Genomic DNA, 119,051 nt, shown 5'->3' on the forward strand with positions numbered 1-119,051 from the left:
TATAAAATTAGATGAATCTATACTATTAATTGGGGAGTACACTTAAAGATTTAAAAAAAAAACGAAACATGTCATATATCCATGTTGCCAAACAGATCCAATTGCTTACATCATTTTAAAAAGAAAAATTTTAAAACCTCTTTATACTATCTAAACGGTATCATAATTAGAGTTAAAAAAAAATCAGTCTTAAATGTAATCGAATTTTTAGGAAACTTATACCAAATAAATACAAAATTGTGAAATTAAATTTAAATGAAATTATTTTAATTCAAAAATAGATTCAAATAATTTTAATAATTTAATAATACATTGTTTATGTTGTAATCCCGAATCTTGCTGGATATTAACTAATATAGACCTAATAAAGAAATCATAATATCATGCTATTATTTGAATCTATTTTTTGACGGGGGTATACTTAGGGATAAAAAAAACAGATATACCATATAATGCCCCCATACAAAAAAAACTTTGAAGAACAAACAAAAACCAGCGATAGGGCAAATTAGTAATTTTAGATGGGCTAGATGTGCAGATCCTGGGCAACCCGGTATAGTCATGTCCGGATCCTGGTTAATATAGTGTATTTCGCCAATCATATATTCCTGTTGCCAAAAAAAAAAATATTAAACAACATATAGTAAATCAAATATAGGACCTAATTATTTGCACTTAAATTTCATGTTCTTATTTTCTCTCTAATTATTTGCATTTATAAATTAAGTAAATAACATGTGCCTATTTTCTCTCTAATTATTTGCACTTAAATAATTAGGTCCTATATTTTATAAATGTTATTTACTTAATTTATCTCAGTTTTCTTTTCTAATACATTGTAATCTGATTTATTTCTTCTATTTCCATATATTATAGTTCAGATTGTGAACAATTGGCCAAAGGAGGAGATTTTATCTTTAAGGATGTCAAAACATCAAACTCCATTCTAACTCCAAATGCAGTGTATGTTTATCACGTATGGTGTTATAAATATTTTTTTTATTCATTTATGTTTATCATGTATTGGAATTTTTTAAATTCATTTATGCCTACGGAACTGTCTTCTAATTACATGTTAATACACCTTTAAAGAATACAATAGATGCTAATTTCCAGTGGAAATTTTAATGGTGGTCAAATATTCTAAGGACAAGTTACAAGTGTAAACGTTTTTTAGATATATATTCTTATCAAATATTTCAGATATATATTATCTTATATATATAGTACTAAAATCTTATAATATATAGTATTAAAATCTTATAATAATTTGTAATAGACATGAATAGACCAAATGCATATATTTAATTTTTGGGTTTTGAGAGACAGGTTTTTACAGATAAATAAATATTATACCTCTTAGGGGGTATAGCTATCGGGACTTATTTGACCCGCTTAACAATTTAGGTAATTTGGTTCCTGAAGTTTTAATTATTTTTGACAGTTTTTATCCGTTTCATAATTCACGAGTTTAATACAACTCTGATCAATCACTAATCCAATTCACGTTCGATTTGGGTATGTCGTTTGGTGAATCCTAATTTTATGCTGAAATCTTTATTATATATTTCAAACATCACAAACTGAATGAAACCAAACTAATATAAGTTTGAACTATAAATGTTGTAACAAATAAATATATCTATGTACATAACTCCATACATATATAAGATATTACATAATTTATAGTAAACTTAGTTTTTGAAATCAATTTCGCACGTATGTGCGGGTCCATACCTAGTGTATCATTGAATGTAAAACATTACAAATTAGTTGAATAATTAAAGTATTAAACACTAAAAAATCAGTTTTATAAAATTGCAAAAATTCTCATTTCGAATGCGAAACACATACTATTTTTTTAATTCTTGTTATGAAGTACTAGGACTCAGACTCCCTGCGATGTCGCGGGGGAAGTATTTTAGAAAAAAGTAAATAAAATTTAAAAGTTAAAATTATATATTATGAAATCATTTGAATATAATAAAATAGTTTGAATACATAAACTGTTACTAAAAACACAACCATCAAAATGAAAACTTATAACAAAAAATATTATGTAGAATAGACGCAATTTTGCAAAAAAAAAATATTGTTTAAAGTATTATAAATATAAGGATTTTTTATGAAGAATTATAGTAAAGCTACAATTAAAAAAATCATTATGACAAAGTGATTCTAACTGAAAATATTGAACTAATGGTTGTAATGAGTAAATATAATTTTCTATTAAATAATTATTACTAAAAACAAAATAATATAAATTTTGAATATTAAATTTGTTTTTAACGAAAAGTTACGATAAATAGACGCAACGCAAAAATTCTATATTCAGTTTTATTACATTTCTATATTGCTATAATTATTTCTAAAATTTTAGTTAGATTATAGAATAACGTTGAATATTAGATATTAATATCCAAATTATTTAGATATAACATAAAACGGAAAATTTTGTTTCAACGAACAATGATTTGTTAGTTATTGATGAAAAGACAAATATATAGAAAGTTCAAAACACATGACTATTTAAATAGATACACCTATTAGAACGAAAAGTTGTGATGATAAAATATGAATAAAATATAGTGAAAAGACATAACTTTAAAATGAAAACATAAAACTGTTTGAGTTAAAAAAAAAGGAATAAAAACAATTTTCTTACAAAAAAATACTAAGCAAAGTCGCAACTGTTGTTCGTATTTATTCAGATTGTTATTCTTATTTTTGAATATTAAACTATTTTTTTAACAAAAACTTACGATAAAAATAGACGCAACTGTAAATTCTATATTAAGTTGTATTAAATTTCTCTATCGCTATAATCATTTCTAAAATTTTAGTTAGATTATAGAATCACGTTGAATATTAGATATTAATATCTAATTATTTAGATTCAACATAAAATAAAAAATTTGTTTCAACGAACCTGTTAGTTATTGATGAAGAGACAAATATAAAGAGACTTCAAAAGACATGATTATTTAAATAGACACACCTATTAGACCGAAAAGTTATGATGAAAATATATAAATAAAATATAGTGAAAAGACACAACTTTACAATGAATAGATACAACCGTTTGAATTTAAAAAAAAAAGTTATGAAAAGGTGCTACGAAAAATCGCAAATATTGTGTGTGCACTTTATTTCACCTAATAACTCATATAAACTGCTTTTAAATAAAATACATCTTTCTTATCATATTGAGAAGTCAAATTCAAAATCTCATTATATAATTCATCTAACTCTTGAAAAAAAAAACTCTAGACATTTTCATGAAATTTTTATATTTAAAATTAACTAAAAGTTGTAAATTAGATCCGTCATTCCAAAAATCTTTTGTTAAATCAAGAATTGGAGGAATATTTTTACTTTTAAAAGAATGAATGCCAGAGAATAATTTAGAAAGCTGTAAAAACTGTTGATATTGAAATTTTATATTATTTTGTGTCATGACAAAAAAATGAAAACATTTCAAAAAGACAAATATATCTAGATTTCAAAAGATATGAATATTCGAATAAACACAACTTTATAGTGAACAGTTGCAAATTTACAAAAAAAACCGTTACAATGAACAATCACAGCGTTTTGTAAAACACACAATTTAATTTTTCTACAGATTTTTTAAAAAAATATCCAAAAGGTACGGTTGAAAAAACACAAATTTTGGTGGCATTTATTCGGATTGCTATTATATATAGACATTAAATTTTATATTTAAAATTAACTAAAAGTTGTAAATTAGATTCATCATTCCAAAAAAATTTTGTTAAATCAAGAATTGGAAGAGTTTTTTTACTTTTAAAAGAATGAATGCTAGAGAATAATTTAGAAAGCTGTAAACACTTTTGATAGTAAAATTTTATATTATTTTGTGTCATGGCAAAAAAATTGAAATCAGTTCAAACAAATAAATTTCAAAAGATACAAATATTCGAATAAACACAACTCTACAATGAACAGTTACAACTTTACAAAAAAACTGTTACAATGAACAATCACAACTCTTTGTAAAAGTTACAATTTATTTTTTTTTTACATATTTTTTTGAAAAAATTATCTAAAAGGTACGATTGAAAAAACACAACTTTTGGTGACATTTATTTGGATTGGAATTAAATATATTGAAAAGTAAAATCCAAAAACTCACTATGTAATCTATCTTAATCTTGGAAAAACACTCTATGTATTTTCATAAAACTTTTATATTTAAAATTAACTAAAAGATGTAAATTAGATTCATCATTCCAAAAATCTTTTGTTAAATCAAGAATTAGAAGAATTTCTTGACTTTAAAAGAATGAATGCTATAAAATAATTTAGAAAAATGTATAAACTGTTGAGATTGAAATTTTAGTTGATTTTGTGTTATGGCAAAAAAATGAAAACAGTTCAAACAAACAAATATATATAGATTTCAAAAGATACGGATGTTCCAATCAACACAACTTTACAGTGAACAGTTGTAACTTTTCATAAATAACCGTTTTAATAATCCATCACGACTTTTCAGAAAATATCCAAAAGGTACAATTGAATAAACACAACTGTTGGTCGCATTTATTCGGATTGTTATTATTATATAGATTACCGACTTTTTTTATACTACTCTAGTAATAAGGAAACATTTATGAACCATTATAGTAACTCTCCCTAATATATATAAAATGAATTTTAGTTTATTTTATTTGATTAACTTTAGGTTAAATATTAATTCCAAATTTTAAAACAATATCCCAAACTAATCAATTTAGAAATAAGTATGGTTTAGTAATTATGTTTAAAATCATATAATTTGTTTTGATTTGTTTTTGTTTGGTTTGGGTTATGGTTTTGTTGCTAACCCTTAACGCTCACTTGTTAAATTCTAGAAAATTAAAGAAGTAAAAAAAACCTATATGATAACTGATAAGTTCATAACATAAACATAGATTAGATGAACACTTGCTTCAATCTACAAAGTAAGCATTCTTTTTTTATATATATACAAAAATATTATAATATTCTTTACAGTATAATTAAATATATAAACACTACAATGCTTTTCAATCTCATTGTATGTTTGCTTCATTTACAAGCTATATATAAAGGTCAGTTGCTAAAGATGAATTACAACTACATATAACGTATACGTGTTCATCCCTCACTATCAACGACCGTCAAAATATGCCATCATCAACCACCCTTAAAGCTCGTCGTGAGCATTTTGATCAGTTTCTTCTCCGACCACAACAGCTTCTGCCACATACTGACGAGTTTGGTCTAGGCCTTTGTCGTCGTGAGAATACAAACAGTCCGCAGAAGGATGAACCATGCCATAACCAAACCCTTCAGCAGAATTACAATATGCTTCTACTTTTCCATCATTGCCTTCCAAATTGACGTTGTTGAGAACAATGTGATTACAAGGGACTGCGTCACTGCATGCGAATTTGATGGCTTTCGAGCTTTTTGTGGTTCCGGTTATGTTCCTGTACATTATCTCGCTTATGTGAACCGCCGATGTCTACAAAGAAATATGAATCAACAGATTAAGTTCTTTCTTGAGGTTTCTTGATGTAGTCAATGGTTAAGTGGAAGAAACCTGGTTTTGACAAGTTGATGGCGAATCGCAGTAGAATTGATCTATTATAATCGGATTTGCAACGTCCTGCATTTTTACGTTCTCGAAACGTACACCCTTCACGTAACCATTACCTCCCTGTTTTTTAAAGATTTCATCTTTCAATCAATCGCGAAACTCTTTGGAAGGAAAAGTATGAAAAATAGGATCAAGAAGAATTGAGATTTTTACCTGCCAAGTCTTGATTCTTAGACCATTAGTAGTGTTCTTTAGATAAGCAGTGTCCAACACAACTGCAGAGACGGTTCCTGTCGAGTGTCCTTGTCCAAGGCTTCCAATGCTGCAGAGCAAGAAGTTGCAAGAATTTAGTAAGTGTTTTTTTTTCTTTGACAAGGTTAGAGATGGTTTTACCTGATACCATGTCCTGGTCCACAATAGAGTCTCTTCATCTTTATCTTCGAGCTTCCATTCACAATCGAGACGCAATCATCTCCTGTTATCAAGTTTTAAGTGTCAGAGCTATAACATTTTGAGTTTAATAATATAGTACCAGAATAATGTTTTTGGTGAAGAACCTGTGCTGATTTTACTGTCTTGGACTACAACATCAGTAGATGCTGTTATATGAATTCCATCGGTGTTGGGACTGTCTCCAGGAGATGTGACCATAACTCTAGAGATTCGAACTGTGTTTGATCGAGCTATGATCAAATGCATTTGTTGGCTGTTCCGGATTGTTATGCCTCTCACATACACATTTGAACTTGAATATATAGTTAGCGCCTGTATTATAAATTTAAGACTTTGTTATAAGCAAAACCAAACATAAAATTGATAAGTCTACTGGTTGATGAACAACAAAACAGAGAGCTTTCAGACCGTTGGTGCGCCTACGCAAGGCTACAAGAGACAAAAAGAAGAAAGATTTGTGTCAGATTTGTACTTCAGAATTAGAAGAGAAAGTTCAATTTACGTTAAAGAAAATATATCTTACGTTAGACTTGTTCTTTTTGCAAGAAGCAGCCCACCATTTGGTACCAGAACCATCTATAACTCCATTCCCTTGGAATACAGTTCCTTGGAGTTTGGAAAATTGGAGCCAAACCCTTTGGAATTTAGGGTCCCATTCGCTAGGCTCATCTGGTGCCACAATTGTTCCATCAATCTATAAAAAATCAGATTTCATAAAAATGCATAAGACCATATGGTAACACATGTATGATCTTTGTTGTATTAATATTATTATATATAAGAATCAAACCAAAACGGAACTAAGAAGTTAAAAGATGACCTGAATGATCAATTTTTCTTGACATGGACCATCAAATTTCGTAGCATTTACTAAATAGCGACGTCCTTGTGGAACCAATAACACAGAGTTTGTTGCAGAGCAGGCCATGGTCCAAGCGCCTATAAATGCCTGGCTTATAAGAAAACATCGCATCAGCTAATAATAAAATCTTGAAATGGAGGTTTTGTCAGCATTATCATCCAATTGTTAAACCTATTCGAATATACGCACGCACCTGAGTATCATCAGCAACTCCGTCTCCAGCAGCACCAAAGCTATCCACATTCACCAGATTCTTACCAGAATATTGGCTCGTAAACGACGAGAAATCAAAGAAGGTCACATCATCGTCAATCTCATCCTCAGGGACATCGAGGTTCTCAAGCTTTCCAAGAATGTCAAGTTCCCTGTACATTGTGCTTCCTGGAGCTCCATAAGAAGCTACCATTAACAGAGCAAACAGGGAAACAACGAAGGGCTTATTCATTTAAGGCTTATAGGAAAAAAAATCCAACAAAATATTTTTATAATTGTATATGGTTTTAAGATATGAGATTCTATGCATAGAAAGGTTTCTTTGTGTAATGAGATGATACATAGTTTGAATATATATATAAGTAGAGTAATTAAGGGGGTTTTATTGGCTTGGCTTAAAAGTAGATAAAGAGAAGCCCTTATTTTTCAAACACATCTAAACTTAAAGCACAAGGCTTATCTTTTCTCACTTCTTTGCTTTACTCCAAAACCTCTACACATATTTTTTCCTGGTCAACATGTTTGTCCCCATTGAAATCTGGAAGATGAAATGAGAGATTCTGTGCTTGATACGTCAAAATGTTATTTTCTAGCATGCCATAGTTTGGGAAAACAAAACACAAACAGTTAGTAGTTGTTTCATGTAATGTTATTATATATAGCAAAAAGTTATAGAGTACTATAGGTCAACGATCATGAAAAGGCTATTTTTACAAAGCTTGAAACAGAGAAAAAAGGGTAAGAGCAAACTGAAAACTGCAATGGTTCTTTCAGGCATTTCTTCAAATCCAACTCTGAGAACATCAAAAAGCCGCAAACAAAGTATAGACGAAAAAAAAAAGCACAGATCCTTTTTTTTATGACGCTTTGCATTTGCTTAATGTATGATTAATCAGTTAGTGAAATTTGATTTATGTTCTTAACGTTCATAGGATATACAAATACAATATATTGTATCTCTAACCGTCTAACGAAAGGAAGAGCTAAAAGAGGATCATTGTTCAAAATTAGACATATCCATGTTTTGTAGAGATAAGAGTCCATCGGTGGAGTGACATATCTGGTAGTCTCCAGACCCTATATCGTAGTTCAGGAGGATGTTTGTCTTGGCGTCAAAGTAAAGTAGACACAAACGCAACGGTGATAAACGCAACGGTATAACATGAACTCTACCATCGATATTGTTTGGATAGACTCCCCCGAGGTCGATCTTATGTAACTTGTCCCAGCGACCGCCTTCACTTTCTTCCATCTTCCAAATCTCCATGAAATCAAATTGGACACTGTAATATAGAATCCATAAGTTTCCGCGGCTTCAAGATAAAGTGAAAAATGAGATTCTTTGGATCCTTCAAGGCAGAAGCACGGGGGTTTAGGGCTTAGGGAGAAAGTCTCGTCTTGTAGAGAGAAACAGACAATCTTAAAATCACTTGTGGCCCAGTAGATGATACCATTGACGTGAACATGAGAAGAGAGTTGTAGAAGATAGGGACATGGTCTTTGCAGCCTTCTCCAGGGTGATAGTTTAAGACGGCCATCTTCCACGATATCGATATTTAAGACCTCAAACAGTAAAACATGAGGCCACTTGACAACTTTGTACTGCATCGTGGCCTCAACAAAGCCAAAGGAGATGCACTCCTGAAATCCGTTGAAATTAACACCGTGGAAACCAAGGAGGGTCAGGTAAATTCTTCAACTCCTTGTTCACGGGGTTGTAAAGAGAGATCCCAGATTGACTAACAAAGCATAAGAGCTGGTGATGAGAGCTTAACATTCTGATTCCCATTAAGTCACACAAGAGTTCCGTAAACTGGTGGACGAGTAAATTTGCCTTGTAGCTTACAAAGATCTCGTTTAATTAACCACTCTTTTATAAACGATATATAATTTTGTTTAATTGTAAAATCTAAACTCTAACCATTCTTTTGTAAACTCAAACTGACATATAATTTTGTTTAATTGTAAAATCTAAATCCTAATCACTCTTTTGTAAACCTAAACCGACATATAATTTCGTTTAATTGTAAAATCTAAACCCTTACCACTCTTTTGTGAACCCTAACCGATACATAATTTTGTTTAATTATAAAATTTAAATCTTAACCATTCTTTTATAAACCCAAATAAACATATAATTTTAAAAATTATAAATTTAAATCTAATCCTCTTTTATAAACTCAAACCGACATAATTTCCTTAATAAAATATCTACATCATTTGTTTTATCCTTTTATTTTAATTTTGATTTATTTTTTAAATATGATATGACATGACATATTATTGCATTTTGATCGATTTGTTAAAAGGAGGTGAATGAGAGTTGTGTGAACTCAAGAATTTTTCTTATCAAATACCCGTTTCTTGTACCACAAACCACAAAGTTCTCCACCCACCCGAAACACTAGCAACACACCAGACAGTCAGACGCCAAATTCTCAAAAACATATCATACTTTTCCAAATTTTCTTCCCGGACTCGATAAATCCACTTCTTCTAAAACCTTAAAATAGTTTGAAGCACGTATAAAAACCTAAATGATTGGGGTGTGCGGGGGCTTCAAGTTAGGGTTTCAGATCACACAGCACGCTTATGAGGCTTATACTATTGTAAAAACAAACTGGGCCTTAAGCCCATTAAACAGTAACAAAAAGCCTGCATCAGGTAACTTCTACCTCTGTCTTGATTGATTCTTTAAACAAATGGCTCTAATGTAATAATGCAAGTTTATGACGAAATAAAATACATAAACGTGTGGAGAGTAAAACAAGAACACAAATCTAAAATCTCCTACAAAAAACTTCTACAACTAAAAGAAAGATATTGAAAAAAAACATCAGATTCTACCTTTTCCAACATAAAATATATACAGATGAGAGAGATCTCTCTCATCGTTCTCACTCACAGAATCTGATACTGAATTCAAGCAAAGCATTACTACAGGTATCTTTTGTCTTGTCTAATCTTTTTTTTTCTTTTCTTACTTTGTCTGTCTTTGGTTAAGTAAAGAATCTGTCTCTTGCTTTGAATGCTATATCTTTCTTTCATTGTCTATTGTTAATGCTAACCAAAAAAACGAAATCAAGATCCGTGATGTTTCATCATGACTCATGAGTTTCTCGCCTCTCTGCTTTTTTTTTTTTTTGCTTTTCTTGACATGAATTTATTAGACTCTTGTTTAAAATTCAAGAATCAACTTGGCTTAGAAGTTCAGAGAAGTTGATAATGGTGAAGAATGTGTTTAGCCGAATTGATTTGTCGAGTTTCATTACAGGCTCAACTGAACATACTTGGCAACCAACAATGTCTTCAGAGACGAACATTCCAAGTTACTGGCTTAACTGGAGATTCTTTGTGTGTGCTATCTTTGTCTTGACGTCTCTGTTTCTGTCTTCGTTTCTGATTTGGAGATACGAAGGACCAAGAAAACGCAAGAAACACGGTGATGATAATGATGATGATGATGATCAAAGCTTGGAACTCGAGCAACTCACTGGAGTTGTATATGATGATGAAACTTGGAACACTTGTGTTAAAGACATGCATCCGAATTGGTTGTTAGGTTTTCGTGTTTTTGGTTTTATTGTTCTTCTTGGACTTATCTCTGGTAATGCTATTGCTGATGGAACCGGCATTTTCATCTTCTACACACAGTGAGTTTTTCATAGAGACTTCTTTGATTTACATAAAAGATTTTGACAATCTCACTTGTTCTGATGAGTTTTGTTTGGTTCCTTTATCAGATGGACTTTCACATTGGTTACAGTTTACTTTGGGGTATGGCTTTTCTTCTTCACCTTATCATCATGGTACTTAACATGCTTTATCCAAATCTTTGTCTCTAGATCCTCACATCTTCCTCAGATTAGTAGTTCTTACATGTGTTTCTATGTGTAATCTTTAAGGGTCTGATGAGCAATCTTTCCTGTGAAACCTTTATAAGTGGACTTTGATGTGATGCAGCTTGCAGCATTGGTGTCTATATACAGATTTAAGTATGCTGATAATGGTGAAACCGGAGTCAGTATGGTAGATGAAGAAGAGCAAGGGTCGTATAGACCTCCCCTGAATATGTTTAAATCTTCAAACGGACATGATAGAGACAACAGAACAACACGTCAGATTGCAACTACATTGGGTTACATTCATCAGATTCTTTTCCAAGTAAGTCTTTCTGGTTTAAGTGTCAAACATGTTTAACTTCTATGCATAAGTTTCTCTGTGTCTGAACAAGTTTTTGTTTGGATTGCAGACTTGTGCAGGAGCTGTATTGCTTACAGATGGTGTGTTTTGGTTCATTATCTACCCTTTCCTCACAGCCAAAGATTTCAGTCTCGACTTTGTAAGTTTTAACTTGGAAATTGTCACATTTTGTAAGTCTTTGATTGTCTCTGAGGCTAAATTGTAACCAAACAATGATACTGCAGTTCATTGTGATTATGCACTCGGTCAATGCTATTTTCCTCCTCGGTGAAACTTTCCTAAATTCTCTGGTTAGTTGTTATGTTATGCTTAGCTCAACCTAATAGTAACCTTTGATGATAATGATGATAACAGCGATGATGACCTTTGATGATGAGTTGATTTCCATGTATCCAGCGATTCCCATTGTTCAGAATTGCATACTTTGTGGTATGGACCAGTATATTTGTGCTATTCCAGTGGATTGTTCATGCTTGTGTCTCCTTCTGGTAACAGTCATGTTTCTATCTTTCCTTACATTATATATGCTATGAACATATTAGTTTTACTTGCTTAGGCGCTATTGAGGTATGTGTATATAAACAATGTGCATAATCTCTGTTTGTGCAGGTGGCCTTACCCTTTCTTGGATTTGTCATCACCCTATGCCCCTTTATGGTAACTTTACACAAAGATCATCTCCTAGTTCCTTATCCGGTTATTCTGGTTCTGGAGATGTAGACAATGAAAATAATTGTTGATCTTGAATGGGTTTAAAGACTACAAAGTAAATGTTAAATTTAAATGATGTTTGCAGGTACGCGGCTGTTGGGGTTATGCACATACCATGCTTTGGAATCTTTGCTTTGATCGTGAAGTTGAAGTACATATGGCTCTCAAGATAATTCTCAGAACTCAGAAGGACCATAATAACCAAATATCATTCATATATACTTAGAATCTTTAAAAGAGTCTCTCATGAGCCTTGAGTAGAGAGTTTAAAGAAGAAGTTACAGACTCTCATAGTCTCATGTGGTATAGCCGTATAGGTTCTGTCCTGTCTCTGTATAATTTTTTTCTTTTCTTTTCTGTAAATTACATTCAAAATTCCTTTTGAAGGAACATATAATCACTTAGCTAAGCTAATCACCAATTTTTTTTAAGAACATTTATTTCTCTAATCTAATACACCTCCCAGCTAACCTATGGTGTATACACAATTGGATATCATAATGTTCAACTGTGTCTACACCATAGCTTATCTGGGAGGTGTATTAGATTAGAAAGAAGAAAAAAATGTCCTGTGTTTATTGTTAGACATAAAGGCTGGACCGGATTTTTAGTGGGAGTGGAGAGTATAAGTTTCACAAATCCAAATTTTTATTCGATGAATAATATTTATCCTGATAAACTAATTAATCATATCTTCCGGAATTTTTAATTCGAAAGTTTAAAAGAAGCATCATGTCCATGAGAATAATTTTAATTCTAAACTAATTGTTTCAATGTAAGAAGAACAAAAGCTTGTTTGACAAAAATAGAAAGGAACAAAAGCTTTATAGTTTTATCCAAAAATGGCGAAAAATAGTATTTTCTCAGGTTTAACCAGAAAACAATACATTATATAATAACAGTGAGTTTGTGGGCCGCGAAGAGCCCATTATAACATTATTACTTTCGGCGTTGAACCGTGTCTTCTTCATGTGCACATCTAAAAAGTTATCTTCTATCTAATGTAATCAATGATTGTGCCAAAAGTACATAGATTAATAGTATAATATGGCTATTACATTAATAGTATAACTACATTGAAATTTATTTTATTTATATTGTATTTTGTATATAAAATATAATTTATGTAACTGTTATTAAAAAAAAATTTGGATAAAATATTATGCAATAAAATGATATGCTAAATATGATGATTTGAAAAAGACATTTAAGTTTTATATTGTTAATGATTCTAGATAAGTACTCGTACTATAACACTGGTTAAATTTTATTTTATACAAAATTTTGTATATTTTGTATTTTAAAATAAAATTTTAATATGTTGTATTAGTTTATGTACGTGAAGTTATTTCAACAATGTATATTCTACCTCATGATTTGAATGTCATTATAAGACATAATTTTGTGAATTTATTATATTATGAGTAATTTAATATATTGTTATACTTTTTTTTAATATACTTGGTTTTTTTGAATTTTTTCATATTATAGTGACATATTATTGACATTGCTATAACAAACCAATTTAGAGTGTTTATAGTTTCTAACTTTAATATGAAGTTTTAAATATTTTAAAAATATTTCAAAATAAATTATTTAAAATTTATTATCTTATATAAAATTATAAAATTCAACAAAAAAAGTATGAAATTGAATTTAAATATTCAAATTTGACTCGTTACTTTTACTCGATAGATTTTATTTTTAAAGAATAATATTAATAAAACTTGGATATTTTATAGATTGAATCATTTATATTTGTTTTTAAAAATTCAACTTATGGTATATCCGGAAATAAAACTATTTTTTGATTATAATAAATAATATGATAATTTATTTGTTTCACAAAATAGACTCATATATAAAAATGAGAGGTGAAGTATAATGATAATTAACAAATTAATATGTTAATTTAGATATCAAAAGATTTTATTTGATGAATAATTTAATAAAAGAAATTAATATGTTAAGTTAGATGATATCAAATGATTCTTTAGAATATTCTCTTTAAGATTTTTGAAAACAATAAATCCAGACTATACAAATAATATAAAACTTAATCTATAACATATTTGTAACTAGCTTATTAAAATTATATAGTTTACAAAACAATATTGTATACTTCCGTTTTATTATATAGGGGATATAAACTAGTACTCCTTCTGTCTCTAAAAGATTGATGTTTAGAATCTTTTCAATATTTAAAAAAACAATAATTACGAGTTTAAATATATTTTTTTCTTTGACTAAAGAGATATAACTTAATTTTAAACCAATAATAATTCAAAATTTTAAATATTTTTAATGATTACTTGTTGACGTTTATAAAATATCAAACTCTGTGCGATAAAAAAAATATCCCAAAACATCAATCTCCATACCACTAGTCTAGATTTATAGATACGTGTAATCATTCTAATTCTTTTCTACTACAGTTTATTCATTGACTAAAATAAGATTTTTAGCTTTTTAGCTCTTTATTATACCACACTTCAGACGGTGGCGCAAGAGCCATTATCATGGTCGCATTTGAAAGTGGTTCAGGTTTATCTAGTGTCTCACACTCTCGCTAACCGGGTTATGAATGTCTTTAATTCTTGGTTTGGAAAGGTCGGCTCTTATCTTGATAGTAAAAAATGGTTGTTATCTTTGGTTTGCCAAAAGCATTATTAATAAATCTGATTCTTAAGATTTTTAGAAAAAGAAGTTGATTTGTTGTTTTTGAGCTAGTGTTTCTCTCAATATTAAAGTCTTGTTGCTATTATTCTTAGACTTTGATTGCAATTTCTTTTGTTTTGAGGTTTATAATTTCTGTTTTATACGTATTGTTAATGTTTCTCGCTTTCAATTTAGTCTTCGGGACTTTACTTCGTCCATCGGTTTAGTTTCTCTTGAGCTTTAGACTGAAAATATATTTGTTTCCGTTGCAGTTTGTATTTCATGTATCTTTCAATTTTATTATCAATATTATCAGATGAAGGAAAAAAAAAAGCTCTTTAATATAAACGTGGTGGTTGTGATTGGTGAGCTCTCCAATGGAAAATTAAAAGTCAGCTAGCTAGTAATTGCACTTTTTGAATAATAGTTAGGTTTCCATCGTCAAATGCGCCATACGCATAACCAAAAAGGTTAAGCACTTAGGCTTGTGATTATAGAAATAATTGTTGTAGGTGTATAAAATGAAGTCAAACTCGAAGATAAACAAAATGGTGCCACGTTAATGACGAATGATTATTTTTTCTGATCTTTAACATGAGCTAATATTATAAATTAACTCTCCATATATAAATTTATCTTTCGAGTTTTGATCTCACCTGTACAGTTGGAGCCCAATTACCTTCCACTAATCGTCAATCCTCACCGGGATAAACAGACTAGAATATTAAGATTCTTACGAGGATAAACAAACTAGAATCGTAACAAAACATCTACCAAAGGTATATAACCTAGAAATTATTAAACGAGACAACTTAATTTGATAGATTTCCCCAATGTCACTATTATGTGGTTATAATAGAAAGATATAGTAGAACACTTTCTGTTCGAAGCGAACTTCGAGATTTTTTAAGATAAACGAAATAAAGACAAAATATACATTTGATGGAGTCATGGACCACAGACAAAACGCAAAAGGACCACTTCACAAGAAACATTTGAAGATGGAGAATATAAGAAACATAAACACTTTTGCATCAGGATGCTTGATATTGTTTTTGTTTTAATGCATGTCTACGACGTCCCAAGTTCATGGGAATAACATCAATATTCTAAACAGTAAATGTATAACAATAAGTTTTGTTTTTTTCTGGTTCAACAGCAATTTTTTCTTACGTAAAATAACAGATTATGGTCTTAAACACAAAATATATATGTATATTTAATAGATGCTCATATTTGTTGTCCCAGTAAAGCAATAATAAACTATTCTTCTCCACTGTTTCAAGCTGTATTTTAAAAGATTTATTCCTTAAGATAAAAGTTAAAAATAACCCATAAATTACTTTTTTGGTCCATAAAAGCTTTCATTGATATATATAATAACGCCTTGGCGCAACGACGACTGCCGAAGAAACAAAGGATCAAATTGGTTCGGTTTCGGTGATCAGTTATTTTCCTAACATAGAAGTCTATATGGTGGCTATTTGTCCACTTTTTCTTACAGATATGTACATTTTGATCTTTATATATTTTAGTTACTTACTTAAAAAAACGAGTACCCCATTATTTTAGCTATGTCAAATGTGTTGAATAGTTAAATATTTTTGCATAGATTATAAATAAAACATAAAGCCAAGGCAAAAAAATAGATACATAACAAGTAATAACATATGAATATTAAGACTAGGAGTTTCCAAAAACAAATCATAACAAGTAAATAAGATAGCAGACAGAATTTGTTAACAAAATAGTAGTACTAGCATCACTAATTATTAGTCTTATAAGATGTTTTGGTCAACAAAATAATGTTATGAATCAAAACCTAACAACCTTAGACAGATCACGGGAAAAATTCCATAAGAAACACACTTGAGTGGACGTACAGTACTAGACTACTAGCATCACTAATTATGCAAACATGATCCAATAATTTAGTCATTGTTTTTGTCATTATCATTTTTTCTGCAAGACATGGACTCATAATGGGAGATTCAGACCAAAAACTTTCTTAATTAAATCCGGAACGTTTTGGTGCTATTATTTCTTGACTATAATGTCATAATGATCATCTAGAAAGTTGACGATAATTTATAGATGTCGCGAAGGCCAACGGTGAGGATTTAATCCAATACAATCCAACGAAGTGAAATGCGAGAAGCAAAGCTCTGTCCTTTTGATAAGTGGTAATAATACAAAACTGAAAGCTTTATGTCAGTTAAAATTCACAGTTTCACACCAAAGTAGTCCGACGGATAGATATGTCAATCAAGCTGTCCATCAACATAAAGACCTTTATGACATTTTTAATATTCTTTTTTTTTTGGGAAAAATATATACGGATCACTGGATCGGGTTTTGGAGTATATCCATGCAAAAATATCGGTTTTCTTGGAATAAGGTTAAAGAATGATTTTCTTATTAAAAATAAACTGCAGGGTCTATATTACCATATAAGGTAATGATATATTTTCATTTTTCAGTTGATACTTGATAACTATAAGCTAACGCTACATAAGATTCTTGTGAACAAAAAAAAGTGGGATTAGTCGAGTGGCCACTAAAAAACTTAAATCCAAAAGGAATTTTAATTAGCACATTACTGAAAACAATTAAACAAAATTTATTATTGCTCACTAAGGGCAAATTTAGTGGGAATTGCTCAACCAATTTCTAATAAATAAAAAATGAAATATATTAAAACAGGAGAGATAATGTAGAAGCGTTTTGAAAATCCTTCATTGAAAAACGATTCCTACATTATCTGTACAGGTATCCGTTTATTAGTGGTTTAATTTTAATTAAAAAAAATTATTGTATAATTAAAATATTTTTTTATTATTTTTTTTGAGAAATCATTTCCGTTTCCACCGTTGGATAAGGCCTAAAGCTCTTATTCGTAACTATTAGAAAAAAAAAATATAAAACGGGATAAACAATTTATTTTTAGTGAAACGGAATAAACAGTTTTTAAAAAATGAAAAAAAATTTGCAGAAAAAAAACAAAATAATAAATAATAAATGGTAACCAAACAATAAAGATATCTATTAAAATATATTTGATATTAAATAAATCAAATTTGAATGATAATATTAATACTATTTTAATGTATATATAATAAATTTTACATTTGTTTTTAATGTATATATAATGTAGACGTGTATACAGCGAAACAAATCTCGGAGAAGTTGAATGAACCGATCCGACTCTGGTCCTCTGGACAACTACAATTGTGAGTGTCGGCCACCGTAACTATAAACAGAAAAGCGTATTAATTAGTCATTTACGGACGTGCAAACTCTTCCCTTGGAACTGTTTCACGATTCAAATTACTATTTTTGAAACTGATTTTTGTTTATATGATTATGCGTCTATTTATTTGGTCTTTCAGGGTGTGAGCAATAAAAGTAGTGGTCACTAATTGTATGTACATTTAAATGTCATGACAAAAAACTACTATTGAAAATACAAAGAAAAAGACAAGTAAGGTGAACTTTTTATCCGAATCGTATTCCTTAACATATACGGCAAACCTTGATATTCTTTCTTTCCTTTTTTCACTCTGTGACGTCCTCGATGTAAATAAAATAGATGTAACAGAACTGCATGAACTCAGTTAATATAATGTTATCTTAAATATACTTATAGTTTTGTCGAAGAATAATGCAAATTCCTATAGGACCTTTACGCCCAGTTTCGTAATTTCCTAATTCTTTTCCTAACAAAATTAGCGTTTTTGGTTTTTGGCTGAAATATTTACGATCCTTGTCCTCTCAAGCAACACTCTCAACTTGGCCAAGTCTATTTTCATTGTCTTTCTTCCACTCTTGGAAAAAGTTTGCTGAACCAAGCCATCTTTTCTTTTAACTTTCTTATAATTCCGTTCTTGTTCAGTAGTAACCAAGCCAAGGGGGCTGGTGGGGGATCGCAGAGACGTACGAGCACTGATCGTATCATACTTATGGATAGAATGTGTGGTTTCCGTTCGACGGTAGACTATTCGGAGAAACCTGCGGTGATGATGATGCCGTCAGATTACCAGTCTTTGCTCTGTTCATCCGCCGGAGACAGTCGCGTGTTTGGATCCGACGAACTCGCTACCGTTTTGTCGTCCGAGACACCTTGGATCGCTCCTCCGCGTATACGAAAAGCTGATGATAGTTTCTCGCTTGGCCTGATCAAATCGAAGATTGCTTGTCATCCTTTGTATCCTCGCTTGCTCCAAACCTACATCGATTGCCAGAAGGTGATCTCATGACCATTAAACATACAAGATCAGTGTTTAGGGTTTAGCCTCAGTGATTTTACATGTTCTTAAGCATATATGCACATGGCCTACTACTCCGTGCTTGCCTCGTCTTCCCTAATTTTGGTTACAATTTCGTTTCTCTTACTTTGTTTTTTTCTTGTGCTAAAACCACTTTTACCCTAAGATACGATGGAGAATTAAATTTTGATGCGTGTGAATCGTGATGGTTTCTTTTGGTTATTGATTCATAGGTGGGAGCGCCTAAGGAGATAGGGTGTATATTGGAAGAGATTCAGAGAGAGAACGATGCGTACAAGAAGCGAGATGTTACTCTGATGTCTTGCTTTGGAGATGATCCTGAGCTTGACGAATTCATGGTTTCTTTCTCACTAATAGTCCTTTTTGTCTCATCTTTGATCTTTTTTTTTTCTGAAGAAACATTTTTTTTTGTGTGTGGTGCGATTCAAGGAAACCTACTGTGATATATTGGCTAAATACAAATCTGATCTCGCGAGGCCGTTTGATGAGGCTACGACTTTTCTGAACAAGATCGAAACGCAGCTCCAGAACCTGTGCAGTGGTCCCGCGTCAGTTACAGGTCAGCACTAGATGATCCCTCTCTATTTCTAGGTTTAATGTACTCTTGATTTCTTGTTTGCTGTTTTCTGTTCACTCTCGTTAGTGTTTTCATTGATCTTTGTGCACTATTCTCGATCTGTGTTCTTGCGTTAATTAATTTTCACCTTACAAATCGAGCGGATTTGAGAATCTCTCCCCATTACTTTCCCTTTAGGTTCTAGGAATTGATGTACATCTTCTGAGTTCAGACAGATTTTTTTTTCTTTTCTTTTCTATTTTCCCTTTTTTAAAAATAAACAATAAACGAGAAGATAAGTTGTAGCTGATATATAGAAAGAGCTTAGTAGATCCGGTTAGACAACCCAAGGTATAAAAAAGTTAGAAAGAGCAAAAGAAAACACTAAAACCCTAGTTTTGGAGGAAACCATGATTGCTTCAGTACATCTTTACATAGTTGGTAAAATCTTTGAAAATAGAAAACACATGCTTTAGATGGGTGCATGACTTTGGCACAGCTTTGTGCCATATAATTTCTTTCATGAATTATATGTTTGAGCAGTGTGGGATTAGTAGTGCTAGGGGTAAGGAGTAGGTAGGATTTTCACTGGTAGTGATATTTATTTTTCTAGTGATCTTTTGGTGTGGTATACTTTTCTTTTGTTTATTTATAATAATATACTTGTAAGTTGTATTATTATCTTCTCCTCTGTCAAAGAAAAATGGGTCTGTGAAAGCAAAAACTTTTGCGCTAGAGATTCTGATTTTGACAATTCAGTGTCGTACTGACACTTACTGTATTTAATTTACTTCTTTCCAGTGAAAATCCAATGATAGAGAAAAAACCTAGTCATAAGTTCCACTTATTTTCTTCAGCTTGTTGCTTTGGTTCATGTTTAGATCATATGAGTAGCTATTGCTTATGTTGTTTGCATCTTCATTAATATCCGGTGGGTAAAACAAATGTTAGTTCTTGATTGCTCCAACTTCTCTTGGTGAATGAACCAAAGTTTATGCTACTTTTTCATAGTAAGTGTCAGACTTAAGTTTTATCCCGATCACTTTAGTTTATACTATTGGAGAGAGAAAAAATATTATTGTGTCTAACGAGTACACAAGCCTGAATAGTTTTCGTAATATTCATGAAAATTATTAGCTATATTTGAAACGGAGGGACTTGTTGGCAATCAACTAGACATTAGCCCCCTTTTTTTTTATGACATTAGCCCTTCTTATTGGATACATTGTACCTAAATAGTCTTACATTTTAATGCAATTTCGTTCTTTGTATATCCCATGTACAAATCACTAGTGTGCTTATTTTCACGGAGCCATCTGACTTAGTAAACCAAAGAAGTGGCTTGATCAGGTAAAATAGTGGATTTTGTGTTTCTTTAGCCCGGAAAGAAAACTTAAACAAATCTTCTGCATGTCGTGGACCTCGTGGTTATTATCTAGCTTCGGGTGTACTTTATTAGTAAGAGTTGTTACTTGTTACTACATATCAGCGTATACAATTAATCGGAGTTTGCATAGGGAATCATGGCCAAAAGGTTTTAAAACAGATCACTTCAGCTTTAATTTTCTATTAGTGGACTAATGTTTGTATATAATCTTATCTTTAATGGTTGGAAGTACAACTTGCCTTTTTTGGGTAATCTCGTGTATATTCTTTTTGATTGGGATATATATTAGTACTGTATTACCTTCTGAACACCTTCCCCTCAACCAATATCTTTATCTTTTTTTAACTCTCCAGAAATTAGTTCATCTTAAACTAATAAAAGAAATCCTAATATGTATTCGTTTCGTTCACCTGTAGTTTTCAGAGGCACGTGGTTTTGGCTTCTTTTCGTGCTAATATGCTTTAGGGATAAACCTAATGCTCTTGTCAACTGATATAATGTATTTACTGTACTTCTTTTTTTTGTTCTTGCTATTGTGATTAACACTTTTCGCAATTAGCTCATTTACCGTATGCTGTTTATCACACCTGATGAGTTGGTATAAGCTTATGTTTGTGGGCATGGTCAATCTTGGTCCAATCACAACTCTCTCCTTTAAGCTTTTGTGTCACATGGACTCCCGTGGATTCCGCTGGTGGATCCCTCTGTGACCCAATCACAACTCTCTCCTTTAAGCTTTTGTGTCTTCATTTCATTTTGATTATAAAGGAAAAGTTCGAAAAGAAAATAGGGGAGAGACATGGAGTTTCACTTCTGTACAACGCAATCATCTATGTAATGCTTCTCCACTCTCTTCCTATCTTTTTCAACTGTTGCTTAGTGGTTGTCATTACCTCTGTTCGTTTGTTCCCCTGCTGAGTCATGCAATTTCCACGTGTCTACCGTTTTTTGGGAAGTGTATAAGTCTATCTAGTTTTTTTTTTATCAATGCGTGTTCTCTCTCTTTTGCATTGCATTGATAAAAACTAACCAAATTCGGCTAATAGGTAAAAGATCAAACTTAGTTATTGTTGCACATGCCTTCTTTAACTAGCAAAGGTTACTGGATGATAGGTGTGAACTATCTTTGTCTGATTTGCCTAGGGATCAGCCCCATGTGTTCTATGTATTTAAGATGTTCTTTATATATTTTCCCTCGTGTTTTGCATATTTATTTCCTGACAAGTCCAAACTCATTGCTTCTTTAATTTTGCCTTAGTAATTGTCGGTATATTAGTGTCTTTCTCTAATCACTACTAGGAGATCACTGGTTGGAAAATTATAGTGCTAATAATTTGGCTATTAATCATATGTTAAATTCAAACTTGAATCTCCTTGTATTAAGGCTAGCATTTTGGTAGGATTAGGAACAAACAACATAGAGGTCACTGGTCAGTATGGTGAGTGGACATAAATAAAATGGGCCATTACAAAAAAAATCATACATGTTGGGGAAGCGTTATTTCCGGGGGTCAGTTAAAAGTCTCACAAAGGTGACATGTGTCGTGGCTCAGGTGGGCAGTGGTAAGCCCCAGAGAGCAGGTCGTTCCCTGACAAGTGTGGTCAATGCTAAACTATTCAGTCACTGCGAAAGTGTTGTTCTCTAGCTATCTTTATTTTTTCCCTTTTACCCCTAGACCTTTGGGTCTCTCTTCTTTATGCTTTTTGGCTCTTTTTTCTTGTTTTAGCCACTTACGCATTTAGCTGAGCCTACAAGTATTTAGTGTTAGTTATGTTTAACAGTATTTACTCCCATATATTCTCCTAGTACGTACATTTTTATTGATATTACACGTATTTGGCTCAAACATGCATGGGATATATGCATTATTGAGAATCTTTAGCATGACATGATTCTCATGTATGAACAGATGAAGGAGCGGTTTCATCTGACGAGGAACTGAGAGAAGCTGATGATGACGTAGCAGCACATGAGAGCCAACAAAGAAATAATGACCGGGATCTCAAGGACCTGCTGCTCCGTAAATTCGGTAGCCATATCAGTTCATTGAAACTCGAGTTCTCTAAGAAGAAGAAGAAAGGAAAGCTACCAAGAGAAGCTAGACAAGCGTTGCTCGATTGGTGGAATGTTCATTATAGATGGCCTTACCCCACTGTAAGTCCCTTTTCTGAATTCACCGTAACTTAGTAGCATACACTTATGGAGACAGGATATTCATTTGTTCCGACATATTAATCCTAGGCGAACTAGGGGTGTGTTAATATAATGTTTCGCATCACAAAATGTGTGTAGGAAGGTGACAAAATAGCCCTGGCTGAAGAAACGGGTTTGGATCAAAAACAAATCAACAATTGGTTTATAAACCAAAGGAAACGTCATTGGAAGCCTTCGGAGAACATGCCGTTCGCAATGATGGACGATTCTAGTGACACATTCTTTACTGAAGAATGAAAAGAAAGAAAAGATATGAGATTTTGTGTATTCACACAATGCGCTGTAATATTAATTGCTTCCCCAAGAAAAAGAAAAAAAAGGAGTAAAAAGCTTTGGTACATGGGACGTCATCGCCTCATCGGGAATGAATGTACTAGAACTATGTCAAATATATATATCCTCCAGTAGTCAAGTGAAAGAACACCAAAACGAGCCGTTTTTGTGGGATCAAATGATATTATCATTTTATCTTCTTTCACCATTTCCTTGGAAGCAAATTCTAGTATTTGCTTTATATTCTTCCAACGAAAGTATTTAAGAGTTTACAACCAGCAGTAGACGCGCCTCGGTTAGAACCTCATAAGCTGCGTGACTGCGTCATTGCCCCAAGCACAAAGATTATAAGAGAAAAAAAAAGTATTTAAGAGGCAAAAATTTCTTATGTAACCATTAAGTTGATCGGTATCATACCTTTGGCTTGATGTGCATATATAGGAAGATCCATGAAAGTTGCATTAGTCTCGGTAATAGCAAAAACATGCATCATGATAGGCGCTGATATAGTATATTGTGACTGGATTATGCATAATGCCATCTTTCGTGATCACTTTGTATGTGAGATAAGGTGGCGGTATACGAATAGCCGAATGTAAACATTTCACCTAAAGAGGGAGTCCGTGGCGACGGGTCATCATGCCAACAGAAATTGTAATAACGTGAAGACCTACCCGTAACCGGATCAACTTTTGGGTGAACACTGAAGGAGTGGGTTAATCTCTAGTCATAATCTATCAACTCACGATCGCCCCAAATTTAAGAGTATTCGTAAAAGTTCTTTCAATTCGAAATAAACCAAAAGTCAAAATCAACCCTTAAATAAATCCAAACCGAACCGAAATAGTAATAAAACCCGAACTTATATGTATTCTTAACTCTCCTAGCCTAGAGTTAGGGTTAGTTTTTCCCGGCGGCACTTGCCTCCACCTTTCGCCGGCGCCGGTTGTAAAGGTTTTAAAAAAAACAAGTTTGTTTCCTTTTTATTTTTCTTCTTATCGGTGGCGGCTAGAGGTAGGGTTAGTTCTTTTTCTTCACAACTCCCCCTAGTTTTCTTTGCGTAGAGACACAGACATGGCGGAGATGGAGAACATGGTGATGTGTCAGTTAATGGATCCTGAAGGAGTTCCTTTAGGTGACCCTATGTATATCCCTCGCCAAGCAGGGCCTTTGCAGCTTACCCATCTAACCAATACATTTCTCAACAATGTAAGATTTTCTCTGCCTTGGGTTTTAAGGATGATAAAAGGAGTGATTATTTCTGTTCTTTACTTTTTTTTTTGCCCTTTTCTTTACATTTTGAATTATTGAATTTTATTATGCCTGCTCTAAGTGTGCTATAAGCTGCCAAGTTTTGAGTTGCTTCGGTTTATGGTTACATGGACTATTCAGGAGGAGAGGTTGCCCTACGCTTTCTATGTATCAGGCGTGGAACTTGTTGTGCCCCTCGGAACTTAATTGCAGAGAGAACAAGGTTTTTTTATTTTGGTATATGTGTTGATTGTTTCTTTTTCGGCACGCTATGATATAGTACGTAGTATAATAATATATCAATCATCTTACTGATGATGCTCTGGAAAAATTTTGTGTGTGCATTCAGTGTCCGTGGAGAATATTTTGACGGTAGTGTATCGACAACAAGCTGCTTTCCGAACTCGCCCTGTTAACCGTGTTTCTGCTACCATTGCTGGTAATATCAAATGTTCCTTCCTTCTTCTTTCAGCTTTTTCTCTGCCGCCGTTTCAGAGTCCTTATGCTGACTGGTTTGTCTTGATAGGTCACACGGGCAATGTTCTGTGTGTTTCATTTAGTCCGGACGGTAAGCAGTTAGCAAGTGGATCAGGTGATACCACTGTCCGGCTGTGGGATCTCAACACTCAAACTCCAATGTTTACATGCAGAGGTACTAATCTCTTTTTGTTCTCTAGTTTTTGTCTCTCTCCTCTAATAATCCTCATCTTGTTTTCTGATATGCGTTTATTAATTTTCAGGGCACACGAAATGGGTTCTGGCCGTCGCATGGTCTCCAGATGGTAAGCACCTTGTTAGTGGTGCTTTAGCTGGTGAAGTCTGTTGTTGGATACCTGAAACCGGACAGCTAAATGGCAGCCCCCTTACAGTAACTTTCTTTTTGATTTTTCTTTTTTTGGTTATGTTGTGAAATATCCTTGTTAGTGATGATACTGATCGATAAAAACATTACACTTCTCCCAGGGCCACAAGAAATGGATCACTAGTATCTCGTGGGAACCAGTACACCTTAACTACCCATGCCGTCGGTTTGTAACTTCTAGCAAAGATGGGGATGCAAGGATATGGGACATTACACTAAAGAGATCTCTAACTTGTCTCAGTGGACATTCACGTGGCGTGACTTGTGTCAAATGGGGAGGAGAGGGAATTATATATACAGGGTTTGTTTCTATTCCTAATGCTTTGATGATCCTCTTATGTTGTAAATTATGTCACTACTACTTGTATCAATGTCAACTATTTCTCTCGATCACTTGTTGCTTGCTATTCAAAATATATGTCATGTGTTTGGCAGTTCTCAAGATTGTACAATAAAGATGTGGCAAGTTACTCCGGATGGGGATCTATGTTTGACGGCAAAATTGGAGGTAAAAGCTCATCTTTGGACCCTGTTTCCTCATGACCTCATGTTCTGCATAGGGGTCTATAAATACTCTGCATATTCTGTTGTTACTTTAGGGGCATGGACATTGGGTGAACTCTCTTTCATTAAGCACAGACTATGTTCTCCGGACAGGAGCTTTTGACCACACCGGAAAACAATGTTCTTCACCTGGAGAAGTTAGAAAGGTGAGATCCCTCCTCTTATTCCTCCACTTCTTGTCCATTCACCCAGTTTCTGATCGTGTTATTGCTTAGGCTGCACTCAAAAGGTACAACCAAGCAAAAGGAAAGTACGGGGAAAGACTAGTCTCAGGTTCTGATGACATGAAAATGATTCTTTGGGGACAATCTGTTAGCGACCAACCTAAAGAACTTTTGGACGGTGATGAGAAGGATGTAAACCTGCACGGTCATCAGCAGGTTGTAAACCATGTGTGTTTCTCACCTAATGGCCAGTGGATTGCAAGTGCGTCTTTTGATAGATCTGTCAAGATATGGGATGGTATCACGGGGGAGTTTATTACAACTATGCATGGACATGCTAGTGGTGTTTATCAGATCAGGTTGGGTAGATTTCTTGAGAGCATTGGTTCCCCTTTTCCATGTTTCCACTTGTAGTGGCTAAATATTAATTAGCTTTTGCCAATGCAGTTGGTCCCCGGACAGTAGGATGCTTTTAAGTGGTAGCCGTGACTCTACACTTAAGGTAATTAATCTTGTTTGTCCTAAATCTTATACACAAATATGGAGGTACTCAGATTCTAAACCTCTCACTTGTACAGGTATGGGATATTGGACAGAGAAGGTTAAAGAAAGATCTTCCTGGTCATGAGAATGAGGTATTAACACTTTGAAAAGCTTAATGTTTCCGGCCTGCTTGGAAATATTACTCGCTTAAATGTTTGTTTATCGTGTGTGGATAGGTTTATGCAGTGGACTGGAGTCCAGATGGTGAGAGAGTAGTCTCCGGTGGTAAAGATACAGTTTTGAAGCTATGGGTGGGTTGAAGAGATAGTACCTATAGAGCTTGATTAATTAATCGATGAAGCGTTAGCTCTTGTATTCTATGTTAGCTCTATCTAGTATTAGTCAAGTTATTTTTCTAAGCCTTATACTTTTACAAATTCTATGTCTGTCTTTGAACAAGTGGTGGTGAGTGACAACGAGATTAGTTGGAATTGAACAAATGCTTCACTATTGAGTATAATGATCTGCAGATGTCGTTGAGTACATCTTTTTCTTGTCATTTGTACTAATACATAAGATGACTTACCATATCACCATTGCAAATACTCTATTTCACATCTATATATTCTGTACTATATATAAACTTTCTCTCACAGATTTATACACAAAATTTTAGTTTCTGCTCAACGATTTTGTATTCTGTTCTTCTTATACACTTCTTCAAGGCTCATCTACCATAAAAGGAACTTTGTGAGACAGTGGCAAGAGATGCACAACCAGCTGAGTCTCCATCAGAACCATCTCGAAGTTCCATTACTCTTTCATCCATAAACGGAGGATTACTAGGCAACGGCAGGATCTCCTCTTTGTTCTTTAGCATATGCAACAACTTTGACATTGATGGTCTTAGTGACGGGATCTCTTGAGTGCACAAGAGCCCTATTTGAATAACCCTTGCTATGTCCTTTATGATGATGTGACTGTCAATCTGATTCTTCCAATTCAGGTTTGGATCATATATCTCCTCCAACTCTCCTGACTGAAAATGCTTCCATGCCTTATTTTTAGCCAAAAGAAAACATAACAACACAATTAGTATGAGAATGACTATTTCAAGTCCCATAAGACAAAAATCTGTCTAACTTACTTCTGTAATCAAACTGTCTGAGTAATCTGACATTTTGCTTTTGGTGTTCTGCTTTCCAGTGGCAATCTCTAGTACAAGAACTCCAAAGCTGTACACATCTACCATCTCTGTTAGCTGACCATGTGCCAAGTACTCCGGAGCCATATAACCTCTGCAGATTCACAAGTATTGGATTAGTTCAAACATTTATGTTTCTGAAGTTACACATTTTTTTCTAAATATACTTACAATGTCCCTGCAATGGCGGTGCTGATATGACTCTTATCGTCCTGGAACGATCTGGCCAGTCCAAAGTCAGCGATTTTAGCTTGAAGCTTTGAATCTAGCAGAATATTACTTGCTTTTATATCTCTGTGAATAATCTTCACACTTGACTGCTCATGCAGATACACCAATCCCTCAGCTGTTCCAACAATAATGGCATATCTTTTCTGCCAGTCTAACGTTTTACCTCTGTTCACGTCTGTAAAAGTAATAATAAAGTGTGATTTTGCATTCAGGATAAGACAAATGAAACTCATCAGATAGTTTTATAAGTAGTTACCGAAGATGAACCGATCAAGGCTCTTGTTCTGAAGGTATTCATAGACAAGGAGACTCTCTGGTCCTGAACAGCTGCAACCAAGCAGCCTGACAAGGTTCTTGTGTTCCACAGTGCTGATCATGTTGACTTCATTGTAGAAATCAGCTGCTCTATGTCTGTTGTTGAAGAATAACCGTTTCACAGCGATATCTCTTCCGTCTGGAAGAACCCCCTAAACCCCAGAGAGATGCCACTAGAGATCACTAATTTGCTTTTACAAGAAGATAGATAGTTCCACAGAGATAAAAAGAGAAAGCCATGATCTATTCATCATACCTTATAGACAGTTCCAAATCCGCCTTGTCCAAGCTTGTTTGCCTCGTCAAATGAACCTGTGGCCTTCTCTAATGTTGAGTATTTGAAGTTCAAGTTACTGTCTTTTAGAGTTTTCGCCATTTTTTCAACATCATTTGATCCTGATAAGCACCAAAAAAAACTTGGTTCAAACACTCAATCCTTCCTAAAACCAATTCAATACACAAATAAGAAACTAAGCTAACCTCTTCTCTTCTTCTGTATGGTCCGAAGTTTGCAGATATAAACACCTATTGCTATTCCAATCATGAAGACAACCACAGAGCTAAGCACTGAGACCACAATCACTACTACAGAGCCTGCAAAACTCAATCAATCGGCAAAAAATGGTTAGCTATGAACAAGCGATTCTATAGAATAACATACATCTTTATTGTGTTACCTCGTGATCTTCCGTTTCTTGGTATCTTGTTCAAGAAATCTTGATCAGAGTACCTAAGGAAACATCCAGTGTGAAGCGCACGTCCCTCTGACCATGGCAAACAACCTTTAACCACAGACACAGACGCATTCTCCAAACACTTTTTACAAGAACCAGGACTCAAAGTTCTCCAGCAATTCGCCAACACAAACGCGGACTCAGATTCAGATTCACCGGCCTTCGCAGAGGCACGAGCGTACCCTCCAGTTCCAGAAGCCTCAGCAACCGCATTACTCAACCCTTGTCTCACCGCATCACCGAAAGTTTCACTCTTTCTCGTCTTGTTTCCACACACAACGGTATCTTCAGGTCCTCTGTATTCATTATAGAAACTATAGTTCTCAGCTCTCATGAAACATCCGTCAAGAAAGATTCTACCACCGTTCTGAGGATAACACTGCGGAAGCATCGTACGTGCTTCCGCGTAACAGAGGACACAGTCGTTTAAAGGAAGATCTCCGTAGCACTGAGCGAGACCGTAGTTAGCATCAGGTCCCGTACCGGTAAGGGCAACTCCGAAACCAGCGGTTTGCACTTGTGTGCTGATTTTTTCCATGGTGGTTACGAAATTGGGGACGTAAGCGGTTTCGTTGTGCTCGAGCTGAGGTGAGCAAGTGACTTTAACGGCTCGTGCCCTTGCGTCTCCGGTAATTGGACGGAGTAATGAAAGAAGAAAGATAAAGAGACATTGAAGGTACAGAGGATGATGATGAGTTTGTTCTTTCTTCATCTTCTTTTTTGTTTTTTGATTGAAAGAGATCAAAAGGGCTTGGCTTTATGTTCTGTTTCAGGGTATGGAGTTGAGAAAGAAGAAGCAGAGAGATTTGAGAATTGGAAATGATGAAACTGAAGAATTGTTAAGAAAGAGAGGAAATTTCAAAAGCTTGACTTTGATGATGAACTTGGTTTTGGTTTGTTATACAGTAGTCAACGCAATTTGCTGTATCTATCTAGCTCTCTGTGTAGTTGTACTTATTAGTCAAAAAAGTAAAAATTTAATATGATATTTTGGGTTTTATTTTCTTCTTCTAGAGCGAGTGGAAGAACATAAATGAGGGAGTTTAAGTCTTGCATTCACACTTGGACAACCGAACCAGCTCGATCTTGTTGAGGTCGTTGTCTTCATTCAAATATTTGTCGGCTTTTATAAACCTAAAAACCGGTGGACCGATAAATTATTGAGCTTATTCATCTGGAGTGGAGCCGGTTCGGTTTACTTGGATAATCCATTTAACCAAAAATATTCTGAATATTTCAAGAAAAGGAAACGTCACATGCCCGTAGTGTTACGTTACGACTAACGACTTACGACTTACGACTTACGACTTACGACGCCTTACGACGACATAACTGATAACACATTCAACAAAATAAGATTAAGATATGGCAAATGGATAAACTAAAGTTGGACTACTTTAAATTTTAAATATAGGTGGTTGGTTGACGTCAAAAAGAAAAAGAAAACAAAATAGGCCTGGACCTGGTACCATTTACATGGTGGCATGGTCAAAGTTTTTCAAGATATTTACAAAGAAGTAGTTGAACATGCAATTCTGAAAATGTTAAATCTAGTTGGCTAGTAAGCCTATAGTATATGTATTTCTCCATGACCTGAAATTTTTTTTTTAACTTAGAAAAGTTGAAAACGTAGAAAAGTTGTTGATTTGTTTTAACATATATATAAAAAAAACTATCATAAACTCAAGAAACAAACGCATAACCGTGTATCATAAACAAAGCTACTGGAACCGTAAACCAAATCACTACAATCAAAACCGAGACTAAACTCTAACACCTAGCTTCTATAACATTGTCGTGGCACATACGTAACACCTAGTTAGTTGCACACGATTTAATTGGCATCTCACTCTTTTGTACATATACACAAGACGATTCAGAACCCACACTAAAAGATTCTGATATATGTTATAACGATCTAAAAAACCTCATCTAGGTTCGAAGAAACTCGAACTCTCGGTTATGTAGTCACTCCTCGATCCTGAAGAATTAGACTGATTTGTCGTGGGAGTCATCATAAACTTTCTCATCTCTACTACATTCCCTGGATTCAGAAACGGCGGTTGCGTCGGCGTATGAATCTCCAAACTCCCTTTCATCATTTTCACAACGGCAGACATCGCTGGACGCTGATCAAACGCTGCTTGAACGCAGAGAAGCCCGATTTGAAGTAGACGTGATGCTTCTATCTTGTTGAAGTTATCCCCCAAGACTGGATCCACTGCCTCTTCCAGGTTCCTTGTTCTGTACAGACTCCATACCTAAAGAGTATATTTTCAAGATTCAAGAAAAGGGTTTTAAGTTAAAAATCAATCGATCAAGAAAATGTTAATTAATTACTATTAGAGAGTCATCTACCGTTTGTAGGATCGAACCAGCTTCTTGTACGAAGGCATTGTTACGTTTTCCGGTTATAACTTCAATCATAAGAACTCCGAAACTGTAAACGTCTGCTTTCTCAGTTAGTTTTCCTCTTACCACATATTCTGGCGCCATGTAGCCTCTGTTTCCACAAGTGTAAAACTTCAGAAACACACAAAAAAAAAGTTGGTAGAAATGTAAAGTTAACAAAAATCAGGTTTGCGACTTTACAGTGTCCCCGCGATGGCAGTGCTAATATGAGTCTTGTCCTCTGGGAACAATCTAGCCAATCCAAAATCGGCAATTCTTGGAGTAAAATCATCTTCCAAGAGGATATTGCTCAGCTTGATATCTCTATGTATGATTCTTAGATTCGACTCTTCGTGAAGATACGCCATTCCTTCAGCTGTGCCAAGTAAAATCTTGAATCTCTTCCCCCAACTCAACGGTTGAACATCCTTTCTTACTAAACCATAATATCAGTAAAGACCAGTCAATAAAGATCCGTGAAGACATAGTGACCATAAAAAGGTTTAGGATGACAAAAACAAACCAAAGAGATAATCGTGGAGGCTTTGATTTGCAATGTATTCATAGACTAGAAGGCTTTCAGGTCCAGTTATGCTGCATCCCAAGAGCTTAACAAGGTTCTTGTGATCAACTTGGCTTATTAGATTAACTTCATTAAAGAAATGATCAACCCATTGCTTTGTGTTGAAGAACAGTCTCTTTACTGCAACAGTCTTACCATTAGTAAGAACACCCTATTCCACAAAAAAAAGGGTAAAGACTTAACCAACCGAAGTGTAGGAACATCCAAAGAAGAAACTCTAGAAAATGGATGATAAGAACACAACTTACCTTATAGACAGAGCCAGATCCTCCTTGTCCTAGCTTATTTTTGTCACTAAAATAATCTGTGGCCTTCTCGAGATTCTCATAAGAGAAACAGAGATTAGATTTGTTCGCAAGCATGAATAGTGACCCTAGTTGCTTCTTCTCTACATTATATTACACAAAACAAAACAACATCTTTGTTAAGATCAAGACTTTAAAACTTAACTATTATAACCACTCAAACTTAAATGACTAATCTTGAAAAGCTTTTGTAAGTAACAAACCTCTTTGCTTCTTGGCGTGTCTCTTTCTAAACAAGAAACCAACTGCAGAGACCAAAAGAACAAAAGCTACCACTGAAGATGTCACCGCCAAAATCACACCTAAACGGTTATGACCTGATCAATCAATTAGTAAATCAATGCCACAATTTTGTTACAACAACATATACTAAAGTTATGATCACATTTCACAGGGTCATTGTACTTACCACCACCATTACCATCTGATGTAGAATTCCCAGAATTGTTATAAAACTTCTGAGTAGAAAACCTCATATAACAACCAACGCTAAGAAATCGACCTTCTTCATTAACCAAACAAGAACCAATCCCTACTGAAGCTTTACTCAAACACTGAGCACAACCACTACGATTAACAGTCTCCCAACACTGAGCAAGACCATGAACCGTCACGTTATGTCTATCCACAAAACCAGCATAGAATCCACCGTTTCTCACCGCCTCCACTCTCATGTTCCTCACCAGCTCCGCAGCGTTATCCCGAAACCCCGTCCGGTTTACTCCGGTTATCTCCTTTGGAGCACATTTTGACTCGTCTCGCAAGCTTACCGTCTCGTTAAAGAAATTGTAATCATCATACCTAAAACAAGGATAACCAAATAACACCAGAATCAATCAAACACAAAAATAAAAGTTTAGATTTTTATGCGATACATACGAGTATGAGAGAGAATCAAACCTGATGTAGCAACCATCTGAGAAGACTTGACCACCACGAGTACCTTTTTGGAAAGGTAAGCAACGAGGGACCTTAGCTTTGATCTGAGCGAAACACAAGTCACAGTCTTTCTTACTAAGATCCTTCATACACTCTCCGTAAGCGTAGACGGTTTGGTTCGCGGTGACGTTCCTGTTAACCACTTGGCCGTAACCTTTAGCTTCAACAAGTGGAGAGACGGAGTCCATGGCGGCGAGGAAAGTGCTGACGAAGAGACTCCTCTGTTGCGGCGGCGATGTTCTGTTGCTGCATATCTGAGACACTGTTTCTCCTCTTGAGTCTGACACAGAAGGGTTTGTAAACAAACCCACAAGGAGAAGAAGAAGAAGAAGAGGAAGACGAAGAGTGTGAATTGACATCCTGGGTTTTAGTGTTTTGAAATTGAACAAGATAGCATTTGTGTAAGGTTTTTTGTGGATCTTTTGCTCTGTTTTTTTTTTCTTTTCTTTTCTCTTTGAATAGATTTCTTGGTGATAGAGAAAGAAGGCACGATCAAGAGAAGTTGAAATTGAAAAATCTTCGATTTCAGTTGTTGGTGGGTCAAAAGAAAAGAAGAAAGCTCACATCTTTTTTCCAATTGTAGGAGAAGTCAAAGTGAGACTTTTGTCTCTTTATGATTTCAACGCCCGAAAGATGATGATCGTATTTGCGGGCAGTGAAAAGCGAAAACGACGCCGTGTGTGAGTTATGTTATTTTTTAATGCATGGGGAGTGACGTCATCGCTTGTGTCACTTTTTGTCGTGTGTGTTGCTATTTTCTGTTTTGTCACCAAAAAAAAAAAAAAAGTCTGTTAAAAAAGTTAGAACTTGTAAGTGCTGGTTGAAGTAGGCTCCTTTACCATCTTTAAAAACAGGGGGAAGAAGAAATTAGGAGAATCTATAAGGTTATGTGATTAGTTCGATAGGATCAAAACTTACGGTTGTGTGGTTTGTAAACATTTGGGGTAGTCTCCAATTAGTTCCGACTCTAATTTCAGTTCTTTGGATTAGTTTTTATTAGATGATTCATAAGATGCTTGAGATAGTGTATAAAGAGAAATCCATTAGCCATGTTGGCCGATTCGAACCCGTATTCCAAATAGTCAGTGCAATGTAGTGGATGCATTGTAACCATTTTGCCATTTTAAGTATTATGGTTAATACTACAACCTCAAATATTTATATATTACTAGATGTAACTGCCTCCACAATCTAATATGGATTTGCCCCTGTTGTTGATATCAGTTCTATTTTTTTTTTTTTAGAATTTTAGATATGAGAGATTTTACTTATTTTGTAGAGACTTAATTGCATTTTTTATTATTTCACACTTATGAACTCTAGATACTAAAATATAGTTCTACATATTAAAAAATACAAAATAAGAAAAAACATTTTCACCAAAAAACGTGTTTGTCATATCTTTTCTTCACCTTTAATATCAAAGTCGAAGAGATTTGAATTCAGATTTGTTTGGAATTCGATTTGAATTCGAGTATTTTGTCAAGCTTAAGATGTAAATAACAAAATCAAACCTAAATCTGAAGTATATTTCGGATATGGGATAAAACCTGAATCCGAACCGAATCTGATGGATGTTTATCCGAAATCCGATCTAAATACTAGAAATATCTGAGTGAATCTAGAACTTTTTGACCAAAATACCTGACTTGAACCCGAACTTGTATATAAACGCCGAGGTCTAAGCCCATGTAAATAGAGATTTTAGCAAATAAAAATTCATATAAATTTAAGGCTCCTCTTTCCTTTTTTTATGAAATCAATTTATAGTTATTGTATTTTTGGTGACAATCTATAAATTAAGCTTTTTTCTTTCTTTACTTTTTACTTGCAAAATAAAGTTCTAATGTTTCATTTCATGTCTTATTTTGCTATTTTAATGAGCTTTTTAAGTGCATAAATCGTCTTGCTTTGGATTTTTCACAGCTCTTTCGATACGTTTTTGGTAGTTATTGGAGGAGTAAACAAAAGCAACGTAAGGGATAATGGGCGTAAAACTCTTGTCTGCCGTATTGTGAAGGTCGTCTCTAAATCAAAGCAACTTCAATATATCATTCTCTTCTTTTTATTCTTTCTCCACCACTTTCCAACGACGTCCATCTTCATCACCCCTTGATTCAACTAAATTTGCCGCACATTCTGAATTTGTTATATTTTCTGATAATGACATCTTCATGTCTATCAAACCACAATCATCGCTTTTTGAAAATTGCGTTTTTTGTTTTAATTCTTCTTTAGTAATATACATTCAGTTATTAAGAAACACGGAGTATAGATTGTGCATGCATATAAATTGTTTATATGTTCGTTTAATTTCTAAAAGAGCTTTGAAAATAATAGTTTATAATATTGTTTTTTTATTTTTATCTGATATTTTGTGTATACATGTGGCTCTGTAAAAAAAAAAGTACGTATATAAGTCTAAACGTCGTTGGATTTATATTTTCATACAACATTGGTTAAATCTATCAAATTACGAAACCTAATCCCAAGTCTGTGACTAATAATTCAACGCAAGATATCGATTTGTCTGACGGCTCTTAAATCTTAATATTATAAATAAATAAAAAAGCAAGTACACACGATTTGTGAAATTATTGGTAGCAGGATAATTGAGAGAAATTTGTCGGCGAATTTTTATAATAGAATTAGAAACTGGTGGGTTCCGTTCCGTAATGGTCGACGTCTAGAAGCAAAGCGACCAGCTCGTGACTATCAAAGTCAGCGTCAACTCCAAATATTCAAGCAATGCTTATCGCATTAATGTATCATTGCATCCTTGTCTTATTGCAAAAGAACATAATCTTATCTATGTCAAAGTCATGTCATTCTTGGAAAATTATACTCTTAACCTTTTGAATACAAGCTAAACTATGTATTGAAATGACAGTGATATTGCCTTGTATTGATGAAATGATGCATTCCGCTCGAGACTCGAGTCTACGTTTGAGCGACTTTCTAAGATATTTCCTTCGGCTAAACGAAAACGAATAATCACGAGCTTGTTCTACACGTCTGTCTTAAGTGTCAAAATATCGGAATTTGTTGGCAACTATAAAAATATCTAGCTTTGACTTTATGTTTAGGTGTGTGAACACTGGCCACTACTGGCGCCGCCGTCGCCATATCCATAACTACGGCAATAACTTTTTGACATAAATTTATACAACTGTGATGAAACAATAATTAATCCTTTTTTCGTCATGAGAGTAATTTGTCAAATTACAACAATAAATAATAATGCTAGCATCAATTACCCTACACTTGTTAAGATTTTTCAAAACGAGACTCAGTTTCATAGTCATAAGATATAAGTATATAACTAAAACTAAGTAACGAATTAAGATTACTTAACCTTACTTTTACTTTTTGTTTAAGGGACAAATAGAACAAAACATCATTTGTCCACCCCACAAAACATCATCAGTCTGCAATAGATTTCTTAAATGGCCCTTAATTAGCAAAAAAAGGCCCATATCAGTATGAATTGGGAATCAAACACAAGGCCATTTTGTAAGTTGATTCATCGGCCATGGCAGGGCCATTTCGAAGCATAGTCAGAAGACAAAAAAATATAAATAGAAAACAATCCATTATTGGAAGTTCAGAACTAATTAACCAAGGAACTAAATTTGATCTGTCTCTCTAATTCACCGGTGACAAAATATTTCAACTCTTTCCCTCACAAATACTTACTAAAATTACCCATTTTCTTTTTCTTTTAGCATATTGCATTTATATATAAATAACCAACCCCCTCTCTTCGTTCAAATAATCAACAATCGGTGTTCAAACACCACTAAAAATATATATAAATGACTAAATATCTCCACCTTGCGACCGCGGTGGTCCTCCTCCTCCTGACCGCGAGCCAAAGCGGCGTAGCAATGGCTCGGCGGGTTAGACGAGGCGGGGGCGATCCATGCTCCGGGTAATAATCACGCCGCTATGTGAAACACCTTGTTCACAACATGATGAGTAATCATAGTCTAATGCCGAATCGTAGTAGTATATACTATATAGTATATAAATGTTCCATATCTCATACTCATAGAGTCTAATGTCGAATCGTACAGTATAAAATAGAAATATTCGACTATATAATGAGATCTTAGCTAACTGAGAAAAGAAAAAGGAAGGAAATGTAACCTCGTGGAAGAGAAAAGCTGAGCATGGGACGGCTTTAGACAGCATCATTGCTCGTACATCAAATTGTTGTATCCTACTTTTGCTTCAATATTCCTCTTTTTCATCACTTTTTTCACATTCTCTCCCTGTCTTCTTTTGGTTAAAAAGAAAGTAGGCTATTATAGAACAGATTAAATGACATATACATTTTTTTTCATTATTTGTATTCCTTCACACAGAAATAGAAATGTAAATGTTGTAGTGGAATTTATGATGAGGAAATTGGCCTTATTGAATTATGCCTAGTTTTCTGGAGTATGAGAACGACAATATCATGTTATAAAACACTTTATTTTGATCAGGGAATTTTTGAATATGCATTGGTTATTGGAATTAGAATATCCACAGTTAATTATTACTCCTTTTGTTCCTAATTAATCTAAGTTTGAGTTTCAAAATATCAAATATGTATGATAAGTTAGTAACTCTTTTTTTTTTTTTGTGTGATAAGTTAGTAACTCAATTTGATTCGGTTAAGAATCTGAATTCTTCCACGTTTTAGCACACATGACTGATCTTTACAGTAAATGGAATTTCTAAACAGTTTGTTTCTCTCTAACCTTCTTGTCATAGCTTAAACCTTACCTACGTATTCATTTACATAGGTTGTGCCAAACATTACGTCAAAAACTGGTAAGCATAAAAGCTAATGTGAACAGATAATTTTGTAGTCTCGGATTATTATTAGTGGTCTACTAATGCAAATATGTAGTGATTCATTTTTTTCAATTAGTGGTCGCAATAATTTTCTTCCTCATGAGTCATGATTCAGAGATTCACATATAATATAAAATACTGCTCCTATGAGCCACCGAAGCTAATGCCCTCTTGATGCCATTCTTTTCGTTTACAAGAATCAAATTCTCCCACTTTATAGAAGACCTTTACTTATACATTCCCTTCAATATTTGACTTAACTTCTTTACTTTTTAATATTGACTTACCATTTCTCAGTTCGACCGATCATGCCGTGTGTGCATGCATTCATGTATAACCAAGATAGAATCGTTCTAGGCCACATGATCTGGTATATATGGATCAGATTCTTCATACTTTCTATGCTGCAAGTACGTCTGTATGCGTCTTTACATACGTATTCATGTATACATGCACGCATGCGTATGGCCCCAACCATTAAACCCTTTGGGATCCATATATATATACATGTAATTTCCATCTGCCAAAAAGCATGTTGTTTGATCAGGGTTATAGTAGGATAAATATGCGGAAAACTTTATATCCTTTACTTCTTTGGGTTAAAAATTTTATGCAAGTTGGAATTAACCGCATCATCCAAAATAGGATGAGTTTAGAGCCATAGGATTTTTTTATTTTTAAAAGATGTGAAAAACTTTATATACTTTACTACTTTTGGTTAAAAACTTTAAGCGAGTTGGTCCTAACCACATCTGCCAAAATAAATGAGGTTAATTAGTTGTATTGTTAAGATCATGCTGTGCCAAAGTACTCAAGTCATAATTTTTTTTGCCACTCAATCATAAGTTTCTATCTGGTCAACTCTGCTACTGTATTGTGTATAATTAATCAAAATCCAAAACAGTATGGTGTAAGACTAAAAATCTCACAAGAGACAAAAATTTCTATAGTGCCATAGTGATTTTTGAAAGAAATGAAAAAAAAATGGAAGGGGAAAAGCTAGAGGAATGCGATAACTCGTTAAGAAGAAATAGACTAACAAACGATCATCAATGTGTATGTGTCCCTACGAGGACCGCACCCACTTAATTCCGCAACTTCAATACCTATTGACCCTCTTTTCTTATAAATGACCCACTTATAATTATTAGTATCTTATATGGTTCGTATATTGTAGTTGCAAGGTTGTGAAAATGTTGTTATAGTATACTTATTATATACGAAGAAACAAATAATGTCACTGAAATCATAATGCATGCTTGGTTAAATCACTCCTCCGTTTTGAGAGACAATATGATTATACTTCAAAAAAGATTGACACTCTCGAGCCTCGACAATTATATTTCACAACTCGTACTATGCTATTGTAATAATGTTTTTTTTTTCCCTCAAATAAACCTGCTTTGATTTCCGCAAATTCATATATATCACCGGCTGCTCTTCAACCTAACAACAATAATATACATTATATACTACTACTAGTTTGCTAAATATTCTTTTTCCAGCTGGGTGATTATATATAGGGAGAAAAACGTGCCCATTCATGCAGAGGATCTATATTGACCTAAATTAACAGGTTAATTACTAAATTAATTCATAAAATACGAGGGTCAGAGTTATTTTTTGCCTAAAATACTCTTTTTTGCTTTGTTAGAAAAAAAAATAAAGTCAAATTTACTCTCCCAAAATTTTTTTAAGAAAATCAAAATATTTTCAAAAGTCAAGTTAATTAATAAAGTAACTCATAAAATATGAGGCTTAGATGAGTTATTTTTTGCCTAAAATACTCTTTTTTGGTTTGTTAGAAAAAAAAATAAAGTCAAATTTACTCTCCCAAATTTTTTTTAAGAAAATCAAAATATTTTCAAAAGTCTATTGGACTAGTTGTGACAGATTTATTTGTGTATGACATATTTATTTTTGCACAACCGATTTACTTTTGTATGACAGATTTTTTAATTATAGTTATGACAGATTTATAATTGATGACAGATTTATTTTTTACGACAGACTTATTTATAAAGACACCACAGACTTTCACAATATATGACATATTTGATATAATATCTGGCAGATTTATTTTTCACAGTTACTTCAAATTTATTTTATTGATTAAAAATCTGTCGTAACATGACATATTTTTTTACAGAGAAATAATTACTAAGTTGACCTCTAGTGATAACAAATTTTTTTAAAGTTACAACAAATTTTTTAATTTAACCAAAAATATGTCGTTTGATAACAAATTCATATTGTTTTTAAAAAAAATTGCTAAAATGACCTATGTGAACACCATATGTTATGGCAGATTTGTTTACGTTATGACAATATTTTTGTTTGCTTCCAGAAATCTGGTGTTTAATAACAGATTTATTAAATGTAAAATGTAAATATAGTAACAACAGATTTGTTTTAAGTTATATTTTTTTTCAGTCATATTGTTATTAATTATATTTTTTATAAATCATATTATGAATCATATTTTTAAACTCATATATTTAAAGCATATTTTATACATTTAATTTTCCTAAATCATATTAAAAAGTTTAGCATCATATTTTAAAATCATATTTTTATATATTATATTATTTTTTCATAAATCTTTTTTAATATTTTTTATATACATTATTTTTTAGTTATAATTTCATATATTATATTTTTTATAAAACTTTTATAAACTATATAATCATAAACCTCATATTTTTAAATCATATATTTTTAATAATGATATTTTAATACATTATATTTTAAATTATATTTTATTTTTGAAATTATATTAAAAATAAACATCATATTTTTTAATTATTTTATATTTTTCACTAATCTTATTTTTAAATCAAAATGTTAAATACTAGTATAATTTTTTATTTTTCGTTTTTCACAAAAAAAAAGATTAAAAAAAAGTTTCTAGGTTTTTTGTCTTTTTACGTAAAAATTGTGTCATTCTAGTTATTGAATAAAATGAAATGTTGATATTGCAATTAATTGCTAAATTTGTGTCAAACTGGTATATTTTCACTTATATATAAGCATATTTTGGATCTCTAATTAAAGAGATTGCGTACCGTAAACTCAAGACTTACATAATTAAAAGAAAACTCACCATATTTGTTTGTTAGAAATTGCAAGAGATTCCATATTAAAACATTTCACTGTTCTACAAGCAACATTGTGTAATACATAAATATTATTAGCTAGTAATTTCTTGGATGTAACATGGAACATAAATTTAACTTGTACAGTACTCTACATTAACTGTGAAAGAACAAAAAAAAAAGGGCTTGGAAAGAGAGAGTTAGCTGTAGCACCAGAAAGCAAAGAGCTTTGAAGAAACTCAAATTCAAAGGTACTCAATTTCATCTGACTAGCTCTGACCCCCTTTGTTTAAACCAAAGAATGATCACCACCAAATCCAAATCTCCCGATAAATTACCCTTCTCTTATGTTCCTCTCTCTCTCTCTCTCTTCTTCTATCATTTACTACTTCTTAAACTTTTCTAGAAATCTGCAAAACCCTTAATTTGAATTCATCATCACTTAACCCTGTATTTATATCACCCACATGCCCAAAACTTTCGTAACACACAACCCTAATAAATTTTTGATGGGTTGATTCATTCTTTATTGTTTTTCTTGATCTTCTGAGTTTTCCTTAGAGAAAGTGATTATGATTTTAATGTGTTTGTTGGGAGATGTGTCAGTAACATCAAGAAGACGAACAACAATTCAAAACCGTATTAAATGTTGTCTTTTTGATCACTCAAGAAGAAAACAACAAGACAGCAGATGTTTCCATCATTCTTCTTCACACCAAGCTTCGTTCAAGTCTGATACGATGTTCTTCTCCTCTAACGTTCTCAGATTGATTCTTTTACTCTGTCTCGTCTCTTCTTCTTTCTACTTATCCACCGCTTCTTCCTCCAATTCCACTGCCGCCGAACAAACTCTCCGGCCTCAAGAAGAGCTTCAGAAGCTGAAATTGATTAGAGAAGAGCTCCAAAAGATCAATAAGCCCGCCGTTAAAACCATTCAGGCAATTTCTCTTAGTCTGTTTTTTGCTCTGTTTTTACTCTGTTTTTGTTGAAAAACCGACATGCAAGTTTTGTTACTCTTTTCTTAACTCTATTTCTTCTCTCTATGTCTTATGTTTGCAGAGCTCAGATGGTGATACAATTGATTGTGTTTCGACTCATCAGCAACCAGCTTTTGATCATCCTCTCTTACAAGGACAGAAACCAATGGTAAATTTTACTTTCCATCTTCCTTCTCCATTTTCTTTTCTTCTTCCGCAAGTTTTCTTATCACAGACTTCAAAATTTCCTTTTTTGTGTTAGGATCCGCCTGAGATCCCAAAAGGGTATAGCAAAGAAGATGAATCGTATGAAGATTCATCACAGCTGTGGAGTTTAACCGGGGAGTCTTGTCCGGAAGGTACGATTCCGATAAGAAGAACAACGGAACAAGACATGTTAAGAGCAAGTTCTGTTCGGAGATTCGGTCGGAAAATTAGGCGTGTGAGGAGAGATTCCACTAGCAACGGACACGAAGTAAGTACACCATTTTAATACTAATTAATCCCAAAAAAAAGTCAAGAGGTTTCTTACTTTTTTGTAAAGAAAAAGATTTAGAATGATACCAAAAATCAGCTTTTTCGTAATTCTCTGCAAGACCATAACCAAGATAACACTTACTAGTTGTATGCAAAGAAGTGAAGCGTGACATATCAAAGATTATTCTCTGTTCACAACTTCACATCGTGAAAAAAAAAAGATTATTCTCTGTTACTTTTCTCTTTTTCTGTGTTGATACTCCAAATTTAACGTTTGAGAATTTATTTGATTGATAAAAAAAATGAAATATTTTTGTAGCATGCGGTGGGATATGTATCCGGGAGACAATACTACGGAGCAAAAGCGAGTATAAACGTGTGGTCACCACGTGTGACAAGCCAATACGAATTTAGTCTTTCTCAGATTTGGGTTATTGCTGGTTCGTTCACACACGATCTTAATACCATTGAAGCCGGTTGGCAAATTAGCCCGGAGTTGTACGGCGACACTTACCCAAGATTCTTCACTTATTGGACGGTAAATGTTTCCTCCAACTTTGATATACCCTTACTTACTTTATATTTGTAGGCAAAAGTAATTAATTTTTATTGAATTAACATTCTGTTAACAATGGCATTACTGATAGTGATTTTCAGTCCGATGCATACCGAACAACGGGTTGCTACAATTTGTTGTGTTCCGGTTTTGTTCAAACCAACCGCCGAATCGCGATTGGAGCTGCCATTTCTCCTAGATCTTCGTATAGAGGCAGACAATTCGATATAAGCTTATTAATTTGGAAGGTAATTTTTCTTCATCTCTACATATACACATTTATGCATTTTATCAGTTAGAAATATACTAACAATATTTATTGCATACTTAATTATTAAGTATTTCTAGTATATTGTTCTTCGATCTTTCATTCATCCACACTTCTATACCATGTTACCAGTATTAATTAACAGTTAGAAGAGTTCCACATGGTTCACATCAATGTTATGTTGGGTCAACTCAGCTCTTACTTTAGAAGATGTGTCTCCACAATGTCTTGAATAATTTGAATATGTATTTTGAGTCATAGTAATAAAAGCAATAATAATGTATGCTTGTATAATCTTACGTATAGGATCCCAAGCACGGTCACTGGTGGCTACAGTTCGGGTCGGGTGCGTTAGTCGGATATTGGCCAGCGTTTCTATTCACGCATCTACAGCAACATGGGAGCATGGTCCAATTCGGTGGCGAGATTGTGAACAACCGACCCGGTGGTTCACACACTTCAACACAAATGGGCAGTGGCCATTTCGCCGGTGAAGGTTTTGGTAAAGCATCTTATTTCCGGAATCTCCAAATCGTTGACTGGGACAATACTCTTATCCCCGCTTCGAATCTAAAGATGCTCGCAGATCATCCCAATTGTTATGATATTAGAGGTGGGACGAATCGTGTGTGGGGTAACTATTTTTATTATGGAGGTCCAGGTAAAAACCCTAGATGTCCATGAAGAATCAAGAAAAAAAATAGGTTTATTGATTATTATTCTTACATGTAGTGTGCAAATGAATTTTGGGGCTTGAGGGAGATTAGGAATTTTTACATTGCCGCTAGGTGTTTTGCAAATATCATGTAGATGAGTTTTTTTTTACCATAACAATATCACCACCACGAGCTAGCGAACAAATTCTTGTTTGTTTTTTTTTGGTTTGTTAAAAATGATAAGTATAAAATTTGGTAGTGTTATACTTTTCTTTATTGTTGTTTGAAATGTGTGATTTTGGAATTACCGATTTTGTAATGTTTAAATTGATTGATTAGTGTTACCAAATACCAATGTCAGTGTGACTACATTGAGACTCAAGTGTTGATATGTTATATACTTATATGTCGTGTGTATATATATATATATATATATATATATATATATATATATGGTTATGAAGTTTCACTTTCAATATAGAGTTTAAATGCAGAATTAAAACTGTCAGATTTCGTCATTCGTGGACCAAAATATATAGTTCTATACTTCTATGGAAAATATCATAATTGGTTGTAGCAGAGACCTCATAATCAATTGGGGATGGCTGTAAATTTCTGACGATTAGATTTGAACATTCATCACAACTGTCCATTTATTGAATTAATGTGTGAAGATGAATTAAGCAAAAAACAAAATTTAGAGGTGGTGATGTATTTACATGATGGGACCATAAAATTAAAATGCCGATTTAATGGTCTTCATTAATCGCCCCACGTGCTTTCTTTTATTACAACATATTTCACAAAATAACATTTAGTTCTAAAACATTTTTCTATTCCTTCCAAATGTGTTTCTTAATTTTTAATTTTCTTATACTACTACTTTGATTGTAACAGACTAACCAGTTGGTGCAATTCTCAGTTCCAGTTGTTTTAACCACTTTCGTAAGGCAACATCTTTTTCTTTAATTTGTATATATAAAGTAGTATTTGCACTCAGATGCTATTTAAAGCAATCTCATGTATATATAAATTTATGGTTTGGATTATATATTATAAATTAAATTTAAATATTAACTTGAAAATAGTATGAATAAGCAGTAGTAACAAAACTAACTGAAACCCAAAACTAAGTGTTAATCACAGATAAACTACCCAACATAGTATAATTTATAATCAAGAACATGGGCCTAGGCCCAATAATTGTAGGAGAAAACACGAGAGACTAGTCAAATATACGGCCCTGGCCCTTTTTTGGGAGAAACACTGATTTTATGCAAGTGGTAAATTAGTTTAACGTAAATCCCATATTTTTACAAAATGCACACAGAGTGTAAACTAAACCAATGGTGGAAACAGCTCTTACTTAAAACATATGATAGTCCGCGCAGATAAAGTTTTTAATTAGGTTTAGTTTTCCTTGTTACGCCTGTCTTGTTCATCTTTGATAATGACATATAGGTGGTTGTTTAAGGCACGAACTAACATAGACTGTAAAAACATTTAATCGATGGGTCGGAAGAACCAATCCGAATGAAATAGAGTGCGAATACATATGATTTGGGTTTCTTTTGTTAATTAATATTGATAAAACAAAACGACGACAAGCAACAAGAACAACGGCGAGCGAAGTGGGAGCGTGAAGCATGCAAACCGACTCATCATGTTCTTTGTCCTTTTACTCTGACCGTTTCAACTACGTAGGCTCGCCATTTGGCAAACACTCTCGATTAATATATTTATGACAAAATTAGAATATTTTTTAAGAAATGATTAAAGGATGACTTGATTAGAAGAAAGACGAAACTGCGAAATTATCATAGAATCGACAATTTTAAAGTCAACCTAATTAAATACCACTAGTAGCCAACTTTTTTCCCCTTCCTTCAATTATAGGTAAGACAAAATTATCGTATCGAACCTTTCCACGTGATATCACGACCCTTCGAAAAACATACCTTAAACAGTTAAACTCGCAAGACTTTTAAAAAAAAGACGAAATTTTAGTGTAATATGCACACTTTTTAAATATGTTTAATTCGTGTAATAATGGTGTTATCATTAAGATAGTAATCTCGTCAATAAAGCATGGACAAAGTCTTATGCAATTCATAAAACGTTTCATCATGACTATGTATCAACAGTTAATTCCCATAATGAAATGAAGTTTAGAAAAAAAAAAAAAATTGATATAACCTCTCTTTTTTGTCAACCATTGATTGACAAAAGCCTTTTAGATAGTTTTTTTTCTATAGAGTAATAAAGATATAGGGCGCATCACTTTTAGACGCAATTTCTACAAATGTATTAGCTAGAATATAGTTTCTTATAAGATGATCAAAAGTATTAAATTCTATATTGTGTACGTACATTACTTTAGTTTAGTAGTAACTTTTCAATATTTTCTTGCTATTGGTGGTTAAGTTTTATATATATATATATCAAGACATTGTGTTGTTTTTATAGATACGCATTGTTTTATGAAAATCAAAACTCAACCACGACAATTCTGATTTGTTTGAGGAGATTTAAAATTAAAGTGGGATATATAAAAATTATCATTGGATGCATAGTCATCATCATTGTGCGGGACTCTTTGTGCATAATATATCTATACTTGGTCCCATGTACTAGAATGAATATTGATCATGTATCAAATCACTTGAATCGTCGTTTACCCAAAAGAAAATTTGACCTAGAAGATTTGATTTAGTTTGTCATTCGGGAAGTCGATATATCACGTCCACCTGCTTTTGTTTCTTGGAAACTAAAGATTCTGATGATATTTACTATCTTTCAAAATATCTAATGTCGACGGATGATAATTATTTGAGGGTGTGAATCACTATGAATGAATGAGATAGTGATCAAAATAGGTCCATATAAGGATATGTGATGATGAAGTCCTATGGGAAATGGAGAATTAAATATTTAAATTTGAATGGCTTGTGACTTCATCATTACCCTCAGTCTCTCCCTACGTACGCTTTCCAACTTGGTGGTCTCAATACCATTTCTATTAAAATTAAAAGAAAAATCCACTACGTTGTTAATTGGTAAATGGTAGTGTGTTACTGTTTTTGATGACTGATGATCTGACGAAATTGTAAAAAGTTCATTATGCTTTGAGAGGACTGCATCAAACTCAAAGTTGGTTTGCAAGAAGCCAAAACAATGTAAAATGTGGTTTGAACTCTGAAGGCATTAACTACTCTCGGATTTTTCTTCATTGATGTTTTCATTCAATGCATAGGAAAGAATAAGCCAACGAATCCAAAGAAAGAATCCTACAAGATTTACTCTCGCCCACTCACGCAATTAATGAAGCTGATTTTGAAAATGAAATTTCGGGGGAAAGTAACAATATTGGAAAATAATAATAATCATTTTTTTCACAACTGCAAAAAAGATATAGACTAAAATGAGTTAGATTTGTTAATTGTATAATTCTATGATGTGTATGGAGTATGTTTTAGTTTTTTCAAATAAAAGGACATCAACACCTTTCGAAAACTAGTATATGATTAAGATATGTCTGATTGGAATATTATAAGTTTTAGATTTTAAAAGCCATAAACTAGACCAAAACTACTTTCATTCAAGACCACAATATGATTAGCAAATACTATAAGCATTTTTATACGCTAAGGATGTTTTCTTTTATTTTTAGTTAGAAAAATACAAAAATTTGAAAATGTATTTTTTAATTTGTTTTTACTAATATCCATCAAAATAGATTAAATAAATCAATAAAAAGAAATATTCCAAAGAATAAGTATTTTTATTCTTTAAATATATTCGGGTACAAAAATTTATCTATGAAAAATAGCATTTGGGCAAAACTGTTAGTCAAACCATTTTAACAATGTAGTAAATAAAATGTGTATGTATAGTCATTTAGAGATTTAAAACATGTATTAGTAGTCATTTAGAGATTTACGAAGACGACAAACGAAAGATTTTTGTTTTTCGATAGTTAGGAATAGGTTACAGACATCTCAAATAGAATCTAGAATGTCAAATATCTAGAATTTCGGCGGACATCATCTAATTAGTTACAGATAAAAGATCAAAATGAAGTACACATAATTAATATGGCGGTGTAAAATTAACTCTCATATAGTTTGAAAATTTATTAAAACATGTATTTTAAGTCATTTAGGGATTTATGAAGACGGCAAAGGCAAGATCTATTTGGCAGATAGAAATGAATAGAATCTCAAATATCGATAATGTCAGCAGATATCATCTTAATTAGATACAAATAAAAAAACAAATTAAAGTTACATAATTAATATCTGAAGAGATACTAAAAGAATTTCTCATACCAAAAACAATATCTAAAAAATTTGTGCATTGAAGAAAAAGACATCTTATAATAAAAAGGATAGTATATGTTTAAGTCATGGTAATTATGTTAATTATGTGGTAATTCCTTACCCTTTTGTTATTCTTTGTTAGATTTGTTTACATTTTGAAATATTGTATGTCACTTATAGCTATCTAGGGGATGTTATCGGATTTTAATTTATAAAGAATTTTGAAGACTTCAACAAAATCATCAAAGTTGAATAAGTGAAAGATTTTTAATGATTGCTAGAGAATATTTTATAGTTTTGTTGATTAGTTTTCTAAAATCTTGTCAAGTAATCCAAACAGTCTCTGTATTTTTGTGATATTTTCCATGACTTTATTTGGTAAAAAAAGTGTGTACAATCATGAACAAAATGACATAATAATTGAATTCATTAACAATCCTAGATTTTTTGTTTTAATTGAATAATACAAAGCTTTTATTGACTTTACAAAAGTCTGAATCCAATAACCCAAGTTTGTTAAAATTTTAAATGAATTTTTACAAATCATTAACTAATAACACTAAACTTTAACATAGTTTAATAAAATCTTGATCTAATAACAACAGATTCTACATTACAATTAAAGTTTTTAAAATTCTATTAAAATTTCAAACCAATAACCTCCACTTATATTTTGTTTATTGTGGAGTAATTCTTTTCGGAAAAGTTTTACACTATTTCTTTTTTGTTGTTGCCAAAATAGCTAATACTATTATTGCCCTTTATAAGTAAAGATTTTATAAGTGTATTTTCTTGGCCAAAGATATAATTTTTTTTGCATTACCACTCTTGCCTTTTTTTTTTTTTTTTTTTTTTTTAATTATAATGGGGGAAAAGATATATAGTATTTTATTGATAAAAGAAGATTGTAAATATCGCTTTCCTTCTATAATACACTCAGACCTATACACTATTCTCTAATCATTAAAGACTGTTACAAACGAAGAAAAGAAAAAAGACCAACCAAACCAAGAAAGAAGAAGAAGAAGAAGAAGAAGAAGAAGATGGTGAAATTGGAGAACCCGAAGAAACCCGAAAACGTTTCGAATAAGAACATCCCTTTGTCCGATTTTGTCGTCAATTTGGATCAGTACGTTTTTTTTTCCTTCACAAAAAAAACCCCTTAACGACATTGCAAGATCATAGGCTCAAAACAAATCGAAATCTCCGAGTTTCACTCTTTTTATATATATATATTTTTTTTGTTTTCCTTTTTAGTGGTGATCCAACGGCTTACGAAGAATACTGGAGGAAGATGGGTGACAGGTGTACGGTGACGATACGTGGTTGTGATCTTATGAGTTACTTCAGCGATATGACCAACTTGTGTTGGTTCCTTGAACCAGAGCTTGAGGATGCGATCAAGAACTTGCACGGTGCTGTCGGTAACGCTGCGACTGAGGATAGGTACATCGTGGTCGGGACCGGTTCGACACAGCTTTGTCAAGCGGCTATCCACGCACTGTCTTCACTCGCTGGGACCAATCCTGTCAGCGTCGTCGCCGCCGCTCCTTTTTACTCCGTAAGTCCCCACCACTAAAAACTAAACTCATCCTCGTATCTTTTTCCTATTTTGTTTTAATTAATAATTAATCTCCGTTGACAATATAAATTAACTTTTTAAACACCTTTGGACGGTTTTTTTTTATGCAACTAACAAAACAAATATCAAGTGAATCTTGTTTTATAATATACAATACATATAGTGATTGATCTTGACTAGCTAATGAACCGTTTTTTTAGTTAGACAAACGAGAACTCTGATTAATTAATTTAATTTGAGTAGAATTTTGGATCAAGTCCAGATCTATATTATCCTTGCTCTCTTTTTTTGTTCTTAAATTAAATTTTCAAGTTTTCTTTCATTTTAAAAAAATATTTTCTTGGTGTTGCTTTTGATTCATCTTCTAAAACTGCCTAACTAAATGTAAACCCGACATAGAAGCAATTGATGTATTTCTCACTTATATGGGATGTCATACGTTACTTAAATGAAATACCCATTAAAAAAATGCTAAAGAAGAATCTTCCTCTTTGGTCTTACATGAATCTTTGAAAGAAGCTTCATTAGGTCTTTTTGTATGGTTAATATTATAGTTTGATCTAAAATCGTAAGTCTCTTTAAAAAAAATAAAGTGTAAAGATTTAGTGGGCGTCGTCTGTAAAAAGCAAGATTGGAGATCTAAAAGACACGGTGACAGACATGTTTCTCGAACACAACACAACACATCCACCAATTTTTTTTCTTTTTCTTTTTGGTTTAACGTTTTTTTTTACAAAAACCCTTTCTCTTCTTAGTTCTTACATATACACTCATACATGTGTTGTAGATTCATGTGCAAAGACATCAGTAACATGCTAATGTCCCCACTATTAATATTTTTTTCTTTTACCAAAAACCATTCTTCTCTTTTTTTAATAATTCATTCTTGAGAATGTAAAATCTTTTTATATTTTTGCACATAGACGTATGTGGAGGAGACGACATATGTTCGTTCCGGTATGTACAATTGGGAAGGAGACGCATGGAGTTTCGACAAAAAAGGTCCGTACATCGAGCTAGTAACGTCACCCAATAACCCTGACGGAACCATTAGAGAGACTGTGGTGAACCGTCCAGACGACGACGAAGCCAAGGTGATCCATGACTTTGCCTATTACTGGCCCCACTACACTCCCATCACTCGCCGTCAAGACCATGACATCATGCTCTTCACTTTCTCCAAGATCACAGGCCACGCGGGGTCCCGCATCGGGTTAGATATTTATTCAAAACTTGCTTACAAAACTATATATAAAAAAGCAATTTATTTACTTTTGTTGGATGATATAATGAAGGTGGGCATTGGTGAAAGACAAGGAGGTGGCTAAGAAGATGGTTGAGTATATAATAGTGAACTCGATTGGTGTGTCTAAGGAGTCACAGGTTCGAACGGCTAAGATCCTCAATGTTCTAAAGGAGACTTGTAAGAGTGAGTCGGAGTCTGACAATTTCTTCAAGTATGGTCGTGAGATGATGAAGGATCGGTGGGAGAAGCTACGTGAAGTGGTGAAAGAGAGCGATGCTTTCACTCTTCCCAAGTACCCTGAAGCATTTTGCAACTACTTTGGAAAATCACTCGAATCTTACCCTGGTAAATTACTACTACTACTACTATTTATTTCACTAAAAGACAAAATGTTTTGTAACGGTTGGATATAAATGAATACGACGTAACGGTCGATGTGTTTTTAAATATGTGTTACAGCGTTTGCGTGGTTGGGGACAAAGGAAGAGACGGATCTGGCAAGTGAATTGAGGAGACACAAGGTATTATGCAGAGCAGGAGAACGTTGTGGATCTGACAAGAAGCATGTCCGTGTCAGCATGCTTAGTCGTGAAGATGATTTTAACGCCTTTCTCGAGAGACTTGCCAACATGAAAGCTCATTAAAAGCATTGACCTCTAGATCATCACAAGCGCTTATAACGCCTTACAATAATTAAGATGACTTTTCTAGTTTTTAGCTTTTACCCTAATGTTTATCTATAAATAAATATGTAGAACCAAAGAGGTAGAACTCTGAACTCCTCTCTCTATCTTTATGGCCTTTTAGTTTCTTTCTATATGTATGTGAAATATCAAGGTGAAACTGTTCTAGTTCTTAGACTTAACACGACCTGTTCCACGTACGAGAGAAGTTTTTTCTTTTTGGATAAATCTTGGATTTGTTTATAGACCCCTACTACTTATCTTAAAGCATTCATGGCTTGATGTCCAAATTAATATGGATATAATTCGTAACTAGTCCCCGTAGTAGGATCCATCACGCAGAGATTAAACATTGTCTAACTTCTATTTTGATAAATCAACTCATACATTTGTATGGCTTACATCGAAAGCATCAAGCATGACTAGTCCAAATACACTGGTGTGGTCCAAACTGAACTTAAAAGATTGTTTTCTTGCTGTTATTATATATTTCTTTTTAAAAAAATCAAAATTTGATGATATTATTATTAGTTCTATAAAATCAATAGAACTATACCAAGTTGTTTCTAATATCAAATATTATTGAAATATCTTTATAATTATCAAATAAGTTACAAAATCTATCAAATAAGTTATAATTATTGAAGCATATAAACTAATCAACAACAGAACTAAATAAACAGGTAAAAAAAAAAAAGCAAAACAGAAAACGTTAGTATAAAAGATTGACAAAACTAGAGATTATAAATTCAAATCAGATACATTATAGGCAACTCGGCAACTCCAATAGACCATGTGAGCATTAGTAGTTGACAATTCATTTTCTATATATAATTTTTGTTCCTTACCTTAATTCATTTATGGTTTAAACACTTGCACATAAAAATATCACAAACCAAAAAATGTGGCTCGTTTAATTTTTTTTGTAATCCTTGTACAAGTTTGATGTCGTAATTTCTTTTATATTTACTATCAGATTTAGAAGATTTTGAGTCAATGTAAAACTTTACAAGACCTAGGGAAAAAAGAAGAAAAAAAGGTATTTAGAAATACCTCAAATGTGGAGAAACTATATATATATATATGTATATATATATGTTTTGTTCCTTAATTATCTCATCTTCTTCTTCTTCTCATCCTCTCCTCTGCCCGGGCTTGAACTCATGAGGTGAAGGAGCTAAGCCCTCAAACCAAATGAGCTAACAAGTCCAGGCGCTGATCGATCAGCTTTCCAACAATAAGTGCTTTGTATCCGTTCATGAGTTTCTTATAGGCCCAAATAACTCATAAAAGGCTTCTGCACAGATATAAGAATATTGAGCCCATATAAGCCTATAATCTTATTTTATTACAAAGTGGTCCTTATTGAAATAAGAATATTGAGCCCATATAAGCCTATAATCTTATTTTATTACAAAGTGGTCCTTATTTACAATTATATCATCATCGCCATCGTCATCGTCATCTGAGAGAGAACGTCACAGAGGCTCGATTTCTTAGTTCTTACGAACGGAGATAACAGTAGAAGCGATTCAGGCGATGAAAGCTTTTCTAAATCCAGAATCTTCCTTCTCTCTATCGTCGATCTCTTCTTCACAGATCAACAACAGGTCTCTAAACTTCAACGGACTGAGTTCTTCATGTCTCCGGTTTCCTTTAACCGATTACGGTGGCCGTACAAGGTGGCGGAAGGTAACTGGTGGGTTGAGTATAAAGGCGGTGTTGGATTCCGCAATGATGGAGCAGTTGGGACTTAAACAATCTGATATTAAGAACCCGGCGTTATCTTCCACTTACCGGGGATCAGCGATTCCGAAGCCAAACCCTACAGTTCTTGATGCTCAAGCTAGGGTTTGTACAGGGCCGACTCAGACTAGACCCCTTAGTGAAGAACAGGCTTTTAAGGTGTTTGATACTATATTAAGATCAGGTAAGCATTTTCATTAAGATCAGGTAGATTCATGTTTGGGTGGTAGTGGACGAAAGAACTGATTTTGATAGATCTTTAAATTGCCTCTGTTTAGCTCGAAAGCCTAAGCATTTGAAAGTTTCAAGCTTTACATCTTCAGCTTGTTTGATTTTGGTGTTACAGTTGTGCGGCTTTGTAAGAATTTGGGATTATGATTTGCATAAGGTTTTTGGTTCTTTTTTAGCAACTTTGTTCATTGATTGGCTCGATAGAGTTCTTGCCTTCTTGGGCCTCATTACTCGTCTCACTGGGATGCAGCTAGAGGGGAGCTAAAGGATGAAGAACCTGTTTCAAAGGCGCAACTTGGGGCATTTTTTGCTGGGATGACAATCCGTGCAAATGCATTTCCGGAGGAAACTCAATGGAGCGAAGGAGAAAAGCGTGCAATGGATGTGTTTTGGCCACTCCTGGTTAGGGCACTACCTCCTGATGTGCTCTTTATTGCTGATCCTGAAGGCTCTCTTTTGGGTACGGGAAATTCGGTTGGACCAACTTTTGTTGGTAACGAAACTCGTGAGATGAGATTGGTTGGTGCGCTAAGAGAGATTTTGGCTGGAGGTCACCTTGGTTATGAAGAGGTTAAGGGTGTTTTAAGAGACGTTCTTCCGCTTGAAACAGATGGTAGCTTAAACTCGGGAGTTAGTGAGTCATTGCTTTCGGCGTTTTTGATTGGCCAACGCATGAACAGAGAAACAGATCGAGAGCTTAAAGCTTACTGTCTAGCATTCGATGACGAACATGGTAAAAAATCTCTTTTACAATACAGTGAATTCAGTGGATTGAATGATAATTCCATAAGGATACTAAGTTCGGACTTGAGTTAAGTATCTTCAACTAATTTCAGGGGCTCCTCCAGTTGCTAATGTCAAATCCTTAACCCATTATGGCGAGCCTTATGATGGGAATACTCGATTCTTTCGAAGCACTCTGTTTGTGGCTACAGTTAGATCCTGCTATGGTGAATCTTCACTACTCCATGGTGTGGAATGGATGCCTCCAAAAGTATGAATAACAAAGATGATCATTTTTTTCAGCACTACATTTCCTATAGATGATGATGATGCTTTAAAGGAAATATTTTAGATTTCTTTTCATTAACTTTCTAACTCTTGTTATGTTCTTCAGGCGGGTATAACTGAGGAACAAATACTGAAGTTTATGGGAGCAAATACAAGCTTGTCTGTTCAGCAGGCAAAAGAACTCATCGAGGTGCCTACAGGTTTTCTCTTTTTTTTTTTTAATGTCTGTCTTTCTCCTGCAAGCCCATTTTTATGCGCTCTATAATATCCTGTTTGATTCTTCCAGGACGAGAAGGCTGGATTTGCATATCTCAGTCTACGGGAAGCTCGGCCGTCTTTGTATGAAATCTGAGAACCATCTGTTTGAGCCATTTCTTGTTTTTTCTTAGATCTTGGGCTATGCTAATGCATACAACCTTTTCCTCCTTCCATAAACAGTTTGAGAAAAAAATATCTGGGCGTGTTGGTAATTTTCTTTACTATTTGCAGATATTCGCTAATCGAAATGAGGGAGCATATAAAGAAACGCCCTCCTCTGGCTACAACGGAAAAAGTTCAACAATTTGTGAGGGTAAGGGATCTATCACTTGTCACCGCATTTTATGCTCCATGCGTTAAGATTTGAATTGCTTGAGAGTTGAGACGTTTAATAGCTCATGCTGACTAAGACAAGTTTTAGGAGAAATAAAGCATTGAGGGATTGAGAGAAGGTGTCTGTATGCAGATATTTTATGGACTGTTTTTCACTGCAGGCGACAGGAAAGGAATCAATTGTGGCTGGGTTTTACCACGAAGGCTACGAAGAACCTCTCTTAATGCTTATGAGACGAAGAGGTGTCCATTCTGGTTTGGTTGTTAAGGTTTGACTCTCTCTTTTGCCACAAATATATCCTAATGCCTTACGCGCTTGGAACTTAGAATTAGAATCTGAAATCTGTTAGGAACTTGTCTTACTAGTATCCATTTGAAGTTTTGAATTTTTAACAGAAATTTTTGCAGGTATGATTATAAGGGAATTTATAAGATTTATATTGGTAATGCAGGGCGAGGAGGGGGCTCTCTCAATGACAACACGTGTGCGAGCAGCAAGTGCATCAAAAGGGTTCCCAGTTAATTACTGTTCTGGGTTTCGTTCATCGAGTTCAGACACAGCTCTAGAAGCTGACGGTAAGGATAACTATTAACTTTCGTAGTTTCAAACTAGACTCTATTGTTTGAATATTATATGAATCCAGGCGCAAATTTGTGTTGAGGTAAACCGGCTTGTAGGTGTTAGGAGTCCATAGGCTAATAAACTACCAGCTAATCTCGTATTTGGTTTGCATGCAGTTTTGATGTACTACTTGTCTTGGTGATCGAAGTGTTTTGGTGGATTCGCCTTTCCAAATTGCTTTCCAATATAACACTAGAGCTGTCGTTTGTTTAGATTGGTCCTTATTCGAATAGATATGAACTAATCTGCCTTGTGCCGTGGTGCTAGTATTTATCTTGTTGTACATCGATATAGTTTCAGCTCCTAAAACTTATGGCTAAAGTAACTTCTGGAATCGTAGGAGTGTCGCGTCAGAGTTTCAATCTTGAGGTGGATGCAAGAGACTATGGGTTTGAACCAACCGAGACTCCACGAACTGATCGTTCGGTAAAACCTCTAAAAACACGTTCCTTTCACACTGTTGGGGGCAATGGTTGGAAACAAAGGGGAGAACTTTAGTCGTACTTTTGTTGAATGAGCAGGTGTCAAAGAACATAGAGCTGGGTTTGGCAGCGCTTCGTGGTGAGAAAGGTGCGGCTTATGATAGAATCGTCCTAAATGCTGGGATTGTGGATCATTTGTTGGGAAGTGAAGGTGCAGAAGATGTAGCTGTAGCAATGGAGAGAGCAAAGGAAGCTATTGACAGTGGAAAGGCTCTAAAGAAACTTTTGAATTACATAGAGATCTCACGCAAGATGAAATAGCTCCAACAATGTGGAGAGTCTGACAAATCATACACGGAATAGAGAAAAAGCACACACCTTTCTGATTCTTTTTTTGTTTTTGTTATGTTGTATTGTTGAGTTGTTGAAAACTGAGTGTTTTTTACAGAGTGGAACACACAACACAATGCTTGTGGGGCTTTTCTATGGAGGGCTAGTTAAATTGTACAGAGTCTGGAGAACAAATGTTTGTTATTTGTATTTGTATTTGTGATTTATGATTATGTTCTTAAGCCTCTTGCGCATTCATGATTTCATGTTACTCATTTAGTCCCCATCAAAGATTCGGATGGAGACGCTCTTTGTCTTGAGGACAATGAGAAAGAAACAAAAGCGTCTGTGTCTGGAGAAGAACATTGTGAATCGAAAACGCAAGGGACGTGCGACGTTACTACTTTCTATAGGTTGAGTTGCAAAAATATTTGCAAGAAAATAAAAAACAGAGTCCATACAATTTGTCTTTTAACTTTTATAAAAAATCGATTTTGTAGCAAAAAGGTACAAAAATGACTTTTGGATATTGATAAAATCTCTTATTTGCATATTCCAGTGGCTCAGCTGCTTCGTCTTTTTGTGTTCTCCTTATGCCACATGATCTGATCAGACGAGTGCCCAAATTCACGTCAGACACACAATCGTAATCTTGCCAAACTTTTTATATCATATACTAAAAGACTAATGCAATAAGTGCCCACAAGTCTTTCTTGCTGTGCTCTACTGACACCTTTGGGGGTAACGAAACTAATCTGAAGGTGAGTCGTTGCTGATCGAGATTTCCAAGTTCCCACAGTTGATCAAATTTCGTGTACTTTTGTCTCGATTCCGAAAACCCATTTCGAAAGGCGTCGCCTTTTCTTTGATTTAGTTTGGTTCTGTAGATTTTGAGTTGTGGGGTTCACTCTCTACGTGGCTTTATGCTCGAATCTAGTGTGTTGGTGATGATTTTATTGGCGGTTCCTTCACTGTTAATGTATTGGAATAAGTTGATTGTAGAGTTCTGTAGTTATATAGATTGGAGAAAAGTCATCTTTTATGATCGAGTCAACAAGTCAACTCTCGTTGTGTTATGTGAAATCTCTAGTAGAGTCTACTGATGCGCTTAGGTCCATTGATACCTCTTTACCTCTACTTCACTGTTTGATTTACAAACTCGATTATGGCTCTTCTCGTGATGACTTCGTCAGAGTATTATACACCTGCTTATATTGTTTGTAGAGAGAAAGTAAATCCTGGAGATGTCTCTCAAGGCATTAGACTATGATTCCCTGAATGAAAACGTGAAGAATTGTCAGTATGCAGTAAGAGGTGAACTCTATCTCCGTGCCTCTGAGCTTCAGAAAGAAGGCAAAAAGGTAACAACTTTGTTATGCGTTTGCAACTATGAGCTTCATGGGCAGTGTCTTTGGTTTCTTAACTTGTTTGATTGTCACATTTTACAGATTATTTTCACAAATGTTGGAAACCCTCATGCTTTAGGACAGAAGCCTCTGACATTTCCTCGTCAGGTATATGTTCAATTCTCATGTTTCCTGACGTTATATCTTGTTCGATCTATCGATTAAAACCTAAACAGTTGGAAAACCAATGCAGGTGGTTGCTCTATGCCAAGCACCATTTCTGCTAGACGACCCAAACGTTGGGATGATATTCCCAGCAGATGCTATTGCAAGAGCTAAGCATTATCTTTCCTTGACTTCTGGTGGTCTTGGTATGTCTTTCTTAGACAACTCAGCTCATGGTTTTATATTAGCTTAGGTTGTACAAATAAAAAGCGAGTTTTGCTTTACCTTTAATCAGGTGCTTACAGTGACTCAAGAGGTCTTCCGGGAGTTCGGAAGGAAGTTGCTGAGTTCATTGAACGGCGTGATGGATATCCAAGGTGATTGCATCATGTTGATTATTTATGCAATGAAATAGATTTTATGTAAGAAAAACTACTCTGAGGCCTTTTGGTTCTTCTTATCTTCAAATTACAGCGACCCAGAACTTATATTTTTAACTGATGGAGCTAGCAAAGGTGTGATGCAAATTTTGAATTGTGTCATACGCGGTCAGAAAGACGGAGTAATGAACCTTTACTCGCTTGTTCCTTTATCTAAAGTTTTCGTACATGGATGTTAAGCCATTTCGTTTGGTTTATCATGAATTGGTTCATATCAATTTGGCAATAGGCCCGAGTAAAGGTTTTAGTCTAGTGAGATGGCAAATGGTATAGGTTTAGGCTTGGTTTATAAGCATCTGGTCACAAGTTTTCTTGGTTGGCAGATTCTGGTTCCAGTTCCACAGTATCCACTCTACTCGGCTACTATATCTCTATTAGGTGGTACTCTTGTTCCTTACTATCTTGAAGAGTCTGAAAACTGGGGACTTGATGTTAACAACCTTCGCCAATCTGTTGCTCAGGCTCGTTCTCAAGGAATAACAGTTAGTATTCTTCCACTCTTCTTCTCGAATCTTTTGAGGCAGAGAAATTTTGTAATGAAATCTCACTTCTCACCGCTCTAATGTTTTTCTCTCGTATGGGTAATGCAGGTAAGGGCAATGGTGATCATTAACCCCGGAAACCCAACTGGCCAGTGTCTTAGCGAAGCTAACGTAAGAGAGATATTGAGGTTCTGTTGTAATGAGAGATTGGTTCTTCTTGGAGACGAAGTGTATCAGCAGAACATATACCAAGATGAGCGTCCCTTTATCAGTTCCAAGAAGGTATCAACTTTGTCTTTCATTGATATCTTTAACTCCTTAGCTCCGATTCGACTAGCCTGTCTTTGTAACTTCGTCTTGCATGATTGATCCTTCATTTTTATCTTGAATGTTGTAAAGGTTTTGATGGATATGGGAGCACCGATCAGCAAGGAAGTCCAGCTTATATCTTTCCACACCGTTTCTAAAGGATACTGGGGTGAATGTGGGCAACGAGGTGGTTACTTTGAGATGACAAATATCCCTCCCAAGGTTTGTACCTGACCTTCCATTTTTTAACCCGTGAGTTTGGTTATTGCAAGAGTTTTTAAATGTCTGGTAATGCAGACTGTTGAGGAGATATACAAGGTTGCCTCTATAGCTCTCAGTCCCAACGTCTCTGCTCAGATATTTGTAAGCTAGCCCTTCTCTTTTTTTTTAGCAACTGCTGGTTACCGAATGATTTCTCCGCTGAACTCTTGTCTTGTGCAGATGGGTTTAATGGTTAGCCCACCAAAGCCTGGAGACATTTCTTATGACCAATTTGTTCGTGAAAGGTAAATATAGTTAAGTTACATGTTCTACTGATCTCTACAAAATCACTGCTTTGATGGAGGATCAAGATCTCATAACTTCATTGGAACTTTTTATTAACAGCAAGGGGATACTAGAATCACTTAGAAGAAGAGCAAGGATGATGACTGATGGATTCAACAGCTGCAAAAACGTCGTCTGTAATTTCACAGAAGGTGCTATGTATTCGTTTCCTCAAATAAAGTTGCCGCCGAAAGCAATCCAAGCAGCCAAACAAGCAGGAAAAGTCCCAGACGTTTTCTACTGCCTTAAGCTCTTAGAAGCCACAGGAATCTCCACAGTTCCAGGCTCTGGATTTGGACAAAAAGAAGGGTGAAAAAAAACTCTTGTTGTGACTAAAAAACAACATTTCCATGTTCTTGCAAACCTCTTTGTGAGCTCATTATGTTTTGGTTTTTGTTGCAGGGTGTTTCATCTGAGGACAACAATCCTGCCAGCAGAAGAAGAAATGCCAGAGATTATGGACAGTTTCAAAAAGTTCAATGATGAGTTCATGTCTCAGTACGGTGTTGGTTACTCCAGAATGTGAAAAGAAAAGGACTCTCATCAGAGATCACTTGGTTCTTCTTTCACGACATTATTATTGGTCTATTCACACTCTTAAAAAGCTATACCATACTGGTCCTACTCTCTGTAAAACTCTTCTTGTTGTGAGCTCTTAATAAAAACCTTTGTATCTATAATGTAAAAACAGAGCCACAAACATAATTAAAAAAACTTAAGTTTTATGGACGAGTATACGGTAAATGATTTATATAATTATTAAGGTGGACTCTGGACAACAATTATCATATTAGAAAAATTAAGAATAAATAATGAACATGATAATGGTTTATATTATACAATAAATATATTTTCTTTTCAACAATTTCTTCCCATAATATTTTACACTTTCTCCGCCGTCAATATTTATACATAAATTTTTCTGTTTTTGTTTTAAATGGAAATAATAATTAATTAAGTTAAGCACTTATCTTATCGTGATTAAATAAAGTTGTAGGCGAGTAATAATAAAACATAAGTATAATTAACATTATAAATAAAAAAAACCTCTTTCTTTTTTGCCTTCTCCTTTTTGGAATTTTCTTCTCTAAGCTTCAAATCACAGAAAAGAAGAATAGAGAGAAAACAACCCTAAAACGTATAAACTCTCTCTTTCTTTCTCCTTTTCCGAGAAGAAAAAAAGAAAAAGGAATTTGTACTCTTTTTTAGGAGTAAACAACCTTTCCCGCTTAAAGTTTCTTCCTTTTTTTACCTCTTTAAAGATAATTTATTATTATTATTTTTTTAATTTTCTTATATATTCAGTTGAATATTCAACAACCCTATTTCTTATTTCTTCGTATAGGTACCGTCTCTCTCTTGTTGGATTTTCAAAGTCATGGAGTTTCCTGAAAAGTCTCTTAAAGTGACGATCCCAGTGAAAGCTCCGGTGATGAGTTCATCAAAGCCAGAGAAAGAAGAAAGAAAAGAAGAAGAAGATAAAGAAGAGGAAGAAGAAGATAAAGAAGAGGAAGAAGAAGAAGATGGATGCACCACTCCAAAGGGGGAAGAACATAGAATTCCGCCTCAACACGAGTGTCCTCCGGCACCTCGATCAGGTATCCGGGGAAAGATCGAGAAACGCCGAGCAAAATCTGCCGGGCAAAGGAGTTTATCTTTCAACGTTCAAGAGTTGGATACTTTCTTCGCAAGAATACCATAATGTTGCTGACGATTCTTGATACATGCATATTCTTGATTCCTAGCTAGTGAGTTTCGTTAATTCCTTATTAACTGAATAATTTTTGAGGTTTTTTTTTTTTGTTTTTTTTGTTTTTTTAAACTATCTCATTAACGTAGGATTTTTTTTTTACTTTCTTTTTAGTATTTTTTTTTGTGTGTGGTAAAATTAGATTTAATATAGAATAAAATAAGGATAAAGAGAGAACTAATTAACCCAAATTCAAATTGGTGACCAATGATCATATTGTTTTGAACATTTTTTTTTTCTTTTTGCGATGGATCATCATTCATCAATCATGTGTGTGATGTTATAAAATTGGCTAACAAAAAGTGACGAATTAAGTTCATAATTAGTGAAAGATGAAAACTTAGCTTGACTCAATTTATGTTTCCTACATTGGTCAAGGTACTGGATAAAAACGTTCGAGTCCGATTCGATTTTTTTTTTTTTTCAATCAAACAAAAAAGTTGAGGAAAAATCAAACTTGGGAAAGTTGACCCACATGACACGGCCACACAACAAACCACTATCATGTTTAAGTAGAGGTCAATATCATGTTTGGTAATGGTAAAATAATTGAATAGGCCGTGTCGATCGAGCTGATTAGAATCCTATCCTATGTACTTACAATGTCAACAGTTTCAACTTTCAATCATATACATACTCTAACTTTTGTATTTGACGTTCTCGGAGATTCTCAACTCTCAGATTCAAAATTCTCAATTTTAGTAGGCAAAATAAAATAATAGGAAACTTTTGGACAATCACATTCACATAAATATTTCATACCAAATGTCATTCTATCCTATAAACTATGGGAGATTCTCAAAAATAACACAAAAATAAGTTTTTTTTCCAAACTTAGCACAACATCTCTAAAATTCCAAAAATAGCACCAATTAATATTTCAAAAATAAATCCTAAATTCAAAATACTAAACCCTATCCCTCAAAACTATACCTTAAATTTGAAATTGAAAACCTAAACCTAAAAAAAAATTACTAAAAATTAATTTTAAATATTTTAATGTGTTAAATAGTGCTATTTTTGGAAATTTAGGGAATGTATGCTATAATTGTCCATAAAACTAAAATTTGTTTTAGTGCTATTTTAGGGTATTTCTCTAAATTATATATAAAATAGCAGAGTTTTCTCTCGTATGAGAACATCCACGTCACCACAAAAATTTAACAAATTTGTTGGGCTTTATATAAGCCGAAATAATATAATTTCTTAAGTTCAATTGATATAAGCCCATTTGAACAGATTTATGATGAAATTACAAAACGTCGTCGCTATCTTCCCGATCATCTCTGCGGGAAACATCTGATTAACGATTCTGCTTCTCTGGATTTTTCTTCGTCAAGGTCCCATGGCTTGGTAAGTTGTTTTCCTTTCTATCTGGCTTTGGCTTTTGACTTCATAATGATGTTTTTAGTTGAGATTCCTCCTGATTGCAGTTTTGAAGTTTTTTTACAAAAGTTTTTTTCCCCTTTTCGATTTCTCCCGATTGCAATTTTGAAGTACGAAACAAAAGTAAAAAATTTTCATTTAATTGTAGAATGTTTTTATTATCACTTAATTGGTACCCAGAAAAGGACCCATTTATATGCCAAACAGCTTAAAACTGAATTTGGGGAGAGGATGAAAAGGAGCTGCTTATCTGATTCCCTTGAACTGACTATGCTATTGTCTTTCTCTTAGTCATCAGCCTTCTTCTCCGATCGTCAACCTCCGTCTACCTTTCTTCGGCAGTTTCTTCATCTGTTTTATACTTGAGGTTTCTCCTTCTCTTCTTAATTTCTTTAATCTAATTCTCATGTGCATTATTAAGAACACTCTTTGTGTAATGACTTTTTTAATTGTTCCCAGTTATGCGTTTATGTATTTTGGTTATCAGACTAGATTTGGATGCACAAATGGATTTTACAATGTAAAGATGGTAATGCTAATTTGATCAACACAAATTGAATGTTGTACCTTCTAAACTGCTGCTTAGTATCCACACTATGTCTAGTAACTACAACCTGGCCCTTTCGTAAATACGTTTTTTTTTTTTTTTGGTCGGATCGTAAATACGTTTCTTATAAAACCTCATGTTTCCTTTAACAATAAAACACCATAACTATGTTTCTTATATCAACCACTACTTATCGAAAAGTCACATTATCATGTATATTTTTGGAAAAAATATTTTGAAATATAAGAATTTGGACTTGTGCATGATTTAAAATCCAGTCCCGGCCCATATACAACCTTCGGTATGATCACTTTTTCTTGTCTCATGATTAAAGAATTCACATCATACATCCGTCTTGGCGCTTAGGCGGAGTATAAAATTGAATCTCACTTATTGTTATTGCATTCAAACTTCCACACCGATCTCTACGTTTAAACTAAACCAAACCCTAAGAAATTTAGGCAGCCAAGCCAAGCATACATAGACTATAGTGTAAGAACATGTAAATTGAATTGTTTTTTCTGGTGCAAATCTATATTAACATTTTTAAAGTACATTTTGTGTTATGCGCTTTTAGTTATAGTTATTAAAAAAATTATTTACAATCTTAATCTCTAAAAATTGCACAAACACTCAATTACTAAAACTACTAAAATCAACCAAAATTGACCAAAATTTGTTAATTTTATTGCCATAACATCTTGAAGAAATCTATACATTTCGATTTTTCCAAAAAAAACTCTACCCATTAAAGTTTTATTTCCATAAAATCTCCAAAATATCTTTAGAGGTGCTATAGTCTTTCAAAAAAATGAATGATACAACCGATTTTTTCAAAACAAAAATCTACAATCTCCATAATTCTTTTGACAATTAATAAAGTTCCTAAAATCGAAAACCCTTTAATTTCCAAACATTTACGAATATGAGTAAATTAATGCCATATAAACAATGAAATCGTAATCAAAATCAAGAAAATATTGGAAATAAAAACTAATTGGTATACGCCCGTAGAAGATAAAATTTTGCCAGTGGAACCATTTTGGTAATATTTCCTTACGTTAGCATGACATTTTAGTATAAGCAAATAAACTAATTACTGATTGACGAGAACTAAATGGGATATTCCATAACTCACTACAAAATTCTTTGCATTAATTCTTTGCATATTTTAAGACTACCGTGGTTGAGCAAATCAATAAAAATTTGAAAGGTAAGTAATAGTGACTTAGGCTTTGAATGGTTGCATAGTATGCTGCAGACCGGACTAAAATTGGACTAGTCCGCACTTAATTTACCATTCACCATTGCGTACCAGTATGCAACAATGCATACTAAAAATCTCCATATTAGTACGCATTTCAACATACAACTCCATACTATTGTAAATTCACTGTTGGTCTGCATTTTTCATTCCACTCCTCAAAAGCTCCATACCATTATAAACTCCATACTAGTTTGCTCCATACTAAAGTCTAATATATTGCATACCAAAATATTGGTATGCATAGTCCGATCTACACCATAGTGTACAACCATTCAAAGCCTTAGTTTTTGTAAGGTACGGATATGCAGGTAACTAATCTTAATCCTTTAAGATGTTTTAAATGGTCGTCTTTAATAACAATAACCAGTTTCTTATTTTTTTTTTAAAGGATTGAAGCGTGTTAATAGAAGAAATCTATCAGGAAGGGAAGTGTTATGCTCTACTACTTCAAGTAAAGATCAAATAAATATAGTTATCAGTAAAATCGTCGTTCATATGCTATATGTAGCAACAAAGCAAACATGAGTCATACTACTTATTTTCTAGATTATTCAGGCTCAAAGGACAACTAAAACATCACAAACTTACCAAACATGCGCGGTAGACATGCTCCAACTCCAGTTATGCACCTCCTTCTGGGAGCCAAACGTTAGTTTTTATATTTTTTTACTATTTTGACCAATAAAGGCTCAACACATGTTTTAAAACATGCAACAATGTTTATTTTTTACTAGGGAATCCTTTTGTTTCATATCCGGATGCACTATGGTGTCCATCATAACAAGGTAATTGTAACCTTTTGTTTCACATTTTTACAACCCTATAAATTGATGATTCATGTGATATTAGTATATTACATACTTATGCTGTATATATTTAAATCCCATGATCATAGGTCAAGCTGATGAAACTATGGAAAAAACCTACTATGGCAATAACAACAAGATTAGAAAATCGTTGATTCGGTGGAGAGAAAAGAATCTGATTCCTAGCTATGTTTGAGGCAAGCTTCATGAAAGCATCGTTCGAGCGAGAACCTAGCCAAACGAGCTATAATCTCTGACTAAACTGAGATGTTAATTTAATTATTTCCCAACTGTAAAAGCGATACAAACTTAGAGAGTGGGAAGAAAAGTTAACCGGATTAAACTCTCCAGTTTGAAGAGAGACCGGAAAACAGAGGCTGGAGGTGGAGATATATTGACTTAGTATGCTGGTCTAAATTATTATTGTAACCGTTACTTGTGATATTTTTAATTATTTATGTTTCTAAAAAACCTATATTAATTTACTGTCCAATACCACAAACTACATAACTTAATCTTTACATATAAAGAAAATGTTCACTATTTTGTTTAAACGGTTACAATAATAATAAAGACACATAAATATATCTATATTAACATTTTTAAGTATATTTGTTGTTCTAACCTTTATGTTATACTTATTTACAAAGTTAATCATTAAATAATTGCACAAAAAAACAAAATCAATTAGATTCCTAAAATATCCCTAACAATTTGGTTTATAGTTTGTTGACAAAAAAAAAATTGGTTTATAATTTCCTAAAACAATGTTTATATATATATTTAATATCTTTTTTTATTTTCCTTTAAAAACTCTAAGATTCAATAATAACTATATTGTTTGATATGACACATTTTTTTTTAAAATATTACTACTATGCTAATAAATTAATGTGAGAATAATTATTTCACGGGTTAAATCTAAAAAAGTAGATTATTTATAATAGGACAATTCTTGGTGAATCCAAAAAAAATTCTTTATAAATAATTAAACCCACAGTATACTGCATAATAACTTTTACATATATCATTCTTTCACGGGTTAAATCTAAAAACACTAAAAACTTATGGGTTAAATTTAAAAACATAAAAATTTTTAAAAAATAATAATGTAAGAATATTTTTTTCACGGGTTAAATCTAAAAAACTGTAACCAAAAAAAATTCGATATGGTAAAAATGTAATATTATCAGAAATAAAACTAAATAATTGTCATTTTGTGTCTACATACAGCTGGTCAAATTTTAGAACTAGCAATCAAAATATAGTTATACAATCTTAAACACTAAACAAACAAATACATTTTAAAATTTAGTTTTTTGATATAAAATATTGTCCCGCGGTGTACCGCGGGTTAAAATCTAGTAAATCTAATATTTTTGTTGGAGTAGTAATATGTTTTTATTTATTTTATGACATTTATGTATTATTAACTATTTTGCAGAAGGTTCTAAATTCCAGAATATGAAAATTTTGTCTAAAATGACTTTGGAGGTATGGTGTGGTCTTTCGCAAGCAATTGTATCCGCTTCTTCTACATTTATTTAATTGTTGTTATGAATAACCGTATTGATACATCCTTCGGTCTACAGTAAAAGATCACTTTTTTTTTCTTTCAAATCATCACATGTTCAAAGAATTCATTCACTCATCTTGGCGCTTAGATGACATATAAAATTGAATCTCACTGGATCAATTCTAACTTATCATAAATCATAATCTCCCAGTATATAGAGATGTTAATAAAACTTAACCAGAAAGAGCCAACGAAGTAACATACAATACGTTTTATTATCAATAAAATAAAAACCTTGTAATTGTTTTAATGGAAATTTAAAAATAAAACTAAAACACACAAAAAACTTTCTGACATAGGTCCCATTTATTGACCCATTGTCAATCTCGAGGTTGCCCTAACTTTGGTCAAGAATTTTACAAAAGGAATCAGTGCAAAGAGATTCCACAACGGAAAATAATTTATGCAAGAAATATTTTACCAAAAAAAAAATTCTTGCCAGCTAACAATTTTTATGGTGTGGTCTTTCGCAAGCGATTGTATCCGCTTCTTCTACATTTATTACTGTATTGTTACATCCTTCTATTTACACTAAAAGATCACCTTTCTTTTTTCAAATCATCACATGGTCAAAGAATTCATTCACTCAACTTGGCGCTTAGATGACATATAAAATTGAATCTCACTGGAACAGTTCTAATATTGTTATCTTATCATAAATCATAATCCTCCCAGTATATAGAGATACTAATAAAACTAAACCAGAAAGAGCCAACGAAGTAACATACAATACGTTTTATTATAAATAAAATAAAAACCTTGTAATTGGTTTAATGGAAATTTTAAAAATAAAACTAAACACACACAAAAAACTTTCTGACATAGGTCCCATTAATTGACCAATGGTCAATATCAAGGTTGCTCTAACTTTGGTCAAGAATTTTACAAACGGAATCAGTGCAACGAGATTCCACAACGGAAAATAATTTATGCAAGAAATATTTTGCCAAAAAAATAAAAAATTCTTGCCAGCTAACAATTTTTATGGTGTGGTCTTTCGCAAGCGATTGTATCCGCTTATTCTACATTTATTACTGTATTGTTACATCCTTCTATTTACACTAAAAGATCACCTTTCTTTTTTCAAATCATCACATGGTCAAAGAATTCATTCACTCAACTTGGCGCTTAGAAGACATATAAAATTGAATCTCACTGGAACAGTTCTAATATTGTTATCTTATCATAAATCATAATCCCCCCAGTATATAGAGATATTAATAAAATTAAACCAGAAAGAGCCAACGAAGTAACATACAATACGTTTTATTATAAATAAAATAATAACCTTGTAATTGTTTTAATGGAAATTATAAAAATAAAACTAAAACACACAAAAAACTTTCTCACATAAGTCCCATTAATTGACCAATTTTCAATCCTGAGATTGCTCTAACTTTGGTCAAGAATTTTACAAAAGGAATGAGTGCAAAGAGATTCCACAATGGAAAATAATTTATGCAAAAAATATTTTGCCAAAAAAATAAAAAATTCTTGCCAGCTATTAGTTTCTATGGTGTGGTCTTTCGCAAGCGATTGTATCCGCTTCTTCTACATTTATTTAATTGTTGTTATGAATAACTATATTGTTACATCCTTTTGTCTACACTAAAATATCAACTTTCTTTTTTCAAATCATCACATGTTCAAAGAATTCATTCACTCATCTTAGCGCTTAGATGACATATAAAATTGAATCTCACTGGATCAATTTTAATATTGTTATCGTGTCATAAATCATAATCCCCCAGTATATAGAGATATTAATAAAACTTAACCAGAAAGAGCCAACGAAGTAACATACAATACATTTTATTATAAATAAAATAAAAACCTTGTAATTGTTTTAATGGAAATTTTAAAAATAAAACTAAAACATACAAAAAAATTTCTCACATAGATCCCATTAATTGGCCATAATTGTCAATCTCGAGGTTGCTCTAACTTTGGTCAAGAGTTTTATAAAAGGAATCAATGCAACGAGATTCCACAACGGAAAATAATTTATGCAAGAAATATTTTATTAAAAAAAAATTCTTGCCAGCTAACAATTTTTATGGTGTGGTCTTTCACAAGCGATTGTATCCGCTTCTTCTACATTTATTTAATTTTTGTAATGAATAACTGTATTGTTACATCCTTCTGTCTACACTAAAAGATCACCTTTCTTTTTTCAAATCATCACATGATCAAAGAATTCATTCACTCATCTTGGCGCTTAGATGACATATAAAATTGAATCTCACTGTATCAGTTCTAAATCTTATCATAAATCATAATACCCCAGTATATAGAGATATTAATAAAACTTAACCAGAAAGAGCCAACAAAGTAACATACAAGACGTTTTATTATAAATAAAATAAAAACCTTGTAATTGTTTTAATGGAAATTTTAAAAATAAAATTAAAACACACAAAAAACTTTCTGACATAAGTCCCATTAATTGACCAATTGTCAATCGTGAGGTTGCTCTAACTTTGGTCAAGAATTTTACAAAAGGAATGAGTGCAAAGAGATTCCACAACGGAAAATAATTTATGCAAGAAATATTTTACCAAAAATAAAATTCTTGCCAGCTATTAGTTTTATGGTGTGGTCTTTCGCAAGCGATTGTATCCGCTTCTTCTACATTTATTTAATTGTTGTTATGAATAACTATATTGTTACATCCTTTTGTCTACACTAAAAGATCACCTTTCTTTTTTCAAATCATCACATGTTCAAAGAATTCATTCACTCATCTTGGCGCTTAGATGACATATAAAATTGAATCTCACTAGATCAATTCTAAATCTTATCATAAATCATAATACCCCCAGTATATAGAGATATTAATAAAACTTAACCAGAAAGAGCCAACAAAGTAACATACAATACGTTTTATTATAAATAAAATAATAACCTTGTAATTGTTTAAATGGAAATTTTAAAAATATAACTAAAATACACAAAATACTTTCTGACATAGGTCCCATTAATTGACCAATGGTCAATCTCGAGGTTGCTCTAACTGTGGTCAAGAATTTTACAAACGGAATCAGTGCAACGAGATTCCACAACGGAAAATAATTTATGCAAGAAATATTTTGCCAAAAAAATAAAAAATTCTTGCCAGCTAACAATTTTTATGGTGTGGTCTTTCGCAAGCGATTGTATCCGCTTCTTCTACATTTATTTAATTGTTGTTATGAATAACTGTATTGTTACATCCTTCTGTTTACATTAAAAGATCACCTTTCTTTTTTCAAGTCATCACATGATCAAAGAATTCATTCACTCATCTTGGCGCTTAGATGACATATAAAATTGAATCTCACTGGATCAATTCTAATATTGTTATCGTGTCATAAATCATAATCCCCCCAGTATATAGAGATATTAAAAAAACTTAACCAGAAAGAGCCAACGAAGTAACATACAATACGTTTTATTATAAATAAAACAATAACCTTGTAATTGTTTTAAATGAAATTTTAAAAATAAAACTAAAACATACAAAAAACTTTCTCACATAGATCCCATTAATTGGCCACAATTGTCAATCTCGAGGTTGCTCTAACTTTGGTCAAGAGTTTTATAAAAGGAATCAATGCAACGAGATTCCACAACGGAAAATAATTTATGCAAGAAATATTTTATGGAAAAAAAATTCTTGCCAGCTAACACTTTTTATGGTGTGGTCTTTCACAAGCGATTGTATCCGCTTCATCTATATTTATTTAATTGTTGTTATGAATAACTGTATGGTTACATCCTTCTGTCTACACTAAAAGATCACCTTTCTTTTTTCAAATCATCACATGATCAAAGAATTCATTCACTCATCTTGGCGCTTAGATGACATATATAATTAAATCTCACTGGATCAGTTCTAAATCTTATCATAAATCATAATACCCCCAGTATATAGAGATATTAATAAAACTTAACCAGAAAGAGCCAACAAAGTAACATACAATACGTTTTATTATAAACAAAATAATAACCTTGTAATTGTTTAAATGGAAATTTTAAAAATAAAACTAAAATACACAAAATACTTTCTGACATAGGCCCCATTAATTGACCAATGGTCAATCTCGAGGTTGCTCTAACCTTGGTCAAGAATTTTACAAATGGAATCAGTGCAACAAGATTCCACAACGGAAAATAATTTATGCAAGAAATATTTTGCCAAAAAAATAAAAAATTCTTGCCAGCTAACAATTTTTATGGTGTGGTCTTTCACAAGCGATTGTATCCGCTTCTTCTACATTTATTTAATTGTTGTTATGAATAACTGTATTGTTACATCATTTTGTCTACACTAAAAGATCACATTTCTTTTTTCAAATCATCACATGATCAAAGAATTCATTCACTCATCTTGGCGCTTAGATGACATATAAAATTGAATCTCACAGGATCAGTTCTAATATTGTTATCTTATCATAAATCATAATCCCCCAGTATATAGAGATATTAATAAAACTTAACCAGAAAGAGCCAACAAAGTAACATACAATACGTTTTATTATAAATAAAATAATAACCTTGTAATTGTTTTAATGGAAATTTTAAAAATAAAACTTAAACATACAAAAAAACTTTCTGACATAGATCTCATTAATTGGCCACAATTGTCAATCTCGAGGTTGCTCTAACTTTGGTCAAGAGTTTTATAAAAGGAATGAGTGCAACGAGATTCCACAACGGAAAATAATTTATGCAAGTAATATTTTATTAAAAAAAAAATCTTGCCAGCTAACAATTTTTATGGGTCTTTTTACAAAATTAAATTAAAATAAAATAAATAATTGATAAAAGACAAAGCTTTGAATGGCTTCCTGCAAAACAAAGGAAAATCTTTGCAACCATTTCACGTACGTATAAGCTACAAAGATTTCTTCCCTACATTAATATCACTATAGTTTTTTTTAACATTTATTTTTCTTAAGACATTACAAACATCATTAACCATAAAACAATTTTTTTAAATGAGGACATAGACTATATATGATTTTCCTCTGTAAAAATATCTTAGGCTTGTATAAAGGGGTAAAAATAATGTTACATTACTGTGGATTAGTTAGATAGAGAGGTGTTAATCGGACTGGTCCGACCTGACTCAAAACCAGTCCGCATATGTTTGAGTCTAGCTCGGTCCTACTTGAAATGTTTTGGAGCCTATATTTTAAAATTCGGGCTCGGCCCTAGCAGTGCTACAAAGCTTTTAAGACTTTGTCGGAGTTATCTTATAGATCAAAAATTCAAATTTATAAGTATTGAAAAATAATATTTAAAGGAGTACTATAAAAAAAATCAATCAAATTTTAAATAACTCATCTATATTCACTAAAACTAGCTTAATTTTGAAAAAAAAAATTAAAACTAAAAACAAATGTATACTTTAACTAATAAAACAATATGTGATTTATATAAAATAGCATAGATAAAAAATTTTAAAGTAAAATTATTAAATAAATATAAATACTAGGATTAGAATTATAAACTTTATTTACAATAAATCATTAATCAGAAATATAACAATTAAACAAAAATATAACAAAATAATACAAATATATTTGTTCAAGGTTTTTTTGGACCAGTTCAAACCTGTTCGGGATAAGCCTAAAAACCTGAAAGATCCAATTTTTTTTATTTTTTTTATATATATATTTAATTCTGAGCTCGGTATTTTTAGACGAGACTGGAACAACCCACAAACTTTGGTCCTAATTGACATACGTCGCTCTATCAAAACTATTTGCCGGCCCCGGCCTCGGCCCGTACAGGCGTACACAAAGGAAGTAAACTAATAACTATAAAACTAATTGAAAGGCCACATTTTTTCTGTTCATGCAGTACAGGTTCGATTCCATGCCTAGTATTTGTATGCTCTAATTTTTGTAAGATAATTTCCATATAGTTATTATATAAAAATAAATGGATATTGAAGGCCCAGCCCAAAACAAATATTAATGTTTCGTGTCTGTTAGCTTTGGTCCACTCACCCTATACGAAATTTTCTTGGCGGTTTAAGTAATTCCACGTGTCGCATTATTATATGGTGGATTTAATTGTCGCTCATCACATAACCGTTCGATTACTAACCATATAACAAAAACAAATTTACTCGGCACAAACGCGGAAGAAAAAGGAAAAGAAAAAAAACAAAAAAACAAAACGAATCGTTTACTTACCCCTCTTTGAAACCGACGGTGGTCTTTCGTCGCCGGAGAAGATGAAGCAGAGAACGTGGCCATGTAGATCTGAAGGATCTCGATTCACCTCCTTATCGTTTTTGAAATCTCAAGACAAGGAAAAACGCACTAGATTTTCTCCAATCAACAGAGCAACGATGAAGTCAAGCACAAGCACAAGCTCTAGGTCTTCTTCTTCTTCTTCAACTTCTCCGTCGAATGACTTCGGAGATTTCTCTATGCTACCGTTTGATATACTGATGAAGATCGCCGCGCCGTTTAGTCTTCCGAATCTACAAGCGGCGTCGTCGGTGTGTAAATCGTGGAGAGACGCGTTAAAGCCGTTGAGAGAGTCGATGTTGTTTCTTCGGTGGGGGAAAAAATTCAAGCATGGTCGAGGAGGTGTGCGAGCGAATCTCGACAAGGCTCTGGATTCGTTTTTAAAAGGAGCTGCGCTTGGATCCACGCTCGCCATGGTTGATGCTGGGCTTGTCTATTGGGAAACGGGAGATAAGGAGAAAGCTGTGAGTCTGTATCGGAGAGCTGCGGAGCTTGGTGACGCTGTTGGTCAATGTAATTTGGGGATTTCTTATCTTCAAGGTAATGAGACTTAAGTTCCCATGGTTTTGGTGGCTTTGATTTTTATATAACCTGCAATTGCAATTTTGAGTTGTTCATGATTGATATTGATGTTTTCTGGATTGTGTTGTATATAGAATTTGGATTTGACGAGCTTAGTTACTAACCAATTTGGTAATGGATTGGTGGAGTAATTTCTGAGCAATTGGTTGCTTGTATCTGCAGTTGAACCCACAAATCCCAAGGAAGCGATCAAGTGGTTGAAGCAATCTGCGGAGAATGGTTATGTTCGAGCACAGTATCAGTTAGCTCTTTGTTTACACCAAGGCCGGGTTGTGCAACCCAATATGGTAGAAGCTGTATGTGCCTTCTTCTGATCCTTTCTTTGTCCTTTTAGTTGAGATTTTATATTGTCTTTGTGTGGTGCTTGATTGAAAATTGCATCTTTGTTTCTGATTCTTCATATTACATGGCTACAACACACTCAGTGGAAAACTGATAATGCTATCTTTGGACATGTGCATTAGCTCATATTTTGGAATAGATAATGCTATGCTTGGACATGTGCATTAGTTCTTTTTTGGAAGCTGATAAATGCTATGTTTGGACATGTGCTTTAGTTCATTTGTGGAAATGTTCAGTTTCTGTCTTTTATCATCTTTCTAAAGAATCTATGAAGTTTGCATATAATGATTGGAATTTTTTTTTTTTTCTTTTTTGACAGAGTAAATGGTACCTAAAGGCAGCAGAAGGTGGCTATGTACGAGCAATGTATAATATTTCGCGCTGTTACTTGGTTGGAGAAGGCTTGCATCAAAACCGCAAGCTAGGAAGCAAATGGATGAAACGTGCAGCTGATCATGGCCATAGTAAAGCTCAGTTTGAACACGGTCTTACTCTATTTTCGGTAAGAATCTCTATTTCAGGTGATCATGGTGAATAGTATGCCATGTTGGACCATGAGTTGATTCGATTTAGCACTGATTAATGTAATTGGGATAATGCAGGAAGGGGCGATGCTGAAAGCTGTACTTTACTTAGAACTCGCTGAACGTGGTGGTGAAACAGCTGCGGGTCACGTCAAGGAAGTTATACACCAGCAACTATCTGCAACTTCTCGCCATCATGCCATTCAACAAGCCAATAACTGGCGTGCTCTACCAGCTACGCGCTGACTCTTCATGTTTTGGTCAAGTGTTATTTATACATGTCTGTAACTTATATTCAACTTTGGCCATGATTCAATTACAAGACCTCATTTCACATTTCGACTTCTAGTTCACACTTGGATTATATATAATCCAAAGAGTTGTAATTGGTATACGAGAAGTGTCCTATCGCTATGCTTTGCAGCTTGAACATGAGGATCTCTTACTGACTTAGCTTTTGGGACTTGGGTTTTCAATACAGTCGTGTAGTATATGAATTCTTAAATCCCAAATGAAATAGTCGAGAGAAGCAGATAAATAAAGAACGAGAAAGGTCTCCACAACATTGACAAAGCTTTCAGATGTTCTGGTTGTATTTTCGTTGGGTTTTTGACATTAGTTCTTGTCTTGAATATTTTACGATTTCTAATTATCTTGCTTACGGAAACGAATTCTAAACTAGAAAACCATCAGTTTCATCGAATAACCTAAATCTATAACATGATAATAGTCTAGAAGAGCAAAATTAGTTCTGTTAACACATTATAATTGCTGTTGTAAATTGTTGAATGCATTTCCAAAAACTTAATGACTGTTACGCAAAATCACACCATAGCCACACATATGGTATAACCGATCAGATCATGCATCATTAAGCTATCAAGATGCTTTAAGAGAACGGAATCTAGCAAACGCAAATGAATCAACAGTGACGCAAATTCTAAAGCTACCAAATTACGAAACCACCACAAATGTGAAACCAAATCTGAATTCGGAATAACAAGCATTTATCAAAATCCAACAAGAGGTTCATAAAACTACTAACTTTTAAAAAAAAGAGATTTCTCTCTGCTTCCAAAATCCAAAAGACAACAAAAGATAACAAACTCCAGAGAAGATTCAAAAACAAGAGCTAAGCAAATTTAAAAAATTCACCAAACCTAGGCAGTAAGCACAACAGCGCCACCAGCTTCCTTAATCTTCTTCTCAGCAGTCTTCGAGATAAGCTTCGCCTTCACAACGAAGGGCTTGTTCTCAGGCAAATGACCTTTCCCCAAAACCTTGAAGAAACCATGCTGCGTCACATCGATCAAAGGAACGTTGTCCTTGGTTGATTTCGCCTTCACGTCTTCAGGTACGAGGGACCAGAGCTTGTCGAGGTTAACGATGGGGCAGAAGAACTTGTTCCTCAGCTTGTGGAAGTACCTCATACCAACTTTACCGAAGTAACCTGGATGGTACTTGTCGAAGAGGATCCTGTGGTGATGCATACCTCCAGCGTTACCACGACCTCCGGGATGCTTACGGTGCTTTCCGATACGTCCATGTCCGGCACTGACGTGACCTCTCTTCTTCCTGTTCTTCTTGAATCTGGTCGTCATTTCCGCCGAATCTGCTACCCTCCTTCTCTCTCACTCGCTGCGGCTAGGGTTTCTCTTAAGAAATGATATTTATAGAGACGAAAGTTTTTTTTAAAATTCCCCCTTTTGCCCTCTAGGGTTTACACATTTTTATTGGGCTGCTGTAACGTGAAATGGGCCTTTGTATCCAGTTATAATATTTCACATTTTGAGCTGGTGGGGGAAACAAACCGTAATTGAAATCCGAAGCGAACCAAACTGATATTGTCAAACCGTGATATCCCACTTTTCAGGAGGCTTGCTCCCGTGTGCAATACACTTGAAAACGACGTCGTAGAAAGGCTGAGAGATCCTCCATCTACTACCACATGATTGAACCTCCACGCGCCTTTCTCACGCGCCGGTGTTGTTGTTGTTGTGGTTCATGCCTTCGGTGGTGGATCTCCGTGGGTCACACACCTTCTTGTAGATTGACACGAAGCATCTCATACGGTGACGTCTTCTTCTTCAATTCCTCGAAACGACGCGTTGTAATTTCGTATCCTGCATTTCATATGAACCAAGGAAAAGCTCTCTGGTGAAGTTTCTTCTTCTTCTTCTTCTTCATCTTAAACTCCACCGACCACAGATGGCTCTGCAGGTACTCGGCTGCACGAGTCGACCTATCCGCGTCTCCCTTCACCGTTGTTCTCTTATTTCCACAATCAGTGGCGACATCATCAGAAGGAAGAATCTCCGATTCGTTACGAAATCGAAATTGTCCTTCACTCTTCAATCTTCAAGTAGAAAGTTTCGTCTTCCTTCGATTAATTGCTCGTCAGTGAACGGAGCAGTAGCGGAAACTGCGGAGTATTACGAAGGAGGAAGAGACAACGTTTCAGTTCCGGAGAGGATTCGGCAATGTATTGGTTTCCTCCGAACGATTTTACCAGGTGGAAGCTGGTGGAGTTTCACGGATGAGGTTGATGGTAGGTTCATTGCTAAGCCTGTGACTGTTTGGCGTGCGTTGAGTCGGATGTGGGAGCTTGTGGCTGAGGATCGTTGGGTTATCTTCGCTGCGTTTTCGACTCTTATCATTGCTGCGGTGCGTGTTTTTTTTCTTCATCTTCTTCTTAACTAGTATGTATAGTGTTGTAGTTTTGGCTATCTTTGCTCTATGATCATGTATTGCAATTACTTCTTGTGGAATTGGATCAGTAAATGTATTGAAGATAGCCTTGTAGAAGTGTGTGTAGTTGTATAGTTTAAGATAAGGCAGCCATAGGGTTAGTAGTTAGGATCAGAAATCAGAATCTTCCATTTTCTTATGTAATTTTTCTATTTTGTTTACAGCTTTCAGAGATAACTATTCCGCATTTTTTAACAGCGTCGATCTTCTCGGCACAGAGTGGTGATATCACTGTGTTTCGTCGAAATGTCAAGCTCTTGATTGTGCTTTGTGTTACTTCTGGCATTTGCAGGTCAAGATCTTGTATGGTTAAACGCTTGTCTCTTGTTTTTTTTTTGTTTTTTCAAGTTGAATGAGAGGGTTACTCTTGTTGTCTGACCACTTGCTCTTTCTTGAGATTCATTTACGAAATATTTCCAGCTAACTCTTTGTTTAACTCATAATTCCAGTGGTATACGAGGATGCTTCTTTGGGATTGCAAATATGATACTTGTGAGTTTTTTCCCCAGGAACTTTCCTCTTTATTTGTAGTTTAATCTACTCATGAATCTTGCCTTCTCTGTAGGTGAAACGAATGAGAGAAACGCTATAGTCTACTCTTCTCTTCCAGGTCCTGAAAATTTCTAATTTGGTAGTTCATGTGTATCTTTATTTTTTTTGAATTACTCTCGCGGACTTGGCTGGATCTTGCGTCAGGATATATCATTTTTCGACTCTCAAACTGTTGGTGACTTGACAAGCAGACTTGGATCGGACTGTCAGCAAGTCTCGAGGGTCATCGGAAATGATCTGAACATGATATTTCGCAATGTTCTTCAGGTCTTCTGCTAAACAATATAATTTCCATCTCGCCTGAAGTGCGTCGTGCATTCTTGATATCTGAATGTATGTTTATCTTCTTTCTTCTAGGGAACAGGGGCATTAATTTATTTGCTGATTTTGTCGTGGCCCCTTGGGCTTTGCACATTGGCAATTTGCTGTACTTTGGCTGCGGTTATGTTCGTTTATGGGATGTAAGATTCTACAAAAACTTTTCTCCCTTTGATTAAGATTTGTATATCGTTAAAGATATAATAGATTTTACACCTAGGCAGCTACAAGCGATACTTAAGCCTAGTGTTTTTATGACTGCGGGCGGAAAATTAATTTACATGTGGTCATGTTGTAGGTACCAAAAGAAGACAGCGAAGCTAATTCAGGAGATCACTGCTTCTGCAAACGAAGTAGATTTTTCAAGAACTCATTTCTTAAGATGTCTTTTATGCAATTAATTATTTTGTTAATAATTGTTTTGTGATCATCAAGGTGGCTCAAGAGACATACTCTTTGATGAGAACCGTTCGTGTATATGGGACAGAGAAGCAAGAGTTTAAAAGGTGCAATCTGTTTCCTTGAAAAACGTTGAAAGTGTCTCCATTTCTTATGCTTTTTTCTGGTGAAAATTTTGCGATATTGGCTTTCAAGAACAGGGTCAATCACAGCCAAGTTACTTTTTGACATGGATTTTCTCCCCTTCTGTGGTGCAAAGGTACAATCACTGGCTTCAGAGATTAGCAGATATTAGTTTGAGACAGAGTGCTGCGTATGGTATTTGGAACTGGAGCTTCAACACTCTATACCATGCTACTCAGGTTCCTCCTAATATAACCCCTGGTTTGCTTAACTCTTTCTCTTTCGACTGTTTGTGAGAAGGGCTAATTAAATTCTGGTTCTTCTAGATGGTGATGCTCAGTAAGAATGTGACACGATTCATCGTTTTCTTCTTTTATAGATTATTGCTGTCCTGGTTGGAGGAATGTCTATCTTAGCTGGTCAAATAACAGCAGAGCAGCTGACAAAGTTTCTGTTGTATAGTGAGTGGTTAATCTATGCTACGTGGTGGGTGGGAGATAATTTATCGTCTTTGATGCAATCAGTTGGAGCGAGTGAAAAGGTCTTTCAGATGATGGATCTCAAGCCAAGTGAACAATTTATAGCAAAAGGCAAGGTTCAATTTTTTTGGTGAAGAGCAGTATATCTTAGAAACATGTTGACCATTTATGAGATTGATGGAAGCTTGGGTTTGGTGATTACCAGTTGATATTACTTTTACAATCAACCCCCTGCCCAGGATGAACCACCTTTAGTCAATCACTTTAGACTTCCTACCTAGAGGCTTCCGGCATTGCTATGATCTACCATGTAATGTATTTTATTTATAAACTGCTGTAGGAACGAGACTGCAGAGACTGACAGGACATATCGAGTTTGTAGATGTGTCGTTCAGCTATCCTTCAAGAGAGGAGGTATTACTGCATTCATGTGAAATCTATTTTATGATAACCTTTTGCTTTCAGCTTTTCGCTTTCGTGCGGATGTCCTCAAACCAGAATTTCTTAATTAGCGAAATCAGATATTCTATCCTTTTTACCAGTATCGTCACAGATTCAAAATCATTTAGGTTCTGACTTTCGATTTTTGTACCGATTAGTGCTTGCAAGTTAATGGCCAAACATGGTTGTGCATTTGCATCACCTTAGATTATTGTTGAGTGTATTAGAATTCATGTGCACACACCATAGAATTTTATCGAGTCCTTTTTATGATATAGAAATGGGCCATTGGGGCTCACATTTCAGCTTGTCTTAAGAATCATATCATATGTTAATACAGGTGGCTGTGGTACAAAACGTTAACATTTCTGTGCGTCCTGGTGAAGTGGTGGCAATCGTAAGTATACCTCAAAGTAGTTCAATGATGTCAATGTTTTCCTTTAGAAAGTGATATTTGAATAAATTTGTTTTGTTTAGGTTGGTCTAAGTGGCAGTGGCAAAAGCACACTGGTTAATCTTTTGCTGCAGCTGTACGAACCAACAAGTGGTCAGGTAGATATTACTAACTCAGTGTAAAATAACTTTTTAAAGCCTTACTTCCTAAAAGCTGACTCTGTGAATTCCAGATTCTACTCGATGGGGTTCCTTTGAAAGAGTTGGATGTCAAGTGGCTAAGGCAAAGAATCGGATACGTGGGGCAGGTCCTCACATCTCTGATACGTGAAATCAAATAAAATTTGATGAATTTCACTTTCACTTTCTAAAGCTGTCGCAATGAAACAGGAACCAAAGCTCTTCCGCACAGACATCGGTTCCAACATCAAGTATGGATGTGATCGAAGTATAACGCAAGAAGATATAATATCGGCCGCAAAGCAAGCCTACGCACATGACTTCATCACAGCACTTCCCAGTGGTTACAACACAATGGTTGATGATGATCTACTCAGTGGAGGGCAGAAACAACGGATTGCAATAGCTCGTGCCATCCTTAGAGATCCTAGAATTCTCATCCTTGATGAAGCCACAAGTGCACTTGATGCAGAGAGCGAACACAACGTTAAGGTAACTTCTCAGTTCTCAATCGCCAAAAAGAGAAGTTACTTGGATGCACGAATTCTTAAGCCTTTTCTTTTTTCCAGGGCGTGCTTCGTTCTATTGGAAACGACGCAGCATCAAAGAGAAGCGTCATAGTGATAGCACACAGGTATCTTTTCATATACAAATCCGAAAATCTTCATGTTTTTGATGATCGATTTATGACAGATTTAACATTTTGTTCCTTCACAGACTTTCTACAATTCAGGCTGCGGATAGAATCGTGGCTATGGACAGTGGACGAGTCGTCGAGGTAAGCCACACTCTCTTACTGGTTTCGATAAATTGTATGAAACCATTGAGTCTATGTGATCTTGACTGTTACGTTTTTCCACAAAACAGATGGGCAATCACAAAGAACTTTTGAGGAAAGATGGCTTATACGCTAGATTGAACAAGAGACAAGCCGATGCTGTCCTATAAATAGATCCTACACATGCTAAACTGTTCATGAAATAGTCATGATTATGTTTTTGAATGGTCATGACGATAATGTATTGATGATGGAAAAAATTGTGTAAAGGTGTCACCATAGATGATAAATTCATAATTCTTATTTCACACAAAACGTGTCGTTTTTTAATAGTCAGCTTAAACTACCTGCCGTTTCGATATTTACTACTCCTTCTATTTCATAATATAAAATATTTTAGATGTTTTTTTTGTTTCATAATATAAGATGTTTTCAACTTTTTAACTAACTTTTAGATTACTTTTAGGGGAATTGTCAGAAATACCACTAAAATAGATTTTTATTCCAAAAATACCATAATTTAGTTTTTTTTTTCCAAAAATACCACTAAAATGTAATTTTTTCTAAAAATACCACATAATTGAATTAAATTTCTAATACTAAAAACTAACTCCTAAATTCTAAATACTAAACTCTACCCCTAAAAACTATACCTTAAAATTAAATGTGTCGATCCAAACCTAAAAGAAAAAAATCTTCATTATTAAAAATCAATTTTTTGTGTTTGTGGTAATTTTAGAAAAAAAAACTTTTGTGGTAATTTTGGAAAAAAAAACAAAAAAGTAGTATTTTTGGAAAAAAAACCTTTTAGTGGTATTTGAAGGAATTTCTCTTATTTTTATATTTTTTCTATTAATTATTTTATGCAGTCTTGTTTATGATTGGCTGAATTTTTTTAAAGTGGTTATTTATTAATCTGAGTGTTTTTTTTTAAACCATGGGAGTAAAACACAACACGAAAATTTAAGGAAACCACTGAAAACGACCTGCAGTTTTCACTTTTCAAGAGACATCATAATTCGATTTCGGTCTAATCTCAAAAACGCAGAGTCAGGACACAAAGACCTTGCTGCGAGCTGCTAATGGACGCGTACCAGCCACCGGCTCAGTACATGAGACCACCGCCTCCGACGGATCCTTACCACCAGTACTATCAGCATCAGGCGAGGCCACCGGTTCCTCCTTCTACGCAGCCCGGTGGTCCTCCTACATGGCACCCCAACCAATTTCATAACCCTCACTCTCCATCGCCACCACCTCCACCTCTGCCGCAGTGGGGACCACCTTCGACGCATTATCCTCAGGGCCAACCGTACTCTTCTTCCGCTTATCCTCCTCACCAGCCGCCATTCAACGCTGGTGCTAACGGCAACGGTCCTTTTCCTCCTCCTCCGCCTGCCGGTTCGCAAGTTACTCCGCCATATCCTCAGGCTAATCAGGTTGCTCCGTCGTTGGATTTATCCTATGTTTCGTTTTCCCCTTGTCGAAGTGTTAATTTTCGAATTTGATTTTGCATATTAGGAATGGGGAAATCCAAATTGGGGTTATCAACAAGGTCACAACTCTCAAGGTTCGCTCTCGTTCATCGCCATCTATTGTTATTGAATGAATACTAGGGTTTTGGTTTCTGATTATGTCTATGATCGCAGCTAATAGCAACGTCGAGGACTGGGCAGTGAAAGCAAAAGAATGGGCAGCTGCGACCAAGGATCAGCAATCGCAGTCTGCACCGAACCAACCTAGCGGACAACAAGTCTACCAGCAGCAGTACTCTACTCATGGCTATCAAGATGTTCATCAACAGGCAGTTCCAGGAGTAAGCTATCAGCAGCAGTTTCCAGTTCCACCCACAACAACACAGCCGGAGAGATATCCAAACTATTCAACGGCGAACGAGAGTTTTCCTGGAGGTTCTTCTGCTGGATTTTCCCATCAAGAAAACCTGCCTACTAGTTCTGCAATTCATCAGCAGGAGGTACCTTATAGTTATTCTTCTGTAGCAGGTAACCATTTACTTAGAACATCATTGTAGCTCCTAGTCAAGCACTCTATGTGGGTTGCTTTGTCTCTTTGAAATTCCTTGGGTGTCTTCAAAGTTTCCCTGTCCTTTAAGTCTATGAAAAATCATGTGTATAGTAATGTGCTGTGTAATATATAGTTTCCTACGAATAGATTAACTACTACTGATCACAGTTCCCCTTGCATTTTACTCCCTAAACAGAGTGCCTCGTTTTAGCCATTTTGTTGGTCTAGAGATTGGTAACAGTTATTAAACTAAACTAAACCTTCAAAACTTAAACTTGGAACTCTGTTTGTAGGTAAAGAAGAGTCTGGAAATAATACACAACATGAGGTGCAGATATCAGTGCCTGCTAGTGGGGGACCTGTTCACGCAGGGCAGCATATGCAATATGCATATGGAGATCAAACACCTGCTCAACCTAGTAACCCTAGTGATCAGCCTGTACAGTTTGCTACCAGAGAGAGTTCCGATTATGCTAGTGTTCACATTGCATGGCAGCCCCATGCCGCAACCGGTGTAGTCTATCCCCCAATCCCTTCATCGGTGCCATCAATTCCTCAGGTACTTTAACAGTGTTTGCTTATTATATCGTTCGTTTTGGTATTATTATGGTGGAGGCAAGTTTGATGTTTACTTTCTTTGCAGCATGACTCATCTATGGCTATACCTTCTGTTTCGGGTCATACCATGCCTCCATATGGAAGTTTTCCCCCACCAAATCTCCAGCCTGTTGTACCCCCATATGCTTTTGGCACAAAGCCGCCTCTTCACCCTGTTGCATTCATGGATGACTCATATGCAGCATCATCTATTCCTCCTAAAAAGGTAAGAATGAGTTGTTTCTAATGGAGTTCAGTACCTTTCATGAATTCTTGCTAATAAGGTGGTTTCCAGGCTCCTGTACCTAACTGGCTTAAGGACGAATTATTGAAGAAAAAAGCAGATCTTGGAAGGCCTTCTTCAGGGAGTATTGAGGAGAGGGAATCTATGGATGATGATTTACTTTATAAACCTCCTGCGAAAGCTGATCAGCGTGACGAAAAAAGCTTCAGCCCCTCTGACGAAGAAGAGGATGATGAGGTTTTTTGAACTTTTAATTATGTTTTGTCGCTATTCTTTTAGCTGTCTTGGTAATTTAATTTGATCCAGCACCATCACTAAAAAATGCATGGTTTGTTTCATGTAGGATGAGATGGATGCAGAGAGAACTACAGCAATCAATATGGAGATAAAGCGTATCTTGACTGAAGTCCTTCTTAAGGTAGGTGGCCTGATAGAAATTAAGTGGTTGGTCTATAAACATTTGTCCTGCAACAGTTGACATATGTCTTTTGAACAGGTTACAGATGAATTATTTGATGAAATTGCAACCAAAGTCATTAATGAAGATCAACCAGTATCTAAAGGTTTGTTGTGCCTTGTAGTTTTATTTATGTCATTAATCTGTGGAATTACTCCTGAATCTTACCATATTCTTTGCTGGTATACTGTGCTATTCATCATTGCTTCAGATGATAGTGGACAGCACAATAAGTCGTCATCATCCCTTCTCTCCACAGCTGATTCACTCCACAAGGCGTCGGCAAATATTTTGGTCTCGGTAGAAGGCGCAAATAAAAAAGCTAGTTCTGGCTCTCCAGCAGATGTTCTAGGTCTTGCTAGCTATGCCTCTGATGATGATGATGCTGATACTGATGCTGCTTCTAATGCGGATGCTGATGAAAATGATGGAGTTGGAAGTCTTGGCGTGGTGTCAATGTCAAGACACGATGGTAGTCAGCAGCCAAGCACTGAGAAACTTCCTGAACCTGAAGAAATGGCCAATACGAAATTGGATCTAGAAGTTGAAGTCAATGCTAATTCCGGCAAGAACAGTAAGTCAGACTTGGAGGATTATTCTCAGATGCTAGGCTCCAGAAGAAAAGATGATGAGGCTGGTAGTATCAAAATATCAGACGTAAGCGCCAGCTCTGGACTTGATGATACTTCAGGAAGCAAAAAAAAGCATCCTGACAGAACTGATAGTGATAAAGATGCAATAGTAGATGAACCTCGCAGGAAGAATTCTGGCTTGAAATCAGATTGCAACCTTCATCAGGATAATAATAAAACTTATGGGAAAGATTTGAGGGACGATTTGAGTAAGGATGGAAGTAGAAGAGATGAAACGAATAGTGGGAAAGAGAAGGTAGATTCTCAGAATGGCTCAAAAGATAGAATGAAGCAGGGTGACATAAAGTCAGCAGAGAAAGTTAAATGTGTTGAACCAAGTAAAAAATCTACTGATGCCCATGTAAAGAAGGACTCAAGGGAGGTAGAGAGGCCTCACAGAACTAATTCTAAGGAAGACCGGTGTAAAAAAAGGGAGAAGGAGAAGGAAGAAGAAAGGTCAAGACACAGGCGGGCTGAAGACTCGAGCAAGGACAAAAGAAGACGTTCTCCAACCAGTAATGGATCCTCTGATGATTCGACCAGGTGGCATAGGATGTTTAACATTGAGTTTCTCTGTCCGCTTGTCTTGTCTAATGCTGTTTCTCACTACTTGCGACGATTTTTTATTACCTTTCTCCAGGAAGTCCCGTTCTAGAAGAAGGAATGTATCACCATCTCCTGTGAGGTCCAGAAGAAAACGCTCTTCTCCGTCCAGTGATGAATCCTCTGATGATACAAGAAGGTGACAATAGAGTGTTGTACTTTGAATTTTGTCTTTCGCGCTTCTTTTGTCTAATGCCTAACGATCTTGTGTCTCTCTTCAGGAAGTCTTCTTCAAGAAGAAGGAATCGGTCACCATCTCCTGGAAAGTCCAGAAGAAGGTATAGCTTTTATAAACTATTAGCATTATGAGATAAATAACTGGTGTTTCTATATATGTTTGTTAGTCTATATTAGCACTAGGCTCTAAAAGTTAAAGAACTATTGAAAGCAAAAAGTATGACAAGAGATAATGGGTAAGCAAAAGCAGACAAGCTAGTCTGAAACTCACCACAAAAAGTATCATATATGTTTTGATTGTATAGACATGTTTCTTCGCGGTCACCACATAGCAAGCATTCTCAGCACAAGCCTACTCTCTACTCTTCTCATAACAAATCCAGGTATGTATTCTATGTTTCTTCTGTCTTAACAGGTGGCTAACGCTGGATTAAAAAAAATAACCGAAAGAGTGTGCTATATCTCCTGTTTATTCAATAGAACTCAAACCTGATTTGTTGTACAGGTCAAAGCGGTCAAGATCAAGATCAAGATCCAGATCCCCCCACAGGCGCCATCGTGCTAAATGAACACTCTAGCAAACTGGTCAGAGACCATATCCGGGACAATGCTGTGCAGAGACTTGGGATAAGGCCACTGGACGAACATCAATATAACCAAGAACTGTAAAAGCCACCGGTTCGTGAGCATTGTAAACCGCTCTTTCCTTGGTTCTTGAAGAAGAAATATCAAAAGATTTTTGACTGTTTTGTTGACTTGTTTTGAATATTGTTGGTTTGTTAAGCGTTACTTTGTAAAAAAGTTTGTCAGGCAAAACTTGTTGATGGTCTGTCTCTGAAACGTTGGATGATCAAATCTGTGTCTTATCCTCCCTCAAGGTTCTTATTACATCTCACATTATTAGGAAATAAATTTTATATTTTGAACTAATTAACATTAGAGTTTTGCTTTTGACCAGAAAAGGGAAAAATTAGTGACACATTTTCTGAAGTGAATTTGTCAAAAGATAAAGTGACTCAGTTAAGTTTGACGAATTGGTCTTTGAGTGAGTGTCGGTATCGTTAGGCGAATTTGCACCAGTTAAGAAAATACAACAGAAGCCAAAAAAAGTTTTTTTACTTGTGTGGGAGAAGAAAGAAAGAGAGATGTTGAAATCTTGAAAACAATTTCTTGAAGATGACGAAAAGCGTTCACATGTCTTCTTCTTCTTCTTCTTCCCCCTTTCTCCCCGCCGGCTTTCCGCTTCCAAAACTTCGGTATTTCTCCATTTTCTTCTCTTTTCCGTTAAAGCTCCATTTTTTTTTTCTTCTCCTTTTATTTTCTTTCTTCTCTTCTCATTCTCAACTCTTCTTCATTTGATATCCCATGAAGCTTGTTAAGGTTCTCACTTGTTTCTCTTTGACTCCTCATTTTAGAGATCTTTGTGTTTTAAATTTCTGAAAAGTTTTTGACTTTTGATTTTGATTTATAAAATCTTACTAAACAGGGTCTTCGAGCTGGGTTGTTGTCTGTTTGGCTATCTGGGTTTCTCCTAATCGCTCTCTCTTTCTACGGCACTCAGCTTCTATCTCCTTCTTCTCTCGATGGCCCTTTCAGATACTCTTCCCGTTCCATTGCTGCTCCTCCTCCAAGAATCACCATTTTCACTGCTCTCCGTAGCAGCTCCTCCTTGGATGAAGATAGCCAAGCTTTTTTGGCTATTCGTTCATGGCTCGCTTTGTCTTCCCAAGTCACCGTTGTTTTATTCTCTCAACACAGCAACCTTTCTTCTGATTTTTCCTTCACCGACAAATTTGGTTCCCGTCTTCTTCTTGATTCCACCATTGATTTCACGTAAGCTCTCTCTTCTATTCCCACTCCATTTGATTCTTGCCTCACTAAGTTGCCTTTGGTTTATGAAAAGGATAGATTTTGGAGACATTTGACATCTCGCTTGTGTGTTTGAACTGTGTTAGGTTTCTCGGTACTCCATTTATACACTCGATGCTTGCGAGAAGTGAAGCTTATCAATCTGATATAGCTGTTCTGATGGATCCAGAGACTGTTTTACTTCCAGATTTCATTTCTGCTTTGAATTATGCTCACCAGCTTGATCGTGACTGGCTTCTCGTTTCTTCATCAGTGGGTATTCCCAGTTTCCCGTTCAGTTGGGACAACACAGGACATTTTTGGCGACAGGGGAATGGTAAAAGGGTGAGATTTGGGGAGGTATGGTGGAAACCTTTTTTTTTACTTGTTGATAATAATCTGATCTAATCCTCCCTTAATCAAATTTTGATCGCATTGTTCTTTCTTGGTGTTAACAGTTGCAGAAGATGATAAGCTTGCGGAGTTGGCAATCGAATTCTAGCGAAAGCAAAATGATTATGGCATGGAACACCGTTGATGTGCCTTTGCAATGTGGAGTGCTTCCACCATTTTTGTATCAAAGAGCAACTTATAATCAATGGATAATTAACGAGGCTATGTCATGTAAAAGAAGGTTTGTGTTTGATGCCACTTCCACCATATCGAGCTTTTACTTAGCCAATGAAGACAATAGGAGTGATAATAATGTCTCAAAACCGAAAGCAAGAAACTGGGAGTATATAGGAAACTCCCATCTTGGGCAGCTCTACGGGTCATTGTTCTCCAAGTCTTTCACTTTACCTAAGCTTTTGAAGTGCAACAAGCACTATATGTTCGTTAACGCTTCAGATCGTTCTGCTGATCTGTCTATATTGGAAGGAAAGAGTGTAGGATTTCGTAGGCGAGAGAAGATCTCAGCTTGTATCAGTAGAACTAAATCACGAAGCTTGAAATTAGATATTGTACAGAAGAAAGATGAGGCAGTGCCACAATTGAAGTTTCCTTTTGACCTGCAGTCTCTTCTCCCATTAGTTGCAGACAAGAACAGAACTGTTGTCCTTTCAATTGCTGGGTATAGTTATAAGGACATGTTGATGAGTTGGGTCTGCAGGTTACGCCGCCTCAAAGTTCCAAATTTCTTAGTTTGTGCCCTTGATGATGAAACTTATCAGTTTTCTATACTGCAGGTGAAAAAAGTCTCTTGCTTTTCCTTCTTAGTACATTGAGTGATAGTAACGTCAATATCGAGTTTATAATCAGTTAGTTTCGTGCAGGGTCTGCCAGTTTTCATTGATCCATACGCCCCTAAGAACATTAGCTTCAATGACTGCCACTTTGGATCGAAGTGTTTCCAGAGAGTGACCAAAGTTAAGTCAAGAACAGTTTTGAAGATACTAAAGCAGGGATATAACGTTCTCTTGAGCGATGTGGATGTGTATTGGTTCAGAAACCCATTGCCTCTGCTTCAATCTTTTGGCCCTTCTGTTCTTGTGGCACAATCTGATGAATACAACACAACAGGTGAATGATGATGAACTGAACAATTGGACCAAACCTTGTTTTGAATGCTAATGAATTGGTTTTATATTTGATTTTTTGCAGTACCTATAAACCAACCAAGGCGCTTAAACTCGGGATTCTACTTTACACGTTCTGATGCGCCGACGATAACAGCAATGGAGAAAGTGGTGAAGCATGCTGCAACCTCCGGTCTATCGGAGCAGCCTAGCTTCTACGACACTTTATGCGGAGAAGGTGGAGTGTATCGCTTGGGAGACGATAGATGTCTTGAACCAGAGACAAACCTGACCGTTCAGTTCTTGGACAGAGAGCTATTCCCAAACGGTGCATACGGAGATCTATGGCTAAAGGAAGACGTGAGAGCAGAGTGTGAGAAGAAGCATTGCTTCGTTCTACACAACAACTGGATCAGTGGGAGACTAAAGAAACTCGAACGCCAAATGATGAGAGGTCTCTGGGAATATGACGCATCCATGAGGATGTGTGTGTAGAGTTATAACAAGGTTGGTTATAACAAGTTAGATAGAGACATACAAAGGCTCTTAGTATTAGATTATACAAAATTGTGTTTATGTATTGCCTTGATTATCAAGATAGTTTTAGGTAAATGAACTTGTAAACTTCAAATTATTGTTGGCAGAACAAAGATAAAAGAATATAACTGGTTTTGAGGATGTATTTTTCGTTTCATATGTACTCTCTCTCTCTAATGTTAATATGTACTCAATTTTTATGTATTGTATTATATACTTAGGGATTACATTATCGTCAGCCACTAACTCGAATATCCTTGAAAAACAACCTGTAATGGTTGCCACATAAACAAAAATAGTGTCGCTGTATAATGTGATCTGGTCGGTCCGAGTGCTCTAAATTACAGAATTCGTGGCTAAGTACAGTATCGTCACTTTTGTTTTGGTACGTGGGGTCACTGTTTCAGTATATTCACAATTGTGTTGAAAGGCCTAACCATTGGGTCCCCATCATTTTCTCATAAGTGCTACTTTTGCTCAAAACGTTATCGTGAAATTATGATTTTAAATCATTTTTAAGGCATCTATGTAATTGTATTTATAAGAGTTTTTATGAGATTATGCTAGGATTTTAATTTTGTTCTCCTCTTGTAATATCTATCTCCTCAGTAATAAATATCACGATTAAACAAAAAACAAAAAATATCAAGATTCAAGAATAGTAAGATATTCCAATTTTTCAGGGATGGTCGTTGTGGCCTTTTCAAGGGACCGGGTTACACAAGACAAGAGGCCTACGTCAACGGAAAACTATCAAATAACGTTTGACAGAAGAAATGTAGCAAAATATCTAATTTGTTTTCCCGTACGTATATACAAAAAAAAAATGATATGGTTTTTGTATCCCAAAATACAAAACAAAAAAAGACATGGGAAAATATCTAAAATTTTATTGTATCACTGAAAATATATCTTTTTAAGTTTTAACCACAGATGAGAAGAAGAATCTATTATAGTAATGTACTGAGCCATTCAAAATTTAACGTCGGTCGAGACCGGTTAACTGTTAACAGTGTTTGTATTGGTTCCCTTTCCGAGTTCCGACTCCTTCGAACTACACGCGTCAAATTTTCATTTTGATGACGACTCACTTTTGGCCTATGATTTCGCTTTTCTTTCTAAATTCAAAGAATATTCCCTAAAAAAAAATTTACGTCGGCCAAATTTTATTTTTCGATTAAATATCTTTAATAAATTACGTGACAAACAAAAGAAAAAGAAAAAGAGAATAAAATAAAGATCATTACACTTTTATGTGTGTCTACGCTTTTTTCACACTCTTTTGAAAACTCTCTATATATAGCACATGAGTATTTAGTGTTGTTTTGGCTTCAAGAAAAGTTTATACAATACTTACTACTACTAAACCAAGCTAGCTTTGCAAATAACTGAGAATAGTTAAGAATATATAAACAGAAGTGATATGGTCCCGTCAACTTCAACAACCGTCAAGTTCCTATGTAGCTACGGCGGTAGAATCACCCCACGTTATCCCGACGGCAAACTCCGTTACCACGGCGGCGATACACGTGTCCTCTCCGTCACTCGCTCCGTATCCTTCACTGGTTAGTTTATTTAATCACTTTCTTGTTTTTACCACAGTTTCAACTCACTCTCCCTGATCATATCTCTCTAAAAAAACGTACGTGGTTTGAAAAACAGAGCTTGCGAGTAAGATCAGCGCGGTCTGTGGTATGACTGTGAGTACTCTCCGGTGTCAGTTACCAACTGATGATCTCGACGCGCTTGTAACCGTAACATCCGACGAGGATCTAAACAATCTCATGGAGGAATACGATCTTGCTTCAATGACGCCGATTAAGATCCGTGTCTTCCTTTCTCCGCTAAGATCAACAACGACGAAGAAAAACTCGTCTCCTACGTCTTCAAACGCGTCTACGTATTCGTCAAAATCGTCAAAATCATCACGCTCTCGTTCTCCTACGTCGTCGTCGCCAACTTATAAGGAAACGTGTCCGAGTTGTGTAGAGAGAACTATGCGTAACAATGGATGTTACGTTCGTAGGAGTCCAAGCCATAACCAATTCTACCTTATCAACAATTGATATAATCTCACTGTATGGGCAAAATATACAAGTCGCGAATTCTCTAATGGTGAGGATCAGTTTCGTATCAGCCAAAAGATATGTTATAATAATATGTGGCTCTCTGTAACATTTTTTATTTATTATGGATCCAATTATTATAAACCACGTGTAAAGTGAATGATGATATTTTTTCTTCCTTTTCGCGCTGTATCTTTTTTTTTCAGATATTTTCTTGTTATAAACCGAATTTTATTCAGTCTGGTTTAAGGTTAAGTTTAAATCGAACCGGTTTGGAAAGCCCCAGTTGAAGTTTTTTTCTATATATTATATACACATACTACCTGTGTTTCTGCTTCGCTTCTATACCTTCTGACTCTGATGATGGCTTTGTTGATTCTAATCCTTATATTTATAGTTGTTTTGTTTTCTTTGTACCGTTTTCTTATCAAGTTTCGCCGTTTTAGGAGTTGAAAAATCCGGTGAAAGCCTTTTCAGGAGTTCATCTCGGAAGAAGGCTTTTGTCGATTGACAACACGAAACTACTGCTATATATACTAGTAGCTTCAAAGTCTTGGGTGTTTGTTGGTCCAATCCTGACCACTAGTGGCTCTTCTTCATATCATCGGAATTTTTCTTCCGGTGTGAATGATCTCTTCGGGGAACGGCGGATGTTTTGTTGGCGATTTCGTCTTGTCCTCACTTTCACACACACACACTTGGCTAGTTGTTTCACCTTGTGCTTGTTACTGCTAGACGTCACACGTGGTATGGGTCAGCTGCCTGCGTCTGTGGGAACTCTATTTACATCTCAATTATATGGGAACTCTATTTACATGTTCAAAAATATTTTTGGTTTTTTAAGAAACCGAAGCGTTAGATTGATAGTCACATGCCTCGAACCAAAGTTACCTCTGATGGAACATGGCTGATGGATTTATGCCAGAGAAAAAGATTCCTGATGAGTATGAAATTGTACATCAAGCTATTTTTACGGACCCAGATGACCAAAGTGGTTGGTTTTACCATTTGTGTCTCCTCTTCTCACTTCCTCTTGGCCTTCACATGGTTCCAGTGTAATTCTATCTGGAGTTGGGTGCTTGAATGGCTCTCCTTCTAATGTCACTACTTTTTGTTCTGAGACGGGTTCTGTTCCACTGATTCTCTACTTTGACCAAGCTGTTGGTGGAGTTAGCTCGTCGACTGTTACAATTGATTCTGAACTAAAAGGAAACGAGAACCTTGTTTGGGAACCAATTTCGAAATAAAAGCTCTCAAGTGTCTTGTGTCGTAGATTTTTTATTTTATTTTTTATCAATTCCTTTAAAATTCTACCTCAAAAGATATAATTTTGAGATGGTATTTTTTAACTAGAAAACAAAAAAAGAAGTCCTTTAGAATCATTCAAAATCTCAATTTTTTTTAAAGTTGTGATATATTGAATGAGTAGATTTCAAATAAGTTTTATAAGTAATTAATTGAATAACAAGAGATTTTAGATTATTTTAAATGATTTTACATAAATCCATGTTGAATAACAGATTTTAAAAGATTTTTTAAAATCAACAATTGAATAACAAGTGATTTTAAGAATATTTTAGAATCTTTTAAAATATCAGTTGAATACCCTCCTCTAACATTTTTTTTAATAGAAACTTGAATAAGTTTTTTAACTTCAGAAAAAAATAAGAAGTTAAAACAATCTTATTGACTTGAATAAATTTTTAACTTTCTAAAAACTACTACTAGTCTACTATCTAGTAAATAAGAAGACAACACGATGTTATTGTTACGTTTTCTTAATTTGATAAGTTTTTTAAACTTAAAATAAAAATAAATAAGGAAAACGATGATATTGACTTGCGTTTATACAACAGAACTTTAATAAGTTCATTGACTGTAAAAAAAACAAACTGAAATAGGAAGGCAAAAGAATGTTATTGACGTTACGTTTTGCCCATAGGAGTAAGTTTATATCACTTCCAAAAACGCTGTTACGTTTCCGTTTTGATAATGATACTTAATTTTTTGATTCATTTTAAAAGTCGTCTTTCATTTTTAATTTACGTTTCTCTTTGTTGTATCCCTATTTGCCTATTGGTTTAATACAGTGACCAATGAGAGAAAACATGTAATATATGAAATAAAAATCTTAAACAACAGTTACACTGAAAAGAAGAGAGTAATAAATCTTTCTTATAAAAAAAATTGCATATATATACAATACAAAGAGTCTCACTTCTTCAAATCTTATTCAAAACCTCAAGTATTAATTTACATTTTCTTTACACTAATCATTTTGCATAAACTATAGTTAATAAAATTTGGGAGAAAACAAATAAACCTCAATGTGTATTTGTCGTGACAGAACACTTATCCCCGTCGTAGGCTTCTCTAGAGAAGAATGATACGACAATTAACACATATAGAAACTCTTTTTATCATTCTTCCCAAGAGAAGCGTGAGACCGGGGTTGAGATCTGCCATGACAAAAAGACACTTAATTAGTGTCATTTTGTTGTTTTCTCCGCGATTAACTCTATAGCTTAAGCAAATTATTAGTGCAAGGAATATGTAAATTTTGAGTTTTTTTTTTTTTTTTTTTTTTTCTTAAAAGATGAGATTTTTCAAGTTCGATCGTAGATGCTTCCATCGTATCATCATTGGATACTCAAGACCATTCCACAATCTGGCTTATACCCAAAGCACGGAGATCACTAGAACAGGTTTGGTTGATCAATGCTCTCACCCATGGCCCGAGTGGCTAGATTTGATGGGTATGCTAGTGAAAAAAGGTTACTTTGGAGAAAGCTTGATGATTTCCAAGGAATCGAATCATATTCGTACCGCTTGTCTCAATTTCGCTCGCCATCGTTTTGCTCTCGTGAGGTAAATGCGATTTTATCAATTTGCACACCAGGTGTTCGACGTATTGCTGTTGGTAAAATACTCTCTCTCTCTCTCTCTCTCTATTAGTTGAAATTGGTGAGAATTCACAAAAGTTTGTATCTTTACAGATACTTGTCGAGGAAAGATATCAAAGTGATTGTTGGGTGTGGATGTCCTAGCATTGACAGGAAGGTTGTGAACTCAGGAAAGCGTTTAAGAGCTTATGTTGGCATTGATGAAGGAAATGTATGAGTTTCTTATTCTTCTCATTCTCATTTTAAGAGCTTTATAGTCACTTTTGAGGTTTCATTGGAAACTTACTTAACTGAGCTTAAATGTTTATTTTAGTAGGTGTGTGGCTCTTGCAACTTGAGAGGGAAATGTGAAAGGGCGTACGCACAAGCACGAGAAGATGAAGGTGCTCGAACTATTGATGTCATGCGTATACTGCTAACTCACGGGCTTGATTCCATTTCTCCTGCTGTGGAGAACCGTGCCTGTCAAACCAAACTTGTTGAAGATTCTGTGAGGAAGTTGCTGAGAGAAAGTGTAGCGTATAGCTTAAAAGATGTTGAATCTGCTGAGATTGAGACAGGTCGAGATGAGCTACAGCCAAATTCACAGGATAGTGATGAGAGAGACCCACGAAAAAGGCCAGGGGATTGGCATTGTACAGAGTAAGTAATCTTGCTGCATTTATCGATATATATACTATTTGATTTCACGTATACTAATTGTTATGCTCTCCTTTCTTATCTGGTAGGTGCAAGTTCCTAAATTTTGCGAAAAACATAAGATGCTTGCGATGTGATGTTTTCTCTGAGAAAGGCTGAAACAGTTGAGGGAAGAACAGAAAGATCAGCTCCCACTGAAGAAAGGAGACTGGATATGCCAAATGTGAGGACATCTTTCACAGTTTTATCAATCAGTGTCCAATCTGATTAGCAATCATGAAACCCCCTTTAAGATTTTTTGGTTTTGTACGTTTTACTTCCGCAGATGCAACTTCCTGAACTTTTCGAAAAACACAAGATGCTTAAGGTGCAAAGACAAGCCTACAATGCGTCAAATCAATCCAGGAGAGTGGGAATGCGAGTCGTGAGTCATCCTTCCTAAACCTTAAAAGCTAAAAGGTTTTTAAATCTTTGTTGGAGATTGATATTTTGTTTGTAAACATCATCAGGTGCAATTACATAAATTTTAGAAGGAACTCGATATGTTTGAAGTGTGATCACAAGAGACAAAAGGCTTCAAATGTCACTCCGGATTCAAAGACAGTTGCTGATCGTCACACTCACAGCGGAGTTACAAAGACCTGGAGTTTTGTAGAGGAAGAGAGTGGAGAACACTGCGATGAAGAAAAAGAAGAAGAAGAAGAAGAAGAAGAAGAAGATGGCTTCATGGGGTTCCCAGTGGAAGGAGGGAGAAGTAAAGTTTCAAGGAGTGCAGTAAAAAGAGAGCAATGGAAGTTGGAGATGACACAGAAGGTTAGAAGCAATGGGACTGAAGCGAAACAAGATACAAAGAAGGAAACAGAAGCAAGATGTTATGATCGGAGAAGAAAGGAACTCCTTGGTAACATTAGTGATGATGATGGAGAGATGGATGATTGGTTTGTTTTAAAAGAAGATAGGTCGACGACTTAAAGCTATTATCTAATTAGATTTGAAACCACATCTCTTTGGTTTTTTTTTTTCTAGTTGTAATTCAAATTCTACAATAGAATAGAAGAATCCCAAAGATGCATACATTTGCGTCCAACTTTTTTCCATCTTTTTTTTTTTTTTTTTTACTGATTACTGTTTTGTGTGTTTTTAGTTTACGTCCTGGAAACACAAAGTAGTAGAGTTAGAGTTTGTTGGAAATTTCAACTAGAAAGTGAAAAGTCAAAACAGAGCAAGAACCACTGAACCACCATCCACCACCACAGCACCACTGTAATGGTTTGTTGCTATTTCTTCTAATTCAATAATGTGGGTATCACACGCGTCAGACCGTCTGACTCAGACGTAGACACAATTCTGAAATAATAAATTTGGGTAAATTAATAATTGATGCGTGCAGTAACATTATGTTACTGATGATTCTATAAATATTCTTGGAGTTTTAATATATTTTTTGGAGTTAATACAATTAAAAATTTAAAAAAATAGACAATAGTTGGAGGTGGTGGAGAAAAAGTGAGGGTCGCAAAATAACTACCGTGCGACTACGCGCACTTGACCAACTCTCTTTCTCTCTTTTTTTTTTTTTTTTCTTTCCTTCTATTAGTCTCTCTCTCTCTGTTTCTCTGTTCTTTCATTTCTCGAACCAAATCCTCCTCTTTTAGATACTGTTCTGTAATAATCTCAGCCAAATGGGTTCAGAGGAAGAGAAGGTCGTTGGTACGTCTTTAAAAAATCCAATTTCGTTTTTTTTTTTAGGTTTTATTTGGTTTTGGAATCTTGGGGTTTTATTAAAAGTGTTGACCTTTTATTTTCTTTTCTTTTGTTAATTGTTGTTGTTGCTTCCCTATGTTTTTAAGAGAGTAATGATTTCGATTATACAGATTACGAAAGTCCCGGTTTTTATTTTTTATGTGCAGTTCCGAGAAACTTTAGATTATTGGAAGAGCTTGAAAGAGGTGAGAAAGGGATTGGAGATGGGACAGTGAGCTATGGAATGGATGATGCTGATGATATTTTGATGCAATCTTGGACTGGTACCATTATTGGTCCTCATAACGTACCCCCCTTTCTCTCTCAAACCTCTCTTCTTCCTTATCATAACACAACTTGTGGTGGTGTAGATTGAATTGAATATAACAATAAAGTTTCAATTTTTCTGATGCTAAAAACAAGAAAAATGTTGTTATAACCTTAAAAGATGCAATATTATTGAGCTAGATAACTTTCAAGTTGAGCTATGTCACGATATGATTCTTATGCTGAGATCTTAGCCTTATGTAGCATTTTTAACCATTTTTGGTGAATGAAGAGACACAAATAGGGGAAAAAAAATGAAGATTAGTATATATTTTTTTTTACACTTTTGGTATCTGAGAAGTGAGATTAATAAGTTTTTGTTATCAGACTATTAGTATATTTGTTTACACTTTTGGTATATGTGAAGTGAGATTGATCGTTTTGGTATCAGACTGCGTATGAAGGAAAGATCTTTCAGCTGAAGCTATTCTGTGGAAAGGATTATCCTGAAACTCCACCTACTGTGAGGTTCCAGACTCGTATTAACATGGCTTGTGTCAACCCTGAGAATGGAGTGGTAAGCTCGAGCAAAACAACAACTTGTTTTGTACTATGATTTTTCAGCTGCATGCATATTTTTTAACTAGCTGGGTTAAACCGAACGTTCAGGTTGAACCGAGTCATTTCCCTATGCTCGCTAACTGGAGAAGAGAATACACAATGGAGGATTTACTGATTCAGCTTAAAAAGGAAATGATGTCATCGCACAACCGCAAGTTAGCTCAACCCGTGGAAGGTAACATTTTCCTTTTCTTGAATGGGAGAAATTATAGCGTTGCTTCTTGTTTTGAAACCATTTTTGGTTTTGCTCTGAGCAAAGAGCCCCCATTCTGTATCTTTTCTAAGCCAAACCAAACGTCTCATCAGGTCACGAGGAAGGGAGGACAGACCCAAAGGGACTAGTGGTGAAATGTTGTGTGATGTGAAGGGTGGTAATGAGGAATTTCTAAGAATTAAAAAGAGACAACAATGTATATAAACAGCAATTAACGCTTTGAGATGGTCCTGCTACAGAACCTTTTCTTCCACAGGCCTAATCCTACCCATTTGATTATGTATTATTATGTTTATGTTTGAGAATATATCCACCAAAACAGGTGCCCTTATATAAATAAACCTCCACTCTGCTTCACTTTATTGCTCTTTTACTTGTGTGTTTGGTTAAAGATCTCATCAAAAGAAGGGCCTTTGCATATAACTGATAAAGCAAAAGCTGGAGGTAAGGATAGAAATTAACTTTATTCATATTGGCAGATTGATGAAAAATGTTTGGTGGAAGTCATGTAATTGTAGACGCGTGCTACTACTCTTTGGTATCTTGCAGACCAAACTTTAAGCAGTGCGAGCTTAACCAATACAATACATATATCCACCAAAACAGACCAAACCAATTCAAAAGTATCTTGGATTTGATTGATAGTAGAACTTGAAGTGGTTAGAGATTGAACACGCTCTTGATATGGACGGGTTTATAATAAAAAAAGTTAAATCAAGTGAGGCAACAAAAACCGTCCTGTATAATACTCGACCAACTCTTTTAACCGCCAATTTAAACCGATTCTACAAACTGTTAATCGTTTGTTGAAGTCATGTTAGGAGATTAAAGCTGTTAATTCACTCAAGAAGGCAAGACCAATATTTTTAGTCATGCCTTAATGATTCAAGGGGTTTTAAAAAAAAAAATTTGATTCCAAACAAACTTCATAAATTATTGAAATTTGAGGATTTTGAGCTTGTCAAATAAAAACATTTTCTATGTTGTGGATTAGATTGTCTTTTAAATGGTTTGAATCCATCCTTCTGGTGTATGTTACTTAATTATGGTGTTGTGATTTTTTTTTTGAAGAATAATATATAGTGTAATGATTAAAATTTGGAAATGTTTCGAGGGAATGTTGTGGTAATGTGTAGAAGCAATAACCTATACCAAATGTGAATGTGAAGAAGAGGAATTTGTATAGCCTTCTCAATTTCTCATCATCAGCCTTTGGAAAAGATGGACGAGAGATGATAATAAAAGCATAAGGAATCTGTTGCACTCATCTTTACGCAATGAACCTTTTTGTTACTTCACTCTTTCAAATGCGTGTGAATATTAATACCGTTACTTAAAGTTCTAACCATCTTTAAAAACATTTCTTGTTTAGACTAGTTTTTTTATTCAAATCAAGCCTTAGTTAAAAACACTTTTAGAAACCCCGTAATAATTTTGATAATGTACTTTGACAAAATAAGTAATTGTTTAGTCGTTCACATATACGCATTACTACAAGAAGAAAGGCGAAAACTTTCATGTACGCGCATTACTAGAAGAAGAAGATTGAAACTTGGAAGAAATTAAATTAGTTATGTATACATGTTTTGTCGCTAAAGGATTATCACAAATTAAAAGAAACATCTTGAAATTGTAATCCAGAATTTTATTATGTTTACTTTGTCTTTGATCATTTATGTGAAATTGTAAACTTTTATTGTTACATGCACAATACTATTAATTCTTTTAATACCCAAATTAAATCTGGTACACCTATGGATTATGAACTTTTAATTCTTTTAAAGACCACTACAAATTTTGAATAATTATGTAGATATAATTTAATACAATTTTGTACATATTTTAAAAGCTAATTGGACTATGTAAGGAGCCACAAATTTTTTCTCTAATTCTCAACACCATTTCACTGGATTGACCATCAGCTGATATAGCTAGACCAAAATTGTAGTTTAATGGTTGTAATTAGTATCGTACATATCTCACCAGTCAGAATTCAAATTGGCGTAATTATAAGTGTTACTGAAAAAGAAAAAAAATCAACCAGTCGAACCAACAACACACCTATCTATCTAAAAGAATCGGTCTACCGGTCTGCGAACATGTACTTGGTCAAATGATAAAAATAGAGCACACCGAACTTGTTTATTTTGCTAGACGGCACCATTTGATACCAAATATATATTATCGTCAAAATACTCAAAACTATTATTTGATTACATTATTGAAGTTGTCATACTCATATTTAAACTATGGATAAAACTAGCAAGTAGCATTAATGTTTTTGTAGACGCAGAGCCTTTGCTTGTCATACACACACGGTCACGCGGAGCTGATTAGTACACAATTGTCCATTCATTGATCAAATACCCATTGAGTTAAGTGTGTATGCGTTAAAATAAATATAGAAAGCGACTAGAAACAAGAACATTACACCACGAAACACACCTGTGTGGTGGCATATACCCTTTGCCTTTAATAATTTCCATTTCTTTCTTTTGTTCTGTACTTAAAATTCATTTTAATTTCTCCTTTAAAAAAAGCCTCTTTATTGAGCCAAGAATTTAATATTTATACCCACCACCATACCTTCATTGATCTCTCCTTTGCCGTTAAGTAATGTATAACACTATTTTTGTATAACCCTCGTTCAACAGAGCTCAATGTGTTCATATGTAAATTAATTAACCTTCTCAGTATCGCACGATATATATGTATACACACTTGTAATTAACCATCTTTAGTCTTAGGTAACGACTTATTGATTATAAAATCCGACGACGGCTATGGGAAACGAAAATATCCAGGCAAGTTTTGGATTAACATAAAACACAGAGAAAAATCCGATTGTGCTATATAAAAACGAAGACGATAAAATGCTTACTTCCTTTTTCTTTTTTCAATTAATAATTAAAATAATTAAATAAAAATTAAAAAAGCACAACTTAGAGCATTGAACTATTTAATTATTTTCCGAGTAAAGAATAATGTGAATTATTAATTGAAAAAAGAAAAAGGAAAAGGAAGTAAGTATTAAGCGTAAGTAACGTGGTGCCCGACGATTCCCACTAATTTTATCGTCTTCGTATACGATCAAAATTAAGTACGACGATTACAAATATATATACACTACATTATTGGCCGCACTAGATGGAATCGAATCTTTAATCACGTTGTTTATTGTAATACCAATAACATAAAACAAAACAGTTAAAATTAAATATCTCTAAACATATAAAAGAAGCGTTTGTTTCGCCATCCTCTTTAGTCTTTTCACTATTTTCAGTTACACTTTTATTTCTCTCAACAATTTATTCGTTTTCTCTCTTTCTCTCTGATCATGGCTTCCTCTATTTCCACTGGTACTTTTCTTTTGTTTTCTAACATTCATATATGTAATTAGTGATCACTCATCTGTACAATTAGATCGATCTTTTAAACATTTTTCTTGGTTGTAGGGGTGAAATTTGTTCCAGAAGAAGACAATTTCTTGCAAAGACACGTCGCCTTTTTCGACAGGAACAAAGATGGTATCGTTTATCCTTCGGAAACATTTCAAGGTACGTTCTTAAAAAATGTTTTAATCATCTCATAATATCTAAACCTAAATTTGTATTAGAGAATAGAGATATTTTGTTTCTACATGTGTGTGTGTGTGGCTGTTATTAACTTATATATGGTCTTATCAAGATATTTTGATATATTTACTGTTTTTACTGTCTGATCTTGAAAAAACAAGAACAGGATTTAGAGCAATCGGATGTGGATATTTATTGTCAGCAGTCGCTTCTGTGTTCATAAACATAGGTCTCAGCAGCAAAACTCGTCCGGTAATCTGAAAATTATTGGTAAAGTTAAATTATAGTTTCATACGTTACAAAAAAAAAAGAAAAGGAATCAAAGTTATGTGTTTGGTTGTAGGGTAAAGGATTCTCGATCTTGTTTCCTATAGAGGTTAAGAATATTCACCTTGCCAAACATGGCAGTGACTCTGGCGTTTACGACAAAGATGGACGGTATGGGTTTTATTTGCCTAATAAATGCATATATTTAGTGGTAATTAGTTGTTGAATTTTGGGAAATCTAAATAATTTTAAATTTTGCTAGGTTTGTGGCTTCGAAGTTCGAGGAGATATTTGCGAAGCATGCACACACACATCGCGATGCTTTGACTAACGAGGAACTTAAAGAACTCCTAAACGCAAACAAAGAACCTAATGATCGTAAAGGATCGTAAGTATCGAACCGGTTTGGTTTAATTTTGTCTCTCATACCAAAACCAACAAAAGTATGATCATATGAATATCAGAATATGAATAATCTATGTGACTTAAAAATGCAGGATTGCAGCGTACACGGAGTGGAAGATATTGCACTATTTATGCAAAGACAAGAACGGTTTGTTGCACAAAGATACAGTGAGAGCTGCCTACGATGGCTCTCTTTTCGAAAAACTGGAGAAACAAAGATCTTCTAAAACTCCTAAGAAACATCCATAAATCTTAATTTAAAAAAGCTTATTCTGCTTGTGGCGATCTATTTGTTTATATGAAAGTTATTACTTCAATGTTATATGTAATTACGATGGTGTGAAGATTGCAATGTGTTTAGTTTTATGAATTTATAGTTTTCGTATATCTGATTATTTGTGTACGTACTTGTTCAGATGTTTGTATCTTATAATTCCAGTAAAAGTAATGTAATTTTATTTGAACACAAACATATCTCAAGTTACATATATTGTTTTTGATCACGAAAAGTACTTATTTAATGATTGTACATCTTGTAAGCCAAACCAGGTTAGTCCAATGGTTTAAGTTCATCTATAAAAACGTTCCAAAGTTATAAAGGGATTTAATTAGGATTATATTTTAAATATTTTGCGCCTGTGATATATTTTTTTTTAATAACTCAGGAGTTATCTTAAAAGTTTCCTAGGCCCAAAGACTAATTTTCTGGGGCCGGGAGAAATCATGTTAAATATCGAACCCCCTTAGTTAATGCTACTCGAACCCAAGTGGCTAGACTTTCGCCATTTACCATTGGACCAAGACGACTTAGTTACGCATGTGACATTTGTATCCAAACCAGACAGAGAAGTATCACTATAAGAAAATAAATCAATTTCCAACCACGGTATTAGTAGGAACTTTGTCGAAAGCCTTACAGTTCCACCCACGATCATAATACTTCGAGCTAAGAGTGATGTTCAAGATTGGCTTCTTCACATTCCCCTGGCACTACAAAACTTTTGAATCAAGGACAACACTCGTTAACTTGGAACAGACCAACGTCATCAACAGTTAAATGTAACTATGATGTGGCTTTTTATAAATACACTAACCAGATAAGATGAGGATGGATAGTTAGAGACGAAAATGGTATATCAAAAGATTGGGGATCACAAAAACTAGGTACAGCAACTTCTCCCATAGAAGCTGAAGCAAAAGCTCTATTGGCAGCAATGCAACAAGCTTGGATCAAAGAACACAACACACATCTGTTTGTTTTGAAGGAGACTGCCAGCTACTCACAAAAATACTTCACAATACACACCTAGATATCTCCATTGAAGAAATTATTCAAGACATTAGATGGTGGGAAGCACGGTTTAACTTCGTTCAATTCGTTTTTACTAAGAGATGTTGTAATACTATTGCATACCTTTAAGCAAAATTTGGATGTCTGCATTTTCTATTTTAAACTAATGTATTTGGACTATACCAATTCATGAATATAAATCACTCCTCGACGGGAAAAAAAAAAACAAAACTTGGCAACTTTGTCATTAATACAAACACATGATAAATACAATTGTATATTGAAGTGATATAGATTAGAATAAAAGCACAAGGTAGAGTAATGAACACTAAAAATATTCTCCTCGTAACAAAAAATGACGAGGATTATTATTGAACAATTGTATGGAAGTATCAGCGAAAGCAATCTCGTGATACTTATTTACTCATCTTCGTTTAAAACCATGAAAAATTACACACATGGTGACATAAAAAAAAAAACTTAACTTAATTTACTAAATTATTATTTTGGATAGTTTTTGAAAACTTGGGTCTGAGAAATTTTTGATTATTTTGATAAATTTAAGTAAATTTAAAAAAATTCGAAACAATACATAATTGTGCCAAAATATTATTCAATATATCAGAATTTCAAAAATGGCATACTCATCATATTATTGATTAAGCTACCAAAGAAGAAAAAAATAAGTGACTATAAATTTTAGATTATATTCTTATATTAAATTTTGAAATTGCAATTTCAATTATTCTTTGACTTAGATTTTTTAATTATTTATATTGTTTTAATAGTTTAAAAATAAAAGAATGGAAGGATATTTCAAGTTCATCAAATAAACCATTGAAGGATACTTCAATTTTCTCAATTCATATTTTGTTTATTAGTATAATACTCCATCTGTTTCACAAAGAGTGTCATTTTGACATAATGCACACAAATTAAGAAAATTATTTAAATTTCTGTTTTACCATTTATAAATACACTAAAGTTTTTTCTTTTTTCTAATTAATAAACTCAAATTATAGGGATAAAAATAAATTTAATCTTAAATTTGCATTGGAAACATAAAATGACACTCTTTTTGTAACAAGAAAAAAATGTCAAAATGACATTCTTTGTGAAACAGATGAAGTACTTAATAAACTATTAATTATTATTTTTTCATTGTTTTGATTATTTTTAGTTATTTGCCTATATTTTCAAGTTAAATAATTAATAATTTACCTAGATTCTAGCAAATCTCAAAAATAAATTCAACCAGATTTTAGCCATTGCAATCTATATACAGAGTTATTTAATGCTAGGTGTTGTACTAAAAATATTAGTTTAATTATGCAATTTATTCATCCAGCTCTTACTGTTTAGACCCTATAAATATTAACAATGGCAAATAATCTATCAAAACTTATTCTCATTATCTTATAATAACATATAATGAACACTCAAGTCTCTAAATATAAAAGATGCTTGTGTTTGCCTTCTCTTTATTTCACTCTTTTCATTTACTTGTTCTCTCAACCTGTGTTGTTTAGTTTTCTCTCTCTCTCATCTCTGGCCATGGCCTCCTCTAATTCAAATGGTACTTTTTTCCAACATTCATATTTGTAGTTATGTATCTTTACCATTAGATCTCTCTTAAAACGTTTTTGTGTGGTTTGTAGAAGTGAAATTTGTTCCGGAAGAAGATAATTTCTTGCAGAGACATGTCTCCTTCTTCGACAGAAACAAAGATGGCATCGTTTATCCATCGGAAACATTTCAAGGTAAGATCTTACAACCAAACAACAAAAGTGTCCTTATCATCATCAGTCTTGTTATATCTAAAACTAGATTTCTATTAGAGATCTTTTGTCTTTTGTGTGTGTGTGTTATGGTATTATCCGTTAATAAAGAAAAGGAAAATCTTTTATATATTTACTTATTTTATTGTTTTAACATGACAACCAAACAAAAATAGGATTTAGAGCAATCGGATGTGGATATGCATTGTCAACATTCGCTTCTATGTTCATAAACATGGGTCTCAGCAGGCAAACTCGTCCGGTAAATATTGTTATAGTTAAAATATAATCTCATACGTTACAGAAAGAAAAAGAAAAATAATCAAAGACGTGTTTGGTTGTAGGGTAAAGGGTTCTCGTTGTCGTTTCCGATTGAGGTTAAGAATATCCACCTTGCCAAACATGGCAGCGATTCAGGCGTTTACGACAAGGATGGACGGTACGGTATCAGTTAAACTATAGTATAATGATACCTTTTGTGATGGTTACTAATACTTTATTTATTGTCTAATTTCTTTTAAAAAATATTAAAGATTCGTGGCTTCTAAGTTCGAGGAGATATTTACGAAGCATGCTCACACACATAGCGATGCTTTGACCAAGGAGGAACTCAAAGAGCTCCTCAACGCAAACAAAGAACCAATTGATCGTAAAGGAGGGTAACTAATTTGGTTTAATTTTATATGCCCAAAAACGCGATTATATGAATGATCTTTGATAATTTATGTGGACTGACAATGGCAGGATTCTAGCGTATGCGGAGTGGAAGGTATTGTATGATTTGTGCAAAGACAAGAATGGTTTGCTGCAGAAGGAGACAGTGAGAGCCGTCTATGATGGTTCTCTTTTCGAAAAACTTGAGAAACAAAGAGCTAATAAATCCTAAGATACATGCATCCATAAACAAACGCCTATCTCATTTATGCTCGTGAATCTGTTTGTTTTTGAAAATAATATCATCAAATCTTTATTATTATTAGATTAATACCTGCGCTACGCAGCAGAGTTGTTTTTTATTTTTTTTTAATATTTTTATTATATATGTTTTTGAAAAAAAAAATTGTATGTTATTTGTAATTAAAAATCATGAGTAAACATAGTTTTTGATGGTGTTTATTGATAATGTTTTAGTTTTTAATGGTTTAGCCAATGAAATAATGAAGAGAAGTTAGAATTTGTGTCCCTTGGATTCACTCGGATCCTACGGTTTGAAAATACGTCACGTTAGCTATCTGAATGATCTCTTCCCATTGGCTCTCGTTTTATGTATATTTTTTATCCCATTTTAATATTTTTGTCTTAATTTGAAATGGTTTAAAATACAATTATTAAATAGAAATGTGTTATAATAATGAGAATATGATCATAATATTTTTTTTTAACAAAGATTTCAATTTATAAGTAATTTTTTTACAAATAAAACCATAAAACACAATGTAAACTATTAATGAAAGAAGGCTTACAACTAAACAATTTTTCTATTTAATTTGTATATTTGTAATATTATATTTCTTCCTATTGTATGTTATTATAATTACAAAATAATTTTTAGTTTCATTTTATTTTGTTTATTTATAAATAATAAAATATGTCTTAATATTGAACTTTAAACCCTAAACCCTATACCCTAAACCTTATACCGTAAACCATGAAATCTTGAAACACATTTCACAATTTTTCAAATAACAAAGTAATATACAAAAAAACATTTAAAACTTTTTACTTAAATTTTATTTACGAATTATGAAAATATGAGGCATTAATATATATATATATATATATTATGATACATTAGTTTATTCCATTGTTACTTGTATTTTTTATATATGTCAAAGCTACAAAACTATCTTAATTGTTGTTTTTTATAAAAAAATAGAAAATTTAAACATTTCATCAATCAATAGGATTTTAACAAATCCAAGTTATTCACTCTAAATTGAGGAAGGAGAGAAAAATGGCCCATCAAATATGTAGTAAGGTGTAGTGTAAAGAACAATTCTTGGGTTCACTCCTAAGGTGAACCTCTTTGTTCACTTCTCCTTATTTTAGCCAATAAGAATCTGACATGTAATAATACATTTAAGAACATATTCATTCACCTTCTTATAGAATAAGGAAACACAATTTGTGTACATTATTATAAAATTAAAAACTTCAACCGCTTAATTTATAAACCCAAACTGATATATAATTTCATTCGAATTGTAAAATCTAAACCCTAACCATCTCATTTGTAAACCCAAACCGACATATAATTTCGTTCTAATTGTAAAATCTAAACTCTAACCTTCTCATTTGTAAACTCAAACCGACATATAATTTCGTTTTAATTGTAAAATCTAAATCCTAACCAATTCATTTGTAAACCCAAACCGACATATAATTTCGTTTTAATTGTAAAATCTAAACCCTAACCACTTCATTTGTGAACCCAAACCGATAGATAATTTTATTTGGATTATAAAATCTAAACCAAAACAATATTTAATTTTCCTTAAAAAATTTATACAGAATTTGTTTCCTTAAAAATAATGTATAGAAGATTCTGATTGGTTGAAAAGGAAGAAGTGAACAAGAACACCCTAGGAGTGAACCTAAGTATTTTTGTAGTGTAAATTATACAATTAGTAAACTTCAAAGACTTATTAATTTTAATGATTTTTTTGGTTAAAGGCTAATTACGAATATGCAGTATTTTCACAAGTGCCAATTATTCTTTTTATACATAAATAATGGTAAAATGTTATTTACAAAAAAAAAAAATACCGAAGAAAATAACGACATTTTGAGAATATATACAAGCAACAAAAAAACAAAAGTGTATATTTATAGTATTATATAGTCAACGACATCTTGAGAATTTGGAATTTTTTCCCTTCACTATGGCTGATCCAAAACTGCGAAGTTCATCTGCAATATCTGCTTCCAAACCGTGCAATTTGGCAAAAGAAATAAAGATGCCTTAGCTTACGTTTCAATTCGTTAATTAACCTCAGGAAATAAATAACATAAATTATTAATTTCACTTGTACATAAAGACTGAAAATATGACTACACATGCAAGTGTATAAAAAGAAAAATGTGTTAATGAAATCACCACTTCAACTCTTTATAAAAAGATAACTATAAAGAGTTGGGAAATTACGCTGGTTTTCGCTTCAATAAAATCACCACTCTAGAGGAGTAATTTTGCAGCTTCATTGCAACCGGCCAACCGTCCTCGGCTGCCATTGCACCATACTGAAGACAAATTATAGAAAGAGCAAAATAAGTGACAAAATCTTAAGCTCAAGAAAAATAGAGTCAGGGGAGAACTTAAATCTAAAACAAACACCAGACTCAACAGTATCCATTGCTTCCAACTTAAATTTATCATATACATGTTAGTTCTTTTAATAGGTGCAAAATTCAACTGCAAGAACAGTCAAAGTCTTTGACTCAAAGACATATCAATTAGAAATCGGTTACACTGAATAAATTGACTATTTACCAAAACCAAAACGTGATACCTGGTCACGTCTTTCTCCACCGATGAAACGATCCCGTTTTCCCTAGGCTCTGGCTCGGCGGCGGTGTGCAGTTTATAAGAAATACACGATATCATCAGAAAATATCAACTCAAAAAAAAAAAAAAAAAAAAACATCAATCAAAAACCCAAATTGAAAGTAGAACTACTGAAATTGAAATCTTCCTGCAACAGAGCAAAACAACCTAAACGGATCAAAACCAACATGATTTAAACACTAAATCACTGCAAATAACGAACACCCAAACATATATTTTACCCTTCTTTGTCAATTTCCACCTCACCAATTCGACTTGGATTGATGCATGTGACTCCTCACTATGAGAGGGTGTTGTATATCGTCGATGAATCTGACTCAGAGGGATAACGACTGAGAGGGATCGAGAGTGAATGATAAGACAAAACAAATTTGGGATCGAGTTTGAGGGGTTTCCAGTCGAGTTTCAAAGAGATCGACGAGAGAAGAGATTAGCTAATAAGTTTTAAGATCGACGTTACCTGTTTCCGGTTAGTAACAAAAAGACAATTATGTGACATGGTAAAAAAAACTGATATGTATTATTTGTTATAATTAAGATTCTAAGTCTCTCCACTTAGGGGCTTAGGGGCTTTGGGGCTTTGGCAAGAAAATTAGAAACTTGAATCTAGTGGAGAGACTTGAATGTATCTAACCAGACTTAGGGGCTTCGGCAAGAAATATAAAATCGGACGCACTTAATTATGTTTTTTGTCCCAATATAATTGGGTCAATTGAACAATAAATAAAGAATTAAAGCCTTCAAGATCTGTTAGTTTAGGTAGCAGGCCCAACTTATATATCAGATATTTGAAAGGTACGTACACAAACATTATTGGCAAACACAAACTGGAATGTGTAATGTACCTTGTGTGCAATTTAATAAAATTGGAATGATCGATACATCTTATATAGTACCTTTTTTTTTTTTTTGTCAAACATTATATAGTACCTTAGACTATGAAATTACACATTAAACATAAAATAAAATAAAAGATATTATGCTTATTGTGGTGTCTAATCTATAGCATGTGTAATGTTACATTCTTGTAGTTCCCTTTTCATTTCAGGAAAACTTTTGTTTAAAGAGACAGTCCGTGATAGGGGCCAGGTGGGGTGAGTTTAAACCTTTTTATTCCTCAAAATAATTAGATGCCGACAAATTATGTCTTAATCCATAACTAATCTACTTTCATATATGGCATTGATTAATTTCTTTATACACTTTTGAGGATATGTTGGTCTCTCAATATATAAAAGTTATGCTCAGATATATCGCAACAATTAAATGACTTTATAAAAGAAATAATAATAATCAGATTCTTACTTCTTACAATACAATGTAAACAGATTTCATCATTGATGCGTAAGAAGAGAAAAGTTGTATACATAAAAAAAAAAAACAATTACATTTGATCTTGCTATGAACATATACATGTGAAAATAGGCAGACTTTGAGAACAAGAAAAGTAAAACAGAGGGATATTGGTCTTGTCATTTTGTATATATAACTTTTGAATATTTTTGTTATGATTTTATTTATCCAGATGATCACTAGCCTTTTAAGGAAGTATTAGAGTTCAAATCTTTCATTATAGTTATAAGTAGAGATGTCAAACGGGCATGCCCGCGTTCGAACGGACTGACCGTGTTGGTCTCGTATTTTCAGTGATCCGCCGCGGACAGGTCCGCCACTGGCGGTGGGCGACGTATCACTGCCCATGCCCGCTCCGTAAGCTTTGCGGACTAACGGGCATCTCCGCGGGCTTTGACATCTCTAATGTAACGACCTTCACTTTCTTCTTGTTTTGCTTTGTTAAGTAGGCCTGTGAATTCCTGATCAATCATCAGGATTAACAAATATTATCAACCCAAAGCAGAGAATAAATTTTAGAATACAGAAAGGAACATTAGCAGATTTTTGAACAATTTACAGCATAGGAGAAGAACCAGAGGACCAATTCCTCGACATCATTCAAAGTTGGTCACAATTTAGCATTTTTATGTCATTCTGTGCAACAAAAATGACTACAAATTCCAACATGAAAGATATACTATTACTTGTATTGTTTGGTTTCCAAGAATAACTTGACAAGTTGATTTTCCAAACACCAGCACTGGAGTATCATAAGACATCAAGACCACATACACAGGGCAGAAATACAAAAACTTTACTGAGGAAAAGGAAATACCATGAGTTCAATAATTTCTTTATGCAGTTCTATGTTCACCATGATCTTTCAAGAAATTCCTTGATCCATCGTGCCCAAATTGAGGATTTAAAGTAGGCCTGAGAGGGAAAAAATGCAGCAGGTCAAATTCAGCTAACTCATCAAGAACAATCCAGCAGCTTGCTTGCTAAAGTTTATAGGTCAATCCGGCGACAATGATCTCTATGGAGCTTCGAAGTTACTGCCATAGTAAGCCCTTGTGTACTAGGCAGAAAAACTTATAGCATTCCATCACATTCTACTTTCTTCCTACTGCTATAATTTCAATTGCAGAAAACTGAAAGCATATGAGATGTGTGATTAACACTGTTGCCACATATGACACTCTTCTTAGTAAAAATATTTCACGTATGCTTTTACCTCTGAACTCCAGGAAATTGGTAAGGTCTCACAGAGGGGCTTGGACATGGAAAAGCTTCTGAACCCCATGCTTTTCCATTGAAAGGTTCCAGGCTCCTAAAACAGATAACATTGAAGGGTTCCTATTATTTTCTCGGCTTAAAACTTTGTGCAACATTTAGAAGATTCAAGCAGAGAAAAAAAAATCATCTGACCATAAAAACTGGCTGAAAGCATGATAAATTACAGCCAGAGTCGCTATAAAACTAAAGCATGTGTATGTTCTTAGTCGTACCAATCTGATGCTTCACTCTCTTGCTAGTACAATTTGAAATCATCTGACCATAAAAATCAGTTGTAAATCTCTAATTGCCTTGTTAGTTTTAGAAATTGAGAAGACATGGTAAGATGATTTACAAATTACAACTGATTTTTATGGCCAATCTCTAATTACCCGATGTAAATCTGTGGGAGACGAAGACGAAGAACGGAAGAAGTAGAAGATGAAGAATGTTCCATCAGGTAAACCGCAGATCCGCAATCTCCGACGGGCATGACCGCTTGAATCCGCCGACCAAACGGGTTTGGTATGCTATACCCGCAAAAATTTGGGCTTCAATATCTAGGCCCATGCCTGCTCCGCTACGCTTCTTATTGGGCTATGCCCGCGGGCATCTGGCCCGTTTGACATCTCTAGTTATAAGATAGCCACTGATTTCAACTCTAAAATATCTCCACAATATTTCCAATAAACGTTTTCCTTTTAACATTAACGAACGACGAGTCAACTGAATTAGGTTAGTCTAAATTCAAGAAAATTATCAAGTGCGCAATACCAATTTTTATTATTATTTTCAAGAACTTGACCAATGACTTATTAGAAGTCAAGGACGAAAATACTCACCAAAATCCCTTAATTTCTGCTATATTCTTCTCTCTAAAACTATACTTTCTCGGTATCGAAATGATTACCATTATGTCAAAAACATAGTATCATATTAAAGGTTTTTCTTATACATAACGTGGAAAGGCCACAACCTTATATACATGTACACAACTTTGACCTAAGTACATAAAAGGTAATTACTAAACTAATACACAAGTATAGACTAATTACATAAGAGGACATATCCCACTTAATACCCCCCCCCTCAAGTTGGAGTATGGAGATCACAAATACCCAACTTGCGTATAAAAGCATCAAACTCTGGACCACCCAGAGCCTTAGTAAGGATACCCGCCAATTGCAATTTCGTCGGTACATGCAGAGGAGCCACAACACCACGAACTATCTCATCTCTTATAAACTGACAATCCTTTTGAACATGCTTCGTCCGTTCATGGAAAACCGGGTTGCGACTCAAATGTATAGCCGACTGATTGTCACAATGTAGAGGAATGGGATGCAAACAATCAACGCCAAGAGACTTAAGCAACTCACGCAACCAGAGAACCTCACTCACTGTATCTGCCATTGCACGATATTCTGCCTCAGTCGAAGAACGAGAGACAATATCCTGTTTTCACGTTTTCCAAGAAATAGGATATCCACCCAACTGTATAAACCAAGCCGTTAGAGAACGACTCGTACGAGGACATGTAGCATAGTCCGCATCACACCAAGCGATTAAACGCAAGTCCGAGTCCGCACACAAGAAAATGCTCTGACCTGGATGACCCTTAAGATAACAAACCGTTCGTATCGCCACATCCAATTGCTCCGTACGTGGTGCATTCATAAATTGGGAAAGAATGTGTATCGCATAAGAATGTTTCGGATGCGTAACACCAAGATAAATCAACCGACCAACCAAACGACGATAACGAGACGGATTTGGTAGAAGTTTACCAACCGCATGTTGCAACTTATGATTCTGTTCAAGCGGATGAGAGATCGGTTTAGCACCAAGTAAACCCATTTCCGAGATAATGTCAAAGTGTATATTTGCGCTGACACAAATACATGCCAGAGGAGTTTCGAGCAACCTCAATCCCCAAAAAATATTTCGAGATCCCGAGATCCTTCATATGAAAACAGGAACTCATGTAAGATTTGAATTCTTGGATGAGAGCCACAGAGCTACCAGAGACAATCAAATCATCTACATACACAAGAACATGAAGACGAAGGAGACCAGTATCATCAACCACAGTAAACAAAGAATAATCCTCGATAGACTGTGTGAACCCGTAGTCAAGGAGAGCAGAAGAGAGTTTCGCAAACCAACATCGCGGAGCCTGTTTAAAACCATAAAGAGACTTGTGTAAGCGACACACTTGAGACTTGTCACTCGTTTGAAAACCCGGAGGTAAGCGAATAAACACTTCTTCCGTCAAATCTCCATGCAAAAATGCATTATGGACGTCCATCTGATGGACCTCCCAATTAGGAGAAACCGAGACCTCAAGGAATGATCTCACAGTAACCATCTTACATACCGGAGCAAAGGTTTCGTCATAATCGAGCCCCTCAGTCTGATGATTACCTAGAACCACCAAACGAGGTTTGTAGCGCTCAAGAGACCGATCAGAACGATACTTCAATGTAAAGACCCACTTACAACCAAGAGCCTTCTTTCCTTCAGGCAATGTCTCAACGGTAAACGTACCACTCTCTTCAAGTGCTTCAATCTCTCCACAGACTGCCTCACGCCAATGTTCATTCTCAGAAGCTTCAGCATATATTTTGGGAATAACACCATCAGTAATGGTAGCGAGGAAGGCGCGGTGATGATCAGAAAACCGAGAACAATCAACATAATTATCAATCAGATAAAACGTAGAGTCCACAAAATCACTATCAGACCCAACATGAGTAGTGTTAGTAACATAATCATGGAACCGAGTACTGCGTACCTTGGCTCGACAACCTTTTCCCATTTGTACTTCAGGTACAACGAGAGGCTGTTCCTCTGTTTCCCAAACAGAGTCGTGAGAAACTATATTGGACGTGTCAACGTTATCCGGTAGCATAGGCACGATGACAGGTGAAACAGGTTCAACAAATGCAGGAGTAAGAGGCATTGTCGGGGGAACCGGCAAAGACTGATCAGCAACCGGAGATAAACAGACATTGTCATTAGGAGACGAAGGAGGTGGAGCAATCGAAGATGGAGAGACAGGAGCAAGGTCAAAACAATCATCCTCAATTTTTGTCGGGAGTGACAATAGTGGCGAGGGCGAAGATGAACCATCAAGCTTCGTTGTAGAAAACGGAAACTCTTGCTCGAGAAACACAACATCTCTAGATGTCGAAATGACCTTAGTGTCTAAATTGTAAACCTTCCAACCTTTCTTCCCGAAAGGGTAACCAATAAAAACAGAACGATTACTCCGCGTTGCAAACTTATCACCACTATGTTTTTGATTATGCACATAGCAAAGACAACCAAAAATACGTAAGTGAGTGAGGGGAGGAGAGAGATTATACAAAACTTCAAACAAACTTTTTCCTTTAAGAACAGGCGTGGGAGTGCGATTTATCAAATAACCTGCTGTCAAGACACAAAGACTCTAAAATTCAACCGGAAGATAAGCTTGAAAACGAAGAGCCCGAGCAACATTCAAAATATGTCGATGTTTACGTTCAACACGATTGTTCTGTTGAGGCGTACCAACACAAGATGTCTCATGAATAATTCCGTTATCCCGGAAATAATTGGTAAGACATAGAAATTCAGAACCATTGTCGCTCCTAATGGTCTTAACCTTGCATTCAAATTGTCGTTCGACAAGAGAGATAAAATTCCGAAGAGTAGTGGGTGCTTCTGTTTTATTTGGCAACAAATAAATCCATAATGCTCGAGAGTAATCATCAAGGATTGTGAGAAAGTAGCGAGAACCACAAATGGAGGGAGTCCGATATGGACCCTATAAATCACAATGAACTAACTCAAAACTCTCTGATGTTTTATTAATGCTTAACGGAAAAAGATCACGAGATTTTTTTGCACGAATACAAACATCGCAAGAATTAAAATCAAAACCACTACTAATACTAGAATCCGACAACCGCAACAACTCCATCGCTTTAGAGGCAGGGTGACCTAATCGCCGATGCCACACATCACTAGACTGCTTCTCCATAGATTGTGCCATACGCGCGACCTCGAGACCTCTACAAAAATAAAGTCCATGTTGCTCCTCACCCACTCCAATCACCATCTGTGTGATGCGGTCTTGGATAACACAAATCTTATCAGACAGCTGATAAGACAACCACTTTCTTTGCTTAACTGTGATACTGAAATAAGATGACATTGCATCTCATCAATGAAAAACACGTTATTTAACCGCAATTGAGAGCCTAAACGAATATTGCTTGTCCGTGTAGTCAAAGTGAGTCGACCATCCGGCAGTTTAATGAACATGGGAGCCATATCCCGCACATCTAACAGAAAATCAACATTACCGGTCATGTGATTCGAAGCACCAATATCAATAATCCAAAATTCAATAAAGAATTTACCCGAGAGATGCTCATGAGAATTAAACTGCGGGATGGATCGGAAAACCAAAACAGATTAATTTACGAGGTACTATAAAAAAAGATGTTCGAAGTATCAATCCAGTCTAATTCTAATCGAATCAAAATATTATTACCCCAAAAAATGCAAAAAAAAGAAAAGAAAAACCAAATCAAAATCGAAGATTAAACACCCCTAATTTGGAGCAACAATGTTTAGAACTTTCTATAGGCACTAAAGCTAAGTCATAAATTAAAACAAAAGTCTTTTACTATTTTATTTTTGGTAGGCCCATGATCGTTAGTGAATGATATAAACTTGTAAGTCTCCTTTACAAACGTTATCCAGTCTTTCTTTAGCTGTTCTTTTCACTGATATCTTTTCTCTCTGCTTATGTTACGTTTTATTTTGGAAAGTAATATGATGACACCACGTAATTACCATAAATTTCTGCTCTCAATTATTAGAATGTATCTTCTAATTAATGAGTAATGTTATTCTTTCAACTTCATAACTGATTAACATAGATCCCTTCTCGAGAAAATGATTACGTTTTAGTGTTACACAATTTTCAATTAGCAATGTTTTAGTATCATGACTGTAAAAGGTGATAACACTACATGCATGTTTTTTTTTTCTGTTTTTTTTTTTCATTTAATTTTGATATACACTACATGCATGTTGTAATCTATATATATATAGTTAATTTTGCTCACTTCTCCTTCCTCTACATCAGCATCCACTTAATCATTTTTTTTTGCATAAAAAATACTATTTTTAATATTCATTCATTGCATATTTATTAATTATAATTAATAATAGTAAAAAATAAATAAAAAACAAACTAACTCAAATTAATTAAATTTTAAAATAGTATAAATAATAATATAATTTTTTAGTAAATAATAAAAATAATAACTATCTAAAAATGAATTAAGTAAATTAAATGAAAATTTTAAAATAGTAAAAAATAACACTATAAATTTGTTTTAGTGATAATGTTATTATTAAAATTATAACCATAAAATGATTATATTCCAAAATTTAGAATGGGTTAATGAGTTTTAGAATGTAAGTAAGATTTTAATGCATGGTGGAGTAAAAAAACAAGTTATGTAAATGTATTTACAAAAATCTAAACATGAAAATAAAATTGAAGTGAAACATTAGTTTCTAAGAAACATATACCATAAAGATTTATTATTAAATTTTACTTATAAAAAAGAAAAGATTAATTACTTAACTTAACTTAACTTAAAAGTTTTGATCTAAAATAAATACATTGTAAGGGGCACACTTTTTTTTGGAAAAACTATGAAAAATAATTTTGAAAAATAATTTTGAAAAAATAGTCTATCTAAAAAAACAAAATCAATGGTCAGGAAATATAAAAAAAATGATATGCAAGCCGTTACAAAAAGTGGCATGTGATTTGTGTAGCATATCTCATAAGGTATATTATCAACTCGAGCTACAATTTTATAATATGATATAAAACATATATAACATATATAATATATATATATATATATTATCAAATGTTTTGTTATCAAATGCTTTTAACCCAAAACATTGGCAAAAACAACATATTCAAAGTACACTATGTTTTTTTTTAGAAGACGAAGCTGAGGTTGCATCAAAAAATTAACATCTGCAAATAACATATGAGATTTTAGAAAAATATGTAGCTTGGATTAGTGAATAGATATTCATTGTGGGGTTTAAATGTTTCATCGTTTAAGCATTCTTGACATAGTATGAAATTCTATTATGGCAGATGATGCATTTGGACAACCTCATTGTAGCGACATAGCAGTAAAATTATTCATGAAACTTTGTATATTCGCATTTAATGTAGGATATCGATATATTTAAATGGTCTTTATAATTAGGACATTGGCGTTAGAACTTTTAAAATTATGTTTTCATGGGATATGAATATGGAATGAACTCTTTTAAAAATAAAAGGTCAGAAGATTGTCGACAATATTATTGCTTTGCAGCCGCTAGCTGGATCTGAGTGTCATACTCACTGCTTTTTTTGTCATCCAAAACTTTGGAATTTCTCATTTTGTTTGCTTGTTAGGATGGATCTAACCATACCCCTCATTTTTCCTCCAACTTTGCCCCCACTTCCAGATCCCTTACCCATTCCAGAGAACCCGAACCAGCCAATCTTCTTCTATTTGGATCTGGATTCGCTGTCCGTACCTCGGGGTGTTGACCTACAGCGGATTCCGCTATGCATTGAGCGG

The 119,051-nt window shown here is 34.2% G+C and overlaps 20 protein-coding genes, 2 long non-coding RNA genes, 1 other non-coding gene and 2 pseudogenes across 49 annotated transcripts; 18 read left to right on the top strand and 7 right to left on the bottom strand.

The window, feature by feature from the left end:
* Nucleotides 1–4,959: 4,959 nt before the first annotated feature.
* On the bottom strand, nt 4,960–7,443 carry LOC104701691 (putative polygalacturonase At1g80170). The gene is made up of 9 exons (XM_010417428.3): nt 7,096–7,443; nt 6,861–6,989; nt 6,564–6,734; nt 6,449–6,469; nt 6,145–6,352; nt 5,981–6,062; nt 5,801–5,909; nt 5,591–5,707; nt 4,960–5,512 (listed from the first exon to the last, which is right to left on the bottom strand). The coding sequence occupies exons 1-9, from the start codon at nt 7,345–7,347 to the stop codon at nt 5,192–5,194; spliced, it is 1,410 nt and encodes a 469-aa protein (XP_010415730.1). The 5' UTR covers nt 7,348–7,443; the 3' UTR covers nt 4,960–5,191.
* A 2,395-nt stretch (nt 7,444–9,838) lies between these two features.
* Nucleotides 9,839–12,452, top strand: LOC104701692 (uncharacterized). Of its 4 annotated transcripts, none has more exons than XM_087456743.1 (9): nt 9,839–10,058; nt 10,390–10,768; nt 10,859–10,924; nt 11,079–11,279; nt 11,368–11,457; nt 11,543–11,608; nt 11,715–11,806; nt 11,928–11,975; nt 12,115–12,452. In XM_087456743.1, exons 3-9 carry the CDS (start codon nt 10,859–10,861, stop codon nt 12,200–12,202), a joined length of 651 nt encoding a protein of 216 aa, XP_087312869.1. In that variant the 5' UTR covers nt 9,839–10,058; nt 10,390–10,768; the 3' UTR covers nt 12,203–12,452. The 4 variants fall into 4 exon arrangements, with proteins under 4 accessions (XP_087312869.1, XP_010415732.2, XP_010415731.2 ...); XM_010417430.3 differs by having other exon boundaries at nt 10,859–10,892; XM_010417429.3 differs by lacking the exon at nt 9,839–10,058 and having other exon boundaries at nt 10,188–10,768; nt 10,859–10,892.
* Nucleotides 12,453–18,249: 5,797 nt separating this feature from the next.
* Nucleotides 18,250–23,612, top strand: LOC104701693 (homeobox protein knotted-1-like 2). The gene is made up of 5 exons (XM_010417433.3): nt 18,250–18,931; nt 19,186–19,311; nt 19,403–19,532; nt 22,827–23,071; nt 23,210–23,612. Exons 1-5 carry the CDS (start codon nt 18,647–18,649, stop codon nt 23,366–23,368), a joined length of 945 nt encoding a protein of 314 aa, XP_010415735.1. The 5' UTR covers nt 18,250–18,646; the 3' UTR covers nt 23,369–23,612.
* LOC147941595 (U4 spliceosomal RNA) lies at nt 23,596–23,750 on the bottom strand. The gene has a single exon (XR_015563047.1). It is a non-coding gene; the product is annotated as a U4 spliceosomal RNA (small nuclear RNA).
* Nucleotides 23,751–24,532: 782 nt separating this feature from the next.
* LOC104704808 (notchless protein homolog) lies at nt 24,533–27,048 on the top strand (annotated as a pseudogene). Its single transcript, XR_015560943.1, has 12 exons — nt 24,533–24,613; nt 24,797–24,878; nt 25,005–25,094; nt 25,182–25,307; nt 25,396–25,523; nt 25,619–25,818; nt 25,953–26,025; nt 26,117–26,227; nt 26,297–26,604; nt 26,693–26,747; nt 26,824–26,880; nt 26,965–27,048. The product of XR_015560943.1 is annotated as a notchless protein homolog (transcript).
* A 161-nt stretch (nt 27,049–27,209) lies between these two features.
* LOC104701694 (cysteine-rich receptor-like protein kinase 2) lies at nt 27,210–30,272 on the bottom strand. The gene is made up of 7 exons (XM_010417434.3): nt 29,156–30,272; nt 28,959–29,072; nt 28,735–28,874; nt 28,420–28,630; nt 28,104–28,338; nt 27,876–28,026; nt 27,210–27,785 (listed from the first exon to the last, which is right to left on the bottom strand). The coding sequence occupies exons 1-7, from the start codon at nt 29,922–29,924 to the stop codon at nt 27,456–27,458; spliced, it is 1,950 nt and encodes a 649-aa protein (XP_010415736.2). The 5' UTR covers nt 29,925–30,272; the 3' UTR covers nt 27,210–27,455.
* Nucleotides 30,273–30,857: 585 nt separating this feature from the next.
* Nucleotides 30,858–34,084, bottom strand: LOC104701695 (cysteine-rich receptor-like protein kinase 3). The gene is made up of 8 exons (XM_010417435.3): nt 33,392–34,084; nt 32,901–33,292; nt 32,695–32,808; nt 32,435–32,574; nt 32,127–32,337; nt 31,805–32,039; nt 31,571–31,715; nt 30,858–31,473 (listed from the first exon to the last, which is right to left on the bottom strand). Exons 1-8 carry the CDS (start codon nt 33,787–33,789, stop codon nt 31,141–31,143), a joined length of 1,968 nt encoding a protein of 655 aa, XP_010415737.1. The 5' UTR covers nt 33,790–34,084; the 3' UTR covers nt 30,858–31,140.
* A 7,402-nt stretch (nt 34,085–41,486) lies between these two features.
* On the top strand, nt 41,487–44,653 carry LOC104701696 (protein neprosin-like). 4 transcript variants are annotated; one of them, XR_015560945.1, is made up of 7 exons: nt 41,487–41,621; nt 41,977–42,308; nt 42,430–42,516; nt 42,610–42,822; nt 43,144–43,362; nt 43,472–43,628; nt 43,955–44,653. XR_015560945.1 is itself a non-coding variant. In XM_087456745.1 (7 exons), the coding sequence occupies exons 2-7, from the start codon at nt 42,111–42,113 to the stop codon at nt 44,330–44,332; spliced, it is 1,242 nt and encodes a 413-aa protein (XP_087312871.1). In that variant the 5' UTR covers nt 41,487–41,621; nt 41,977–42,110; the 3' UTR covers nt 44,333–44,653. The 4 variants fall into 4 exon arrangements, 2 of the variants coding, with proteins under 2 accessions (XP_087312871.1, XP_010415738.1); XM_087456745.1 differs by having other exon boundaries at nt 43,482–43,628; XR_015560944.1 differs by lacking the exon at nt 41,487–41,621 and having other exon boundaries at nt 41,648–42,308.
* A 4,840-nt stretch (nt 44,654–49,493) lies between these two features.
* LOC104701697 (L-tryptophan--pyruvate aminotransferase 1) lies at nt 49,494–52,362 on the top strand. The gene is given in 6 exon segments (XM_010417438.3): nt 49,494–49,752; nt 49,881–50,184; nt 51,129–51,418; nt 51,501–51,796; nt 51,911–52,083; nt 52,085–52,362. Coding segments are annotated over 6 exon segments (1,176 nt in total). The 5' UTR covers nt 49,494–49,666; the 3' UTR covers nt 52,112–52,362.
* A 1,153-nt stretch (nt 52,363–53,515) lies between these two features.
* LOC104701698 (uncharacterized) lies at nt 53,516–57,333 on the top strand. 8 transcript variants are annotated; one of them, XR_015560946.1, is made up of 10 exons: nt 53,516–54,064; nt 54,362–54,844; nt 54,948–55,105; nt 55,229–55,312; nt 55,409–55,461; nt 55,612–55,693; nt 55,875–55,982; nt 56,166–56,289; nt 56,452–56,761; nt 56,857–57,333. XR_015560946.1 is itself a non-coding variant. In XM_010417439.3 (10 exons), the coding sequence occupies exons 1-10, from the start codon at nt 53,674–53,676 to the stop codon at nt 57,076–57,078; spliced, it is 1,791 nt and encodes a 596-aa protein (XP_010415741.1). In that variant the 5' UTR covers nt 53,539–53,673; the 3' UTR covers nt 57,079–57,333. The 8 variants fall into 8 exon arrangements, 2 of the variants coding, with proteins under 2 accessions (XP_010415741.1, XP_087312872.1); XM_010417439.3 differs by having other exon boundaries at nt 53,539–54,064; nt 56,676–56,761; XR_015560950.1 differs by having other exon boundaries at nt 53,550–54,064; nt 54,227–54,844; nt 55,229–55,322; nt 56,676–56,761.
* Nucleotides 57,334–57,480: 147 nt separating this feature from the next.
* Nucleotides 57,481–61,098, top strand: LOC104701699 (glutamate--glyoxylate aminotransferase 2). Its single transcript, XM_010417441.2, has 13 exons — nt 57,481–57,848; nt 58,312–58,448; nt 58,536–58,601; nt 58,687–58,804; nt 58,894–58,975; nt 59,073–59,160; nt 59,362–59,520; nt 59,629–59,802; nt 59,920–60,051; nt 60,127–60,192; nt 60,271–60,335; nt 60,436–60,684; nt 60,778–61,098. The coding sequence occupies exons 2-13, from the start codon at nt 58,332–58,334 to the stop codon at nt 60,899–60,901; spliced, it is 1,440 nt and encodes a 479-aa protein (XP_010415743.2). The 5' UTR covers nt 57,481–57,848; nt 58,312–58,331; the 3' UTR covers nt 60,902–61,098.
* A 561-nt stretch (nt 61,099–61,659) lies between these two features.
* Nucleotides 61,660–62,096, top strand: LOC104701700 (uncharacterized). The gene is given in 2 exon segments (XM_010417442.2): nt 61,660–62,071; nt 62,073–62,096. Coding segments are annotated over 2 exon segments (342 nt in total). The 5' UTR covers nt 61,660–61,753.
* A 1,163-nt stretch (nt 62,097–63,259) lies between these two features.
* On the top strand, nt 63,260–64,086 carry LOC109125535 (uncharacterized). 2 transcript variants are annotated; one of them, XR_015560952.1, is made up of 2 exons: nt 63,260–63,478; nt 63,803–64,086. It is a non-coding gene; the product is annotated as an uncharacterized LOC109125535 (long non-coding RNA). The 2 variants fall into 2 exon arrangements; XR_002032589.2 differs by having other exon boundaries at nt 63,325–63,478; nt 63,692–64,086.
* Nucleotides 64,087–73,732: 9,646 nt separating this feature from the next.
* Nucleotides 73,733–75,832, top strand: LOC104701701 (F-box protein At1g70590). The gene is made up of 4 exons (XM_010417443.2): nt 73,733–74,492; nt 74,697–74,830; nt 75,196–75,378; nt 75,479–75,832. The coding sequence occupies exons 1-4, from the start codon at nt 73,934–73,936 to the stop codon at nt 75,644–75,646; spliced, it is 1,044 nt and encodes a 347-aa protein (XP_010415745.1). The 5' UTR covers nt 73,733–73,933; the 3' UTR covers nt 75,647–75,832.
* A 540-nt stretch (nt 75,833–76,372) lies between these two features.
* On the bottom strand, nt 76,373–77,243 carry LOC104701702 (large ribosomal subunit protein uL15x). The gene has a single exon (XM_010417444.3). It carries the CDS (start codon nt 76,999–77,001, stop codon nt 76,561–76,563), a length of 441 nt encoding a protein of 146 aa, XP_010415746.1. The 5' UTR covers nt 77,002–77,243; the 3' UTR covers nt 76,373–76,560.
* A 6-nt stretch (nt 77,244–77,249) lies between these two features.
* LOC104701703 (ABC transporter B family member 26, chloroplastic-like) lies at nt 77,250–82,126 on the top strand. 8 transcript variants are annotated; one of them, XM_087456750.1, is made up of 18 exons: nt 77,250–78,064; nt 78,313–78,440; nt 78,598–78,640; nt 78,714–78,758; nt 78,845–78,967; nt 79,058–79,161; nt 79,317–79,371; nt 79,454–79,524; nt 79,677–79,779; nt 79,920–80,130; nt 80,360–80,433; nt 80,801–80,857; nt 80,938–81,012; nt 81,087–81,161; nt 81,244–81,525; nt 81,603–81,667; nt 81,751–81,811; nt 81,901–82,126. In XM_087456750.1, exons 5-18 carry the CDS (start codon nt 78,944–78,946, stop codon nt 81,979–81,981), a joined length of 1,338 nt encoding a protein of 445 aa, XP_087312876.1. In that variant the 5' UTR covers nt 77,250–78,064; nt 78,313–78,440; nt 78,598–78,640; nt 78,714–78,758; nt 78,845–78,943; the 3' UTR covers nt 81,982–82,126. The 8 variants fall into 8 exon arrangements, with proteins under 8 accessions (XP_087312876.1, XP_087312877.1, XP_087312881.1 ...); XM_087456751.1 differs by having other exon boundaries at nt 77,281–78,064; nt 78,313–78,451; XM_087456755.1 differs by having other exon boundaries at nt 77,287–78,064; nt 78,313–78,451; nt 79,618–79,779.
* Nucleotides 82,127–82,743: 617 nt separating this feature from the next.
* LOC104701705 (uncharacterized) lies at nt 82,744–87,401 on the top strand. Of its 2 annotated transcripts, none has more exons than XM_087456748.1 (13): nt 82,744–83,250; nt 83,333–83,381; nt 83,461–83,814; nt 84,130–84,395; nt 84,480–84,659; nt 84,729–84,914; nt 85,021–85,095; nt 85,174–85,240; nt 85,346–86,309; nt 86,407–86,508; nt 86,591–86,647; nt 86,852–86,929; nt 87,052–87,401. In XM_087456748.1, the coding sequence occupies exons 1-13, from the start codon at nt 82,894–82,896 to the stop codon at nt 87,113–87,115; spliced, it is 2,799 nt and encodes a 932-aa protein (XP_087312874.1). In that variant the 5' UTR covers nt 82,744–82,893; the 3' UTR covers nt 87,116–87,401. The 2 variants fall into 2 exon arrangements, with proteins under 2 accessions (XP_087312874.1, XP_087312875.1); XM_087456749.1 differs by having other exon boundaries at nt 82,749–83,250; nt 83,461–83,786.
* On the top strand, nt 87,285–90,605 carry LOC104701704 (beta-arabinofuranosyltransferase RAY1-like). 2 transcript variants are annotated; one of them, XM_010417446.3, is made up of 7 exons: nt 87,285–87,424; nt 87,505–87,802; nt 88,033–88,379; nt 88,502–88,754; nt 88,853–89,581; nt 89,669–89,915; nt 89,997–90,605. In XM_010417446.3, the coding sequence occupies exons 4-7, from the start codon at nt 88,530–88,532 to the stop codon at nt 90,404–90,406; spliced, it is 1,611 nt and encodes a 536-aa protein (XP_010415748.2). In that variant the 5' UTR covers nt 87,285–87,424; nt 87,505–87,802; nt 88,033–88,379; nt 88,502–88,529; the 3' UTR covers nt 90,407–90,605. The 2 variants fall into 2 exon arrangements, with proteins under 2 accessions (XP_010415748.2, XP_010415747.2); XM_010417445.3 differs by lacking the exon at nt 87,285–87,424 and having other exon boundaries at nt 87,583–87,926.
* Nucleotides 90,606–91,707: 1,102 nt separating this feature from the next.
* Nucleotides 91,708–92,752, top strand: LOC104701706 (RAF-like serine/threonine-protein kinase PRAF). The gene is made up of 2 exons (XM_010417448.3): nt 91,708–92,013; nt 92,111–92,752. The coding sequence occupies exons 1-2, from the start codon at nt 91,872–91,874 to the stop codon at nt 92,512–92,514; spliced, it is 546 nt and encodes a 181-aa protein (XP_010415750.1). The 5' UTR covers nt 91,708–91,871; the 3' UTR covers nt 92,515–92,752.
* Nucleotides 92,753–94,918: 2,166 nt separating this feature from the next.
* Nucleotides 94,919–97,143, top strand: LOC104701707 (uncharacterized; annotated as a pseudogene). Its single transcript, XR_015560955.1, has 6 exons — nt 94,919–95,382; nt 95,511–95,628; nt 95,734–96,059; nt 96,146–96,279; nt 96,382–96,480; nt 96,566–97,143. The product of XR_015560955.1 is annotated as an uncharacterized LOC104701707 (transcript).
* Nucleotides 97,144–97,440: 297 nt separating this feature from the next.
* Nucleotides 97,441–99,263, top strand: LOC104750905 (ubiquitin-conjugating enzyme E2 variant 1B). The gene is made up of 5 exons (XM_010417449.3): nt 97,441–97,766; nt 97,967–98,106; nt 98,518–98,643; nt 98,736–98,862; nt 98,994–99,263. Exons 1-5 carry the CDS (start codon nt 97,739–97,741, stop codon nt 99,050–99,052), a joined length of 480 nt encoding a protein of 159 aa, XP_010415751.1. The 5' UTR covers nt 97,441–97,738; the 3' UTR covers nt 99,053–99,263.
* Nucleotides 99,264–101,873: 2,610 nt separating this feature from the next.
* LOC104701710 (putative peroxygenase 4) lies at nt 101,874–103,618 on the top strand. Its single transcript, XM_010417450.3, has 6 exons — nt 101,874–102,260; nt 102,357–102,458; nt 102,643–102,728; nt 102,820–102,914; nt 103,006–103,131; nt 103,241–103,618. Exons 1-6 carry the CDS (start codon nt 102,239–102,241, stop codon nt 103,395–103,397), a joined length of 588 nt encoding a protein of 195 aa, XP_010415752.1. The 5' UTR covers nt 101,874–102,238; the 3' UTR covers nt 103,398–103,618.
* A 2,225-nt stretch (nt 103,619–105,843) lies between these two features.
* On the top strand, nt 105,844–107,333 carry LOC104701711 (putative peroxygenase 4). The gene is made up of 6 exons (XM_010417451.3): nt 105,844–106,015; nt 106,098–106,199; nt 106,394–106,479; nt 106,562–106,656; nt 106,751–106,876; nt 106,962–107,333. Exons 1-6 carry the CDS (start codon nt 105,871–105,873, stop codon nt 107,101–107,103), a joined length of 696 nt encoding a protein of 231 aa, XP_010415753.3. The 5' UTR covers nt 105,844–105,870; the 3' UTR covers nt 107,104–107,333.
* Nucleotides 107,334–108,911: 1,578 nt separating this feature from the next.
* Nucleotides 108,912–110,409, bottom strand: LOC104701712 (uncharacterized). 2 transcript variants are annotated; one of them, XR_015560957.1, is made up of 4 exons: nt 110,004–110,409; nt 109,727–109,775; nt 109,363–109,457; nt 108,912–109,136 (listed from the first exon to the last, which is right to left on the bottom strand). It is a non-coding gene; the product is annotated as an uncharacterized LOC104701712 (long non-coding RNA). The 2 variants fall into 2 exon arrangements; XR_015560956.1 differs by having other exon boundaries at nt 109,727–109,909; nt 110,004–110,284.
* A 687-nt stretch (nt 110,410–111,096) lies between these two features.
* On the bottom strand, nt 111,097–112,885 carry LOC104701713 (SAC3 family protein B-like). The gene is made up of 4 exons (XM_087456758.1): nt 112,785–112,885; nt 112,352–112,447; nt 111,953–112,050; nt 111,097–111,596 (listed from the first exon to the last, which is right to left on the bottom strand). The coding sequence occupies exons 1-3, from the start codon at nt 112,883–112,885 to the stop codon at nt 111,972–111,974; spliced, it is 276 nt and encodes a 91-aa protein (XP_087312884.1). The 3' UTR covers nt 111,097–111,596; nt 111,953–111,971.
* Between the last annotated feature and the right edge of the window lie 6,166 nt (nt 112,886–119,051).

Source organism: Camelina sativa, chromosome 7 (assembly GCF_030686135.1).
Source record: "Camelina sativa cultivar CO46 ecotype springtype chromosome 7, ASM3068613v1".
Taxonomy (NCBI): Eukaryota; Viridiplantae; Streptophyta; class Magnoliopsida; order Brassicales; family Brassicaceae; genus Camelina; species Camelina sativa.

Excerpts from the sequence above, each read along its gene's own strand:
- LOC104701696 (XM_010417436.3), top strand. The coding sequence starts at position 41,943 with ATGATTTTAATGTGTTTGTTGGGAGATGTGTCAGTAACATCAAGAAGA. Across the intron at positions 42,517-42,609 it reads TACAAGGACAGAAACCAATG|GATCCGCCTGAGATCCCAAA; the intron begins GTAAATTTTACT and ends TTTTTGTGTTAG. Across the intron at positions 43,629-43,954 it reads TAAGCTTATTAATTTGGAAG|GATCCCAAGCACGGTCACTG; the intron begins GTAATTTTTCTT and ends TCTTACGTATAG.
- LOC104701706 (XM_010417448.3), top strand. The coding sequence starts at position 91,872 with ATGGTCCCGTCAACTTCAACAACCGTCAAGTTCCTATGTAGCTACGGC. Across the intron at positions 92,014-92,110 it reads TCGCTCCGTATCCTTCACTG|AGCTTGCGAGTAAGATCAGC; the intron begins GTTAGTTTATTT and ends TTTGAAAAACAG.
- LOC104701693 (XM_010417433.3), top strand. The coding sequence starts at position 18,647 with ATGGATAGAATGTGTGGTTTCCGTTCGACGGTAGACTATTCGGAGAAA. Across the intron at positions 19,312-19,402 it reads CTGAGCTTGACGAATTCATG|GAAACCTACTGTGATATATT; the intron begins GTTTCTTTCTCA and ends GTGCGATTCAAG. Across the intron at positions 19,533-22,826 it reads TGGTCCCGCGTCAGTTACAG|ATGAAGGAGCGGTTTCATCT; the intron begins GTCAGCACTAGA and ends ATGTATGAACAG.
- LOC104701704 (XM_010417445.3), top strand. Across the intron at positions 88,380-88,501 it reads GATTCCACCATTGATTTCAC|GTTTCTCGGTACTCCATTTA; the intron begins GTAAGCTCTCTC and ends GAACTGTGTTAG. Across the intron at positions 88,755-88,852 it reads AAAGGGTGAGATTTGGGGAG|TTGCAGAAGATGATAAGCTT; the intron begins GTATGGTGGAAA and ends TGGTGTTAACAG.
- LOC104701711 (XM_010417451.3), top strand. The coding sequence starts at position 105,871 with ATGAACACTCAAGTCTCTAAATATAAAAGATGCTTGTGTTTGCCTTCT. Across the intron at positions 106,200-106,393 it reads TCCATCGGAAACATTTCAAG|GATTTAGAGCAATCGGATGT; the intron begins GTAAGATCTTAC and ends AAACAAAAATAG. Across the intron at positions 106,480-106,561 it reads TCAGCAGGCAAACTCGTCCG|GGTAAAGGGTTCTCGTTGTC; the intron begins GTAAATATTGTT and ends GTTTGGTTGTAG.
- LOC104701710 (XM_010417450.3), top strand. The coding sequence starts at position 102,239 with ATGGCTTCCTCTATTTCCACTG. Across the intron at positions 102,261-102,356 it reads GGCTTCCTCTATTTCCACTG|GGGTGAAATTTGTTCCAGAA; the intron begins GTACTTTTCTTT and ends TCTTGGTTGTAG. Across the intron at positions 102,915-103,005 it reads GTTTACGACAAAGATGGACG|GTTTGTGGCTTCGAAGTTCG; the intron begins GTATGGGTTTTA and ends AAATTTTGCTAG.
- LOC104701713 (XM_087456758.1), bottom strand. The coding sequence starts at position 112,885 with ATGCCCGTCGGAGATTGCGGATCTGCGGTTTACCTGATGGAACATTCT. Across the intron at positions 112,448-112,784 it reads CTCCCACAGATTTACATCGG|GAGCCTGGAACCTTTCAATG; the intron begins GTAATTAGAGAT and ends TATCTGTTTTAG. Across the intron at positions 112,051-112,351 it reads CAATTTCCTGGAGTTCAGAG|GCCTACTTTAAATCCTCAAT; the intron begins GTAAAAGCATAC and ends TTTCCCTCTCAG.
- LOC104701698 (XM_010417439.3), top strand. The coding sequence starts at position 53,674 with ATGAAAGCTTTTCTAAATCCAGAATCTTCCTTCTCTCTATCGTCGATC. Across the intron at positions 54,065-54,361 it reads TGATACTATATTAAGATCAG|CTAGAGGGGAGCTAAAGGAT; the intron begins GTAAGCATTTTC and ends ACTGGGATGCAG. Across the intron at positions 56,290-56,675 it reads CACAGCTCTAGAAGCTGACG|GAGTGTCGCGTCAGAGTTTC; the intron begins GTAAGGATAACT and ends CTGGAATCGTAG.
- LOC104701702 (XM_010417444.3), bottom strand. The coding sequence starts at position 77,001 with ATGACGACCAGATTCAAGAAGAACAGGAAGAAGAGAGGTCACGTCAGT.
- LOC104701701 (XM_010417443.2), top strand. The coding sequence starts at position 73,934 with ATGAAGCAGAGAACGTGGCCATGTAGATCTGAAGGATCTCGATTCACC. Across the intron at positions 74,831-75,195 it reads AACCCAATATGGTAGAAGCT|AGTAAATGGTACCTAAAGGC; the intron begins GTATGTGCCTTC and ends CTTTTTTGACAG. Across the intron at positions 75,379-75,478 it reads ACGGTCTTACTCTATTTTCG|GAAGGGGCGATGCTGAAAGC; the intron begins GTAAGAATCTCT and ends GGGATAATGCAG.
- LOC104701692 (XM_010417429.3), top strand. The coding sequence starts at position 10,341 with ATGGTGAAGAATGTGTTTAGCCGAATTGATTTGTCGAGTTTCATTACA. Across the intron at positions 10,893-11,078 it reads TGGTTACAGTTTACTTTGGG|CTTGCAGCATTGGTGTCTAT; the intron begins GTATGGCTTTTC and ends GATGTGATGCAG. Across the intron at positions 11,280-11,367 it reads TTCATCAGATTCTTTTCCAA|ACTTGTGCAGGAGCTGTATT; the intron begins GTAAGTCTTTCT and ends TTTGGATTGCAG.
- LOC104701703 (XM_087456750.1), top strand. The coding sequence starts at position 78,944 with ATGATATTTCGCAATGTTCTTCAG. Across the intron at positions 80,434-80,800 it reads GCTATCCTTCAAGAGAGGAG|GTGGCTGTGGTACAAAACGT; the intron begins GTATTACTGCAT and ends ATGTTAATACAG. Across the intron at positions 81,812-81,900 it reads ACAGTGGACGAGTCGTCGAG|ATGGGCAATCACAAAGAACT; the intron begins GTAAGCCACACT and ends TCCACAAAACAG.
- LOC104701705 (XM_087456748.1), top strand. The coding sequence starts at position 82,894 with ATGGACGCGTACCAGCCACCGGCTCAGTACATGAGACCACCGCCTCCG. Across the intron at positions 83,815-84,129 it reads TAGTTATTCTTCTGTAGCAG|GTAAAGAAGAGTCTGGAAAT; the intron begins GTAACCATTTAC and ends CTCTGTTTGTAG. Across the intron at positions 84,396-84,479 it reads CGGTGCCATCAATTCCTCAG|CATGACTCATCTATGGCTAT; the intron begins GTACTTTAACAG and ends CTTTCTTTGCAG.
- LOC104701695 (XM_010417435.3), bottom strand. The coding sequence starts at position 33,789 with ATGTCAATTCACACTCTTCGTCTTCCTCTTCTTCTTCTTCTTCTCCTT. Across the intron at positions 32,809-32,900 it reads ATCAGATGGTAATGGTGGTG|GTCATAACCGTTTAGGTGTG; the intron begins GTAAGTACAATG and ends TTGATTGATCAG. Across the intron at positions 32,338-32,434 it reads GATCTGGCTCTGTCTATAAG|GGTGTTCTTACTAATGGTAA; the intron begins GTAAGTTGTGTT and ends TTTGTGGAATAG.
- LOC104701699 (XM_010417441.2), top strand. The coding sequence starts at position 58,332 with ATGTCTCTCAAGGCATTAGACTATGATTCCCTGAATGAAAACGTGAAG. Across the intron at positions 58,449-58,535 it reads TTCAGAAAGAAGGCAAAAAG|ATTATTTTCACAAATGTTGG; the intron begins GTAACAACTTTG and ends CACATTTTACAG. Across the intron at positions 60,052-60,126 it reads TGACAAATATCCCTCCCAAG|ACTGTTGAGGAGATATACAA; the intron begins GTTTGTACCTGA and ends CTGGTAATGCAG.
- LOC104701694 (XM_010417434.3), bottom strand. The coding sequence starts at position 29,924 with ATGAAGAAAGAACAAACTCATCATCATCCTCTGTACCTTCAATGTCTC. Across the intron at positions 29,073-29,155 it reads AAGAAACGGAAGATCACGAG|GCTCTGTAGTAGTGATTGTG; the intron begins GTAACACAATAA and ends TGAGTTTTGCAG. Across the intron at positions 28,339-28,419 it reads CCTTGATCGGTTCATCTTCG|ACGTGAACAGAGGTAAAACG; the intron begins GTAACTACTTAT and ends TTACTTTTACAG.
- LOC104750905 (XM_010417449.3), top strand. The coding sequence starts at position 97,739 with ATGGGTTCAGAGGAAGAGAAGGTCGTTG. Across the intron at positions 98,644-98,735 it reads TCAACCCTGAGAATGGAGTG|GTTGAACCGAGTCATTTCCC; the intron begins GTAAGCTCGAGC and ends CCGAACGTTCAG. Across the intron at positions 98,863-98,993 it reads GTTAGCTCAACCCGTGGAAG|GTCACGAGGAAGGGAGGACA; the intron begins GTAACATTTTCC and ends ACGTCTCATCAG.
- LOC104701691 (XM_010417428.3), bottom strand. The coding sequence starts at position 7,347 with ATGAATAAGCCCTTCGTTGTTTCCCTGTTTGCTCTGTTAATGGTAGCT. Across the intron at positions 6,470-6,563 it reads GCAAAAAGAACAAGTCTAAC|CCTTGCGTAGGCGCACCAAC; the intron begins GTAAGATATATT and ends TGTCTCTTGTAG. Across the intron at positions 5,708-5,800 it reads TAAGAATCAAGACTTGGCAG|GGAGGTAATGGTTACGTGAA; the intron begins GTAAAAATCTCA and ends TTTAAAAAACAG.